This window comes from Acanthopagrus latus, chromosome 7 (assembly GCF_904848185.1).
Source record: "Acanthopagrus latus isolate v.2019 chromosome 7, fAcaLat1.1, whole genome shotgun sequence".
Classification (NCBI taxonomy): Eukaryota; Metazoa; Chordata; class Actinopteri; order Spariformes; family Sparidae; genus Acanthopagrus; species Acanthopagrus latus.
The window spans coordinates 2695756-2829457 of record NC_051045.1 but is presented as its reverse complement, the minus strand read 5'-3'; the positions used below and the strand labels follow the sequence as shown (position 1 = coordinate 2829457).

At 42.8% G+C, this 133702-nt stretch overlaps 4 protein-coding genes and 3 long non-coding RNA genes across 20 annotated transcripts; 3 read left to right on the top strand and 4 right to left on the bottom strand.

The window, feature by feature from the left end:
• Window positions 1-997: 997 nt before the first annotated feature.
• sox18 (SRY-box transcription factor 18) lies at window positions 998-9055 on the bottom strand. The gene is made up of 2 exons (XM_037105636.1): window positions 8149-9055; window positions 998-5904 (listed from the first exon to the last, which is right to left on the bottom strand). The coding sequence occupies exons 1-2, from the start codon at window positions 8552-8554 to the stop codon at window positions 4523-4525; spliced, it is 1788 nt and encodes a 595-aa protein (XP_036961531.1). The 5' UTR covers window positions 8555-9055; the 3' UTR covers window positions 998-4522.
• A 34434-nt stretch (window positions 9056-43489) lies between these two features.
• LOC119023574 lies at window positions 43490-45843 on the bottom strand. The gene is made up of 2 exons (XR_005076292.1): window positions 45708-45843; window positions 43490-44740 (listed from the first exon to the last, which is right to left on the bottom strand). It is a non-coding gene; the product is annotated as an uncharacterized LOC119023574 (long non-coding RNA).
• Window positions 45844-45875: 32 nt separating this feature from the next.
• On the top strand, window positions 45876-54137 carry tcea2 (transcription elongation factor A (SII), 2). Of its 5 annotated transcripts, none has more exons than XM_037105625.1 (10): window positions 45876-46092; window positions 48592-48654; window positions 49643-49748; window positions 50153-50234; window positions 50391-50569; window positions 51838-51894; window positions 52049-52203; window positions 52668-52814; window positions 52935-53006; window positions 53789-54137. In XM_037105625.1, the coding sequence occupies exons 1-10, from the start codon at window positions 46024-46026 to the stop codon at window positions 53795-53797; spliced, it is 939 nt and encodes a 312-aa protein (XP_036961520.1). In that variant the 5' UTR covers window positions 45876-46023; the 3' UTR covers window positions 53798-54137. The 5 variants fall into 5 exon arrangements, with proteins under 5 accessions (XP_036961520.1, XP_036961519.1, XP_036961521.1 ...); XM_037105624.1 differs by having other exon boundaries at window positions 50388-50569; XM_037105628.1 differs by lacking the exon at window positions 45876-46092 and adding an exon at window positions 46154-46174 and having other exon boundaries at window positions 50388-50569.
• A 2159-nt stretch (window positions 54138-56296) lies between these two features.
• rgs19 (regulator of G protein signaling 19) lies at window positions 56297-88961 on the bottom strand. 9 transcript variants are annotated; one of them, XM_037104541.1, is made up of 9 exons: window positions 88770-88961; window positions 86860-87128; window positions 86621-86746; window positions 86416-86486; window positions 76833-76943; window positions 64311-64483; window positions 63064-63162; window positions 62523-62757; window positions 56297-59857 (listed from the first exon to the last, which is right to left on the bottom strand). In XM_037104541.1, the coding sequence occupies exons 5-9, from the start codon at window positions 76845-76847 to the stop codon at window positions 59669-59671; spliced, it is 711 nt and encodes a 236-aa protein (XP_036960436.1). In that variant the 5' UTR covers window positions 76848-76943; window positions 86416-86486; window positions 86621-86746; window positions 86860-87128; window positions 88770-88961; the 3' UTR covers window positions 56297-59668. The 9 variants fall into 9 exon arrangements, with proteins under 9 accessions (XP_036960436.1, XP_036960435.1, XP_036960437.1 ...); XM_037104540.1 differs by lacking the exon at window positions 86860-87128; XM_037104542.1 differs by lacking the exon at window positions 86860-87128 and having other exon boundaries at window positions 86621-86743.
• A 16978-nt stretch (window positions 88962-105939) lies between these two features.
• LOC119023181 lies at window positions 105940-108113 on the top strand. The gene is made up of 3 exons (XR_005076194.1): window positions 105940-106268; window positions 107375-107527; window positions 107621-108113. It is a non-coding gene; the product is annotated as an uncharacterized LOC119023181 (long non-coding RNA).
• A 4128-nt stretch (window positions 108114-112241) lies between these two features.
• Window positions 112242-116463, bottom strand: LOC119023612 (Ig-like V-type domain-containing protein FAM187A). 2 transcript variants are annotated; one of them, XM_037105699.1, is made up of 6 exons: window positions 116257-116463; window positions 115912-116118; window positions 114906-115183; window positions 113721-114080; window positions 113383-113621; window positions 112242-113144 (listed from the first exon to the last, which is right to left on the bottom strand). In XM_037105699.1, the coding sequence occupies exons 1-6, from the start codon at window positions 116365-116367 to the stop codon at window positions 112927-112929; spliced, it is 1413 nt and encodes a 470-aa protein (XP_036961594.1). In that variant the 5' UTR covers window positions 116368-116463; the 3' UTR covers window positions 112242-112926. The 2 variants fall into 2 exon arrangements, with proteins under 2 accessions (XP_036961594.1, XP_036961595.1); XM_037105700.1 differs by having other exon boundaries at window positions 115912-116115.
• Window positions 116464-116692: 229 nt separating this feature from the next.
• LOC119023613 lies at window positions 116693-118531 on the top strand. The gene is made up of 4 exons (XR_005076296.1): window positions 116693-117185; window positions 117315-117411; window positions 117876-117895; window positions 117966-118531. It is a non-coding gene; the product is annotated as an uncharacterized LOC119023613 (long non-coding RNA).
• Window positions 118532-133702: the final 15171 nt, after the last annotated feature.

The window sequence follows — 133702 nt, the reverse complement described above, 5'->3', positions numbered from 1 at the left end:
TCTGATTTAATCCCTCTCTGCTCTGGTACCTGTGTGAGAGTGTGATTGGCTGCAGGTGTGACTGTCCGACTGAGCCAATGATTGAGCTGTTGTTGGTAGTTCGAGGAAGCTGATTGGTTCACGCCTCCAAGCTGCAGTATAAAGACCGGCTCCTCTCAGTTCCTGGAGAATCTCCTCTCTCCACTTTTGCAGCCAGCGTTCTGTTTCTTTGTCAGAAATTTTGAATAAAAGCTTTAAACATGGCTGCGAAAACTTTGCTGCTGTTGGTGTGACGGGATCTGAACTCTCGTCATGACAATGAAAATGAGACTCGCTCACATTCATACTTGAGAAACCGAGTTGTTATCGCCGGCTAGTTGAAATATTCTGGGTTATTCATGCACATATTCCCAATAGTCAACCTGAATTGTTGTGTTTCTAACATTTTGGGATCTCTACTTAAACTCTAAATAAAGCCCTGGAGTTGTTTCTCAGCAACATAACAAGAACTGTTGAAGGTGGACCACCGTCAGTGAAAGGTTACAGGAAGGACTGTAAACAGGAAGTGGTCTGACACTGACCCGGTTCAGCTGAAAGTGTTCTGGTACTGTTGGCTCGAATCAGATTATTACTAAATTTCTAACTTGAAACCAATTAACCTGCTTCCAAAACCGTCATCTGCTTTTATTTTTTTCACCTTTCCACTAAACATGAATAAAAGAAAGTGGTTAAACACACTTTTCATAATGTGAATAATCCTCAAATCCTGAGATTGTGACAGAATGAAAACACAAGGTGGTTAAATCACAAGTTTTGGGCCACAAATCCCCAAACACATAATCCAAACAGAATTATTTGCTCCTGACAGACGGATGTGTTTCAGAGGTTTCTGTCGTGTGGCTCGGCTCTGAATCTGAAACCGTCTTCGGATCGAAACCGTAACGAAAACATGGATATTTTCCCGTCCGCACGATCCAAACTCGTCACTCCAGAGACTCACAAAAACCCAAAAACTGTGCAAACTTAGAAGTGTTTATTTTGTAAAATTATTTTATAAAACAGAACAAATCAAACATTTACAGCCAACACACTTATTTATTTATTTATTTTTTTACCTCAAATATAAACACAAACAAAACATTTTTACTAGAGGAACATAGAACACTGGTCCCTGTCAGACATGTTGAAAGGCATCACAGTGACACTTCTGGGAAAATCCTGGTTTTAATTTGTCGTTATATGACTGCTGAGAAAATGCCCCTTTGATTTCAATCCCAAAATCTTTGGGTGTTTCAGTTTCTTTTCTTTTTTTTTTTTTCCCCCTTCAGATAATTATTACCAAAAGCCTCAGAGTTATTGCACGACTCCAAAAAAAAAAAAAAAACCTAAAAAAACGCCTGTCTCTCTGATGTTCTTTATGTGTCACAATAAATTAAAATGGAAACAAGACTGTGTTTGGTGTCAACACAAAAGAATGTCAAATGCAGATGTAAGAAGTATTTTTCTTTTCTTTTTTTTTATTTTTTATAATACTTTACTTGAACTGCTGCTTGTGGCTCCGTCCCTCCTGAGGAAATGTTCGGAAAAATCTACTGTTTCTCTGTTTTTTAACCAGCGGCAGCCACAATGAACAGTGTGGTAAATATAAATTGTTTCACTGTACAAGATCCTCGATTTTTCTTCTACTGTTTCATGTCCAAAAAAACGTATTGTCTGTCGGACTAACGCGGAACAGATGCCGGATAAAAAACCTTGAAGAGAGAGAGAGAGACTTCTGTTTTTTTTTGTTGTTTTTTTTTTTTACTCCCCGCTGTATACAATAATATTACAGGATAAATGCTACGTAAACACACAGAGAGACCTCTACAGTGGCTCCAACTGTTGATTTTCTCAGCACAAACAAAACCACCAAGTTCTCATTTTTAATTTCCAGTCATTTAGGTGAATAACATCTGAGTGGGAGGGAAAGTTTTCTCGTTCGCTGGTGTCACTGGGAGAGCAAACTGTAACATGTAACCCCGATAAACCCCCGAAGACCCACAGAGGTCTGAAGAGATCTTCACAATTACTGACTTCCTTTTGAAGGCGAGTTTATGATACACAACACTGTGGCGGAGAAGAACGAAGAGGAGACCAGTGGAAGCCTGCCACTCCACTGCCTCTTATAATCAAATACTCTTTAAAGGAACAGTTTGACATTTTTTCGGGGGGAAAAATATGCTCATGAGGAAACAAATCAGCCTATTCCTCAAAAATCCTCATAGTATCCTTTAAAGAATTCATTTTTTAAAAAACAGAGTCTATAAAACGAAATAAACACGATCCTTTCTGTACAAAAACATGTTTTAAAATTATGGACGTTCGACTTGATTATAAGTAGTGTTTCTTCTATACAGCTAAGACGTTAAAACCCAGTGCAAAGAGAACATTTCATAGTCTCAGTTTCTCCTTCACATACTGCCAAGAAGGCATCTATATATATATATACAGTAAACATCAAATCAATGTTTCAGAATATCATAAAAACCCCTCAGCACATCGGCCGTCATCCCGCAGTTCCTGTAATAATTGCTGTGAAATTATAAATGGAGCCTTGGAGAGATCAGACTGCTCACCAATATCTGGAGTCTAACGTTGCTTTGCGTGATGAGATTCAAGTATAAAATGGCGCTGCTGATGTTTTCAGGATCAACCACAAAGGACTTGATACGTAGAGCCCAATTTTCTGTCATTTGTCAGACTAAATTACAGTTTTTGATCTCTGAAAAAGGAACATTTTGTTTAAACAAACCGATATCCGCGTTGAACCAGGGAGGCTTACTGGTTAGAGAAGAATGATCTTTTCGTATCGTGATCTTGCCAAAGAAGCAAAGCAACATCAAAACTTGCAGAGTTTGGCAGGGAGTTTGACATGGGGCTCTCGTGGACTGAGACTGGGAGGGAACGGCATGTATCACGGTCAGAAAAGAACCCGACCCGGCTTGTAAAACATCCTGATAGTTTGTGGGAGACATCAGTGGTCTGCGCTGGGGTCTGTGGCCAAGGCTTTTCCCGGCATCACTGCGGAGAAGATATGTGGAGGCTGGATCGAGTCTTTTTCTCACCGTCCATCTCCGGACTTTGTCCCTTCTTTGTTCCCATTAAACAAATGAGATGACTTATCTAAACTTAATGAAGTTCAGTGAGATGAATACGTGTCTGGTCCTGAGATGAAACGTCAACAAAAATATTTAAAAATATGAGATGATTTTGAAGTTCAGATTTGTTGTTATTTTCCGAGAACACACAGTGCAAATGAAGAAACAGTTTTGCTGGAGTAAAAACTCCTGTAGTTCATCACCAGAGGGGTCAGAGCGCAGAAAAACAAAACCTCTGGCACCTTATTTAAGAAAAACATTTGTCAGTATCCTACTTCCTTCAGACTGTGCAGCCGCCACAACAATTCCCACATCATAAATGTATCCCGTCATTGATAAAGACCTCCTGGTGCATTTCATTTAACTCGGAAGCTGGAAAATCAGAGCACAAAATGATGTCACGGTTCTATTCATGTTAGCCATAGTTAGCAATAGCGATTGATAACAATGTATTTTGCTGTATTTTGCTCACACACACACACTGAAGCAACATGTCCACAGACAGAAGCTGGACAGGATTGTGTGGACGACAGCGCTGCTGCTGCACAGAACAGCCATCTTGGACTTTAACGTTGGCGTCGCTGAGGTGCGTCCTGACTTTCCAAGACACAAAGTCCGACTTCCCAGTTGAAATGAAATGCACCATTAGCACACCTTGATAAACAACTGAAAACACAATGCTATGCTACGCTGCTGTCCACCTGCCTTTTAGCCTTTACCTCCCTCAGAGCTTTGGTTTCTGTTCATTTGGATCAAAAAAACGACATCTTAACTAAAATGCATCGAGCTCAGAGTGACAGCAGCAACAGAAATGGTGAGTTTAGCGAACACCGTAAGCTAATATCATCTGCTATGCTAGTTTATTGATCGACAGTAGCTGATTTTTGCAGTCGCTCAGCAGAAAATCACGACTTTGTTTGCTGTTTTGAGCTTCTGCCAACAAAAGATGCCAAGAGCTACTCATCCATCCACATCCTACACTAACCTGAAGCTTTCAAGGACTGAGATAAACATTCAGGAATACACTGAGTTATCTGAAAATAAGGAATTAGCATTTATGTGTTTAAATATGTGTTTTCTTTGTCAGTTGTTCTTCTACAAATTGGCACGTTTTTACAACGACTGTGGTTGTTTTTGGCTCTACTCAGCTCCGGCTCCAGTCAGCATTCCTACAATGAAAATCACTCATCAGCATCTTTCTCTTTTTTTATAGCATTCAAAGAAAACCTTTTTTGGAAACTAAATTTGGCATCAATAAAAGATAATAACAAGGACAATAACTTGACTAAAAGTTTAACCTTTCTGATGTACTTCCTCCCTATCGTGTACTAACAATAGTTCAATGGAAACCAAATCAATCTGTGTGGTATGCGAGGTGGTAAGTATGAGATGAGACTGTGGAGTGTTTATCCAGTGATACAGGCGCTGTAGTAGACGGCGCTGCTGGCGTCAGAGAGAGCAGATATGAGAGGGCTGCTGCCTTCATCGCAGCCACCGGCACTGTTCAAAATGCTGCTGACATCCCTGTTGATGACACTGCTGTTCATGCTGTTACCTGCACTACTGCTACTGCGCCCACTCAGGACCTTCATCCCACTCCCACAGCCACCACCACGTCCATACAGCTCCTCTCGGTTCCTGCCGACATTCACATACTGGTCGAATTCGTGTCTGTCCACCTCGGACCAAAACTCGGCAGAAGAGGAAGACCCCAAATGACCGGAGGACTCTGGATTTGAGTGGTCTAAGGACAAAGTGGGAGGGAAGGCTGACTGGACGATGGAGGTGGAGGAGCAGGAAGATGGGGAAGTTTCAGGAGGAGGTGAAAGCTGGCCCAGGTGAGACGGCATGTAATACGCAGCGTTCGGGGCGCTGCTCCCGTACATCTGGCCGAAGTAGCCGACGGGAGCTGTGGCCTGGTGTGGCGTTTGGTGGGATTTGATGGGCTCTGGGAGGCTGATGGAGGGCTGGGAGTAGGAAACAGGGGAGGAGGAGTCGGATAGAGGTGGTGGGCACTTCACGGGACTCCTCAAGGCGATGTGGTGACCTGTCGCATGAGTGGGATTTAACCTGGAGTTGACTGAATTCGCCAGACCAGAAGTGACGGAGCTCATGCTTGAGGTCATATTTGACTCAACAGAGCTCATTCTTGAATCAACTCTAGAACTTCTACCAGGACTCAAACTGGGGCCGACACTCATTCCTGAGCTCTGACTGTATGTTGCTGCACCGTGTATAGAGTTGTGGTGACTGTGGTTGTTGTAATTATGGCCGTAATGCTGGTTGTGGTGGTGTAGGTGGTGGTGGTACCCACTCCAGCCCCCCATCCCAGCCTCCTCTTGCATATGTTGGGGGAAAAACACAGATTCCCCAGCTCCATCTTCCAAAATATCCAGAGGCGACATCTCCGGAGTGGGCAGGCCGTAGCTCTCCAGCTCTGGGTGTCCGGGGGCCTGGAGGTCCCTGAAGTGCCCAAGAGAGGGCAGCAGGTGGTGAGAGTGGTGGTGGTGGGTGGGGTGCCCGCTTGGATGTCCATAAGCACCCCCAGAGATGCCATCTGCACCCAAGGGATTGACACCATGTCCTAATCCAATGCCTGACGCCCCGCCTTGGGACAGGCTGTGGAGCAGAAGCCCCGGCTCGACCCGCTTGAGTTTCTTGGTGGTCTTCTTGCGGCGAGGCCTGTACTTGTAGTTCGGGTGGTCCTGGAGGTGCTGGACCCGGAGACGCTCTGCTTCCTCCACAAACGGCCGCTTGTCTGTAGCGCTCAAGGCCTTCCAAGACTGACCTGGAAGGTGCAAAAACATCAAAATGATCAAATAGTTGATTTTTTTTTTTTTTACAATTTGTATTTTAATTTTACCTTCAGCAAAGAAAGAACACAAGAAATAGATGGTTATCAAAATTAAAGTCATCATCAACATCGTCCTCATCAGAGTCGAGGGCTGCAACTATTTTTTTTTTTTACTACTGATATAATTTTACCTTTATTTTCTTGATTATGAATTAATTGTTTGGTCTACAAAACACATCCAACAAACTGTCAAAAGTAGAAAAAAACTAACAAATATAAACTTTTAAAGAAAGGCCGGATCCACTAAATTAATCAATCAATCAATCAATCAGTCGGTCGTTGGTATTTGTTGGTAATATCAGTGTACATATTTGAGATGCTGCTGTGGTTTCACAACAGTCCGTCGCTCCAAACTAATTAAACCGCAGTGATGAAAAACACTGAATCGAACTTGCAACGGCAGCAAAATGTGACAGTTAAGATCAAACATCTCAGGTGACGAATGCATCAACACCTGAGACGTCTCTGCACGTGTGTGTGTCCCTCAAAGCACTCAAATACACACTGTTCATATTTCAGACTATATTACAGTCTACAAGTATTAATTTTGCACATTTTTATTGATGTCATCTGGTCTTAAAGCTGCTCAGACACATTAACTGCTGTGAGTCTTCCCCACCTGTGTTTATACATTATACATTTATACATTAAGTGCTTGAATTCCCTCCAGCAACTTCTTGGTTTGCTCAGCAGACTTTGATTCCACTTAGAAGACGTGGTATGAGTACGTGTCTAATGTAAACACGAGGGATTTCGGTTTAATGGCACCAACGTTCATTAAAAACTTGCAGTAATGATTTTTGAGTTGTTAACGTACATGTTCTTGTGACACGCGAGGTTCAGTCTTTTAAATGCTTCACTGAAAAATGATGACATTTGATGTTTACGTAGATGTCTGACCTTTTTGCAACAGATCATGGCGACATTAACAATGCACTGCCAGCCCTCAGCCCTGACTCTGATTGGTTACATCTGTTTAAATAAAAGGACTCAATGTAAATAAATCTCACTGAAAAACTCCAAACAACGTGTTTTCTATCCGACCATGGTCCCCTGCACGGTTTAAAAGGTGGTCAGATAAAGTTTGTAGTTTCCTCGCAGGAGGGGAGCAGCAGGCTGCGGTCGCTTTGTGTTCACGTTGGCGACGGTGGATTTGTATTTTAACAAAACGACAGAGTTTGAAACACACTGGAGCACATGTGACGGGGTGGAGAAGTAATTTATGCTGCAGGACACAAACTCTGTGGAGACGACTAACTTTTTTTCTTTTTTTTTTTTTACTCCTTTTCAAGTGTCGCTTTGATTCCATCGCTTCAATATGAAGATCTGCACATGAAATATTACTTTAATGAATCACCCCTTCGAGATCATTCTCATCAGCTGACATGTGAGTCTGCACGGCTGTTCATCTAATTTATTACAAACGTCAGTTTAGTGCTTTGGTGATCACGAGTGAAGTTGTTAATAATTAAAACCCGTCCAGCTGTTTGTCTCTGACGGGACGAACACATGGGCCTGATGATTATACTTCACACTGTGCGTATAAATATTATGGAACTACAAATGTGTTGATTTAAAGTCCGGTTTAAACGATGGGTGATGTAATCTGCATATTACATGTACATCTAAAGGTAACACTTAATAATAAACGGCTGATTGTAGTTGATTAATACTTTGGTTAACAGTTATTTAACTGTTAATGTGAAATGCTTTATAAACCTTTTATGAAGCAAAGTTGCAACTGATGTTAACACAGATTTATAATTGCCTAATAAACATTTAGATATTAAAGATTTATAAATGATGGTTGTTATTTATATGCACATAGTTCCATCAGTGTCTTCATGGCTCATATTAGTACTTTTAGCCTGCAGTGCTACAGACGGGTGGGGTTTGTCACACTGAGCGACACTGGTGAGATGTTTAGCTTCAGCTCCTGAAAGTTTAATTTCAGTGCTTTTGTTTGATGTCTTGGTTCAAACAATCAAAAACCACAGACAGAATGAAAGATCATCAGAGTCTGAAGAAGCTCTTAGAGAACAGGGAACAATTCACACTGAAACTTATCATTTTGTCAGATTCTTTCGAAATATTTCTACCGAAAAAGTTTCTTGGATTTCTTAGTTTTTACGCCCACAGTCAGTCGTCCCTTTATTACTTAATGTGTTCCTGTCTTACCGAGCATCTTGCTGAGCACGGCGTTGTGCAGGTCGGGGTTCTGCAGGGCCAGTCGCTTCCTCTCATCTTTAGCCCACACCATGAAGGCGTTCATGGGCCTGCGGATCCTCTGCTCGCCCCCCGCGGCCTTCCCGTCGCCCGTGCCCGTGGACGCACCTCCCGCCTGGGTCAAGTCTGGACTCTGTCCCCCTGAACTGGGCGTGAGAGAAATCCTCGCTTCTGCTCTCCTCATGCTCCCGCTGCCGAGGCCGTCGGGAGAACTGCAGTCCCCGGAGAGGCTCTGCTCGAAACCCATCTCAGAATCAGAAGCAGGACTCGGGGTTCTGGACGCCCAGGGGCCCCCGAGAGACACCCGGCTGGCATGCAGAAGAGTCTCTCTGGACAAGCTGGGCTCCGTTAAATTCATTCCACAAACAGGTTTGGATTCAACTCTTTCTTTTTTCTTTCTTTCTTTGTTTTTTTTTTTTTTAGTCCGAGTGAAATCCTGCAAACGTCTGTGTCAGTTTGTTGGGTTGCAAAGTTCTGGAAAAAATCTGTAACTCAAAATGTTTCAGATGACAAAGACAAAGATCAGAAGAGGAATTTGGTGGATTTGGAGCACAAATCCCAAAGCAAAGCATCGAGATGTGAGAGGAGGGGGGAAGACGACAGAGAAAGAGGAAACAAACGAGTTGTGGTGCAGGATATTCCCCCTGAAAATGATCCACAGTGACTCTGCCTCTTTTCTTTTCTTCACTCGCTTTGCTTTTTTTTTCTTTTCTTCTTCTCTCTCTCTCTCTCTCTCTCTCAAAAGACAACAGTTCTTGTTTGGAGTGTGTGGTGCAGCGGTTTGTCCAGAGCTCGATTCCCCCTCCGTCACTCAGGCCCGTCCGACTCACTGTCTCTCCGTCTGTCTGCCTTGTTTGAAAGTTTTGAAACTTGTGGCCAGATTTAACCGACCCACGCTGAGTATATATACCCCGCCCTGACCAATCATATAAATACATAGCCGGGGATTTAACCAATGAGACGCCAGGCGGGCGCGAGGGGAAGGGACGAGTGTGTGTGGGAGACAGAGCAAAGGAGGGAGGAGGTGGTGGTGGTGGTGGAGGGGGGGCAGGTCCAAGCTTTGCCTCCCCCTCTTTCCTCCACGACCGCCACCCTTTCCTCCCCCCATGAAGCTTCACACACACACACACACACACACATACACACAAACACACACACACACACACACACACACACACCCTGTCCGCCTGTACAGGGAGATGTAATCAGAGAGGTTCCATTGTTTCTGCCCAACTGAGAATGGAGCTTCTCACACACAAATACGCACACTCAAGACACACATGCATGCAAACTCTGGCACACACACACACACACACACACACACACACACACACACACACACAGAAATGCACAGATACATACTCTTTACACACATGCATGAAACAAACGCATTAAATGGAAACCAAGGTGACACGTGTAATTAAGTCGGCACACAAATGAGAGACAAAACATGGATGTACACACATACAGTGTGTTTCTAATGTATATGTGTTAGTGTGCAAGTGTGTGTGTGTGTGTGTGTGTGTGTGTGTGTGTGTATATTTGAGGGCAGGACAGTGGTAACACAGTCGACCGCAGTCCCAACCGAAGCGATTAGTGGCCGAGCTTAACAACAACTCAGTGAGAGAGAGAGAGAGAGAGAGAGAGAGCTGGAGAGGAGGTGGGTGGTGTTGGTGTTGTGGTGGTGTTGGTGTTGGTGGTGGTGGTGTTGGTGTTGGTGGTGGTCGTGCTGACAGGGTTTCAGGCATTCTGAACCCCACCAGTAAAGTTCGAGGTTTGGTTGATTGAGCAGCAGCAGCCAGGTCCTCGAATGGAGACACCGAACTGAACTCAAGGATGGACTCAGTGGACTCAGTGTTTGATTAATGTTAAATTATATTGATTTAATATTAAAAGTTAAATCAGTTGTGGAGCCAAAATGCCAAATGTTCTCTCTCCTCACTTACTCAAAAGGGGAATTTCACCGTGAAGGGAACAGATTTGATTGATGAAAGTAGTAGGAACACTTTTTTAAACATTAGGAACGTTTAACGTGCATCAGTTAACCCGAGCAGTGTGCGATCACACGCACAAGTTTGTAATGGATAAACATGAAACAACACACGTTCGCTCCGCACCTCCACCTGAGCTGAAGGTGTTTCCTCCTCAGCATCACAGTGAAGTAATTGGTCAAAGTCCCACAAAGTGTCATGTGCAGCTCAGTGAATCCTAAATCACGAGAGCCGACCACAGAGCAGCGTTGCATTCATGAGCTACTTTCACATTTGTAGAAATGAATCCCAGAAGATGCACAATAATCCAATATTCACATGATAAAACTGGATTAAATCAATTCCACTGTTGTAAGACTTTATTATATCTAAGTGCAATTTAAATCTTTTACATCTCTAAGCAAATAACACAGATGCAGAGTCTTGGGTTCTTGAACGCAGCTACCGTCCACAAAGTGAATATGAAAATAAAAACTGTTGCTTTAAAGTCAGAAGTGATTTTCAAACTCATCCGTCACCTAAACGACCTCTTCAGATGAATATTATATGTGGTGTGTCTGTCTGTCTGCCAAGGACATGCCCCCCACCCCCCCACCCCCTCCCTCCACCACAATATAATGACCCCCTGCTCGTGCACACACACACACACACACACACACACACACACACACACACACACACACACTTACACTTACAGTACTTTCATCCCCACGCCCAGCTCCAGGGGAGACTGCAGCGGCGTCTCCGAGCCTCCTGCTCAACCAACCAGGAACTACTCCCACTTACCACTGCTGTCCCAGCCTGCCAGAGAGTGTGTGTGTGTGTGTGTGTGTGTGTGTGTTTAGAGACTGCATCTGCTGCATTTTTATGTCTGCATGTAGGTTTTATTGTATGTGATTACAGTAACTGTGTTGCGGTGAAACTACACACATTTATGTTAGTCGAGCAGAAACAGGACTGAGAGTCTCCAGATCCAACTTCTTGCTCCTGTTTGAGCTGATATGACTCTTTTAATCTATTAGTACACATGACATCATCTCATTATAAATGTTACTATATAGAAGTTGGTGTGACATGTGTGTATAATTTGAAACGGGTCTTTAATACGTTTGAAAATGTTATCAGGCCTTGACTTTATTAATTTCAACAGAGTTTTTTTCTCCTTTAAATAATTAAGACATATTAAAAATTGGAAAACGGCATCTAAGTCTGACTAGCTGGACATCTACACTCACATGTGATACTTACTTGTGGACATTTTAGAAAACAGTTCTTGTTTTGTCTGTGACGTTTGCGATTTTAGATGGACTTGCTTTTTCTTGGTGGAAAAACAAAAAGGGTTGTACGACACCAGAACCAACATCTGTGCTCCCCCGACCCAACCTGGCAACCGGCACCGTCGTCATCTGCTCAATGTGGAAGGATAAACTGCAGATATTAAGTCGTAGTTCCCCCTCCAAAGAATGTTCATTGTGTCTGTTTCTCAATGAAAAACAAAATAATAATAATAATACAATACAAATTTTAATTGGTGTGTGTATCAATGTGTCTTTGGAGACATGGAGGCTGTTTTCCACCAGCTCCTTTTTTTCTTTATTCTTTATTCTGTCACTGCACGGAAACAAATTAAATTGGCTCATCGTAGGTTCTCAAGTCGTGAAGTCATCGCAAGAGAAGAGAGTGCGGCAGGATGAACTTGAAAGAGCGACTGTCGAACTTCAAACAGTGCAAAACTATGTTGAAAATGAGGTGTACACAAGTACCACCTCCCCCTTTTTAAATCCATATATTATTTATTACTATTAATCAATTCATTTACTGGCCTTCACACACGATAATGTGATGAGAGGCAGAGGAAATAACGGGGAAACACCACATCGCTGCCTGGCACCACACAATAATCAGCTCCCTCTCATCTGCTTGGTCCTGATATCAGTTCATTATTACTCAATATCAAGTCCACAGATGTTTCTATAGCTGAACAAGGAGATGTGTGTGTGTGTGTGTGTGTGTGTGTGTGTGTGTGTGTGTGTGTGAGAGAGAGAGAGAGAGAGAGAGAGAGAGAGAGAGAGAGAGAGAGAGAGAGACAGTGTCATGGCACCACACCTTTGCCACAAAGGAAATTTGGCAGAGACTCCAGACTTTGTGGCGAGAAAGAAAAAAGAGACAGAGAGAGAGAGAAAGAAGGAGGGACGACATGGAACGGGGGACATTTTTCCTCCCTGGTCCTGATAACACACATGAACACACACACACACACACACACACACACACGTGCACACACTCTGCACAATCGCACACAAACACAAACAAACACGCACCCACATTCTGGACGAGAGAGCCAAGACACAATGGCATCGTAATGGGTGTGTTTACTAGCGTGTGTATGTGTGTGTGTTTATGTGTGGGAGAGGTCATGTTCACACACCGTTCTATTTTCGAATGCGCTGAAGGAGGGAAGTGTGTGTGATGATGGATGGGAGACACACACACACACACACACACACAGTTAACACGGGTCTCTGCGGGAATCCCCCACCTCTATCGCCAACACACACACACACACACACACACACACACACACACACGAACACACACTTGCATAGTGGACAAACACAAAAGAAACATTGGACACACAGAAGCACATAAAACCAAACACTCATCATTTGTGTGACCTTTGACCTGTAAAAATGGGACACTGAAGCCCTTCTCGAGTTCTCAGGAGCAGGAAAAAACTTTTCTGTATCATGACAACAGAAATCTGTGTCAGCTCCTGAGCTCCAGTCGTACTTCTGCAACGACCACTGAAACTTTGCGGTGCAGGACGGTTTAACTGCGCTATCAGTATTTAAAGTCACCACCAGTGATGCTAAGCTAAGGAAATAATGGCAATTAATAAACAGTAAATTTGGCCGTCCAAATTGAGTAATACTAAGTGCTTGTTTACCATTTTCAGCATCTTTAGATTTACAATGTTTGCATGCTAACTTTAGCTAGTTAGCACGAAAACACAAAACAGATGTGAGGCGGATCAGATCTGTGCTACATTTTGCAGGTATTTAGTTTTAAATATGTCATTCTGCCGTTCTCTCTTCCAACACATGGTGGTTATGTAAATGACGTTTTTATGCTATATAAGTGACGAGACCGAACTTGGTTATTTCAACCTAAAGTATGATAGTTTCCTGTACAGCACTAAGTTGTTTTGGAGCGTGAAAAACAAACAGAATTGGCAACAGGTCCGAGTCATTAAATGTGAACAGATTGTCAACAAGCTTTATTTTGAAAGTCCAACCACACGTTGCATATTGTGAATCATTACTTACTTGTCCATGAGGCCAAGTAGTCCAGAACTGATGCTAGACATGTAGGTAAGAGCATCACAGTTTGAAGATTAAGATCATCGACCAAGTTTCAATGTGTTGGTCATGTTTGTTTTTTCATTATTACTGTAACTTTTCAGGTTTGTTGCCGAAATATGTTTTGAATATTGAGAGAAATACATTCATCAGCAACAGAGAAGGAAACAGAACGTGAATGTATGTACCCAATTTCATGGTAATCCTTCTAGTAGGTGATGAGAAATTTCACCAAAAATCCCCGAAGGTTGACTTCACGGCACTAAAGAAAAATCGCAGTAGGAAAAATCCTCTCGGGGCCATAAACATCGTCAAAGAGCTTAATTGTAATCCAGGTTTTACGTGTTGAGGTGTTGAAGTCTGGACCAAAGCGATGGACCGACAAGGCCGAGCTGCAAGAACAAAATTGTCCTGGATTCAACGTATAAGTTTGAAAATGATCGTAATTGAGACGCTTGTGTTGCAGTCTCCAAAAAAGATGCTCCAATGAAATAAAAAATGCAGAATTAGGTGCGAATCGCTGCATAAAGTTTAATTTTAGAGCTCTGATTATTTTCCTTTCCAGTTCAGTTCTGCACCCTGCTGACGCTGCATGAATAAACCTTCTTATATTCTCTTTTTTTCTCTTTTTGTAATTATGCTTTATTCTGCTCAAGCACGCTGAGTGGGCTCCAGGAGGAGTTTCACGATCCCATGAAACTCATTCGAAACCCACTGTACTATTCAGAAGATGCCGCTCGTTTGGAAAAAAACAAGTTTGTTTTTCTGAATTCTGCTTGTGTTAGCTGTCTGAACGGTCATTTATGTGTTTATGTGTGATGTTTTATGATCCAAAAATAGAGGGGCGTGATTGAGAAGAACCATTTTTTCCCCTAATTTCTCCTTGAACTGGAGGTTTATACAAAACCCTTACATGCTGAGTCGGTTTCAGGGTCCTGGAGTGGATGAAAGTCGCTACAAACTCTGATGGAATAATTTCATAAATGTGGACAAAATGGTGAAAAAGCGGTTGTTTATCCAAAACTGCTGTCAAGGGTGATAAACAACTTAATTATGCGCCTTTTCGGAGACACAGTGGCAGGAAGAAAACTTCACTCCTCGTTTGAAATCTGTCGCTCAGATGGTCCAAGGCTGCAACAAATACTGATTATAATCGCTGGAGAGGTTTTTACTCTCTTACTCATTGTGTTGATGATGTCGTAACAATTTAACTGTTGTGTCTGTCAGATTCACATTTTGACAGATTATTTACCTCCTGGTCATGCACGTTTAATCAAAGCTTGAAGAGTTTATTTTTTATTCTTTAATTAGAACAACTTGAATAAATGAGTGGAGAAACCGACTGCGTGCAGATGTTTTCTTACCGCTCTCTAAAAGTCACGTGACTGATCAGTCGGCGTCATTGATCATTACAAGATGGTTCGATGTGTCTTCGACCCGACTCCCTCCCTGATACCTGGGCTGCGATACGATTCAGGGACGATGCATTTTAACGGAACGATTTGGTGTCATTCGATTCGATACGATTCGAATCTGATACAGTTCTTCACATTTGTTTAATGTAGACATTCATTTTCCATTTTAAATTAAAACAAGCAGTTCTATAAAAGTGGCACTGCTTACCTCACCATGTCTCCAGAGCCATCACTCTCAGCCACACTGTGAGGTCGTGAGTCCTTCACAATAAAACAGGTGATAGATGTCGTGATGACCTTTGACCTCGCTGAGTTGTGGCTGGAAACAGTTTTTAATATTCATGTTGTTGTCTTGCGTGTTCTTGCTTGTGCTAGCTGTAATGTTGCTATCGTTAGCATCCACAGACTCCTCGTCGCCCGCGTAGTTTTCTCCATGTCGTCTCACCAGGTGAGTTTTCAGACTTGTCGTGCTACTGCTGCACTTAATATCTGTTCTACAGACCTTACATGAGGCCAGACTTCTGTCCACATGTCCCTCCTTCTTATAAAATCCAAATCTCTTCCAAACTTAAGATTTGCTGCTGCATTGTAAACAGTGTAAGAGTTGTCGGACATGTTGTTGGTTTTTCCCTTGGATACACTAACGTTACTCTCATGACATTCTAGCAGTGACCTTTAACCTTTTACGAGAGTTGAGAGATGCTCTGCAGAATTAGCAGCAAAGCTTCAGTCAACCGATACGTAACTTCAGAATCGGGCCATCGATCCGTTAATGGTAAATTTAAATTGATTCAGGGGTCCAAGCATCGATGTAGTTGCATCTTTAACATTAGAACTGGTTACAGATTCTTATCAGTGAATCTTTATACCCCTAGTATATAGTAAATGTTCAGTTTGTAAGATAATTGATCATGGAGTCAAACAGTGATACACTGATACGTCTCTGCAGCTCAGTACGTAGTCTTTGACACGACATCAGCACTGTGTTTTTGTTCACGCTCTGTTGATAATGTTGTGCATTTTGTCTTCAGGCCTTAGTTTATTGTGGCTCAGGGGTAGAGCCAGAGTCTTGTTATCGGAAGGTCAGTGGTTCGATTCCTCTGGTCTGCATGTCGAAGTGTCCTTGGGCAAGATTCTGAACCCCAAACTGCGCCTGACGTGCTGGTCGGCATCTTGCATGACAGCCACCGCCATCAGCGTATGAATGAATTACTGTTGCTTTGGAAAAGCGTCTGATAAATGCCTTAAATGTAAATGTAAATGACCGTACGTTGGTTGCTAACTGTGTCTGTCGTTGGACAACAAACTCATTTTTACCTGCTCGCGTTCCAGCTTCATGTTAAACTGAGAGTAACCCTGAGACAGTCAGCATCCGGTTGCACTGTCAGCTATCTGTCTGTCTCTAACCCGGCTATTCATAGCTGTGCAGCACAGCTTATCATTTCTTATCCTGTAATTAATGCACTGCAGCACCGCAGGACAATATACGACCTTTCCCTCTCAACACAAGGCCTCTGTTCTCGAGTCGAACACTTGTTTTTGTCTCTCATCTCTCGTGTCCTGTTGTTCACTCCTTCTCTCCTCGCCCCTGTCATTTTCTCTCCTTCTCTCAGTGACTCTCACGCTAGTTATTCTCACACGAACAGAAATATTCACATCTTTTCGTTTAGTTTTTCTCTTTCATTTTTTTGTTGTTTTCAGGTCTTAAATCTCCGTATTCCTGTCCACTCATCTTCCTCTCATCTCTCTCAGTTCCAGTGTAATTTTCATTCTTTTTCATATTTCAGTCTCAGGCAACCTGGAAACTCCCCTGATTTTTTTTCTCAGACTCAGACGTGCTCACACCGACATACTGGAAGGTAGCGGAAAAGGGTCGGGAGATAAAGCAGGGATGCATTATGGGAAAGTGACCTGTGGGCCATGTGATGTCACAAGCAGGATTGTGTGATTCACATTTGATGATGAGCAGGTCGGTGACTCAGTGTTAGAGGGGAGACTTTACAGATAGAACGTCCTGGTTCAAGAGGTTTAAAAACGTGTTTGTGTTAAAAGAGATAAATCCATCAGAAATATAAACTGTGTGATACATTTTAAGCATTTTCTTCTACTTTACCATTATAAAGTACCACTACAGTATAATAAAAAAATATATAATACAGGTTTAGGGGAATTGAATCAAACTCAGACTCAGTTTTGTCACCAATCAGATCATTTTCTTCCCTTTTTCAGATCTTTGATTTTTTTTTTTAGCTATTTTCTTTTCAAAAATGGTCGGAAATAATGATTAATAATTTGCAATCGCTACTAAATTTGCACCCAGTTAATGACGGATCAGGTTTCACAGCTTTTAAAACTTTTGATAGACAGAAAAATAAACAAACTCAACAAAAGATTTCAGGTCAGCAAAGTTGGTTTTACTCAAGTTTTACAAAAAACTCAAACATTTATTGAAGATAATCACCTGGAAAACATTTTTACAGTCTGCGAAAAACACAAACCAAATATTGATCCCTCAGATATATTTGATTTATTCTGATCTTTATATCAGATTCAGTCAAATGTCTGTCATGGTTCTTGCTATTTGGTTTGATGATTTCCTCTTTTATTTTGAAGTTCATATCCTCACCTGTGTCACTCTTCTGCTTCCTCCCTTTGTCTGTTTTCCCTCCACACCTGCACCACATCTCCTTGGTTAGCCCCGCCCCCTCCTCCTAGTGTTTTTCCACTCGTTAACCTGACACCTGTGTTTCTCCACCTCACTCCACCTGCAGCTCGTCCAATCGTAGGGTAAGTTGATTGTTGTTTACAGACACAGTTACAGTGCAAACAGAGACTGCCAGCACCGAAAGAAACACTGATGTTTGGTGAAAATGTGCCAGAATGTCCAACAACTCTGGCTCCGGTTGACCAAGGCATTGAAAGTCCTTTCAGCATTCTTTTAAATTCAGTTCATCCTCCTCCATTATCAATTCATATAAATGTATTTGCTGTGCATTTGAAGCACCACTCCAGATGGCTGTATTGGTCAGAAAATTAAGACTATCCAATTCATCCATAAAGTTTTAAAGGGAGGTGAAATGTTAAGAGTTTGAATAAAGTTCCCAACTTCGAGTACGACAGTTATACGACCTCACAAAGGTTTTTCCTCGCATCCCTTTGCCATTACTCTCTCTGGGAATGAAAAAAAAAACCTTTCAGCAATCTTGCATATTTCACTGCCAAAGCCAAGGAATGCCATTCCTCCTGATTACAAGTGTATGTGGCGCCAAGAATGTGGTGGCAACAGGAAAAAAAAATATAAATCTGTCAAATTGCGGAGGTTATATATAGGAAACGCTGGTGACATTTAAACATGTCGTCAAATGTTTGGCCGGAAAATAAAAGACATATCATGGATTAACATAGTTGTGTGTCGGTCGTGGTGCCTCCGGGACATTTACATACGTATGATAAGGCGTTTTGAAAGATACAGACAGGAAGTGTTAGATCACCCCAAGCTTTAAATTACAAACCTCTGGTGAGCTGTTTAGTTATACATTCAAAGTACTTCTGAAGGGTAGTTTTACTTCAGTAACCACAGCAGCCATATGAGTTTAACCTCTGTCAGCCCCTGTCAAACTGTGCCACTCGGTCTAATAACAGGTTAAAGGTTAAAGAGTCATGATCTCTGCGCTGTCTGGGAAAATCCAACTCCCCAATGAAGTAATTAACACTCTTCTTTCCTTACTAACCATCGAGGAGGAGAAGTTATCTCAATGAGGCATGCCAGTGGTTGTACTGTGGCAGAGCTGGCATCCGATGAATATGTGGAATCTGGACCGTGTTTGATCATCCAGTCGTTATCTATACCAGCGTGTTCATAACCACTCACACTCACAATCACTCTGAAGAGCAATATCACTTATTGTCAGGGACCAAGCACACAAGCAAAAGAGCTGGAAAAACCACATCAGGTGCAGCGTCTTTCACTCTACGGTCGGAGAGGTGAGGCAGCAGAGAACTCGACCAGACTTTTAAAAACTTACCACCAAATATTTAGAGATTACAGTAGTCTCTGTCTGACTTAAAGGAAATGTTTAAAATTACAAAAACCACATGTGGTCTCTTTAATGTCTTCCCTGGAGACGCATGGTTCATCTCAGGATTGCGCTGGGTGGGAGGAGTTTTTTTTCTGGGCTCAAATCATTTTGTCGCAGTCGGCTCATCACTGCTGACAAGTGGCGACCACATTCGACCACATCTGGCACCAAGTATTTAAACCAGTATGGTATTTTTAACAGAGGTTGAAAAGATGTGGCTGTAAGTCGCTGGGTGAGTGAGGACTGAAACCAGAAGGAGGTTTTGATCTGTGACGATGAGAACCTGAACCATCTTAAATATTCTGGGTGCTGATCACAACTCACTCATTGAACAAGTATCTAATACAATTTTAATAAGATAATTTAGGCTTCATTTCTGATTATCTGGTGCGACGACAGAGGGAACCATCTTGAAATAATGCCTGAATATTTCCAAACTGGAATAACTATTTTCCCGTTCTTTCCATCCAGCCGACATGGAATGAACACAGACAGAAGCTTCACTTCATCTAACCTCATGATGTTTTAATGTATTTTTTAATTTGCTGCTGTCAGACAAGATAAAAATCTTTGTTCCGGCTACATTAAGCGACTTTAAAGACGCAGCCATTGGCGGCTTAGATATTGATCCAGGATTGAAAATAACCTCAGTGTCAAACTTTCCTGAAATATGCTTTAAATCAGTCATTTCTGAATCCCTGATGGGTTTGATGACCCTTGAAAAAAGGAGGCAAAGGAAAGCAAATTGAAGCGTTGGCGTCACTGGATGCAGTTAGCTGAGACTTCTTGGTTTTAATCAGCTCGTTGAAGAAGACTCACTCCTTCTCTGTCTTGATAATCCAGCTTGTCGGGTCAAATTGACTTTTACCCAACCAAACGCCTCCCAAGGATGTCCTATATAGAGCAGATCGTCATCAGGATATCAAGTTGGTCCAACATCTTCATCCACATCGAGTAGACAGAAATATGAATAATGTATCAAGCAAACATGGTTTAAAGAGGTGATCCTGTTTATAGAAAGTTGTAATAATGATGAGTTTTGTTTAAAAACCCTGATAAGCACCTCAGCGCATCTATATTTGGCTCAAAACATTTTGGAATCCGATACGACTCTGACTGATTGCTGCTGGCAGTTTCTCAGCACAACAAAACAAAAATACTTTGGGTGAAAACAGTCTAAAGTGACGGAGACGGCTCCAAGTTACTTCCGGTGTCGACCGACTATACGTTAAACGCTAAATACACACATACTAAACACGTAAATTACAGCCTCAACTCTTTCATTGCATGTAACTGTACGCCAGACCAGGTTGACTTGACGATCATAATTGACGTGCGCTTTCTAGGAGGTAGTAAACCAGAGTATCAACACTTTGAGAGTTTTAGACAGGGCGGGAGTCGTAACGAACCACACAGCCTTTTCTGAACTATTTTCACACAGACTCTTTAAAATTATGACTCAGACATGTTTGCCGTGGAATTCCTTCAAAACCCCACTCCGCATTGTTGTGAGCCGCATGTTCTTGGCTTCAGTCACGTACATTCCTTCAGACTAGTACTCGCCACTGACCTTCCAGCAGAGCCCCCTTTTCCTACTCTCAAGACCAAGATATTCACATTTTGATTTTCATTTTTGGTGAACAGAGGCTCAGCTGTTTAGATACGCATTCTCCATCCTGACCCGAAATCAAAACAGGTCTGTAGTGATCTTGCTTTCTCTAAAGTTAAATTGTTTTGAATTGCAGCATCCTGAAAACAGGTAGCTAACAAGTTCTCAGAGTAAAAAGCCCCTTTTAGATAGAAAAGGTGAAGCAAGGTGAAGGCTGCAATGTGCCGCCTTGTCTCTCTAAAAGGGAGGTGTAATATTCCTTCTTTTCCAAAAAGCTACTTGGCCGATGTGACATGAAGCAGGTCAAATTTGTCTTCAAAATAAGAGCTTTACATTGCACCCCAGTGGAGTTTAGAACTGGGTTCTTAGTGGGGGGCTTTTAATTTGAAAAGTAGCGTCCGTTAGCAGCTTGCCGCTACAACAACAAGCGGACAGTGAAGACAGCTACAGAGACCGAGGAGACGCTGCAGCTCCTGGATCTCAGCAGCTGTCCAGTTGTTCATCTTGACGTCTGTGGATGAAGTGATGGACTGACTGCTGTGATCAGCTGCTTCCTGGTTTTAAAACTCCCCGGCTGTGGGTCGCACAACAGTGCAGGTCATCGACGCCTTCGCCCATCTCGCGCAACTGCCAGCATATTGACGGCTCAGATTTAGATAGCAGTGGAGGTGGAAATAAGTGTGCCCTCCGAGGCGTCAAATTGGTGGACCAAATCAGACCCCCAGTTTACCGCCTGCTGCCTAAATCTGTGTACCTCATCTCAAAAAAGGACGGCCACATTGTCGGCTTGCTGCCCAGAATAAAAACGGCTAGCGTAAAGCACACTTGCAGACGATATTAATGGAACAGTACAAAGACGCAGATTCAATCTCGGCAATGCACAATGAGGTGGCGACACATTCACGAACGTCTCAGTTTTAACTCTTTATCTTTATTATCCACATTTATTTAACGTGATGACCGACGATCTCACTTAAACACTCTTTTTGGGAATCAACAGCAGACTTCCAGAGAAGACGGGGGGGCGGGGGAGAAGGGAGGGAAGCTGGTGTGAAGAAAGAGAAGAAGATGATTGCTGCCAAATTTAGGGAGTAATCAGAGTCAGAACTGTCACACTGACACAAACAAGTCCGCTCAGCGAACACATGGTCCGTGCGCAGTGTGGCCTGCGTTTGCCAGCTGCAGTCAGAACGTTGGACCGCTGTCGGGGGAGAAATTGCTTCCATGGATGTGCATCTGAAGGGCTGAGCAGGGAGAAGAGCGCCAGACACATTTTTATTAATAATTTTTCATGCAAGTTGCTCATAAGTTTGAACATCCTGGTAACAATGATAACATGCTCATGAAATGGGAAATGGTAATAATCACTTCCAGAGCGATTTTATGAATGATAAGAAAAAAAAAACACACACACACTGACTGAATTTACAGGATTTCACATTCACAAACACTTATATAACTTAGTATCAGACACAGATTAGAGTGTACAGAGTGTTGGCGTCGACTGTGGGTGAACCCGTATCCTTCTGGTTTTTCTTTACGTTTCAGGTTGTGACTATACATCTTTCTATAATCTGCTGGAGGAGCTGGAGGAGCTGGAGGCGCCACTGTTTGCAGAGCGTCAGTGTGGGTGCTGACACAGCCGTCATATCAGTGCAGTTATCGTTCTCGACGTGGACGGCCTTTTTACACTCACTACAACCAGAACAGCAGCTATTGTTGACTTTCTGGTTCCAAACCTCAAATCAAGAATCCGTTTGGCTGCCGGTCTGTAACGAGAGTAACAGCGTCGGGATACAGATTCTGTAATTTTTCAGCTCCAGAAAGACAACTTGGCCTCGAGAATCATAACTTCATCTAATAAACATTTTCCCAAGAAGAGGGATGCTAATGAAATCAAAGCCGACGACCGAGAATAACCTCTCGTCATCAGCGTGGCAGCTTCATCCATCATCGGGAGTTTGGTTTATAGTCTTATTTACACAAGGACACGTGTGAATTTCTGCAACTCACTGATTCACACCAGTTCGATGTGGGATCGAACCAGCGAGCCCACAGTGTTCTTTATGTTTACTCAACTTCTTCTGTGATGGTTGATCCGTGTTTCCTGTTGCGTCATTCATCAGTCGTGTCTTTACTGCGGGGATTCAAACTGTCAGCAATCGTGTCACGTAATGAGTTTCTCTGATTGATACGTGTTCGCTGTTGGTATTATTTATCGCCGTGTTTGCATCATCAAACATCAGTTCGGCTTTTGTCGGAGCAGCTGCAGCTTTAAAGCACATGGAGAGAACTGGGAGGCCGTCTGTTTGAATCTCAGGGTGGGAGTCGTCACTTCATTAACGGCTGCTTTGAATTTGAGCAAAGAGGTTTAGCACGTTGTCACCGCTGAGTTTGATAAGTGGAATACGAAGCTTAGGATTGTTTTCATACTCGGCCTTCGAGTTTCAAGAACAAAACAAAGCTCAGTCTGTTGGGGGAGATAATTCACCTCTTATTTTGAGGACATTTCTAGAAAATCAACGTCAGGAAACGAGACAAAATGAAGCAGATGCTTCACATAACTGATCGAAACCTGCGCCTGCCTTTAATTACCATCACTGTGTTGGGCCACGGCTTTTCAACAACATGGTAGCGCTTTTCCCAAAACCTCTTATCACGTGGAAATCCATGATAGAAACTGGCAGGAACGGGAATCAAACAGCAATCTCAACAAGACGCCAGACGACTCTGAGACTTTTTCCAGGTGTCGTGCTTTTGGTTTTATTGCTTCGTGTTTTTCATCCCATGTTTTCTTGTTTGTTTGTCTGTTCTGTTGCTCCTGTGAGTCCTTCATGTCTCACCTGGTCCTGACATCCACTGGTGTCTACCTGTGTTGCTTTGCCTTCCTGTTTTTTTGATTGTTTTGTATTTTATATTTGCATTTCAGTTTTCATTTGAGCTCGCTTTCAGTTTTCAACCTCATGGCTTTTTCGGGATCGCTGCAGCCCAAAGTTTCTGATTTAACAGCAGCATTTCTTAAAAAATAAAAAAAATATATCTACATGGTGCATGTTGCAATGTTTTAAAGCATTTTTCTGCTACATGTTCATCATCATCATGCATCTACATGTATGACTCAGTATTTTCCACAGGGGAATGTGATTGATGGACTTCATGTGAAAGATCAGGAAAGGTGTTGCATTAGGAAATGCAAGGTGTGAAGCAGTTATGGGTATGAGTTGAAGTTGTGTTAATTGTTTTTGCGAATGAGACATTTGCAACTTACTGGAGGGACTCTGAAAAACAACTCTGTACCTAGTATGTATTTGAATAGTTATTTAATGCATTTTACTAAAATACAATTAATTTGATCTGTTTGTGTTAGAATAAAATGAAATATTCTGTTCGTATGATGAAAGTCCGGCTCGACGATATCAAAGTGTGCTGCACTCCAGGAAAGGTTGTTACCTGAGTTGTCACTCAGCAGGATTGAACAACAACTTTCAAATCTGTTGCTTTGCATTCGCAGAAAAACTAATTCTTAAAAAAACACTTTAATAATAAGCGTAATCTCAACTCGCCGTGTACAGACATCTCGCTCTGGGTCGACAGTTTCCAGCATTTCTTTTCCACACGTACTCACACAAACCGAAGCGGCGAGTCTGTGCGATATTTCACGTATTCTCTCTTTGTTTTCACAATCAGACTCTTGGCCTGTTTAGTCTGAACTGTACATTTCTACTTATCTTATTTTTCCCATTTTTCTCAGTTCTGCCCGGCTAACAACGACTTTCTGTAAACTCCCTGCATTTTTCTGACCCGCGTTCATTTCCGGCAACAACTGAATATCTTCTGCCCATCAGACATGTGCTGCTGAAACAAGAGAGGAGAGGGAGAGCGCGACTACAATGCAGACGAGGAAAAGGAAAAAAAAAAATCAAAGCAGGGAGGGAGGGGGGCGCAACAAGTGGGACTCTGGATTGTTTGGCACAGCGAGAGGAGTTTGGTGGGAGATAAAGAGGGTTTTTTTTTTGTGGAGTGCAAGTGAAGTCTATTTTTTTCTTTTGTGGTGTGTGTAAAGTGTGGGTTTTTTTTTTTTTTCTTTTGTGGCAAGCCTGTGGGAACTGCTGAATGAGATGGAGTGATTCCTGAAGTCAATGCTATCAGCCTCAGACACACTCAAACACTGGCCCTGGTTCAGAGGGGACGATAAGGATTGGGATGGGGCCGATGGTGGCCCGAGGGTGATAAAGAATGGGATGGAGCCCGTAAGCTGAATGGAATTTGATCTTGATACCGAACTAAACCAATACAAAAGACAGAAAACAACACACACAATCAGACAAATAAATGCAGAATATGGAGGAGAGAGAGTGAGATCTGGCTCCGACCTCGACTGTTCAATCTGTCGTATCTCGAAGTTTCTTCCAGCGCGAACGCCTGATCCGTCAGCCCCAACACATGCGAACGACCACGGAGGACGTGCATTCAATTATTTCTGAGGTTTTGTTTTCCTGTCATTACAGAATTAAGCTTATTAAACTTCACCCTGACGTCATGTTGAGTTGACAAAATAATTAGTGTCGGAGCTTTTCTCTCTTCTGGCAGACAGTCACGTTTGTGTTGAAACAAGATAAAATAATCACACACACACACACAAAAAAACGAGCAACTTTTCTTGTGATCTTAAGACAAAAAGCTTATTGTGTCGAGGCCACGGAATAACGTTTGTGTGATCGTGGGAAAACAAAAAACTTTCCATGCGCAATCTCCATATTGAAGACATTAGCATGTGGTTGTCACTAAATCTTCTGAAAGCTAAACTTCTCAAGGCTTCGAGGCTTTTTAGTCATACTGGGTTTGATTTTGGCAGCACAGTAGTCTGTCATTTGGTCAGTCTGTTTGTCCATCTGTCTGTCTATAATAAGATGTGTCAAAACAAATTCAGGCTGTTTGCTGTTGTTTTTCATAGTTCCTGGAAGATCATTTTTTAAAAATGTTCTGTGGACTGTTGACCTTTAATCTCGCTAATCAGGTTATCCAATTAAGACATCTATGTATTAACATTTTTATTACTCACAAAAAAAAAAAAATGTTTCCACTCATTTCACTGTGACTGACACCAGCTCTGTGTGGAGTTCTGATCTGAGTCCGTCGACTCTAAAGAAAGTGACAGGATGAGCCGTCGTCTTCGTTTCTTCAGGTCTTGCTCAGTGTCGCTCTCTGCCTCCAAACGCACTCTAATCTCACAGCCTCCAATAATAACTCAGCCTTGAACGCCATACCCACTAATCTAAATCTAAACACTGCGTTGCCCTCCACTCGTCTGGCTGCGTTGTCCTCAGTGTGGTTAACTGGAGGCTGATTTAAGCTTTGCAGCTGCCAACCTTTTCTCTAAGGACTCGCAGTCCCTAAACGACTTCTTCTTCCCTTGCAGAGGACAGATGTTGAAGATGAGGATCTTACCAGGCGTGAGGTTTAAATTGGGATTGATTGAGTTTATCGAATGTACGTTGGTTTGCGGTGATGACACGTAGAAATACACTGGTTGTAACCTGAGTGGCTGAGATCAGCGTCAGGGAGTTTAATCCGTGTACATTCTCTGCAAGGGACAAGATTTTGAACAATCACGTTTTGAGTGGGCTTTGGCTGCGTGCAGGTAAACAGTCAGTGTGGAGAGCGAAAGAATGCATTCAGTGAAATGCAATGTGGGAACCCACCCAGAAAGCGCCAGATGTTGAGCCGGCATTCAAATTTTAGTTGGAAAACGAACTGAAAATCAGCTTGACGTCAAAATCAATCAACCTCGACTTGTTGCTAAGAGTTGGAAATTTAGTTGGAAATGAAGATTGGGTTGACGTCAAAAACTGAAATATCAGATCAACATCAGCCTCCTAAGACGTTAAAACTCAGTTACTTCACATTATAAACCAAACTATCAGTGTCTGACAATGTCAGAATTTGACACAATGCGGACGTTGGTATTATGACTTTTAACCAAAATTGGGTTTTAGTCACCATAACTCACTACAAAGTTCGATATTCTACGTCAAGAAGATCTTGGTGTCTATTCAATTAAAAGAAAAATAAGCACAAAGACAAAAAAACCCAATAATGCTCCTCATCAATAATACATTCTATTCTTTGACTCCAACTCTCTGTTAGGTTTAGGCACAAAAACCTCTCGGTTAAGTTTAGGAAAAGATACTTCTGGTTAAAATAACTACGTTCAGTCCTGTGACACAAATATGTCACTTCATCTCGCTGAGACGTCGGTCATCATTTTTTGCCTTTTTGCTGCCCCACCGACTGTGGAGCAACAACAGGTTTACATAATTTGGAGCCAGAGTCCTGCAGAGTGCTGAAACACAAACACAACCTCAGTCCTAGAGCAAAGCCACTAATTTAAGACTATAAGTGCTATCTTGCCCACCGCGATCCACTTAGTAAGCCAGCGCTCTGGGCTGCAGTTGTTTTGAGCGTAGTTGGGAGAAAAAAGAAAGATGATTTAGATCTGAAGTGACATAATTACAATGTTTGTTCTAGTCATTTGTGGTTTACCATTATCATTAATTAAGGCAGAGCCGAGTATCTATGACGATTAAAAAAAAACAGTACCCTGCTCCACGGGACGCCTTTTGTCTGCCGAACACTAAAACAACACCGCGTCCAGCCCATAGGCGCTAATTTAAATCCAGCTAAACACTGTGTAATCAGTCACTGTGTATTTTGTTCTCTGGGCTGCAGCTGCTGACAGGACAGGCGGATTCAAGCAGCGAGCTCAACGACTTGTTTTCATATGAAGCAGATTTTTTTTTCTTTCTTTTTCTTTTCTGTGATTTGCGTTTTTCTGCCACATGGGTTACAGGTAACGTCACATAGAGTCACTTGACACGCCGGAGATCAAAGTCTCGATGCGTCATCGACCTTCAGGCCGTAACGATGCTTAACCCGCATCACGCCGCACAGTGGCCATGTGCAGAAACTGCAGCAAGAAAGGATTCATACATAAAGCTTTGGTATCTGATGTCGTCCTGGGTTTTAGAGCGGTATCAATGACCACATGCGTCTTTTATATTCTACCCTTTGTCCACTGGTTCTTGGCCAGAGATATATGGGAATATATGTAGTTTCTGTGTTAGTTATGTTTCCCTCAACTCAAGAAATGAATCCTGAGTATATTTTCTGTAAAGTACATGTCTGAATCCTGAACTCTGGAGTGTCAACAGCCTCAGATTCCTCAGTTGCACACAAAGTATGAACATCTTTGGGTCTGTTATGTAAGAATGTATTAAATATTTTTTGTGAGTTGGTGCAAACAAGCACGCTATAACTTGTCCAACAGCATGAAGGCCGGGTCCGTGTCCGTCCTGCAGCCTGTTGTTTTGCAGAGATCTCTCAGACAACTTAAAGCTAGTCTGAGATTCAGTCTGTTTCTAGACTCTTGCTGGATCACTTTTCTTGTCTTAGCTTTCTCCGTCAGCGTCCGATTGAGTCTCCTCGCCTCGGTCTTAATGTCCGTAGAGGCTGCACAACCGGGTTCCATTGCCAACTAGTCCAGCTTTGGTTCTGGTGCCACTTCCAGCTTGGCTCCCTGCTCCAGGCTAATCAGCCAGTTAATCACAGGACGACATCTGAGGAAAAACCAGGAAACATTTTGTAGATCAAATATGATCAACTTTCACCAACATAGTTTCTGAAATCCTACCTGCCCACCTGAGGTACGTAGTAAATTATTCTCCACATGACAAGTTAGCGTAGCATCAGCATGATTTCAAGACACATCATGTTTCCTTAAGTTGCTGTTCTGGAGCTTCCGATCATATGGTTTGGTCCTAGTCAGCTCCTGTAGATCTGTAGATGTTCAAACCTTCTCTGATCCTGAGCCGACTGTAAAAGTTGAGGTTGAAAGTTAATTGTTGACTTCGGAAACAGCAGCTGATGAAACAGTCTGTCCCTACAGTATGCACAGTACAGTTACAGAGTTAGAAGTAATCTCTCTCCGTCCTCTCTGCAGAAACAAACATTCACAGCTTTGACCACCGTCTGTTTTCCGGGCCGGGATGTCTGAGCGGACAGACGGCAATTTAGCCATAAAGTTGGTTAATGAGAATGTTCATTTTAGTATTTTTAGTGTGCGTTCATCATTTTGCTTTTTACATCATCGTTTTTGAAAACAGGTCGGCACAAACAGCGGCGCGACAGCGTCGTCTCCCCAAATACAAGTTCACAAGTTTATACGTGCGAGAGTGTTTTTTCTCTGCTGCGTGTGAAACAACAACGCAGAGCACTGATTTAAAACCTGAACACTGTCCATTATCTCAGCCAGTGTACTCAGCTGCAGTTGTTTTGAAAGAGAAAGTGATTTAGATGTGAAGTGGGATAATGAGGATGTTCATTCCAATAATGTAATCTCAACAGAGCTCGAGCTGTGCCCCAGTTTTGTTCTATTCTGATTGTTATCAGGTTTAGTGGATAAAAAACACTTGATTTTTTTGAGCTGTTGATGGATGTTCACCCACAAAACATGAATCGAAGAGCAGCTCGCAGCTGGAACGCATTTCAACAAATTGTCTGCAGTGCTGAAACACCACGAGGATGTCACGAAACGCAAAATACAGTTATAAATCTTTGCAAAAATATTGATCTTTCTCTTCGTTACACTGTTAAATATAAAACCGATGATAGCTTTTCCAAATTGCGCTTGATTGACGACTGCTGGTGCTCGTTTTCACCGTCTCCGTTCGTTTCCATCGTCATAATTTCCCGTCAAATCAAGAAAAAGTAAAGTTCATTTATTTCCCAACTGCAAAATGGCTCTGCATGACTTCGACCCTCCGTCCCACCCAACACTGTTGGCCCGGCCATTTGTTAAAACAACACAAACTCATTCCTCCAGCAAAGCCACTAATTTTAAAACCTAAGTACTACTTTACCACTTTCCAGAGGCTGCAGCTGTTTTGAGTGCGGTTGAGGGGAGAGAAAGTGATTTAGAGGTGAAATGGGATAATGATGATGTTCGTTCTCGTCATTTCTGAAGCAAAAAAACATCCTAATTTAAAATCAGGGCAGACGATCTGTGATTAAAGCGTGGCAGAGGAGGCCAACCGGCCACGGGCAAGATATAATTGTTGGTGCTATTGCTGGCAAGAAATGATAGAACTGAAAACACGTCTAACTTCATTTAATTAACGTTTTAATTTCTGAGTCCGTTCGGGGGATTTGTGTCGTGTCCGACTGTCAGCAGCTCCACCGAGTCTGAGAGCAGAGCCGTAAAACATCCTGATGTCAGAATCAAAAGATGAGGCTGACGTCACTCTCAGATCAAACTAAAACTTATCGAGTTAATTTAATCGACACAACAGGTTAGTTTGGGGTGTTTAATGAGCGTCACAGAGCTCCAGTGAGGCTGCAGACTTCTTCGCTGGTCTCCGTCGGTCGTGTGCTGAAGCCCGTCTGTCCAGGTTCTGGCCCACAGCTCCGGTTGTTTTGAGTGCGGCTGACGCTTTCGATATGATTTAGATGTGAAGCGGGTGTGTGATAGTATTTTGGAGGAGAAGGGAGTGAGAGGCAGAGCTGCTGCTACATTACTGAGTCCTCGGCGCTGCGGTTTCAAAACGCTGTAATTCAGCAGAGCCTCCCCTCGCAGCAGACGGACGGCAGGAATGCAGTGATTCTGATTTTTCTTGGCAGGTTTCTTGTAGTTTTTTGTTTAATTGTTCAGTGATGTTTGGTGGATTAAGTCTGTCAGTGAAGTGTATCCCAGAGTTTCCAGAGTGTGGTAGGTCGCCTTAAAGGACCTTTTTTAAGGATTACAGCGGTATCTTCACATGCTTTACCCAATTTAATACAAATTATGTGTACTTTGAATTACTGCCGACCTTTTTCCAAACCGTACAGTAAGTTTTTATTTTGATTTCCTCTCTTCCAGGCAGCCTGTGGTTTCAGTTTATTTCTATTCAAATCAATTTGTAGCGACTTGAAACTTGCTGTAGACGGTTTATTCATCACAGTCAGCATTTATTTTTTATAGTTTGTCAGTGAAATCTTTTCTGAAGGAGCCTTTAAACATTCACTTATGTAAGAACTGGCTTTTATTTCTGGACATTTCTGCTGGTTTGATTTTTGCCTTTCAGCTCATTTTTCATGGCGTACTTAAACTAGATAATAATAATAATAAACTGTTTTTTATGTGGCACCTTTTAAAACAGAGTGCTTTGACCAACAGAGCAGGAAACTTAGAGAGACATTATTATACAATAATCACACAAAACACAAGGAAGCCTCGTCTCAGGTGACGCTAAAAGAGAAAACGTGAAACACAAAAAGTCGTAAAAAGTAAATGGAATAAACGCAATGAACTGAAATGAAATCATGGAAAAAAAGCAGGATTTTAATGTAAAAAGCTTCCCGGCAACTGATGGTTTGCATACAATAATCACTGTTGCACACCTTAAAATAAAAGCATGTAGATCTGATATCTTTCCCAAAACACTGGTCAGATTATCTATACACAGCCGCTAAAGTACAGTTCAACTCAAACTCTGCGTTTACTGAACAATGTTAAGAGAGAGACGGTGTGCATCGCAGTGTTGTAGCTCAGCTGGAGTTGTGTTGAGGTAAATGTGACCAACCGTCTGCTGTTTCTTCGCACCAACGACTCGTTTAGTGTCGGCGTCTTTTTTTTTTGTTGAGCCCGGCAGGAGAAGTGGAGCAGCCAGAGAGTTTCCTCAGAGGTTCAGGTCCACACAAAGAGCCGCTGACATCTGGGAGGAGTGAGAAACGAGTGCTGCGTTTACCCTTAACACCGTCCTGTGCAAGTGTTAATGTGTGTTAGTTAAGTTAAGAGTTAATTCAGATGTGACTCAGACCTCCCACCACGCTGCGTACAGGACAAACAAATTCCCGTATCGGCACTAAATCTCGGCAGTGGATGTGAATGATGAGGTGCAGAATTGTTCGATTTAGATGTAACACAGTGCAGAGAAAAAGTGATGAGTCACAAAGAATGATTGTATTTCACAAAATAGACATTATATTGAACATATTATCTGACGTACAGCTTCGTTTTTCACAAATCTGTTCTCTAAAATCAAATCTTTACCCACCAAATCAAAAGTGGAATCTGGTGCCCTGCAGTGGCCTCTGTGCGTCCTGGAGCATCTCTGCTGCCTTCATGGTTTTTTAGTAAACGTATTTTTAAAAAGAGAATTGTGTTCCTATCCGATAAATAAGGAAGTATGTCTAAACTAATCAGCACAATAACGGCTCAAATCTGCACGAGTTGAAATGATACGGACACAAAATATGTGACATTAACCACGACGACAAGCTTTTGGAAAGAATTAATCCATTTTCCAGACTGTTGCTATTTTTGTTCTGAACTTTAAAGATCTTTCACAAACTCAAAAGGAAACAATGTGAGTTCAAGCTGACGGATTCCCAACAAGAAGAAAAGCACTGAAGGGACGACAAGAAGAGAAAGAGAAGCAAAAAGAAAAAAAGAGAAAAAAAAAAGATTGTTTTAAAGAATGATATGATGACAGGAGGAACGAGGAGTTTACTGGGTACGTATGAAAGAGAAAGTCATATATTAAACACTATAAAAGTGACAGACGGCCAGAAAAGAAGAAGGGATGAGCAGCAGAAAGAGGAACAGAGGAAGAGGAGGAGGAGGAGGAGGAGGAGGAAGAGGAGGAAGAGGAGGAGGAGGAGGAGGAGGAAGAGGAGGAGGAGGAGGAGGAGGAAGAGGAGGAGGAGGAGGAGGAGGAAGAGGAGGAGGAGGGATGGTGGACAAACTCAGAGCCTCCAGTTTAGTCGGCCGCAGAAGTTGGGAAAGTATTTTGTGGTCACTGCAACTATTCAGAAAATGTTAAAGATGGAGGGAGGGGATCAGTGAGTGGAGAGAGTGTGTGTGTGTGTGTGTGTGTGTGTGTGTGTGTGTGTGTGTGTGTGAGCTGCATGTATGTACGTTATTGTTTAAGTATTCATTGGATTCTCTGTGTGAGGACACGATGTTCATGTGTGTGTGAGTTATAAACTACTACTGTAATCTACTGAATGTGTCTGTGGTCATGTGACTTTCTGACTGTTCACACTGTTGGTGCTTATATGAACTTGGTGTGTGTGTGTGTGTGTGTGTGTGTGTGTGTGTGTCGATCGCTGACGTCTGACTCAAGCTGTGATCTGACGAGATGTTCATGAAGGTGATACAGATGTGTGATATGTGTTTTGATCGACGCTTTCATGCAATATTCTTTAAAAAAGACGCTACAACTCCTGATGGAGGAGCCTCTGATCTCATGGCGCCGTCCAGCTTCTAGAACCAGAACCAGAACCTGCAGACTGAACCACCTGTAGCCTCGGTGTGATCATGCAGCAGCTGATGGAGTTTACTCAGCATCAACTCTTTTATTTTTATGTTTTATATCGATGGTTTTAGGTGATCAGGAAGAGACTCAGAGGAAACAGAAATCTGTCTTTGTCATCTTTTTTTTAGGCAAATGAAGAAATCCACGACAACACGAGTCTCCGGATCTTAAACATGTATACATGATTCTGGCTGTATCAGAGAGGAAATGAAGATATGCTCATTAGTATTGACATGATCATGTAGAAGGTCCGGTCATGTGTTTATCCCAAACACACACACACACACACACACACACACACACACACACACGATCAGATGAGGTCACCTGCTCATCAACACCCAGAAACAAACAATCTGCAAACAGCTGACGGTGCGTTCTGTGTGCAGAGACAAACAAAAGACACACAGGTTAACAGAACAAACACACACATCCCCTGTGTGTGTGTGTGTGTGTGGTCATCAGCAATGTACACACACACGCACACACAGAGCCGTGTCACATTCACTGCGTCCCACCATTGTCCTGCTGCACTTACTTCACACACAATGTAAACACGTCGACACACGTGTAAAACGTGCTGCACCTACACACACACACGCACACACACACACACACACACACACAGCTGATAGGAATCTATAGTGTGTATGCGTGTGTGTGTGTGTGTATGTATATAGGCATGTGTGTGTGTGTTCTGGATGGAGGGCAGTTTCTGGGAATTGTGCTGCCGCCACAGTGGGGAGATGCTGAGAGCAGCAGGAGGGTGGAGTGTGTGTGTGTGTGTGTGTGTGTGTGTTCATTGTTTTCACTTGTTACATGGATGAAGATTAGAGCGCCTTTTCAACACTCCAACTCTCACACACACACACACACACAGACACACACAGACACGGACACAAAGCCATGCATACACCCTGGTCTGACCTATATCCAACTTTGCATGCAAACACACACGTATATGCACTCACACACACACACACACACACACACGCACTCTGTCTCTCAGAATAATGAGGGCAGGCATGCTGAAAGAAGGACAAAGCCTGTTACTTCATGACTGTGTTGATGGAAAGTGACAGAGACTCATTTTCCTCATAAAACCTCGTTTGACCGGCCGGATGTCAACCTGCTTCTCTCCGCCAGAGACGCCGACCGAAGCAGAAGACGGCAGATCAACACGACGTCAGCGTGAGATTTAAAACTTCACTACTGACGTCTCATCGTCAGTTCTGTTCATGGCAGACTCACCGAGGTGACAGCTGAGACCTGCGAGCAGATTCAGTCTGACTCGCTGAACGTAGACTGTGGTGGACGTTTAGCGACTCTGATGCGTTCACATGCGTCAAGCTGGAATACAGGAGCAACATGGACGCCAAAAAGGAAGAAAGAGGTCATCTCATCTAAACAACATGTTGACAGATGTTTCCAGTGTTCGAGCGACAAGGAAGAGCAAAGTGAACGACAACCTGACAACACAACACACGGCTTTGCTTACAGCATGTTTCAGCATCATGTGACGGCAACTTGGCAGCCAGAATGTTCTCAGTCTCTCTGAGTTTATGTTCTGACTTAAGTTGAAATTCACGTGAATTTTCCAAACGAATGTACACAAAATCATTTTGCTGTTTGCTGTCTTATCGTCTTAGCATTATCGAGGTCCTCATCGCTAAAGGAAGCAACAACAACAGCCACAAAACTATCAACCTGCCTGCTAAAACTAGCTGAAATATATGAAATGATCTTTATCCTGGTCGCTAATAACTTGTAGGTGTTCCCTTGTTCTTTTGTGGGGACTGAACCTTTTAATGCTGGGATCCAAACTGATGCCCAACACTATTTTAAAGTGGCACTGATGCTGCGTCCTTCTTGCTTTCTCACACACACAGGTCGTATTTTCTTGTTTGCCCACTGAGCTAAAGCTTCTCAACACTCCAATTAAACTTGGAGCACAGACTGAACACCGGTCGTGTGATCCGGCCCTGATTGAACCTAATGAACTGAACAACAACAGCAAAGACAAAAAAAAAAAACAGAGCGAGACAAACGGACTGAAGGACAGACAGGCAGACGTTTTAAACTCCCATGAGTCCCATTTAGAGGAAGTGGAGGGGGGGATGTGAGGGGGACACAGAGACAGGAAGAAGAAGAAGAAGAAGAAGCAGGGAGCAAACACTTTCTCAGCTTCACACCACTGCAGAGCTGCTGATGCTATTCTTCTGTCTGCAGTCCCAGAGGAGCAGCACACGCACACACACACACACACACACACACACACACACACACACACACACACAAACACACACACACACACACTACGGTCAAACAATACATGACACATGAAGACACACACACAGGACAACGAGAGTGACGACTGAACTAAACAGGGTAACAAACATCACACCAGAGGGGATTCTGTGTGTTTGTGCATCTGAAATGTCTCATTTTGTTATATTTTACAAACAAAAATATACTTTTGCGTTTGTGTTTTATCACATTTGCGAAGCGTTTTGGATACACACGTCCTTCAACACTTCTAGGCCACCGTACAAAGACAATTATTTGCTTTTTCCTCCACATTTTGGCATAAAATTCAGATTTTTTAGTTCCCCCTTGATTTATATATTTACAACAGTTCTCTATTACCAGTTTCCCCTTTTTTTCGAAAGAACAATAGTGCTGAAATTCAATCCTCTTCGGACTAACGTCTATATGTGACCATTCTTTAGAACTGGATTTACGTCCGATGACGATTTTCAATGCCAAGCAGGAAGTGGCGTGACGTTCACACAGAGCAGCGAAGGACCCGACGGCCTCGTTCACCAACATTTAGTTTGTTTCCGTGTCCTCATAGAATCTGAAGGGTTTAAACCTGCAGAATATCAGGCTGAGAGACTGAATATCAGAATATCAGTGCTTAAAGTGAGAAAATACAAAGAAAATGTGCAATAAATGCGAGAAAATAAGACTGAAAACTTGTGTGTCTGCATGCAGGATGTCTTTATGAGCAGTGTGTGTGTGTGTGTGTGTGGACTACATGTATATGAGGGGGTGTGAGAGGGAAGTGTGTGGGAGTGGGGCTGCCAATGCCTTCCCACACACACACACACATCCTAAAACACTCATAAAACACACACACACACACACACACACACACACCAGAACGGACACAAACCCACAGCGCAGCAGTCGACCAGCCGACCTCAGTCCTGCTGTGACCTGGCCAAGAGGAAATCTCACGCATACACACACGCAAACGCTGCACAAAGCACCGTCTTCATTCACGAGGACAAATCGCTTCTCAGTAAAGAAGAAAACTGGAAGCAGACCGAGCGACTGAGGAGAAGAGACGACTGAAGTATTTCATCCGAAAGTTGGACTCTGAGGCAACAGGCTGCGTCGACCTGGATGAACAACAGCGTCACGCTCATGTTAAAGGTTTACAGTCACATTTAATTCAGTAGTTTATGTCAGTGTGCATCTGAAACCGACATCTGATCGTCAGGCTGCAGGACGACGAGCTGCACATGCACGAAAAGTCGTTAAAAGATTTTCAGAGACTGCAAACATGCGTCACTGCAGATGTTTAATAATAAGTCCATTCTCATTGGCTTCCAAACTAGTTGTGATCTCACAAAATGAATTAATTCGTGCAGGTGTTACAGTGTATTCACGTGCTCGCTGGACAGAATTCAGTCATTACTCCAACTTCATGTTGATGTTCATGAGCTCTTCAGTCCTCATGTTAAATGAAATAAAGTAAAATATAAATTGAAAAAAGCTGAAAATAAACATTGTTTTAATGCTAATAGATATTTTTTTTTAACTATTCAAGTTCTCTGTAAATCAGCAGAAACAAACTGTTAAGTCTGATCCCATCATATGAATCGAAGGCAGGTAAAAGAATTTGCTATAAAATGTGCAAATTACTTAAAATATACGTATCGTAATGTACATTTAATTGTGTATGAAACATTTCCAGATGTTTTTCCAATCTGAGGGGAACAAATTTTTGCAAATGTCGAGGGTGTGAAAGCAGCTTAGTATGACCAATATTTTCATTTCTTGTAACATTATGACCTTTAGAAGCTGTAGTGATTATTGTGGAAGCAAAGGAGGAATTCAGGCAAACTTTACAGAGCCTGTTCTGGTCAAATGTGTCACTAATAAGTTATTTTACCTGCAAATGAAGTTAAGTGCAGTCACGTACGTATTCCAGTTATTTTAAGACAAACTACGTGTTTTCCAGCCGGTCTGTCGCGAGTATGCTGTCATTTTAGGAGCTATAATCCTGTTCAGCTGTTTGGGAAAATATTAACAGATCCTCGTATATAATCGGGAAAAGCGGATTTTTCCCTACATCTCATGAATTTGCTATTAAAACTGAGAATTAAGGTGAACACAGAGAAACTTTCTTCATTCAGCAGACGAATGTGAAAAAAGCTTTTTAGTGTCAAACATCATTCTACATGATTCAGTGACAGAAGTGGTGGAAAGGTAAACAAATCAATCCAGTACAGTTATAATTTTGAGATACTTTTACAACTTCACACTTTGACTCAACACTTGCTGTTTAAAAGCTCATATTTCAGCTTTATGAATAACAACGTGCTGTTTACGATCGAACCGTCGTTTTTTTTCCCGAAGTTTCATCTCGTCGGACTGTCTTGAAGATAGAGTGTCTGGTTGGGGCCCCATGTCTTGTTTTACATGTCTGAGTTGTTAGCAGCTCAACCAAAGAGACATTTCCACTCCAAAATGTCCTCAGATGGTTTTAATTTAAAGAACTGCTCGAGGCTCAAAGAAGTCCGGCTCTTCAGTACTCCACAAAAACAGCACAGACTGGAGAAGAATATGAAAAATAAACATGAGTGTAAAATATGTGGTGCAGAACTTTTAACGTATTGCTTTTTTCTTCGTTCCTCTTCCTTAAATCAACTCAGGACGCTTCAAATTTACCTTTGTGACCTTTACCTTTCGGACGGATCAGCTAAAATACTTGTTCACACACTGCAGCGAGGATGATAAGCACAACTCACGTCAGAATGAAAGCATGAATACCAACAGTCTTTTCTGACATCAGCAGCGATGAGTCACAAGTTTTACTTTCCTGCTGACGCTCATGTTGTCAACCGACGGTTAATTCTTGACGAACTGGACTGAAATTTACTTTTAATTCCTCACATGTGTGTCTCAGGCGGAGTCCTGTTTATTGACTCGCCACATGTTGGAGTCCCTGCCGTGCGGAGAATGACTGGACGTGTGCCGAACCTGTGCCACGCAGGACCGACGCTCTCATTCTCTGTCCCAGGATGATGACATAATAATCACCTCGCTCCTGACTTCCTGTCTCCTGGTGGGGCCGCCCGGCTGGAATGTTGGCACCCGGCCGGGAAACAAACAAATACACACACGCTCGGACCGGCTGGTACCACCGCAGACGCATTCACACACACACACACACACACACAGAAGGTCAAAGTCGTCATCATCAGATGAGTCGAGGAGGGAGGACCATGACGGAACAGTTAGCTTTGATCAGTTCAGATTAATGACTCATGTTTAATCACACAACAGTCATTAGAAGTTTCTGGCAGCAGCGGTTTGACCAGATGAGGATCAGGAGGGAAAAGTTACATTAATGAATTCTTCCCCAAACTGTAGAGGAACTCCAAATACATCAATATTAATTATCTGGAAAAATTCCAAATTTCTTTTAAGGTGTATCTTGTAAAACATAACAGCTAAACCCCCAAATTCCACCAGATCCGTGTTCGGTCCGTGTTCGGTCCGTGTTCGGTCCGTGACTGATCCACCGCGGCTGCAGCAGTCCTGACCCTCCTGTAGCAGATACACCAGGCTTCAGTTTCTGCTGGATGTTGGAGCGCAGCGCATCAATTCAGCCCAACTCAGCACAGAGCTGACAGGAAGTCAGATACTGAAACAACAACATAACATCCGGTTAATTTTCAGAATAAAACAATCCGTGTTGAAAACTCAAAAAAGATTCAAATCCAAGCACTTCTTCTAATCCTTCGGATGGGAACGCTTCCTGTTGTGTTTATGACACATACCTGCTTCGCTCTTGCTGTCTTTGCTTGTAGTAGACGTTAGCAAGTTAGCTCAGTTAGCCGTGCAGCTAAGTGGCCCTGGTGACTCCTGAAAGCCAAACCGTGACGGTTTCGGTGGGTTTTAGTTTCATGTCAGTGGAGTTTGAATTAAGTGTTCTTCATGATGAGTTAACGAGACAATCAAGGTGTTTTCTGTTTGGTAGGAAAAGTAGTTTGAAGAATATTGCTGACGTCTCCTTGCTGGAACAAAGAAAGCTATCAGACTATTGTTATCTGACAAATGTCAACACTTTTCTTTCTTCGCAGTCTTGAAGAGTTTATTACAAGTGTGTTGTGTTTTCACCTGTGTTGTCTGTCTGTCTGTCTGTCTGTCTGTTGGTTGGTTTGTCAGCACGATTACACAAAAAAAAAGCTGAACACACTTTCACCAAACTTGGACGGACGACGGGGACAAATCCAGGAATCTTTTCATTGTGTTTATTTCTCAGGACCTTGATGATGAAAAACACACACATTGCCCCATTAATAAAAACTGGAGTCTTGGATCAATCAGATATCTTGAATCAAATAGATGTTTTAAATAAGCAGAATCACCGTCGTGTCTCCACTCTGTCTGCAGTCCCTCTAACGACCACAAGAAAACTTATGATTGCAGGGTTAGGGTTGCAAGAATAAAGACTAAGAAAGTCCTTTTGTCAAACTACAAACCCCTTGAGAAGTTTAACACGATGACTGAGGTCTCAGTTCCGTCACGTCGGGTGTCAGACGGCCTTTCATGCTGCAGATTGATCGGACCGCTCAGTGTTTCCGCTTCCCACAATCGGGGATTTTTCTTCTTTGATGTTTTTAAGCTCTTTTACAGCGTGAACATTATGTGTGGCCAAACTTCCGCGATATAATGACACCATTGTCCTGAACCCATAACCTCGATAGAAGAGTGTACAAACAGTACCTGCTGGCGACTGTTAACACATTTTCCTCCTAGAGCCAAAAGATGTATCTGCTTTACTTAAATATTCAACAGCAGGACATTATTTTTGAGGGTGTCATGACATCCAGATACCTTCCCCCGCTCCACTGGCTGCATTTCATAACAAAAAAAAAAGCTTCAGCGATCTAAAACGTGAAGTTTGAAGCAGGGAACGCATCCCAACAAGTTCCAGTGAAATTACAAAACCAAATTTTTCCCCAGACAGTCTGTTTATATTGAGTCAGTGACTGAAGAACCAAATCTTAACAAGCATCTTACTCACATCAAGAAATGATGAAAACAGCCTCCGTTCCGACGAAGCCTCCGCAGACTCATTTACCATCAGAGCGGAAGACGGAGCCGACTCCACACAATACTTGGCCTGCTCTCTGAAGGAAGTAAGAATAGCTCCATCCATCCAACCAGAGAGGAAACTTCCTGTCTGAGGTCATAACTAGCACCGACTCCATAGATCTAGTCTAAGTAGAAAAGGACACTTCCTGGTGCCAAGGGGTCAGAATGAACAGCTCCAGATCAAGGAGAGTGGGCGCTTCCTGCTTCGGATGGTCAATAACGGAGACTCCAAAGATCCATTTGGAGCGGAGAAGCACTTCCTGGCGTCAGAGGTGACTTCGAATGAGTCCATAGATCACGAGAAGAGGGCACTTCCTGAATCCAGCAGCTGAAAGCAAGGTTTCATTGATCTGATACACACAGAACAAACACTTCCTGGGTACATAGATCTACAGCAGGTAGAGCCGACAGTTCCTGCCGTCGGGGGGGTCAATCCATCGCCGAAGGTCAGAGAGCGCAGAGGAACTTTACCAAGAATCCAAACGCCATCATCCCCCACGGCAGCTGAAGGCGAAGCTGAAAGGGTCGTTATCTCCTCGCGCTGATGGAAAGTTTGGTAAAGTCAATACCGACCCACTTCAAACTAATCATGAATCAGAGGGTGAGTTATAAAGAAGTTAAACTTGATGTTTACTGAACTTTCTGCAGTTACTCATTAAAAAAAAACAAGCTGAATTACGATATAAGTTTCTTGAACTCAGTTCTCAGGAAACGGTTGTCAGATCACAGATGCAGAGGAGGGACGTGACTCATTTGTTTGATTTCGCAGGTCAATGTTTTTCTCATTATATTTCCATCATCTATCACATCACCGACCGCCCTTTTCCGACATTTGCCTTTTGTTTGTTCGCTGGAAATATTCGAAAAACTTTGAATATGGATAAACTTCGGTGGAAGCTGCTGATGATCTGCGCCATAAAAAACATCGTCAGCGTCAACAACGATGAGCAAATACATTCAGTTCACCTGCCACGTGTTAGTTCACACACGGCAGAATTAAAGAGTATGAAGAAGAACAGAAGGACGATAAAAAAGAGGAGCAAAGGTTACAAATAAGAGAGAGAAGAGATACCAGAGACAAGAAGAAACTAAAGAAAGATGAGGAGGTGGAGAAGAGATGGAGGAGGAAGACAAGAAGGAAAACAGAGATGAGATTCTGTGAAGAGCCGTCATGTTTCAGTGTCTCGTCATTTTTGTTGCCTGTCGCATCAGGATGCGGCCTGAAAAAGAAAGCTGAAGAGAGGTTCAAACCAAACTTTATGTTGAGTTTTACTCTCTCTCTCTCTCTCTCTCGTCACCACGCTGTGCTCATGCGAGGTGGTCGTCTCGATCGTGGATAGAGATGATCTGACTTCTCGTGAAACACATCTGGTTTTCAGTCGCCACAAAAACATAATGAAATTTGAAAGGATCTTGTTTTTTACGCAACAAAGACGAAGTGAAATAATATCGTCAGGTGTCTTTGACAAGATCGACTGGTGCGACTTGAGCAGCGTTCAGCTGTTGGAACAGCTTTTATTTCACCTTCATCACTTTGCTCATGGATTCACGAGGCGTTGTGCAAACTTAAAAGATCATTTGCATCGCATTTGAAATGAGAAAGCTGGTAGATAGAATAAATACACTCACTCACTTGTTCTATCAAGTTAGCTCAAGCCTGATACTCTCACACACCTGGTACGAATCAGGACAATGAGGGAAAATGACAACCGTTGAATATTCATTGTTGTATTTTACGTATTCTGCTTTGTTTTCATGAGAGGAAGAAAAAGAAAGGAAAGAGAGAAAGAATCAAAAAGGAAAGAAGAGGACGAAGAAGCTGCTTTTGTTTCCTTTCAATCAGGTTTTTGGAGGAGCATCTTTTCCCCCCCACTCGCTGCATACCTCTGAGCTCTGCAGGTCTTCTGTAGTAAACACACACACACACACACACACACACACACACACACACACACACACACACTCGGACTGGCAGCTATCTCACCCGGCAGCTGTCGATGTCGCTGCCAGCTCTGCTCTGCAGATCCTCAGCTGGAGGAGGATCTTGGCTGCAGACATCAAGCAGCAAGAATTCATGAGAGCAAAAAAAAAAAAAAAAAAAGAAAAAAGTTTCTCCAAGAATTATTTACTCGTCTGGAATGCCGAGAGGAGAGCCTGATTTAAATTTAGAGAGAGAGAGAAAGAGACACGACCGCTACAGTAGACCCTCACTGAGCTGGAGCTGGCAGGCAGCGGCGGGGAAGTTTGTTTAAAATCTAAAAATCTGTTCTGGATTACAGCAAAAAAAGACACACACAAGAAAAAAAAAAGAAAATTGGACATTTCTATTTGTTTTTGTTCGTCCTCGACATAAATCAATACCCGCTGTCCTGCAGGGTGCATCTCTGGAATAGATCGGGGTCATAGTGACGCGAGGTCGTCTTCTAACACCTCGTCAAAGTTTGGGATCTCGTAATTCTCTAGAAAATCTCAACTGGATGCAGCAGAATCGGAGAAACTGTCCGGCTGGGAGAAAGACGAGGAGCTGGAGAAGAGATGGAGAAAGAAATCCACGGAGGAAGAGGAGACAAGAAGGAACGAGAGAGAGAGAGAGAGAGATGAGAGGAGAGTTAAGAAATGAAAGAATCGAAGAAAAGGAATGGAGATTTTTCGCAACCATAAAACTCTCTTAAAATCACAATGGATGCAGCAGAACCAGAGAATCTCTCTCTTATTACACACATTATTTATCATTGAAACTTTTACCCACAATGCAACTTGACTGCTAACTGCTGGGTGAGAGATCCGGGCGTTTTACGCTAACAGAGGCTGATCGAGGCCTCGAGCAGCGATGACGTCTGTGAAGATGAAATCTGACTGACACGTGTCGTCTTCAGATTAAAGGCTTTATTTAGCTTTTATTCACATAACGCAGGACGACAAATAACAAATGAAAGAACTGTTTTTAAAAAAACAGACTTCGGTGTAAAAGATAAAGTGGAGCTAAACTGTAAACACGTCAAGCAAATTGAGAGTTTTCTTTCCCCGAATGTTTAATTTGAAACATTCTTAAGACGCCCTGAAAAAGTGAAAATATCCAAGTATTCAACTATTTTGTGTCCCAGGTAAGTTGTTCTAGTTGTTTCCTTATTTATCCAACCCACTGTTAGAGGATCAGTGGTTCACAAAGAGATTTTCCCTCCCGACCTTCATCATGTAGCTTTGTTCTGTAATATTGAGGCAGATTTCCAAAAAAAATAAACTGATATTTGTTTGACGTGTTTTTTTTTTTTTTTTATGAAAGTAGAATAAATCTGCCACACTGTGATGAGGTCATGAGACAGAATAAATGCAGGTTATTTACTTTAAAAATCACCTAATAAACCTTAAACTCCTACAGCACAAAAATACAGAATCAAACTATTTTACATGTTGAATGAAACTTTTGAGAAAATTGCCAAAATCTTGAGTCAGAATCATTTTTAATTTTCTTTTAAAACACAATTTTGCTCTTTTGCTTCTTTTGATTTTACTTGACTTTCACTTATTAAAAAAAATTTACTTTATTATTTATAAATCACATCCAGGTTAATATATTTCAGCTTCTAACCTGGAAGAAACTGAAAAAAAACAAAAAACAAAACAAAACAAAAAAAACACAACTGGACCTTTTTTAACAACCTGCAGACACAAAGAAGTCAAATGGTGTCCAAATAAAATGGTGAATTATATATTTACAGAGTTTGGTCTCACACACACACACACACACACACACACACACACACACACACACACACACAGTATAAATGTACTGTACATATCAACAGTCCTGCTGCTGGACATTAAGTACAGAGTGATGTACCAACACTGACATCTAGTGGCAGAATAAAGGAAATACATCCAGTTTTCAGTCAGTTCTGCTCTGTTTGTTTCCCAACAAGGTGTGTGTTCCCTTTAAAAACAGACAGAGTGTCACTGAACTAATGTTTAAATCCCTCCGATGTAACTCCGTGTGAGGCAGAAACAGATCTACGGTTCTGATCCGTCCTGCAGAGTTAAAGCTCGACGAGACGTTTCACAGCTCGGTGTGTTCGTGTGAAGAAGCAGGACGAGATGGTTTCTCTGTCCTCACATCTCCAGACTGAATGTTTTGAACATTCCCTCAGTGTTTCTGACACCAAAGTTAAAAACAGTGACTTCACTCCGGCTTTAGAGGCCCCCCTCCCCCCCTGCTGAGCCCTTTGGGCCCCCGGGCCTGGGCCCGGCAGGCCCGCTGGGTAATCCACCCATGTGTGGAGTATCCTGTAGTCATTTGTCTGAGCTGATCTGTTGTGGCAGGACGGTCCGGACTGGATTTAGACACACTGTGGAGGATGAACACAAAGTCGACGACAGTTAAAACTGTGGTTCTGTCATCGGTGACGACTCTGAGTTCTGTTGGTCCAGTAGAGCTACAGAATATCTCGATGTTCAGAATCTCCTCAAAGACACGGAGAAATGTGAGAAACCAGACAAAATCAGGTTTCACAATATAACTGATCAAACCTTTGACCAGATATAAACACAGAGAGATGTTCCTGCTGCACAGATCGTATTTATGAGTCCTTATCGGATCATTTTGAGGTTTTCAAAGTTTTCAAATTTTGCTGGTTTTGCTTTGATATTTATCTTGTTTATGCGATAAAGACTAAAATTATCACAGTATTATTCTGTCTGTGGCTGCTGGGAGTCATTTAGTTTCAGTCTCCTAAATTTAGTCTCATAATTTTGACTTTTTATCTCATGACTTTAACTTTTCATAACCTAATTATAACTTTTTTCTCCTCTTTTTTTCCTTTTCTTTTTATCCCGTTATCAGGACTTTTACCAGATTCTGTTGACTTAGCATCAGTTTTTTTCTTTACTTTTTATCTCATAATTTTGAATTTCATCTGATAATTTTGACTTTTTATCTCATTTATTTGACTTTTTCCTTATAATTAGGATAATGATCTCATACTTTCTACTTTTTATTTTATCATTTTGACTTTTTTTGTTTTACTGTTCTTATCATAATGACTTTTCTCATATTTTTTACTTTTTTCCAATTATTCTTACTTTACAAATCATATTCATGAATCTTTTCATAATTTTCATATATTATTTTACTTTTCATATCATACTTATGACCTTTTACTCATAATTATGACTTTAACTCATTATCAGGACTTTTAAATGATAATTTTGATCTTTTTAAATCTCATTTTTTATGGTTTTCCTCTCATGATTGACTTTTTATCTCATTATTTTGACTTTTAAATCACAATTAAGACTTTCTATCTGCTCATTTACCTTTTTCTCATTATTTGAACTTTTCACCTCACACCATTATCGCAGTACGATCCCGTCTGTGGTTTTCTGGGTCCCATTAAAAAGTTTCGGTCCAGTGGCTGAGTTCGGGCAGAACTACATCTCCCAGCGTCCCTCAGTGTCCCACAACAACAAACGAGATTCAGTCGGCAGCTGGGAGGGAAGGAGACAGACGGGCTGCAGCGTGAAGAGGAGAAGAGAGGAAGAGAAGAGAAGAAGAGGAGGAGAGGAGGAGAGTTTCCCTCCACATCCATGGAGCTTCTCTCCGCAGCGCAGGAGGACGAGTGACGCTGGAAACATGGCGAAAAACCAGGAAGTGGAGCGCATCGCCAAAAAGCTGGATAAAATGGTGCACAAGAAGAACACGGTGAGTGAAAAGAGCCGAACAACAGATCAGGTGATGAGCTCCACCTTCAGCCGCTCAGAGGAGATCATTCTGGAAACACACGGTGCGAAAACAGAGCTCACCTCACCGCTAACCGCTGCTGTTTCTGCCTCCACCTCACCGCTAACCGCTGCTGTTTCTGCCTCCACCTCACCGCTAACCGCTGCTGTTTCTGCCTCCACCTCACTGCTAACCGCTGCTGTTTCTGCCTCCACCTCACCGCTAACCGCTGCTGTTTCTGCCTCCACCTCACCGCTAACTGCTGCTGTTTCTGCCTCCACCTCACCGCTAACTGCTGCTGCTGTTTCTGCCTCCACCTCACTGCTAACCGCTGCTGTTTCTGCCTCCACCTCACCGCTAACTGCTGCTGTTTCTGCCTCCACCTCACTGCCAACTGCTGCTGTTTCTGCCTCCACCTCACCGCTAACCGCTGCTGTTTCTGCCTCCACCTCACAGGTAACTGCTGCTGTTTCTGCCTCCACCTCACCGCTAACCGCTGCTGTTTCTGCCTCCACCTCACCGCTAACTGCTGCTGTTTCTGCCTCCACCTCACCGCTAACCGCTGCTGTTTCTGCCTCCACCTCACCGCTAACTGCTGCTGTTTCTGCCTCCACCTCACCGCTAACTGCTGCTGTTTCTGCCTCCACCTCACCGCTAACCGCTGCTGTTTCTGCCTCCACCTCACCGCTAACTGCTGCTGCTGTTTCTGCCTCCACCTCACCGCTAACTGCTGCTGCTGTTTCTGCCTCCACCTCACCGCTAACTGCTGCTGCTGTTTCTGCCTCCACCTCACCGCTAACTGCTGCTGCTGTTTGTCTATAAAATCACAGCAGCTGTCGCACCTGTGAGTCATTTATCCAGCCAGCTCACCTGAGAGGCTGTTAACTCCACACCCAGAGTGAGTGAGTGAGGCTGTAAATGAGGTTAAAACTCTGAATATTATCTGTATTTACATTTAAAACAAGGACAGTGACGCACAGGGTTATTAACATTTAACATGTGCTCTCAGGAAACTTCTGGAAAATGTAGTTTTTACTTTTTAAAATGGACGACAAACAGAGAGAAGTCAGCAAATTAGTGAGGGAACATGTAGAACTTTATTTTGAAAATATGTCTAACAAGGGAGGAAAATGTGACCTGATACGTTGAGTTTTTAATGCTCACCTGTGAGGTTTGTTTTGTGACATTTGGATCCTCTCCATGTGTGTTTTATGTTTTATTTTATTGAATTTTCCAACACACCTGGGCTACCTGCTTCAAGGTGTGTCTTTAAACCGATGATGCTCTTGTCTCGATCCTGCAGAGCCATCGAAGAATCACCGCTAACAAAGCTGCGCCGCTAATTCAAGTAACAAACACACTAAATGTCCTGTACGTTCTTCAGTGGATGTTTAGTCATTTCAAAAAGCTTTTATTTTGAAGCAGCATAACAGGAAACGCTGCGTTTTCACCAGCAGGACCTAAAACACGACTGCTGAAGCGGCTGAAAGAGAACACGATGAAACAGCAAAACACAGCAGACGTTTGAAAGAACAGACACACAGAGAAATAAGTCGAGTGTTGATCGGAGGAGGAGACGGTGCTCGTTACGATCGGAGGCTTGGACCTCCTACAGACGCAGGTCCGTTACCGGTGCGGCTCCGCTCAACTTGGCAGGAAAGCAGTCAGCTGGCTCGGTTGGTTGGTTGTTATGCTGTTGACGGACTTCTGACGAGGAGTTTTGTTGTCGTGGATTTGGGGCTTTTTAAGTTTCATGTGCGAAGGGAAAAAAAATGCATAATCAGTTCCCTTTTTGAGGTTTTGTAGTTTCAAGTTTGTAGTTTCTGAGGCCACATTGAAAGTCTCTGAAATTGTCATCATGTAAATCTGGAAATAATCCGAAAACGAGGAGTAAAGGTTCCTAAAGGGAGCAGTGATGGAACTCGAGTGACCAAACCATCAGTAGAGCCAAACATGAAGATTATTTCTGAGAGAAATAAAAAATCAGCTTCATCACAGATACGTACGACTCCAGTCAGCAGTCGTCCTGTCAAATTAAGGCCATCTCGGATCTTCTCAGGGGACGAGGAGCAGATTCTGGACCACTTCTGCCACTTAATTTGCCTGAATATGAAACTTCCGGCGTCGATTCCTCTCTGTCCTCCATTTAAGATTCAATGTCGTGCCTCCATCACTCTCTCAGTAACCTTTAGTGAACCCTGGACGATCGACTCGGGGCGTCGGGGTGGCAGCTGTTTGACTGTGGGTGGGATGTTTGGACGAAGCCGTGAATCTTCACATCGCTACAAAACGACTTCAGCAGCTGGATAAACGACGTCCACCGAAAACAAATCTGTCGGTTTGAACACACGTTGGTCATGGACGCAGAGATGCTTTGTCGTTTCTCTTTAGCAGACGCACGATCAAACAGATTAAACAACGTGACAGATTCATCTGCAGGGTGTGACCGACCGTGACGATGCTGTGTTGTTGTGTCTGCAGGACGGAGCCCTCGACCTGCTGAGGGAACTCAAGAACATCAAGATGTCTCTGGAGACCCTGCAGGTAATCGGCTCCACCCCTCCGCCATGTCACCGAACACCACCAAGTGCACCTGAAGTCAAACACGATGCTATTATCCATCTCAAACAACATGACCGTAACTGTGTTCTTTACATTTGGCATGGATGGTAAGCAGTGCATCCAGCAGGGGGCAGCTGAGGGTCAAGAGAGACAGACGGAGATTTCTTGTGACTTTTTTATTATCAAAGAAAAATATCAGCGACAAATGTAATTTTCAGTGAGATATCCGCCATCGTTCAGACTTCTTTGCCTGTCAGCTACTCTGCCCCCAGTGTTTTCTTGAGGTACTGCAGCTTTTATTTCAGAAAACGTGCCGAGACCAGGACGAAATGAACACAGAGTACAAAGGTCGTATCTGTTCACGCGTCGAATGCTGAGTATAAATGAGATGTGAGGTCGACTCGTGTGTTGCTGTAATCCATCGCAAGTCTAGAATTTGATATGTCAGCGTCAATATTCCTGATTTATGTGGCAAGTCTGTAAACTTCACGAGCAACTACAGCAGCTGATCTAAGAGATTAGGGCAAAGTCACCTCATCGATCAATCAGTTCAAACTGCTACATGACGTAAAAAAGATAGAAAGCTGTTCATGGCAGAAAAGTTGGGCTTTGTGAATTGCAGCATAACTACTAGAACCACTAATACTAAAATCTCTTAAAGTACGACATTGACATCAGCCAAGCCGGAGATCTGATCTCACCTTCTGTCCTTCTGATCTCATCGATAAGAAGTTCCTGACAAAATCGTGCAGTGACATCGAAGCTTATTGGGGAATTTGATACCTCATCATGATAATCCTGCTTATTGCCAGTTTAGACTAGTTCACATCTAAGTTACTACTTATTTACAGGCTCAGTTTTTATATCCCGTGTTTGTGTGGACCTGCGTCTACATGTCCGTGAGAACAAGGCGAGCAGCTTCTCGCTCTCTTCTGACGTGACGATGATCTCAGTGTTTCTCTCTCTGCAGTCGACCAGAGTCGGGATGTCGGTGAACGCTGTGAGGAAGCAGAGCTCAGAGGAAGAAGTTCAGACTCTGGCCAAAGCTCTCATCAAGTCCTGGAAGAAACTGCTGGGTGTGTGTGTGTGTGTGTGTGTGTGTGAGATGTTGAGGTAGAAAAATGCATGTTTTATTATTATTGATTTATCTGTCAGTTATCTATTTAAGGTTACTGTAGTTAATTGTTCAGTCTACAGAAAAGTGAGTCCGTCAATGTCTTGTTTTTCCAGACCAACAGTCCAAAAACCAAAGAAATGTAACTTCTAATGATATCAAAGCTAGAAAAGCAGCAAATCCTTACGTTCTGGAAGCATTTATCAATAGTACTGATAAATGACGACAGAGCATCTTGTTAGTTGACGCCTGCAGCACAAACTGGACATCCATTAACTCGTGGATGCACGTTGGCCTTTCAGCGTCACACTGTGCGTTGCTGTCGCGTCAGTGTGTCGGTTCATTGTTCTGTGTGTCGTCCTGCAGACGGTTCAGAGGAGAAGAAGAAGGAAGGCTCTCCTGTGAGGTCATCGTCCACCTCCAAGGACTCCGGCAGCAGTGAGAAAAGGTCCGTCGCACAGTGATGAGGTCACTTTTAGTTAAAGATAGACTTCACTACAGTGAGATTTTGCATTTGATGCTTCTTTAATAACAGAAGAGGATTTAAAGTGAAATGTTCCTTTTATTGGAGTGATGTCCTGTTTGTCTCTCTCCTGCTCAGCAGTAAGAAGTCAGGAGAGTCCCCGACCACGCCCACCTCCCCCACTACTCCCACTACTCCCACCTCCCCCACCACCCCAGCCCTCCCCCCTCGGGTCACCTCCTTCCCCCCGCCGCCCGTCACCACTGACAGCGTGAGGAACAAGTGTCGAGAGCTGCTGGTGGCGGCGCTGCAGACTGACGGTGAGGACGCATTTATTTTATGTTGAGACGCTGACCGGAGCTGGAGGCTGATATTTATAGATTTTGATATTTTAAGGGGCGCAGAATAAAAATAAAATAAAATAAATTTGAATTGCAACGACATCATGAGCTGATGACGATAATTTTTCAAGCCTGATTTTGTTTGTTTTTCTCTGATATTGTGAGACCAGGAGGAAAAACGTTTGGTGAAGTTTTGCCTGGATATTCTCCCAAATGGGTTTTTATTTTTTTTTAATTTTTAAATGTTTCCTATCTTCCTATCAGAAGAAAAACATTTTTTCCCCAGGATATTTTTTTCTTCATGCGTGGAAAAAAAGATTCAGGAGAAAAAGAGTTTTGACATACACCTCATTTTCTTCAGCGTTTGTGTTAAATCAATTTTAACCACGAGCGGCTGAAGTGCATGATTACCTCATGGTTTCTTCTTTGGGAGTTTTAATTTCTCTGTGCTCACTGAACACAGTATTACAGAAGCAATGAGGGGCAAGTGGACATTTGTTTTGTTTCTGGCGATACAATTTCGGATTTAAATTATTTTCTCTCATGGTTATATGATTGAGACAAAAGTTTTTCTCGGTCAAGCTTTGTAAATTAATTTTAATCAACATGTATAAAAATGAATTTAAAAGAAAATGAAACTTTTTTTTCATGTGTAAAACCATCTTCCTTTCATCTTCCTATTTAGAAAATGTTTTCTTGTGTGAAATATTTTTTTCAGGAGATTTCTATTTTTTTTTTTTTTTTTTTTTTTAGTGAGGCTCATTTCGTTAAATGATACTCATTTTGACTTCAGCAGGCTGAAGCACACGACAACCTCGCGTTCTACATTAGACTGAGAGCGTGCATGTTTTCTACTGGGGTAGATTTAATTTCTCTGTGCCCATTTAAAAACACAAGGTTACAGAAAATGTTTGGTTTTTGGTGACCCAAATTTTTTTTTTTTTTTTAAAATACCATGTTCATGCCTGGAGAAACTGGTGAAAACATGTTGAAAGTAAAAAGCAAATTAAAAAAAAAAAAAAAAAAAAAAACATTTGAAAAAGTGTGAAATCAAGCAAAGAAAATGAAATGTATTTCAGGAGAATTTTTTTCAGAAAAATTTTGTTTTGTGTTTTTCATGTGTGAAAATGAGCGGAAAACAACAGTTTTAGTTTATTTGTGTTTGTTTGTTAACCTTGTTTGTTTTGCTCTGATTCTTAATGTATGTCACCATTTTTTAAAGTGCAGTCACTGTTTGTGTGTTCCAGATGACCACCGGACCATCGGAGTCGACTGTGAGCACCTCGCAGCACAAATCGAAGAAGATATCCTTCAAGACCAAACAGAGCTGGATTCACTCCTGAGCCAGAGATGTTAATTCTCTGTGTTTCACTTGTTCTGAGCTGTTTTTACTTTAATAAATGTATAAATGTATTTGTTCGTCCAGCGTTTTTGTCCTTGACCGCTCTTCGTGCCCACAGATCTTCCAGGAGTTCAAGTCGACAGACATTAAATACAAAACTCGCCTACGAAGCCGCATCTCCAACCTGAAGGACCAGAAGAATCCAGACCTGCGGCGTAACGTCCTGTGTGGGAACATCTCGCCTCATCGCATCGCCAGCATGACTGCTGAGGTCAGACGTGCAGACGTTTTGTCTCATTGTTATCTCCTCGAGGGGTTCGCCTGTGTTATGGGTTGTTTTAGGGTTAGAATTAGTTTTAAGATTAGATTAGTTGACAGTTTAAACGTGTCGGTGCATGTACGTCTGTGTGTAGATGAAGGCCAAAGAGAAGTTTTTATCCCAGATGTGTTCTGTGTTTTGGGCTCAGACAGACAGAAAAACACAAATCAGTTGCATATTTATTTTCAGGTAAAGAAAAAAAATAAAAATCAAATTCCAGATTATCTTTTTTGTGTTAAACTGCTCGTAAAAATCTTTTTTATTTGAATTTCTTTTTAGGATTTTTTATTTGTCCATGTGTGAAAACACATTATCTCAGAGAAAAAAAGAAGGCAGGTCCACCAGTTCTCAAGTCATAACACAAAACCTAACCTGTGTGTGTGTGTGTGTGTGTGTGTGTGTGTGTGTGCGTGCAGGAGATGGCGAGTGCGGAGCTGAAGCAGATCAGAGAGAATCTGACCAAAGAGTCCATCAGAGAGCATCAGCTGTCGAAGGTCGGAGGGACGGAGACGGACATGTTCATCTGCAACAAGTGTCACGGAAAGAGCTGCTCATACACACAGGTACACACACACACACACACACACACACACACACACACACACACACACACACACACACACACACACACACGATGAAAGTGCTTCACTCTTCAGTTTTTCGTGTGTGTTGGTGTTGTACAGGTGCAGACACGCAGTGCTGATGAGCCCATGACCACCTTCGTGCTGTGTAACAGCTGCGGAAACCGATGGAAGGTAAAGAAACGATGAGGAGTCGCTGCAACACACAACTCCTGCATGGTGTGACTTCCAGGAAAAAAAAGAAAAACACACACTTTTTTTTAATTATTAATTTAAGTATTCACATGCAGGTTGAGTCATTAAATTAGGCCACAGTGACCAGACTGCAGTAACAGTTTCTCACCACATGATGGCAGCAGAGACTGACCTCTGCTCTTCTTCCTCTCCGCTCACCTGCTTCCTTCTACCTGTTCATGCTCTCTGTCTCCTCCCACTGCCTCTCTACATCTTTTAAAACTTTACTTCACTTTTTCACTTTCTTCATTTCTTCTCCCCTCACCTTCTTTCCTTGTCTTCCTGCTCTCTCGTTTACACCTCTTTACCTTCCCGCTGTCCTTTTCACCCTCCTCCCTCCATCTCATCCCTCCATGTTTACTCCTCCCCACCTTTTTCCTCATAGTAGTTTTTCCGGTCCGTCCCTTATTTAGCCCGCGGCTCTCGGTCAAGGTGAAGCGACTAATTTGAGGAGCTGATGGTTTGTGGGAAGTGTGTGTGTGTGTGTGTGTGTGTTGTTGTTGTCGTCAGTAGAATGTGAGACCTGGAGGGAGGACTTGACATTTCAAACAGAAACAAATGGGTTTAATGAAGCGACGCTGAGTTACACGACCGCTTTAAACTCCGGGAACAAATGTGCAAACAAACGCTGGAGATAAATTCTCCAGAAACACTAAATATGATGACGCTGATGTTCATATGTTCATTTTTGAAATCCTGCTTTCTGTCTGTCTCTCTCACAGTTCTGCTGAAGACGACGTTTGTGTGTGTGTATTATTCCATCATCAAGCTAAAAGTGAATTGATTGTGAATTTTCTTTATTTTGTATAATTTCTTTTTTTTTTTTTATATAAAAACTAAAAAAGCTATAATATATTTAGAGAGAGAGAGTTCATGTTGTCGTATTGGTTTAATTTGTTTTGCATGGAGCACTTGGAGTTAATTTCTTACGGTAGATGAAGCTTTGAGCCAGACTGAAATCACATTAGGGCCTTTTGTGGAAACAGTGGATGTGCCTTTCTTTGCCATGTTGTGCTGCCACATATTTTGCCCTTGAACATTTATATTAAAGTTGCTCTTGGATCAAGATGACATCAGCGTGGTTCCTCCTTTATTTGTCTTCCTGGAGTTTCACAGATTTTAATCTTTGGTAGGCTGCTGATAAAATGAAGTTTATTAGAGAGCTGTTGGTCTTTCTGTAAATTTGAACAGAAAGATAACAAGTGTCAACAACTTGTCATGTTCCTTTAATAATCATGTTTAATAAGCATGTAAAAAATCAACCAACAGAAGCTCGTCTCTCCCACACAACACCGTCCCTGAAACGCCACGTCGCCTTTAATGCTGCGACTTTGTGACATCACACTACGTCACCATGTCACATTTTTTCCATATTTATGTCTAGCAGCTAGTTTGTCACATAAGCACAGCTGTTCTGGTGTTATTGTTAGCGGTGCTGGGTCAGGCATGTGTGAGCTGACCAATCAGAGGAGGCTGTGGTGGTTCAAAAGGGGCGGGGCCTTAAAGAGACAGGAGCTAAAACATCAGGAAAATGATCAACCTGTTCTCGTAGTGAAATAATAAAATGATGAACCTGAAAACAAACATCGTACGTCTCCTTTACAGCAGAGTTTATAGAATATTGGAATCAGATTTATTCAATACTGGCATTGAATACATTTTTACATGAATTCAGTATTGAAAGTTAAACCAACTTTATTAACAGACGCCCTGTTAAAAGAAAAACACTTTATGATCACCTTAAATTGAATAATTGACTGTGGCAGACGCTGAGCTTTCACGCGTCGTCATTTCTAATCAAACTATTAGAGAAAACGTAAACAGGATCGCTGTTGATGAAACTCCCCCCCCCCCACATGTAAAAATACAAGTATTTAAATAAATCACGATGACTGGAGCAGAAACCAGAGTCGTCGGCTTTGTTTTTTCCAGACGATGCAGGTGTTGACGGAGGCGATGAGAAGCGGTGAGAAAGCGAAGCGGAGGAAGCTCCTGTTGTGTTTGTTGTGGAAACACCGCCGAGCTCTTTCCATACATGAGCATGGGAGAGGTGGAGGAGAGGGAGGAAGGTGGAGGGACGCTGGAAGGCCGGCGTGACACCAGGTTCTGTTGGATGTCTTCCTCTCTGGATGGAAAACAGACTGAAGTCTTGAGACACAACGCAGAGCGGCTGGATCGGAGAGAGGAGAACGGTTACTGAGTGAACCAGCAAACAGATTCCAAACTGACCTCACAACTTCTCCACATATTTATTTATTTATTTATCAATCATTCACCATGTTTAGTGTGCAGCAGGTGAGAAACTTCATGGTGGGTCAGAACTCAAGATGGTAGATAATCAGTGTGAACCAACAGAAAACCAGAGAGGAAACGCTGATGTTCAGATAAAGAAGGGTGTGTTTGTGTGACGGTATGATGGTACGAGACTGTGTGGGTGTGTGTGTCTGTACTGCAGCCTAAATATGTGTGTGTGTGTGTGTGTGTGTCACAAGCCGTCCTAAACACAAAGATATCAGGTTACAATGAGGTGTGGAAAAAGACCAGATCTGTGTGTGTGTGTGTGTGTGTGTGTGTGTGTTGGTTTCCTTTAGGAACTGAGTGTTGGGACTGTCAACACTGACGGTTTGTGTGTCTGCGCTCAGTTCATGTTCACTTTCAGCTCAAACCGTCGACTCAAACTGCAGATTCACACGAGAAAAGTAGCTTTTCTTTCTCTTCAGGCTCAGCGACGAGCTCGTCTCACACATCGAGTCGTCTTCTTCATCTGTCTGTGACATCTACAGTTTACATGAGTAGCATGTGTGAAGAAAACAATCAGCCTCCAGTAAATATTCATTAATGTCGCCTGCAATGCAGAAGTAAACCTACAGGGGTCACAACACAAGTACCAAAAATATAACAAAAATTAAGTTAAAATTTAAAAATTGTCCTGTTTTCAAATCTTGTGTTTTTACGGATGGAAAAAACAAAAAACGTTACCCTGGAAAAACTGTTTTTTTTCCACCAATTCTCAAAATAATTTAGATGAGATTTACAAAAAATACTTTGACAGAAATAAATAATTCTTCCTCTTCCTCGCAGGACTTCCATAGAGAAGCGTCAGGTTTCGAGTTTGATTGTGAGTAGAGACGCTGCCACTGATCAGAGATGAACTTCTACTGATGTGAGGAACTTCTGATGAAAGAAAAATAAAATCACTGACACAAACACTGAACAAATGAAGCTGCTTCTCACTGGATGTTCAAGGGTTTCCGTTTATATATGTACAATTAAAATCACAGTTTTAACAAAATATAAAATAAATAACATTAACAATACTAAGATAAATGCATTCTGAGTGACCAGTCTGAAGACCGAGGCATCTTTTTTTTTTAAAACCTGTTGTTTCTGCCTCCGCAGACAACTACAAACATTTGTTTTCCTCAAACTACATTTCCCATGAAGCACTGGGTGTAAGCATCCCATCTCACATAATATCTTTTTTCTTCTATATATGTATTTTTTTTTAATTAGTTTTCTCATTAATATATCTATATATATTTTTTTTGCACCTGGGATTTCCTCCCACCCCTCTTCCTGAATCGACCAACCACAGTTCAGCCCTGCGGCCTCCTGCAGCCAATCAGGAGCAGGCGTCCGAGTGGGCGACAGACAGTGGTGAGGTCAAAGGTGAGAGGTCACAGAGGCAGAGGTCAGCAGCAGCAGTGCCCAGGTAGGCCACCCTGGTGTGTGTGTGTGTGTGTGTGTGTGTGTGTGTGTGTGTGTGAGAGAGAGAGAGATTATTTGTGTTACTATACTTCTGAGGACTTCTGACTTCTTGATTTAAAACTTGAGGATCTTTAGGGAACGCGGAGGGTCGTTTTATCTTCTTTGCTTCCTGACAGAAGAAAACTGAAGTTGCCAGTTTTACACTCTGGTGACCCCTGACTGATTTCATACGGGACCCTCCAGGACGTCTGCTGGAGAGGATTCAACTGAGGCTGAATTATCGTGAACACCAGATGTTGTTGATGTGAGGCTGCCATACCTGTTTTTTTAGACACTTAAAAGTTCTTCCTTTATCACTAAAAAGAATTTTAGAGTTAAGATCTGATGTTTCAGGTCAACAGTTAGACTCAGTCTATGATTTAGGGCTGCAACTAAAATATTTTTTTACAGTCGATTTAAACTGCAAGTTCTTTTTGGATTGTTTAGTCATGAAAAGGAAAAATAATTTCAGTTGAAAGTGACATAAATCTCCATAAAGCATAAAATCTTCATGTTTGAGAAACTGTCAATCAACCAAATAATGAGTCAAATAATTGTTTAAACTCTAAATTAATTATTATTAGAAGAAGAAAACTTGTCACATAAATACTGTACATCAAAAGGTTCATATATAAATGGTGTGTTGTTCTTCATATGATTAAGAAATTTCTATCATTTAGAAAATCTGTGGAGGCGACTAACTTTCGTTAGGTAGGTACATTTTTTTATGATTATGTATCGGAGAGGTTTATCTCATCTTTAAATACTCGAGTGAAAAAATTAAAAATGTTTCACAACAGATACAATTCAGAAATACTGCAAACAGAACCTGAGGTGTAGATAACTTTTAGTTTGGCAGACCGTGTCATTTCTCAGATGGTTTATAGTTCAGATGCGAAGGAGAGAAAGAGCCCATGAAGTACAGTAACACAAATGTTGTGCATGTGTGTGTGTTTGTGTGTGTTGTTTTTCCAAACTCCAGTGATTTATTGCACCTGTCTGTGGCGTCTGTGGTGTTGCGTTGGGTGGAGATCAGTACAGTCTCAGAGGAAATCTTCCTCTTCTTGCAAAAAGAAAAAAAAAAAGAAAAACAATCCAGGAAGGCGGGAGAGAGGGAGAAACCAAATAAACAAAACAAAAGAACAAAAAAAAAAGTCAACATAGTTAAAATGTTCCGTATAGTTTTCTCTTAAAAAATAGACGTCTTGTCTGTTTTGTAAATCAGTAGTTGGAAGGAAGTGACATCCATCCATTCGTCCGTTTGTTTATCACAGGAGTGAAATGATTGATCCAGCAAATCGAGAGGGGATAAATAAACGACGGGAAAAGGAGACAAACTTTTCTTTTTGTTTGTCGGCGGGGATGGAGGGAGCACCCTGTGTTTTCCAGTTGAAAGAAAGAAAAAGAAAAGGAGAGAGAGGGAATCAGACGGTGTTTGTCTTTTTTCCTCTCGGTCAGTTCAGACGTAGAAAACAGCAGGATGAAAAACAAGGTGATGAGGCGGGCGGAGGTCAGGGACGCCCCCTTTAAATTGGCTCTTAAAGGTGATTGTATGGTCATGAGGGGAGGAGCAAACTGGTAAAAAAAAAAAATTAAAAATTAAAAATTAAAAATCCACTTAGAATCCATGGCACGGGCGTGTGTCTCCCACTGCAACGCATTCAAATCTCCCAAGTAATCATGTGCATCTCCACGTAACACTAAACGATATCCCAAAGAAATACTTCCACGTCCAGATCGCTTCCCTCTCCGACGGTGAGACGAAAAAAAAAGAACAGAGACGAAGGAGGAGAAGAGACAGAAGATTGAATATGAGGACAGAAGAAAAGAGAAATGAAAAACACGACGTGTTTGTCGCTGAAAATCTAACTGACGCACCTGCATGGTAGGAAAATAGAAGCACGTGATAATTTATTAAACTGTAAAACGTCAGATGGCCGCTGCTAATATACGAGTATCAGCGTTTAAAAGTCGCAATAATCAAGAAAAGAATTTGAGTACAAATGTTGAATTCTTGGCAACAATTCATTCAGAAACCAATCTGAAGGGACCCTAATCAGAAATATGTGTTTGTGTTATTTATCGATATCGTTATCAGTGGCAAAAATCTGATAATGTTCTGGTTATGATCTCACTCGAGGTGCGTTCACTCAGATTTTTCTGGCCGTTTGAACCACATCCTCCCGCACACCGTTCAAATTCCTGAGGACGACTGTGAGACGAGACTGAAAGCTCTAGAAGAAGCTTGTAAGTAAGATCCTCTTGATGAATGGACTGAACTCAGTTATTGGCTCGTGGACGAACTCGACCATCTTTAAGTTGTACACCTGCTGATGGTCTCACTGCTGTTTCAGAGGCTTTTCCATTCTCACAAAATAACCTTTTAAAATGGATTTATGGCTGGAAAAAAAGTAATTCTTTGTTTACTCGTCACAACAACTGCAGGACAAATTCACCTGATACTGTTTGGTGTTGTTAACTGTACGTAACATCTCAAGAGAAAAAGAGAAGAGAGGAAAGCAAGAGAGGGAGATTTAATGAGAACAAAGAGACTCTGGCGGGATCGACGCAGAGGAGATTCAACTGGAGAGCGGCGACAAGAAGAGGAAACGAGGAGAGAGGAGGTGTTGGCAGCAGAACCGAAGGTTTAAAATATGGGGGGGAATTAAAGAGAGAGAAGAAAGTCTTGGCAGTAATCGGAGAGATTTGGGATTCAGGAGGAAGAGTCTGATGATTTCTTTTTCAGTTCTGTCCTGGGAGGAGGAGGAGGAGCATGTGAGGGAGGCGATGAAATGGTCTGGCATCAGTCCTGTGAGTGCAGGATCAGAGGAGGAGGTGTGGGACTGGGTCTGGGACTAGGACTCGGAGGAGGTACGCGAGCCGCCGTGAACCAGCGACTTGTAGATGTTGGAGGAGAGGAATCTTGGGTAGGAGTCCCTGTGCATCAGCGTGTAGATCTGTAGCTGGGCGTCTTCAAACGAGTGAGGCGTCGGGTCCTGCATCTTCCTGTTGATCACCTCTCGAACCCGGGCATCCAGACTCACCTGGGGGAACATTTTTCAGTTTAGTGAAGAGAGAAGACAACACAGCAAACTGCATCTTTATCTACCATCATCTACACACTGTAACTTTGACTTTTAACTAAAGATCCCAAACTTCGCGTCACTGTGTGCTTTAGTTTATTTCAGATGTAAAATTACACAGTGAGTTCAGTTTCAACTCGGAAGTTTGAAGTTTGTTACGATGAGTGAGCAGTTCTGCACTTGTGTGTAGAGTTTTGGAAAATGGAGCATCGTTCCAAGAAATGCATCTTTCGAGAAAAAACACCAAGAGAAAAAACACCAATACCAAAGCATTGGTATTAAAGAAAAATGCAGACACTTGATAATTCACAAAACATCGCTGCACTGTTGCTGTTTTCTCTACAGAGCTTGTGTTGACATGCTATTAGCTTTCATTTCCAAGATGTCCTCAAAACACTCGTTTTCTCCACAGTGTGCTGAGATCAACATCATTGTTTAAAAAGCACCAACTAGAAAATGTGGGTTTGCATCTTTTTGTTAATTTCACAATTCAACTCGATTCAGAGCCTGAGTTGCTCAATGTCGCAGTGTGTGTTGGTGTGTGTTGGTCACTGCTCCGCTCTGTTGATGTCGGTCTACTTCATGCTCGTCTCACAAAAAGTTCATCACTCAGTCTTTAAACAAAAGAAACTCTTGCAGCCGCTGACATTGTTGACAGAAAACTTCAAGATGACTTGTGTTCGCGCTGTAAATTGTCCAGGTGGCGCACTACCCTCGCAGTTCAGTCAGTATCACGCTATTAACTAACATTTGATTGATTGACTGAATCTAGAATCTTATTCTAGAAGGCTCATTCTCAGCCGATCCAGTAATTATCTCAGAAGTCACACTGCACCTGTAAATCTGTCTCTACTCTCAGAACTGGACTCGCAGGTTCATTAAGGTTTAAAGTTGTTTTCTACTCTGCACTTTTGGCATTACTTAACTTCCACAGAGGCAGGAACACACACACACACACACACACACACACACACACACACGCACACACACACACACACACACACACACACACTCGGAGTGGCCCTGCAGCGACAGCACCAGCTAGATATTTATAGAACGACAAGCTTTCTCTTATGTTTTCCCTCCACTCTTATTTAGGAACACACACACACACACACACACACACACACACACACACACACACAGACACACAGGGAAACAGACACAGGCATCCTACCAAGGTCAGACATGCAGACAGACATCGAGGCAGGCATCTTCTCTGCCAAACTCACACGTCTGGATATCTCTGTATTTCAGTGTGTGTGTCTATAAAAAGCACCTACAGCCAGAAGGTGAGAGCAGCAGTTTATAGTTTCCTGTGAACACACTGTACACACACACACACACAGGCAGACAACTGTACATACAAACACACCAGTGTCGAAACATGCCAACACACACACACACACACACAACCCGGGGTGATGTAGCCTCCGTACTCATACGAAATAAAGCAACCACTGTTTAATACACACAGTTAAAAAAGCAGCACGGCACATAATGCTTCCCCCTTTTCTCTCTATAAAAAATAAACTTTAACACATTAACCACGTGTGTGTGTGTGTGTGTGTGTGTGTGTGTGTGTGTGTGTGTGTGTGTGTGTGCGCGCCACAGTACGTATCTCTAAGTTTAACCACCAGCAGTAATCACTGGCTCAATCAGCAGGGCTCGCATCTCTTACGGTGGGGCTGATGTGAACTCGTGTGCAAAACAGCTGACGAATGCAAACTTCCAACAGAGGACACGTTCAAAATTGAAAGAAACGAAGTGCCCAGAGGCTGAAACCTTCTTTACAATTTGAAAATATTGGACAGAACAAATGACATATTGATGCAGGGCTGCGCGACAACTGTTTTATTTAGATTTTAGAATTTGTAGATTTAGTTTTTTTTTTTTTTAACAGTATCAGATCACTTGACCAGGATGCCTCAATAACTTTTTTAGATACCAGCAAAACGGCCTGAGCACGTTAACATTTTCACCATCCACATGATAAAATCTATCACAGGGAGCTGAAGCTGAGGCAGTAAAATGTCTTGTTTTGTTGGACCAACAATCAAATCTTTGGCATGTTTGATTGAACAAAGACTTGAACCCTGAGGCTTGACCTGAAGAGAATAACAGCTGAAGGGTTCATCATCTGGGGAGCAGGATGTGCTCAGAGAAACGGATGGACATAATCAAAAAATAAGCTCCAGGTACCGAGAATATTTTTGTGTTACTGAAATAATTGTTCGCACATCTCGCTGCAGAATTAAAATTCTGGACACAGATGAAGCAACATCCACACGGCAGAACACAAATGAATCCGCCCAATCTTTCAAAAGAAAATGTTTTCAAAACCTTGTAGTTCCCTAAATTAAAATCATCTCCTGAGACACGGGAACAGACCTTGAGCAACATCCGCCTGATGGTTCAACATCCTGAAGTGATTAACGAGTCATAATCTTTTGGAATTTAAACAATGACACAAGCCTCGAATCTGCGTCCCTGAAAACAGTCTGAAAACAGTCCCAGGGAACTAGAAGAGAACGGTGTCTGTGTTACTCTGGATGTTAAGTTTGACTGACGTGTTCGAGAGATTTAATGTTTGACTGATACTTGAATCAGCCGACAGCTCTGCTACCTCTTTTGGCGACAATATGGAAATGTAATCCTCATAGATGGAGCGCGCTTTCTCCTCAATGGCGTTCTTGTTGATTTCCTTTTTGAGGTCTTCGCAGGCCAGCCAGAACAGCATGTTCTCCTCGCTGTACTCCGTCCGCAGGAACTCCCGAAACACATTTCGACCCGCCGGGTTCTTCATCAGCTTGTCGAAGGACTGAGACCACAGCCGAATCTCTTCCATCGAGGGTTTGGTGCTGAGGGAGGAGGAGTGGGAAAAAAAATGTTAATGTCTTAATTGTTGACTTATTCATTCACTATTTCTTATTTATTTGTTGCTGAACAACTGTAATAATCCAGACTGTGGATCCCGTATGCAGCCTGCTGATTAAAACCAGAGAAATGTGCATTTTTTGAGTTGGTGTTTCTGAGTCGAGCGACAAGTTCAGACGTTCAAGAGAAAATATCCCAAATCAACCAAACACAACGAGTGTGTGTGTGAGTGTGTGTGTGTGTGTGTGTGTGTGTGTGCGTGTGTGTGTGTGTTGGCACAGCAGACTCACCAAGCTTCACAGTTTGGTATGGTTTCCATCTTGGTGTCCTGTGATATTCTCTTCCTCCGGCTCCGCCTCCGTCTCTCCTCTTCATTCCTGAAGGTGAGACTGACATGATAAAACGGCTTTCAGACAGGAAACACGCACACACACACACACAAACACGCACACACACACACACACACACACACACACACACACAGCACAGTAATTGCTCTCAGGGCTATAAACACATGTACAATCACCCACGAGTGTTACAACCACATTTGTTGGCAACACTAACCACAGTTATGTTAACAGCAGGGTATGGCAGCAGTTACAGGTGTGTGTGTGTGTGTGTGTGTGTGTGTGTGTGTGTGTGTGTGTGTGTGGAAAGAGAGAGAGAAAGCTATAAATAATTAGTTCCCCCTGTGGGACCTTTATAGCCCTGATCACTGTACAGCTACTGTCTGACTAACGTCTGGAGACTCAGCGTGTGTGACTGTGAGCAGGTTTGTCCAATGTATTCCTGTGTGTGTGTGTGTGCGTGTGTGTGTGTGTGTGTGTGAGTGTGTGTACATAGCTAGACTTGACCAAATGCTCCGATGTGAGACTCCTAAAAAAATAGAAGTATGTGTCAGTGTTCTGGTGGAAACCACAGGAACTGTGATTGGTCAGCTCGGGCTGGTTGTGTTTCCTCCTTACAAATGGAGACAAGATAACGCCACTTCAGGAAATCCTCAGTAACCTGCTGAACATGAGTAACATAAAACACATTTTGGCCATTTCTACTCCAAACTTTCTGCTCCCTGTGATCACCGCTTTCTATCACAGAGCAAATTAGAGAACATAAAGATGATGACTTCTAAGCAACAGAATAAGAGCAACAGAGTCTTATTCAGTAGAGAGACTAGGCAAACGATGCTTCACAGCTTACGAAGCGATCGTTCTACAGAAGGACAGCTTTAACATCAGCAGGAAGCAGACACACACACACACACAGATGAGCACTGCTGACACAGACTGCTGAAGTTTAGATCTCAGGTCTCTTCAGGCTGCAGACACGATGAAGAGTACTGAAACACTGATAAGGCAGCTGTGTGTCAGAGAGCCGCTCTGCCAGTGTGTGTTTACTTACGTTACAAGGGCACACGTGTGCAAGTGTTCCTTTGTGTAATTGTCAGTGTAAATGCAGTGTGTGTGTGTGTGTGCGTGAGTGTGTGTGTGTGTGTGTGTGTGTGTGTGTGTGTGTGTGTGTGTGTGTGTGTGAATCCTACCATGAGCAGCTGCAACAGCAGCACCAGCAGAAGCAGCAGGCGTTGGGCCGTTGGGAATTCTGGGTAGTGGTCATGCCGCGCCCTCCTCCCGTCCCGCTCAGTGCAGAGGTCTCGCTGCGACCTCCCCCCATGGCCAGCTCGCCCCCTCGCTCGGCCGGGACCGGACCTGTGTACTGCAGAGAGAGAGAGAGACAAAGGTACTGAGATGTCCTTCTGAATTGTTGAGACGAGCCACAATATATATATTAAAAAGGGAATTCTAATAACAATGTTTGAAAGTTGATATCCTGCATTCAAAATCAGACTCAAGTCAAAGTGCCAAAGTATTAATAGCAAACTTTACTTTTAGAGTAAGTAGTAAAGGTACTTATTTATATATGTACTATTCATACATACAAATGCATGAATGCATAACTAGTATTGTACTGTAGCAGGAGGAGGTGGAGCTACTGTACACTGTCAAGTAGTTTAGAGGGTGGCTCTTTCCAGTGGGGCACAAAATAATAAATAAAGAGTTTGTTCGCCCAAAATGATCCTGTGTTTTCATTCCTGTATGGGTCAAAGTAATTGGTAAAAATAATGACATAATTCTGCATTACAGTGTGTTATGGAATGTCATGAATCTATATTTTCTGAGATGGCATCGCAAAATGAAGGAAATCAAATCGCTGCAACCCTAATAAAGACAGGATTCACAGGGTATGAAAGGAGAAAATGCAAAGACACACATCTGTATTTATTATGTGATCCTCACTTGATTTCCAGATATTATAAATCAGGAGGCCACAAAGCTGCATCCAGTGGACACGCAGAGTAAAACCTTTCAAAAACACTCTGATGAAGGACTCCCAGTAAGATGGAAAAGAAGATGACTTCTCTTACTCATGAAAACAATGTGTTCCAATATGAAGTCTGTAAATGTGTGTCAGAATCTGGAGAAACTTGAGCTGGAACAACACTGCTGGTGTCGGGAGGCTAAAAATGGTTCTCCACGTGATCATCTTTGTTTACAGTAATCACCGCAAGGTAGCACGGTTAATGTGGCGATCGTGTGTGTCAGTGTCAAACGCTACAAGTAGCATGTTTGCCTTTCCACACGATTATGAATTTACAGGAAAGCATCTCAAGTCAAATAATACAAGCACTCAGCAGGGTTTGGATAAAATGCATACTTATAGACTGAAGTACTGTCTCGCTGAAACAAACAATGAATTCCAAAAATAACAACCAAATTGTAAATTCAGATAGGCGGGTGACTGGAGAAGAAAGAGAGATTTGTCAGTTAGATAAAGGAGCAGTTTCAGTGACTTGCAGGCAAAGTTATGAGCAACTTCTTTACATTCAAATCTGCTTCATGGTTTATAACTGAGGGGTGTTGAGCTGGAGAGAGAAAATACAAAAGGGCAGACAGTAGAGCTGAAAGAAAGACAGCCATACAGACAAAAATAATAAAAGACTGTGAGATGATTAAAAATGACAAAAAAAAGAGATTACCGAGTAAAAGAGGTAGAAAGAAAGAGGGAAACAAGAGATTCACACATTCAGAGAGCAGCGATGGAAGAAGAGAGAGAGAGAGAGACAGAGAGACCATGTAGAATAGAGGAAGTGAAAGAGAGCCGGTATGGAGACAGACCGGGCAATGTGATGCATCATGTGATTGAGCTGTGATCACACACACGCACACACACACACAGATGATCACACACACACGCAGGTTTCTCAACTTTGCGCCGTGGAGTCGGAGCCTCTGGTGCACTGGCTGTTCAGATGATGTTGCAGGAGGACATTTGTTTGTTGTTAATATTCAAAACTGTAGTTCCTATTGATATATTATTTATTTAAAGCTCGGACGCTCAAAAAATCCAGGCTCTAATGAAGTTAATACGTTTTGCGACATGTGGGTCAGGAGCAGCTGAAGAACCAGCTGCAGGCGGGCAGATACACACAGTCGTGCTCTATGGCTGCACACAACAACACATGTATGAGCACATACTGTACTCACAGACATGCACACAAAAAGAGAGCAAATATGCATATACGTAATGAAAAAGCACACACAGACGTGCATACACACACATAAAGGTGCATTCAGACGGACAAAGAGAAGTAAGCTGTTGCATATACGCACACACGCACACACACATGCAGATAATTCCACGTCAATGCTATCGTTAGATTGGGCTGCGTTTGTTATTTTCACATTTCTCTAAAATGGTGAGACTACGGCTCAGCTGACATCAGCCTCCAGCTGTCGACTGTCTGTGTGTCTGTCTGCCAGCACAGGGACAGAAGTGGGCTGCTGACCTGCGTGTGTGTACGTGTGCGTGTGTGTGTTTGATGTTCGGTGATGCTGGTAAATCAATGAATGAAAACAGTAACCTGCAACATTTTCGTGTTCATAAAAACCTGCTGCCTGTAAAGTCACACAGTCGTGATTCAACATAAAACCAGTCGAGACTTTTGTCTACCACCATGTATTAGATTCTCAGATACTCTGTGTGTGTGTGTGTGTGTGTGTGTGTGTGTGTGTGTGTGTGTGTGTGCATGTGCGTGTGCGTGTGCATGTGCAGTGGCCTGTTGCAGGAAAACAGTATGGGTGCCCTGCCAACCATAACCAGGATAAATAAAGGTTAAAAACATATTTGCAGAGATAGAGTTAAGATGACAAGGAAGTGAATTGCCTTGTGTGAGAGTGTGTGTGTGTGTATGTGTGTGTGTCTGTGTGTGTTTAACAAGATTTGGGTCGGAGTGTTAATCTGATTAAGCTAGATGACATTAGAAAGACTTAGAAACCACACACACACACACACACACACACACACACACACACACACACACACACACACACACACACACATTCACGTGGAACAAAAGAGGAAGTGAGACATGTGCTCAAAAGGAACTGAACATATTAGCCCGTCCTTTTCTTTTCTTTCTTTCTCTTTCTTTCTTTCTTTCTTACTTAATCTGTATTTCTGTGAAGTCTGTGTGCTCTGTTTTCTTTTATTTCCTCTTTCTTTCTTTCTTTCTTTATCTCTTTTCGCCGGAGTCTGTTTTTTTCTTTCCTTCTAACTAAAGTGGTAATGAAACTACTCGAGTTCAGTCATCAACTCGAGAACACATGAATTCACACACACTTTTTGTATAGACTTGCCTTTTCTCGCACACACACACACACACACACACACACACACACACACACACACACACACACACACACAAAGGAGGAAATGTGATAGCTGGATGTTATAAAAGATGGGGCGGGTGATAAAAGAGAGGAAGGGAGTGCTCCTCTGTCTCCTCTCTGACAGTGCAGGTAAACTGTGACATCATTACTGTGTGTGTGTGTGTTTGTTTCTGGAGGTGTGTGGTTGTTGTGCTGGGTACAGTATTGAGCACACACACTTTAACTGACTGTATATGTAAGGCTGAATGTTTCATGCTCAGTCAGCCTGCTGTGATCACCTGCTTCGTCCTGTGTCAGCTCTGCATGCTCTGGCAGCACAGATGGACTCACATACCGCGCCAATACAGCAAGATGAAATTTAAATTCAGAGAGAGACACTGCCGGGGCTTTTGTGTACTCCATTTACATCTACCAGTACACACACACACACACACACACACACACAGTCACAGACACACACATAAATACACACACATACACAGCTGCACCTGCCAGCGGGGTTTAAGTAATTAAGCGCTCATTTTAAGTATTAATCTGAGAGATTACTGCTCCATAATCTCACCACACGATCGCCAACAGCTCTGTGTGTGTGTGTGTGTGTGTGAGGCAGAGAGGTGGGGATCACAATGACAGATCAGGAGACGGAAAAAACAAGATGAAAGAGGACCAGTAAATAAGCGTAGAAACTTTTAGGTTTACTGACAGGGTCGACCACAAATGAGATTTTGAGGGATAAGAACAAGAAAGTATATTCATGCTCCCCAGAGGAACTACCACTCAGGACAAAATTAATGTGAACTTCAGAGGTTAATGTTTCAACAAAACAACTAGTGGACTGTTATTTGCTTTGGCATGGTTTCATGTTTTCTATGAAAAGAGGAAGGGAGGGAAGGACCGACCTTATCCAAGTACAAGCGTCTGCAATTTTACCGCCTGGGGGCAATCAGTACAACTTTTTCTTTGCTTGGTGTATGTGTTTGAGGTTTAATATTTCACAGTATAGAACCCTAAAATGAAAGACTTCTGTTAACTGTAGCATATTTTTTGCTGAATACTGGGAAGAGTACAGAGTTCACTCTTGACTGAGGGTCACTGAGGACATCGGAGGCATTAGTGAAGAAAGGAAGTGACCCTCTCCAGATTCTCTGATTTCTTCAGTAAAAGAAGACGGTTCATCATTTATACACTGCATTTACACTCATTTGTTCTTCTGTGCTGCATGTCTGTTAAATGTTGCTGATCTAAAACGACGATCTAAAGACAATTTAAACTGGCAATGCACACGTTATTTGCTTTAACATACTCTTGTGAAGTAAATGTTGATTGTGTAATAAGGGAATCTTAGTTCAGATGGGTTCCCTTAAACCTTTCTTGTTTTTGTCAGCCACCAGGCATGAAGTCTCTCACACAGTGAAGGCCGACTGGTGATCCAGTCAGGCTGGCACCATTTCGTGGCTCTATTCTGGACTAAATAAAGGGATAAACTCATGTTTGTTCTATGTTGTTGGTAACTCTGAGGCAAATGATGTAGTTGTCTTTGCATCAGCGGTGGCGATAACGATACCACTAGGAAACACAAGGCGGTGGGAAAGTATTCTGTCTCAACTGAAAGGTCAAACTGCAGCAGCGTGAACCGTCTCAGTGTCATACAGTACTCTTAATGTGAATGCACAAGTACAGATGTGCTAAAAATCCATGTACCAACAATACAAAATACAAAAGCTACTGAATTCTAAATAATAAAATAGTAAATGAGCAAATGATCACAGCTGAGAAACTGGAACCAGGTAAGTCAGGCAGATGTCATTTTTCATTGATAAACATAAACAACTAAAAAGACTGGCAAATCCAATCCATCAATTGATCGATCTGTTTTTATATTGCTTGTTAGTTGACCTACTATTTAAAACCGTCTCCAGAGCCCAAAATGACATCAAAATGACGTCAAATTGCTTCTTTTGTCCAACCAGCAGTCTGAAACCCAAAAACTCTTCATTCATGCTCATAAACGCAGCAAATTCTTACATTTAAATAACTGGATCCTGCAAATGTTGGATGTTTTTGCTCAGCCTGGCCTGGACAGAAGACACATAGGTCGACTAAGAAAGCAGCTTATTACGACCCATTTTTATGAAGGTGAAGAAAAATCGATACAGGGAGGAGGTCAGGGGTGGATGGTTGGGTTAAACAAGCACAGAATTTGACTCAAGAGAAAGCAGTTTGGGTCCAGTGTGAAAGAAAAAAGCCAACGGGGAGATCTTTTAACTTATTAAATCAGTTAATGTAGTGACAGTGATCACGTGACCAAGTTACTTGCGGGTGCACGTATACAACTCAAATTATAGAAGTAATGTAGTGATATTAACTGAATCCACTATATTTTCTGAAATCTATCCAAGCAGTTGTCATTCTGTAGTGCCTATACCAAACCAAACTGCAAACTTTTGACCAGGGCTTGAGTTTTGTTCTTGGGGTCATAATTTTTCCTCAGTAACCTTTACAGCAGCGCAGGTGGATTTTAGTGAGTCACGCCTCAGATCCAGTGCAGGAAAGGAGAAATGTTTTACGGAGGAGGGGAGCTTCTCCAAACTCCTGTCCTGACATGTTAAACACTGCCAAAGCTTTGCTAATGCACTGTTTAACACACACACACACACACACACACACACACACGCTTTACACTGTATTTTCCTCTCCTCTCATTCTTGGTCTGTCTCTCTTCATTTACTCCTTCTTTGAAAATGTCACACACACACACAAACGCCCATGCTTTCACACTGAAACTCTCTTAATTTACAACACACACACACACACACAGACACAGTAAGTGGGTCTATAAATCCAGTCTAGCTGCACTCTGAGGTGACAGATTCAAGGTTTTTCACCAGAGGGTTGCGCCGACACACCATATCAGCTCCCAAATTCATCTCCTCTCCTCTCCTTATACGGACACAAACACACACAAACACACACACACAGACACACACAGTGACCAGCAACACTTAATCAAGCTAAAACTGCTCACACGTGCATTTAAGGTTACAGCACACTAACACACTGTGATGCGCACGATTTTAACCACATGCACGTGTCCACTTACAATCACACCACATCCCACACACACACACCACACAAAAACACACACATACACCACACAAAAATACCACTACGACCATTCAAGCAGCAACACGCCCATTTCGAGCGGATGTTGCAATCCCACTAAAACACTTTCAACACATTTTCTGTCCAAAACGAGAGGCAAGAAACATTCAAAAAACCTTAAAATGACTAAATCAAATATCTTGTGCGTGTCACCTGGAATGACATTCTTATTCTGGATACTCTCAGATTCTATTAATGTAAAGAGCTGTTTCTGACGAGTTATTCCAAATGCCATTTTTAAGTCCTCTGTACTTCTGTTCACCTCCCTTGTAATGGGGAGGCGGAACTACAAATCTGAGAGATGAATAAAAACAAAGGAATTCCATCTCTGCGTCTCAATACCATTAAAAGGTGAGTGTAAGAAAACGTTTTTTTGTCAGCAAACTGGCCCTTTAAAAGTCTTCCTGTCAGTTGACAAGTTTGATCCCTGCAGCTGACAGCAAGTATGTGTTCATCAACAGCCACACTTCCTGTGAACACTGAAGTTCTGCCTGCTCATCATCTGCTCAGCTGAAAGTTTTAAATGCGAAAAAGTAGAAGATCTCAAACACCAAATTAACAGCAGCTTCGAGGACAGATTCAAAGTTGTCCACTCACAAAATTATCAATTCCAGCATGTTTTTCAGTCAAGACAGTTGAGCATTGCAAAACAATGACATCAAACTCATGCGCACACTGCTGGAAACTTGCAAAAAATAAAAAATAAAAGAAGGAGTCATGGCAGAGAGGGAGAAATGGGCCAAAGTGTGGCTTCATTTTATGAAGAAAGATGACAACAGCACTGGTTGTAACGCCTGTAAAATGATCATTTCAAGTAAAAGGTGGAAACACCAGCAACATGCTGAAGCATCTATTGATGCAACATATACTTAAATTCCAGGAATGCTGTGTATGTGATGCTCTCTTCCCAACAGAGCAGCATCTCCACTGTGTCCCACAGAACGGCAGCATACCTTCTTTCAGGATTCTGTTTTTCTCTCTCAGTATGTGTCCACTCTGTTGACTTTCTTCATCAGCAATATTCTTTTAGTAAGACACTGAAAAAAAACACACCTTTTGTTTTGGATTTTTTTCCCCCCATTGATTCTGATTTCACGACAGCAGGTGAGCCGCATGTGGATGAAGCTTGTTGTTAATTTCGTAGCCCTTCTTAACGACCTACAAACCCACAACCATCGCAACAACCAGGCGCACTTACGAGCTTGTATGAAACATTGCCATGAGTGGGCCTGCATTAAATAGGAGATGTCACTTTACAACCGGGTTTTTTGCAGGCAGGATTTAATACAAGAGAACATGTTTGTGTTTCTCTGCAGAACGTGCAAATGTCAGTGGATGGAAGGAGGGGGCGTCTGGAGATTTTTCACCAGTTAACTGATCACAGGTGGTGTTGCTCTCAGATGGTTAGCAAAATGAAAGGGGAAAATGCCGTAATGTGTCACCTAATACACCTGGAGGGGTAATGCCAGCTCCCCGCCAGTTAGTTGGAACTGAGAAAGCCTCTGGGATGAAAGGTGAAACGTCTTCAAGAAACTGAAATGAGTCCAGTTGCCTACAACACGGCACTTAGACTTACCATGACCTGCCATGACCTGTGTAGACCTTCTATTTTCCACACAGAAAATCTATCAAGAATCAATAAGGGAATTCATGGAAGTAGAATTGGACCAATGCACAGAATCGACAACTGAATTTGTGTCAATATAAACTGATCAATCCCCATTCCTAGTGGTCAGCCGTTACATCATGCCAACACACTCCTTATCCAAAATCAATGTTTCGACATTTACATACAAGTACGAGGAAATCTATTGACTACAAACTGCCTTAACTTTACATTACAGCTTAACCTTTTCCACTGGCATCAGTCATGACTGCAATTAAAAACTTAGCAGTCTGAGTTTTGAAACCAGCTATTCCATCACAGTGAATGAGCATACTATGAGAAACAACTCAACAAAACTCATCTGGGACAATTATAGACCAAAAGATTTATCAATAATGGAGAGAAATAATCTGCAGATTGGTTAATAATCAATATAACCATTAGTAGTAGCCTGACATTGAACAAAACTAACCATGAGAACATGAGAATGACTTTTGACTTTCCTTACATCAGTAAAGCTTTCAAATCCCACTCAAGTCTCGCGTGTCGGAGGCTGAGCATCCCTGAACAAAACTCCCTGCAGGCATTTAAATTAGATGCTAATCTAATGTTGGTCTAACCCTAACCCAGCGTTTACCTTACATTTCCAACATAGAAGTTGCTGACAAGGCAACTGATGGGGATCCACTTAAATTACAAACTGAAGCCAACACCTGCCTGGAAAAGGGAGAAATCCATCTGAAAATTTCTGATTTGTAACATGTAAAATATGTGGGTTATTTGTTGTTTATGAGCCATGCAAAAAAACCCAAGATGTCGACTTTTCAAGAACTGAGAAGTTCAAAATTTGATGACAAAGCATTTTGAAAGTTTTCTTACAGGGTGGTGAAAGAGTTTCAACCGACAGAGAACTGAGAATTTCCCTCATAACCCACAGTCGGGTTATCAAATCATGTACGATAAATCTGAAGAATGAAGAAACTTTCACTTTGGCACAATTCTTCTAATTCTTCTGACCGTGGTACTGCCTTCCACTATCGGATTTAAAAGTCAGAACTTTTAAGTGAGTTAAAGATACCCGAACCCTGCTCAACAACCAGCACACAGAAAACACTCAGCAGCAAAGCTCACCAGAGACGAGATGTTTCAATGGTGGATCGACGATGGACGACTGAATGAAAGAACAAACGGGTCCTTCTTTTTGCTTTCTCTCGCTCTATGGCCACAAGCTACAACGGTTCATCAATCAACACGACTTCACTCCAGTAAAGGAGGACGAGACATGAAAGGCAACAGAAAAGGATGGAGAGAGAAACAGAGAGAGAGAGAGAGAGCGGCAGGAAACAGAGTCAGAGGTATTGTGACACACAGCGCTTCTTGGTTTCTTTCTGAAACTTGATGAATCAGACCTGGTGTCTACACACACACACACCCACACACCCACACACACACATCAACCCAACCCTACCCGTTATGACTACATGGGCCTATTCATGCCAAAATGGCTTACAGAGAAAAGCTCCTAAAACCAGCACTTACATTCTTTCTTCCTTTGAACTTGGACACCCCTGGAGTCCAGTCCAGACTTGTCAACATGTCTTTCCTTCACAAGAATGCCAAATTTTTCACAAATTTCACTATGAATTCCCCAAGCTATGGAAATGCTCCAGGTATCCATGCATCAGGCAGAAACCTCTCTCCACAACTTTGCCTTTGGTCTGTGTCTTGGCTTGGGCCCTTAACTTCCAATCGCCTAACTCTGAATGCTGCGGCATACCGTGATATTTCAGGCAACAGCATGCTTCAAACTTTGCAGCAACAGTTTGCAGAGAGCCCTTTCCTGTTTCGGCACGTCAATGCCCACGCGCACAAAAGCCAGGTTCTAAAATAAACGGTTTCCCCAGTTTGCTGAGGACCATGTCTGGCCTGCACAGAGCCCTGACCCCCACCTCATTCAACACCTTTGGGATGAACTGGAATGCAGCCAGATCTGATCACCTAACATCAGTTTCTTTGGACCTCACTAATGCTCCCAGGACTGAATGGGAGCAAATCCCTGCAGCCAGTTTCCAAAAACTTGTGGAAAGCCTTCCCAGAAGAATGGAGGTGGATTAATGCCAATGGTTTTAGAATGAGATGTTCAACAGTCAAATACGGGTCAGGGTTTCCTGCAGCATAACGAAAGCAGGCACCACACCTCATCTGACATAAAGGATGCCTTCAATAGCATCTGATGGAATTACATTTTAATGAAATGTAACACTAGGCTTATCATGCTTCAGGTGAAAATGAGCAGTGACGCTACATCACAAAGCAATCACATCACAGATTTACTGGCTGAGCCTATTGTTTAAGCCAGTGGTTCAACCTTTTAGAGTTGCAACCCCCCTGAGAAAAATCAGGTTGGTGTTCATGAACCCTGAGACTGAGTGCATGTACACTTTGTTTCTCACAAACACTCGCTATTAAAACTATTTCAAAGCAAATTATATCATTGTACAGGCAATGCAAGGTAAGAAACTATTCTTCAGTCTAAAATAAGTTATTTTATTTATTCTCCACAACCCTTTTGTGACCCCTGCAAATAAACTTGTGTCTCATCTGGTAAATTTGAAAAACAAGTTGACATAGTCAGGACCAGCAGGAGACATTCTAGGTTTGTTTCACACATTTTAAACAGAACGGCACGTTGCAAAAAACAGGAAACCCAAGTTTTTACAAGTTGGAAAAAAACTCAAGACTCAAAGCAAACACTCACTGCTAGAGACCACAAGGAAGTTAGTTTCATGATCATTCATTGGTCGAGGGTTTAACCCAAGAAAGTCTGCATTTAGTTCATATTAGTTAAACGCTTGTCTTGACTCACTGAGCCATGCTTCACCACCTCCGCTAATGGATTACCTGATGGAAACCCTGTGGGTGTAATGTTCAGGTGTCCACATACTTTTGTGAGGCTCCTGTGATGTAGCAACTATTAATCTACTCTCACAGGAACACATATCTTTGCAGAAGGTTTCCTGAGGTGCATCGACCTCGTCAGAGAAAACTGTAACAATACACTTTGCAAATTTGATTAACTTAAATACCGAGTTGCCGTCGAGCAATTGCTGTATGGCAAAATTTTACAAAACACATCATGTATGAGGTTTCTTTAACATCAATCTTACACAAGGAAACATTCAGATGAAGGATGAGAGGACAGTTAAGATTAGAGGGAGTGAAGACATTGAGTATAATGGAAAAGAAGGGGAGAGGGAGTTGTGAGAATGAAGGAATTTGGGGGAGTGGAAGGAAGTACTAGAGAAAGAGAGAGAGGGGGGAGATGAAGAGTTGAAGTGGGAGGATAATGCATAAAAAAGAGTGGAGGGAATGGGAGGGGTAGGGGGAGAGCGAGATAAGAAAACAAGTGAGGGAGAGAGCGAGAGAAGAAGTAGATAGATGGCAAACTGAGGGGGAGAGAGGGGAGAGAGAAATGACAAGCAGATACGAGGGAGACAAGCTGACAGCAGTTATATATAGTCGACAGTGGCAGTGACATGTGGAAATTAAATGACAGTTTAATTTAGGAGAATGAGGAGGAGAGGGGAAAAAATACACTGGAATGAAGAGTACAGTAGAGCCCAACTAATCCAGAAATCGTGAGGTTGACACCACTGATATCAATATTTGAACATTACACATAAGTATTTGTTCAGTTGAGCTCATTAACAAAATCAGAGTCAGTGGGAAAGGAGGCAGGCTTCTTCTTGTTGACTGTCATTTTTCCAGTCCCTCTCCTTTGAGACTGAAATTCAGTTACCTTGCTCTAAAACCAATTATTGGCCCAGGCCATTGGGGATTTAACGAGGGCCTTTCTCAAGCTGCATTCTTGTCTATATTTGTGTTCTCATGGACACTTGAAATGTCATCAGTCACGGCTCAACTACAGTTTCAAGTACTGCTCAAGGTCTTACATTTATCCAAATACAGTCCAAATGTTGAGGAATCGCATATCTTATCTAAGATGTTTTGGTAGCCGACGTGTGTTGTTATACAAGTATCCCAGCAGCAATGGCGGAAGATATATGAGCAAGACTCATGACTGTTATGATGCGGAATTTAATGTACCATTTATAACACTAATATAATGATCTACTTATCAGTATTGGTGTCTAAATATCAATACTGAATATCTGAAAGTTTCTATAGTATCGACACTCCAAGTACTAGTCATGTTTTTTGCCCTCCTCTCTTGACACAGTCCAACCTCCTGCAGAAGTAAATTTATAATGTCTATAATATACCTGGTATTATATGTATGGGACTGGGATCAGATTCACATCCCCAGAAGCTACACAGATCTGCAAATATGAAAGTTTGTGGCCCTATTAGGGGCTGAGAACAGCCCATTATTTCTATTATTTCCTTTAGCCTTTTGCTAGCTGACAGTTTCAGTGACAAAGATATTTCCCAGACAGTGAAACAAAGAAATTCTGAGAGAGTTAAAGGAATGAACACAGAGATGAAATGTGACAATAGTAGCTGATGAGACAGTTAGTTCGAGGAGGAGGAGGTGCTGTTGGTTTACCAGAACGTCCGTCATGTTGTGAGGGCGGGCAGTCGGTTAGTGTGCGAGTCGTCAGCGATGTTAGCAGGCCGGACACATGCATGTCATCCCCCCTTCTGCCTCGGACCTCTCCTTTATAAATACACACACACACACACACACACACACACACACACACACACACACACACACACAAACATACACACAGATGTACACGCAAACAAGCATCCACGCAATATGCCACGTAAACACACAAGCACAATGCATCGCAAAAACATTCACATTCATACATGAATGTGTGTGTAAACCCACAAGATCATGCAGTCATGGACCAAAAACACAGCGTGTGACAGCCACAAACAATCCCAGGGGAATGTATTTATCCACAAGAACACAGGTGCACACAGGCAACACACACACACACACACACACACACACACACACACACACACACACAAAGGAGAGAAAAAAAGGCCATAGTGAGTGTGTGTGGACCAGTTGTCCATCGTCACCTTCCATAAGAAGTGGATCTTTCATCTATGACATAATACATTTCCAAAAAACATGCACCACAGAAGTTTTCATTCAAATTATGGCTTCAGATTTTCCAAAGATTTAATCAAAGAAAAAAAACAATCAGCGTGTTTCCATGAGGTTCTTTTGTGCAAACCTTCTGAGGATGTCCTAACGAAATGACCTAATCAGCAGCTTCAGAAAATCTTGTCTTGGTACATCACGGTGTGTCATGGCTACTTCCCATCTATGACAACATGTGTTACTTTCACACACGTTAACGCATTAATCAGGTGCCTCTGTGTTACATGAAAACCCACCAGATCAGCATCAGTATGAACACTGACTTTAATATGCAGAGCGAGTTTTGGCAATGACACGACTGATCCACATTAAATACAGACTCTTCATCAATGTCATGTTAGAATTCTGTGTTTTAAACTAATTCACTCCCTTTTGGCAGCTTTTGGTTTCCAAGCACTTCCTGGCTGTATGTTTAATTACAGATAAGTGATTCCAGTGTTTTCCAAGCAGTGAGATGGACAGTTTTGGGGAAAAAATAGAGTCTTAGTGGATCCATACTCTGGAAAAATTGATTTGAGGTATTGGTATTAGAAGGATAAAAGCTGGATGAGCACATCCTTGGATGAAACACCAGTGGATGGTTGGAAGCACACAAGGACTGATTTATGAATGCATTCTAATCCAAACCTGGGCTGAAACATCACCAAGTATATGACCAAACCAGGATTAAACATGATATAATATTAGACCAATTCAGGGCAATAACATCAGTCTACATTGGATCAGACCAGGGATTTAACACCAGTTCAAACTGGACCAAACCAGGACTAAAACTCCACCAGATATTGGAGCCCAAGACTAAACATGATATTAAATTTGGGTTGGTTCAGGGGTTTGACACCAGTTCATAGTGGACCTGACCACATGTACAATTACTTCAACGAAACAAGGCTGAAATAATCAGTGAATACTGGACAAACCAGAGCTGAAACACAAGTTCACAGCTAAACATTGTGTAACGTTGGATCAATTCAGTGTTTTTGCCTTAGCTCACACAGGACCAACCAGGAACATTGAGCCAGTTGCTGAAATAATCAGTGAAAATGCAACAAACTAGGGGTGAATACAGGCCCAATCAACAATGACTAACAATTCCAAAATGTTAACAGCAATATAAAGTAACATTACTGAACAAAAAGACAAAAAAATAAAGTATGTGTGTTAAAAAGCTTGGAGATGTGAGGTTTGAGTTTTTTCCAAAGCAGCTGCCCTATAGGGGTCATTTGTCTTTGAAATCCTTCTCAAGTGAGTAACTTGGTTTCAAACTTCCAAATTGAAGCCATGAGATGGAAATTAGCGGCAAGGTTGTTGCTCATCATGTAATTTAGTTTCAATAAGGAGAGCTAATGAAAGCTAAGAAGTCGTTTTGGGAGAAATAAAAAGGACTAATTTGGGGATTTTGGCCTCAAACCCAACAAGTGTGCAGTCAGACAAGATTTCAATTTATTGTGAGCTCAAATTTCAGATGTAACTTTGTGAGGGCCTCATACATGTGACAAGTTCATAAAAAAAGCACATGGAGTGACTGGTGATTGTATCAATCTGATATTTATAAATCAATTCCATATCTGTGTAGGCCTGCCAAGATTTCTAGCCACTGACCACACAGATGACTTATTCTGGGCAAATTAAGTGAATCTTAAGATTTCCTTTTTTTGGAGAAATGTTATCTGTTGCACGCATATTGTGAGGTTTTTTTTATCAATTTATTATTTTATCAATCAGAAGAGATATGATCTGTATTTGTTATAACTACCCGATGATTGACTGATTTTTGTCTGGTTTGATGGTTAATACTGCCTTAACTTCTGTGCATGTTTCGGATTGGAGTTAGTTTGTTGAACAGATGACAACATAGCACTGTCAGCGGTATCGGCTGATAAAGGATTCACTATGTTAATGTTTACATAAGGACCTCTTCATGTGATCCTTTCAAACTATGTGGTGCTCAAACTAAAACTAAGACAGATTCCTGGACAAACATTTGACATTCGGGAGATCTGAGGTTTTATCTGACATCACCGATCAGACTGCTGGTTTCATGTACATTTGTTTTATGGACTTATAAAACATCAAACCACCAACAAGCAACCACAAGTGAAACCACCAGCCACTCACAGGACAAAATTATAATGACGAGACACACGCACTTGGGAAAATGGCAACCACATACTAATAAAACACATCACCACAGCTGGACAGAAAGACAAACCATAAGAGACTGAAACGAAAAACAAAGGAGGAAACAGAAAGACGCAGGAAGGGAAGATGATGACCAAGTTAAAAAAGAGGAAGCAAGCAACAGACACAATGAAGAAAGACACAGGAAGAGGAAGTGTGTACCAACTGGCAACAAGAAGTAGGAAAAAAAACCTTCTAGACTCCTAATCAGGTCAGTATCATGGAGGTTGTATGTTTCTTCATCTCAGGTTGGGCCTCAAAAGTCAGACACAGAATACTTTTTCTGAAAGCGGATACTGTTGATTATGGTTTTCACGGTGACGCAGTCTACAACTGCTGCTTTAGGTCAAAAATCCCCATAAATGACAGACCGTATATGAGGAGGGATGTGGATTCTGAGGGCGTTTTCACACTGAATGTGTTCGAAGCTGTTTAATCAAACTTTGTCCTCCATTCGCTTGGTTTATAGAGTGATGTGTGAAAAAGTTTTTACACCCACAAACTCACAGAAACACCTACAAACAAATCTCACTTCTCTTTCAAGAGGATTTGTTTTAGAACTGAGTATGTAATTCGAACAGGGCACAGGAAAGGACTCCCAAAACACAAGGATTTAGGAGGATAAAAGGAGCTGGATGCTGACATTTGATAGCCGGCAGGTCCACATGTTCAGACTCACCAAAAGAGAAAGTAGAAGGCAATGCAAAGAGCCATGCTTTCAAAAAACAGACATTCCTGACACCTTCCACCTTTAATTCAAATTTTAAAAGCACCTTCCTGTGAGTAACCCTCACCTAAAGCTGTCCTGTATGATTCATGGTAATACGTTTACCACACAATGAATGAATGAGGGAGGGACGAGTTGTAAAGTACCATCTCTTTTCAAATGACACACATTATACATTATCGCAGCAACACATTCATTTCTGCTTTTGTGTCTCTTCCTCATAAAAGTGTCTAACAAGTGGTTACACCTACCACAGTCATAAAAAGTAATTATTTAGGAACTTTACAAGTCCCAATGGGGTATTAAATGTATAGTTTATACTAAGCATGTGCTCCACAAGACACTGTATACAATAAGGCTACTGCTGGACTGCAGATAGAAACTTCTTAGTGTCAGTTTATACATAAACATACCATGAAGTACAGCAAGGTCATGATAAAATGGAAGTACTGTAAGACACTGTACGTAAATGGTTTCCGGTCTCAACTGTCCCAGATATGAGCTGAAGCTTTTTAATGTGTCAGTAAATCTGCTTTGACCACACTGGGGGTTCCCCATGAAAAACATTCAGAACAAGAGTTTGGGTTTAGTTTATTCTCTGAGATAGTCGGACGCAGAACCAGATGTTCTGGAGGGGAAGACACCCAGTTATTTAACGACAGGGGGAGAGCTCAGATATTACTTCTAAAGTTTTGGGATTAGACAGTTGATTTGATTTGACCGAGCATTTATCAAACACAGAAATAAATACCCTCAATAGGTGCCACTGCTTGCTAGCTAATGGCTAATGACAAGGAGCATTTTATATGCAGTAATGTGCTTCAACAGTGGTGAAATTAATTGGCTATTTCAAGTATAGCTACAGTACCGGGTAATTAAAAATTGGGGAAAAAAGATTGCAATTCAGATTGTGGTATTGTCATTTTAATTAAACAGATTCTGAACTTAGCTTCTGGTCAGATCGCCAGTCATAATAAAGTGTATCTAAAACGGATTTACAGGAAATCCAATCTGTGTTTTAATAGGTTATAACGCATTAGACCAGCAACATTAAGGCCACAAACTACTATTGTCTGTAACATAAATGCAAAAACTTGCATCCCTAAGAGAACATCTGCTGCTCTAAAATAAAACAATGTTAGCAATGTTGAAACATATTAGCGTACACAGCAAAGACTTGATTTACAACCGGAGAAAACTGAGGCATTAGCCGAGCCTGCATGCAAGATTCTTTAGCATGTCATGGAAGTTAGCGACGAGCTACCTCTCAAGCTAACACGCTGCTATCTTGCTAGTTACAGTTACCAAACTCGAACAAGAAAACAAAAAAAAAGCTAATTTACAGTATCTATTCAATGTACCACCCCTGACAGAAAACTACGCCATAGGTGCACGTTAGCATTTTGGCAGCGGAGAACCATGGCGACCACAATTAGTCTATCTTAAATAGCTAGCTAGGTTAGCGACAAATTGCTTTTGGCTGACAGAATAAAAAAGTCACATGACACCAAGGTAGCCAAGCGGGAAAAGAAACATGAACTTGAAACTGAAGATTTCAGGCAGAAGCATGATATTCAACACAAAAAGTAATCCTCACAGCGGCTAATTTTTACAGATGTGTATTACAACTGAATCAGTTGCCCCTAATAGCCTAGTTAAGCTAACTGTCAGTGCTTAAAACAAACTTAGAAACAGAAAGAAAACCCATAAAGGAAGCAAGACATCAAAAATAAAGTAAACCATATTTTTTGTCCCCCTACTTTCTCAAGAAGCTGTTTTGTGTGTTAAAGCTCGTTCTGTTCTGTTACAGGAAGAACTAGGGTAAAAACAGAAAACACCCGCTGCTGTCACTAAGAGAGCCGTTTAACGGGGACATGACAGGGGTCCACCGGACTCCTCTCTCCCCCACAGACCGCCTGCCTGCCTGCCTGCTGCTGCCCGCTCTTCAGAGGGAGCCGGGGAGGGTGAGAAAGGAGAGAAGGGAAGGAGGGAGGGGAGGGGAGAGGAGGGGAGGAAAGGAGGGAGGGGAGGGGAGGGAAGGAGTCACGGAGACCGACCTTTTCCTGAACACCGCGGAGCGAGGAAAAGCTCCGCCGCTGACTGGAGACCACAGAGGGGGGAAATTAAACTGAAAGCAGCGCCCCTCCCCTCCGCTCCCCTCCGCTCCGCTCCCCGCGTTCACGCTCGTTTCTGCAGCCGATCAGATACTCACAATCTTGGCATTAATAAGGTCCGGAGGGCGGTATCCGCTGCGCTTTCTGAGGCACATCCGTGTGTTTTTTTTTTCTTCCTCTGCCGCTCCGCACCAGTGGGGGGGAGGGAGGAGGTGGGGGTGGATATCTTTTTTTTTTTTTTTTTTTTATTTATTTTTCTAAATATCCTGCCGCCGCCGCTGTATCGGAAGAAGAAGAAGAAGAAGAAGAAGGAGTCCGCCTCCTCCCCCCTTCTGCTGCTCTCCTCCCCCCTTCTGCTCGCTCTCCTCCTGCTCGGGTTTTTCCCAGAGAGAGAGAGAGAGGGAGTGATAGAGAGACACCCAGAGAGAGCGAGAGAGAGAGAGTGAGAGAGTGAGAGAGAGAGAGAGAGATCACCGCCCTGGTGGACAGGGGCGGCAGAGCGCATGCGCGGATTCACACGTCCATCCGAGCAGGAGGGGAGTCCTCTACAATAAAACTTTACACGGCGCGTATACTAACTTTTATTTGCTGCACACGTCATTACAGCTCGTGAAAAGTCGTTTCAGGTAATAATTTATGCACTGGTAACGACCTTTAATGACAAATCTACCTTTATATTCCTTCCATACACTTCTTTTATAGCCCACACATAAACTAATTATTTAGTCAGGACAGTTTTATTCACACATGCATGCATGTAGAGTGCAACATGCATAAAGTAATGCAACTTCACGTGTGCATTAAAGGTATATATTTATAGTTTTATGCACCTAATCTCAACCTTAATGTTTGAAACATTATTGAACTTAATTTAATGCAACTACACAAAATAGTAATATTAGAATATGGATGCATGTATATGCAATAACACTGTATGTCACAGAATAAACAAATGAAATAATAAAATATTCCCAACTCATCTTAAGTAGTGTATATTTTGTATATAAACAGCTTATTGCAACACCAGGGACGTTACGATGAAACAATGATTCTGATTATTGCTGATTTTTGTAAAGTGAATTCAAATCAGACAGCAAGTTACTTCTTCAATATTTTCAAATGTGTAAATTCGCTAATAGGTTGTGCAGATGCAGCGCAGTCAGACGAAGTGACAAGCACACAAGTCAAGAGACCACAAGTAAAAGTTTTTGTAGCAATATCCTGCTTTGCATACGCACCACATATTAAATTAGATAGGATATTTGTGGCCAGAGATTAAAATCTCTCGGCTTGCAGCTTCTCTTCTGCTGATGACATTTACAGATAATTTCTGTTAGAACCATTTTTAAAAGTCTAGCTCGCATTCACAGCTGGGTTTACAACATTATATCGTTCTTTACAGGAAGTGGCATAACTGTCTTCTAATTGAAGTGGGTAAAAACCATAACAGAAGGTTTCCTCCCTGAACTGTGGCTCCTTCTTCTCAGAAATCTTGAGGTGTCAAACAAATGTTGAGAATCAGTTCAATGCAGCTACCAGCTCTATTATTCTCCAGCAGTTTCCTCTGTACCATACCAACCATATTTCCTGTCATATAGGAAATCATTTTGCATGCAAGCGCAACTAATTTCTTGCACATTAAAAGAACCATAATACGTTCTGGTTCACTTGCACTGTATAATTGAATTTCTTGGTATAATAACTCCCCTGCAGGTTTTGCAATTTTTTTGTTCTTGTTTGGGTAAAATCTGAATCAAAATGATGAGTTTTAACAGGAAACAGTTAAGGTTTTTGCTTCAAATGATGTGAACATACCAGGAGCAACAGGAGGGGGCGCCATACACCAAGAAGAGGGAGAGAGGGCGAGCGAGAGCCGGGGAGGGATGGGGGGTGAGGGGGTCACAATCCAGCAAAAGAAAATGTATGTATATCATCCAAATAATAAAATGCTGGCCAATAGATTTTTCACATTACATATTTGTAGTTGATTCAGTAAATAAGATGTCCTGTAATTCCGGTGTTGTATAATGACACTTCCTGGGCGTAAGTACCTGATACTTATATTAAGCACACAAAAGCAGTCATCAATAAAAGCTTGCGACTTGATGGTCGACTGCTGATGAAAAGGTCGAATTTGTCCAACAAAGACAGATGTTTTAATTTTGGTTTGTATTATTTGCACATTAAAGTGCTTCCTGTCTCATTTCCAGTTGTGTGTGAGTCCCTGAAGATGCCAAATATGTCTTTGAAATCCACAGTGTGTCTCATAAGTTCATTGAATCATGTGCCATTTACTTGAACTTTGAAGTCCATCACACGTCACTGCCAGATGCTGTAATTTTCATTCACAAGGTCACAACCCTGGGGCGACAGGAACACTGTTCAGATGCTGTGACCTTTGACTTTTCACCTCCGGTGAGTCAGCTGCCTGTAACATTGATGATCGTGGTACTGAAGTCTAAAGAATGAACTCAGCTGTTGTGCATTCTCAGTCAGACGCCCCCTGTTGGGACCTCGTCAGCGACACACACTAGAGCTGGCTTTAGTCTCCACCACTGTTTGTTATCAGAGGTTAACCTTTGATCGCTGATACAATTCTGAATCATATCTGGTGGCACAAATCTGCTCTGATATGTGAATGGGGTGTGAAGTCTTATCAAATGCATTTCTACTGCCTAAAGCCTATCTGTTGCTTCATGTGTAGGTGACATAAAAACACTAAGGAGGGCCCTGATGTATTGTAAAGCTGACTTACAGAACAACACAGGGCTTAGAGCACACTGTATTATGGCATGTTTGACTAAACTGTGATTATTTCCTACATGTCAGTGTGTCAACAACAGTTTCAAATGATGCCAAGAAGGATGTAAAGTGTGGAAAACATGTCCTTGCCCTTCCCATGAAATATACAACTGCCACTTGTTGATTGTTCTGTGCAGTGATATCTGTCACCACAGGGGGGCACTAAAGCTGCATATCAAGTCGCTGAGACGCTCTGTGTTTTGAGGATATGCAGATGCAGATGCTCTAGATGATATCGACCAACAGTTGCATTCGAGATGCATTTGCTCCCTTGGCTCTAAACATCTGACGTGTCCTCAAAGGAACCCGAGCTGAGTGCAGTTTGGGATTTACTTTAGAAGTCTTTGATCCAGGTACGATCGACCGAGTCTGTGATATTTTATCTCAACGCCACCGTGACTCACTTTCACATTACTAAGCATTAGCACCTGAGCGCTGCCTACACAACTATAATCCTATAATGATTAGTTCCTGAGAAGGACTTAGAGCCAAATTACTTTGCCTGAGGACAGGACTTGGTATTTTTGAGGGGAGGCTGAGCATTCCTCAGTGAGTGTCATGTCAAGTTAATTTCCCTCTTCATCACTGGTGTGTCTCGGAGGGCATCACAGAGCGAATGCCTGCAGACATCTAGCAAGTCAACAAAACAACATGCTGCGGAGGATTGTACAAATGGAAGGGAGCCACGAACTGCCGCAGACGATCTATAATGCATTGTTAAAAATAAAGCCGTAAGTGCAGCAATTAGCAGAAAGTTTTCCAGCGGGAGAGCAGAGTATTCAGTAGGTGTTAAAATAATACAGTGAAACGAGCATGAGCTTTTGGCAAACAACAGTGGGCGTGAAATTGCATGATTCACCTCCAGTTTCCACATTAGTTACCATGTAAACAAAATTGAATTAGTCTGTGTGAAATCACTAGATATGTAAATGGATTTGCTTCAACAGACTGTCCTGTAATGAGTCAGGTGAAGCTGAGCAGTTACACAGTTCAAATACACAGGAAAAAAACATTTTTGTGTTGGTTTTAATTATGGAGACAGGATGTGACTCATTTCTAAATTTACACCACGTTTGTATTTTACTGATTCTGTCATCAGATCCTCCAAACTCTGCCACGAGCTGCTGAACACAGGCAAACTGAAACCACAATGCACGGCAAGATTGTCTTCTCTATTCTTTACCTGCAGGACTGCAGATTTTTGTCGGCTTCAGGTCTGGTTGGATCAGGAGGAAGTGAAACCTCCACCCATGTCTGCAAAACAGGAAACACAAACACACACCCACACACTGCTTTAAATTTTTATCCCTACGTGTATTTATACGTCACTCACTAACAAAACCTTTCTGCACATTTGTTTTTCTGGAGCGTTCTTAATGACATTTTACCTTGATAACTGTGTTTCTCTGTTGTCCCTGTTGTGTTAAAAACATTTTTCTGTGGCACGACTTTCTGCTGCAATCAACGAATCCCCCGTTGAGTTCAGAGCAGAGACTGCAGACACATGCACACTCCTTAAGACAGACAGACAGACAGAGACTGTAATAAACAATGGTGGAAGAAGTATTCAGTTCCTTAAAATCAACGCTGTAAAATTCAAATTAGAATAGTTTCAGCTAAGGTTCACCTGCAGATACGGGTCTCCCGTGTTTGGTGTACTGACATTTAATGTCCCTGACAACCTCTGTAGTCTCTTTTAGCTACTTGTTAGCAGCCGCCTTTTTAAAGACATGTAGCGCCGTAAAATGTGACACAGTGGGATATTTACAGATGTCAGGCTCAACCGGACTTAGCAGCCTGAGAGTTACCAAGGCTGGACACCAGACTCGGTCTGACCACACTGAACACACTCGCCTCTATCGTTAACAAACGAGTACTAAACTTCAGTGGACATATCTGCAAGACAAAACAGAGACGTCTTTAACATAACGTCACATCGAAAGCTCTCCACAATCTGCTGATAACGTCAGTTGATTTTTCTGAATGTTTTTAGACTAAAATTTCAGCCCTCTTGCAAATTACTCTTTTAAAAAGTCTAAGGGCAACTAAAATTAGGCTCTATAGGGAAAAGGGAAACAGCTTCCAGTCGTGAGAGTGAGGCTGCATGTTGTCTGTACATCCCCTCAGGCACATTTATGCAGAGTTAGCACTACTTCCTTTCTCTGCCTGGTGACTTTATGCCTGTGAATCCAGTGTTTTCTTATTTTGTTGAAACTTAAACTCTGCCCTCTTGGATGCATAGAGCTGCAGCAAACCCACTATGGACTTGGCACTATGGTAAAGAGATGATCACAGTCTGCGCAAAGAAAGCATTGACAGCTGCTGATTCTGAGGACAGGAGGAACATCTACAGTGTCTGAATACAAATAAGTATCTACAATTAGATGAATCATATTCTGCTGAAAGCTTAAGATTAACTGGGAAATCTGTAAGCTGTTTATTCTAAACATTAACATGCACTCACACTATGTGGTCACGTGCTCTGACAGGGTGACATAACAAATACTGTACAGCCCTACTGTATCTAAACACAGAGTCAACTACAGTAGACAGAAGCACATACACTCCCATATATGAATCATAAATGCAAGTTTATGTAAGATGTCTTTTGATCACGCAGATGAAAGCGCTCAGATAGGAACTCTCCTCACAACCACAACTCTTTGATTCTCAGTCTGAATTATTGCGAAGCCAAAAAATGTACAGACGTTCAGAGAGTGTCTGTCAGGTCCCATTAGGACGGGTTTGGTTTATTTCAGGGTAATGTGGGCAGTGTTGATGCTGGCGGCTATTTTTAGATTTAGTCTCCACAAAAATGCTTTAGACACATTTTAGTCTTTTTTTTTTCTTTTTTTTTTTATCTTTTTAGTCATCAATTTCAAAAATAGTTAACTCGTTAGTTTTCCCTTTAAACTCATCAGATTTACAGATTTAGTTTTCAAAGATGTAAGACAGATTTAGTCAACTGTTGTGTAGTCGTAGTAGTCTAACATTGAACTCATACGTAAATATCTTTCTAATAAGTTGTTTTTCTATTTGATCAGATAATAAAAATACCAGATCAGAGCTGTCTTGACGTTTTTCTGGTGTGGATAAGTGGAAACGTATTGAGAATAATTACAAGCTGTTGTCCAAATATATAGATGAATAAACCAGCAGGTTAAAAGCGTAATTTAGACACATTTCCTCTTGTTTCACTGCAGCAGGTGTTGAAACTACATGTCTCAGCACTATAAGTTACATTATTCATGATGCAGCTTCATGTTTCACTCCCAGGTTTTGAAGCTAACTGACGCTAGCTAACACATTAACCCAGCTAACGTTAGCCTGAAGCCAGGCTCATTCAATCAACCTTTCACAACAAACTGAAAGTTAGTTCACGCTTCCATCTGAGCTCAGCCAGCGTGGTTTGCCAGCAATTTAACCAAAGATGACACAGCTAAGTGTTGCTAATCACTTACATTAACTCAACATGAATGGATATATGTTTTGTTTACATTAGCACCTAGCTAGCCACAGTTACGTTAGCTAACTCACGGGGGGCTTTAACAGCAGGGTGGTGCGAGTTCAGCTGCCTCTTCTCCCCACGTCATCTCTCAGTCCTTTACTGAACTTTGTTTTCATTTTTTTCCGATTTAGAAGTAAAGTGTGTCCAGAGATGTAACGTTATTCCCCTCTCCATATTTACAGCATCACCTGAGAGTCTGTCAACTGGCATACGTCAGTCAATTGACGTAACCACGCCCCTTTCCGGTTTCCCTCATTGGATGTTATTTCGAAAACAGCTTGCACAGAAATCAATGAGGAGAAATATATATATATCTATATATATATATATATATATATATATATATATATATATATATATAGATAGATAGATAGATAGATAGATAGATAGATAGATATAGATATAGATATTGTTATTGTTATTAGACATTGTTCAGTTATGCCATTAGTGGATAAAAAGGATAATAATTTTCAAGTCAATAACATCTGAAGACTTTGGCTCTCTGTTGTTTATGATTTCCAAAGCCACGCCCCTTCCTTCTTTACAATGAACAGCGACTTTGTTGGCTTTATAAATTATCCTTTTTTTTTTTTTAATTCATAAACATCATATGTGTAATTCACAGCATTATTGAAATGAAAACAATATATTTTTGTTCCTCCCCATTGATTGTTTATGATGTTTATGAAGCCACGCCCCTTCTGGTGAACTCTAATTGAAGAAGAAAGAAAATCTGTCCCATTCAGTTCACTTGTGACATTTTGGGGCGTGTGTGTTGTTTGGTTCAGAACATGCACAACATGAGCCTTGCAGCAGTAACCCAGTTTTTGTTTTTGGCTTGGCACAGAGGTGGAGGAGCGAAGTGTCGAGTTCAGCAGGTCAGTTGTGGAAATGGCGAGCGGCAAAGACAAAAGAGGCGCAGAGTTAGAGTTCGGTCGCTCATTTTGGATAGCTGGGGTTAAGCCAGGTCGCTTTTTTAAAGACACAGATAAGGACTAAGTTCAAGTGTCGAAAACAACTGCAGAGAGACAAGGACAGAATGCAAATACACAGATGAAGGCCATGAATAGAATTTAAAATAAGGGTTGATACAACGTTCCCTGATAGCAACAGATTCTGAGTCCTTTGCTGTCTTTGTCTCTTTCTTTTTGTTGTCTGACCAGCTATTCTTTAAAAGTTTGATTTAACGAAAATCTTGAAAGTGAAATATGTCAGATAGTTGATGGCTGAGTTTTGTTCCCAGGTCTTCATATACTGACGGCTGTCCTAACCTACCAACCCAAAGTGCCAGTGTTTGGCTGCACATCCTTCCATCAGAACCTGATTCACCAACGATGATCCGAGCATCTTTGAAGACACGGCAGGTGTTCAGAGCTGAAGTGGCTCGAGGGTTGAAGGTGAAAAACTCACACATGGTCGATCCGGGATTAACATCACTGCTGATACTGAATGAAGCTACCTGACCTCCCCTGAAGACACCAGTCCTGTCTGAATGGAGCTTGTGATGTGGCAGATCGCTGACGTCACTGCAGCTTCTTTGAAATGGACCCACTGACACGTTGTTGGTGTTGAGCTGGACGTGAATAACCCAGAATCCAGCCCAAACCCAGAGGCTCTGTGGTTGGGCTGGAATTGGACTGTCTGGACTCAGTATGTGGAGTGGAGGATGGAGGATGGAGGATGAGATCATAGCCATCCTGGATAACCCTTCTCTCTCTCTACATGATGAGCCGGAGCAGATGGGCAGCTCAGTGAGCCACTTGATCGTCTCACTGAGGTGTAAACAGGAGCACTTCATTTGTACATGCAGCCATCAGGCCTCATCCACTCACATCGCTCTGCCTCTCCACCGCCTCTCTGCTGGACCGGTTAATGCACTTATTCTATGATCTCATTTTATGATTTGTTTATCTTTGTTTTCCCACACTGTGTTTGTTATTAACTGAATATGATCCCACGGTCTGGATGAATACTCAAATCTGATACAGGGCAGACAGTAGTTTGTTAAAATCTTCCTGTTGGGCTTGGAGCTTTTTTTTTATTCACTGATGGGAAAAAAATATATATATATTTCTGAGTTTGTATTATAACCTCATTAATATTGTAAATGTTAAAGTTCTGAGTTTGAACTTATTCTCAAAAACTACAGTGTCTCTTTAATTCAACCGATCCACCTGAATTCTTCTCAGCCTCGCAATTTTGTCCAGTCACCACAACGTTCCTGCAAGTTTCAGTAAACTCATTTCTTCAAACGTCTCTCACACCTCCAAAGCTCAAGAGCGACATGCAAAACAGCCCCCTGATGCTGTAGGCAAACTGTTTTTATCGTGGTGGGACTGTCACTTGAAAAACACTTCATTACTGCAAAACACAGAGGCAGAATTGCTGAAACTTGCTGACAACCGTGAGACGAATCACCGAGACAGAAGCTATTTCTTCCGAAAGCTGTTGCAAACATGGCACCTTCAATTGCAGGTCTTTAGAAAAGCTTCTGCAAAATCGGGTTTGATGCCACAACAGTCTCCAAAAAAGGACTGATTCACCACAAATACTGAGCTGAAAACAGCACAGACAATATGTTTAATGTTACAAAGGATATTAGATATTATTAGTGCTTGGGAACTCTTACAACACTTTCATTTGTTACTGTCACACTGTCTTCACATCGTCATCAAGAAGGTTACGGCAGCTTAAAGTCAGATGCTTTACATTCACACTCACCTCGTCAAACATGTTGCTCTTTCAAACTTGCACATTCATTCTTGCAGCGTGTTGCCATGGGATTATATTTGCTCTGTCAGCTGAATGCAGTGTTGTCTAACTTTGAATCTGGCCTCATGATGTCAACTAACTTTGATGAGCCCAGTAAAATCTAAAGGTTTGTCTGATTGGAGAAAAAAAGTCTCTGTTGCATAAGAACCATTTCTGTCCTCCCCACTCGCCTCACCAGAAGCTTATGTTGTTGAAAAAAATACATACAATAATAAAATAAAGTGGCATTTTAGGAGACATAGGATTTTGATAACCGGGGGCATTACACAAAATATCCTCACTTAAAAGTCGAGGAGATCGTCCAACTGTGAAATCACTAAAATCTCACGTCCGAAGCATGTAGCCGCTGTGCAAGACTTTAATGTTTATCTGGGCTTCATCTAATGGTTTTGAAGTCGGGTTTTATCTGACAAATACGTTAAGAGCTGGTGTTTATTAATCTGTTAGAGCTGTTCAGTGTGGAAGCTCAGGATTTGCAGGATAGATGCATGAAGGAGGACGTCTGTATCTGAGGCTGACCGCCCGCCTCCTCCTGTCTGTCACACCGGAACATGTATTACTTGGACAGCCACACTAATCAAAGTGCTATCAGGGTGACTCACTCTGACCAAATCTGTGTGTGTGTGTGTGTGTGTGTGTGTGTGTGTGTGTGTGTGTGTGTGTGTGTGTGTGTGTGTGTGTGTGTGTGTGAGCATGTTCGTCATCAGGCCTCAGCTCTAAATCGATGTTAGTCATTTGCGATCCTCGGCCTCCATTATCTCCTCCAGCTTCTGTCTCAGGAGAGAGTGGGAGAGAGTGGGAGAGAGTGGGGTTGTGTGAGGGTGAGACAAATGAAGGAGTTCAAGAGAGAATAGAGACAGACAGAGAAACTTAATCAAGCCGAGGCAAACTGGACTAAGGTTGACAGACAGTGCAGCCGGCTGCCAAAAGAGGAAGCAGTTCATTGAGGACATTTAGACAAAGTCTCAGTGCAACATGTTCCAGTCAGATCGACTGCCACAGATCAGAATCAGACAGGTAGGAATATGTGAGACACGGCCTTCATTTCAGCTCAAAACACTCTATAATGAACCAACACTGTAAAATCAAGTCCAATCAATTTTATTTTGAAAAAAAGATGGAAAAAAAAACATCAGGAGGAGCCTCAGAGGAGGACGGACGGACATGTACAGAACAACAAAATCACAGTTTACAAGTTGCATTGACAGAATATCAGATACATATTATTTATAAAAACAACTAGCGAACCCTTTACGCAGTCCACCTGAGACAGGATGATGACAAAGTCTTGAGGTTTCACTCTGTAGCAACACGACACGGTGATCGAACAGCTCCTCAGGTTTCATCTGGGAGGTCTAAACGAGTCGCACAGTCGTTCACCACGCTGCACCAACTCTCTTCACTTTCAGGGTAATAAATAAATGAGTAAAATAAACCCACAACATTTCAAGAAGGAAATGCTCTTACACTGATTTTACTCACTGAACAATAAAAAATGCAATCGTGCACCTCTCGTTTTTTTTATACTGAACTCATGTAAAACTCAAATAAAACATTTCAACTCAGCGTGGCAGTGTGAGAGAGGAGCTCACCGTATCATCTGGCGATACTTTCATCCATCGGCGTTTCTCGGTGCGATCGGCCTCACGCGACTTCTAACATTTAACAGAGAATCTTTTAAAGACTTCCCGAAAACACCTCAGCCTCTGATACCTCATCAGTGAGGTCACGAGTCCGGCTGATCTGTCAGAACATGTTCGTCATCATCCTGTAACACTGTCACTCCGTCTCGACCTCACACTCAGCCGGAGTCTCTCTCTTCACTCCACTCGGTCTTACGACAATGATAAAGATATGACGCGACCATCCCCGTGTGTGTGTCTTCATTATTGGTTCTTTTGTTACGATTGATCCGGGGCGGAGGTGGAGGTGAAGGCGAAGGCAGACGCTGAGTGAAGGAGGTGAAACACATTGATAACAGTTGTGACAAGTCCGAATAGGAGTGAGAGTGAGGATGTCTCCTCTGACACGGCGATGATTGGAGGGATAACGCTACCTTCAGTCACCTCCTATATCAAACTATCACCTCCATCATCGCCCCAGTCGGTCCTCGGTTTCTGAACCCTCTTAGGTCTCCGGCCTTCTTGTCTTGTTTCTCACATTAGATTTAAATGTAACCCCGATCTTCAGAAGTTGTCAGGTAAAACAAAAATATAAGAGAGTGCAACAAACACTTACCACCAAACTCCAGGATCTCGTGACACCAATTCACACAGATTCAACAGATCGTCCTGAATTCTTCTCTGCCTCACAATTTCGTCCACTCACTGCAACTTTCGGTGGAATGCGAAAGACAGTCGTCGCTTGAAAAACACTTTATTACTGCAAAAACAGCTGCAGAATTGCTGAAACTTGCTTACAACAGGTGAGATGAATCACCGTGACAGAAGCAGTTTCCTCCGAAAAATGTTGCAAACATGGCAACTTCAATTGCAAGTCTTTAGAAAAGCTTCCACAAAATCCGGTTCCCAGGCTACAACAATCACAAAAAAGCACTGATTCACCACAAATACTGAGCTGCAAACAACACAGACAATATATTTAATGTTATAAAGGATATTAGATGTGCTTGTGAACTCTTACAACACTTTCATTTGTTATTTCACTCTGTCACATTGTCTTCACATCATCATCAGGAAGGTTACAGCAGCTTTACATTCACACTCACCTCCTCACGCATGTCGTTCTTACTTTCAAACCTGCACATTCATTCTTGCAGCGTGTTACCATGGGATATACGTACGCTGGACTCAATAACAATCCGTCAGACTCATCAGCTCCTCTGTCTTCACTCCGCCACCTCTCCTGCCCTCTCATCACCTCGTATCCACCTCTAACCTCCCAGATCCTCCTCTCCTCTCCTCCTCTCCTCTCCTCTCCTCTCCTCTCCTCTCCCCTCCCCTCCTCTCCTCTCCTCTCCTCTCCTCTCCTCTCCTCTCCTCTCCCCTCCCCTCCTCTCCTCTCCTCTCCTCTCCTCTCCTCTCCTCTCCTCTCCTCTCCTCCTCCCCTCCTTTGCAGTACCGTGCAACATAAAACATTAATGCTGTATCTTTATGTAACAGAAACCCTGTTAATTGTGCTGATTGATGGCTCTATCTGGAGCAAACCAACAGGCACAAAACGGCAAGAATATTTCACTTCTGGGTCGTTAACTGCAGACGGGCTTTTTTTTTTTTTTTTTTCCTGATGAATGCTTCGCAGCAAACGACCCATTTCTCAGCTGAAAACTGCTTCTGTTGTGGAAAAATAAAGGTTACCACTTAAATACCACTTATTTCATTGTTAGAAGTAGAAGTTTAGTTTTGAGATTGTTCAGTCAGTTGAGATTTTGAAGTTAGTTTTGATTGTGGTAATTTTAAAGCCTTTATTTATTTTTCTGGCTCTGTAATGACGCAAATTCGCACATGGATCCATCGACAGGGACTTTATTTCTTTCTCCTTGATCTAAATATATGAGGCAGATTCATGAAGCAGATCTTTTGCTCAAGCTGAATAATTTCCACCTCCTGCAGGTCCCGACGCTAATTTGCAATTTAAAGTGCTGACATCTTTCTAATGACTTTAGCTGCAATCACACTTCTTCTGAAGTTTGCATCACTTACTGTCAGAACACAACTTTAGTTTTTGGTGATTAGCAGATTTAAAAATGGAAAATTGCCACGTTCAGAGAGCGCTTCTGTCCAGACACCTGAGCTGAGCTCTTAGTGAATTCTTGTGCTTCCACCGGCAGACAGAATCGGACCGCAGCCGGGTCAAACTGCACAGAGGAGGTGAGTGAGACAGCAGAATGCCATAGTGCATCAGTTGGTTTTCAATATAACCGCCCTGTGCAGGCTTGGGATCTGCACAGGGCAACACAACAAAGAGGGAAACATTAACAATTAAAACACAATTATAACAGACAAAACAAAGCAATCTTTCTACATAGCTGACTCAACCACAGCAGAAGCAAAAAAAAAAAAAAAAAAAAAAGATGAATGAGCAAGTCAACAACATCAGGAACACAGCACGGATTTAGAGACAGAGGGCGACAGGAACATGAATATTTACCGCCACCATGCTGATGAATGATGTTAGACTGTGCAGCTGTGTCACGTACAAGTTCCTCAGCTCACGTTCTGAGGTCCTTTTGGAAAACACCAGAGTCTAAAATGGAAAGCAGCATCTGGCCGTCCTTGCTACAAACGACCCAGACGCTGGCGTGGTGTGACGGCTAAACACTTCCCTTTAATACAAAGTGACCGTGACATTGCACCGGCACGGCAGTAACATGTGTCCTCCTGCACATTAAACCATGCCACCAAGGACATGAGACTGTCAGCCATGTGTGTGTGTGTGTGTGTGTGTGTGTGTGTGACTGCATGCCTGTATCTATTTGTTTGTCTAATTTGTAGCCTGTGTTAAAAAAAAAAAGATAAGTCATTACCACTTGTACTCACAGCCTATGTGTCCGTGTCTGTGTGATCGAGCGCGAGCCGACAGATGTGACTGAGGGGAATACTAAACAGGTGCCATGACTGACAGGTGAAGATAAGGGCAAAGAGACGCGAGAGGAGAGATGGAGACGGATGGAGGGATGAGCAGGACGATGAGAGGCGTGACGAGAGAGCCAAGCAAAAGGGTAGAGAGAGAGAGAACATCCTGTCAGCTTGTAAGCATTAAGTTACAGCGTAAAGTTATCGGTCGCTGCTGGTCGGCTTGTTTATTTAGTTCATTATGATGTTGTTTGTGTGGTCCAGTCCAGCAGAGAGCAGAGTGAACCCAGACAGACGAGGCGCAAACATCCCAACACTGAACAGAACAGGGTCAGACAGAACAGAACAGTCGTTCACCGGAGCCAGCATGTATTCACTTCTGGTTCATTTTATCTACCGACCAAATCTACCGACAGATTACGTCAAATCAAAATCAGTGCACGCTACATGATTCACTTTACAGAGCGCTGCAGGGAAGTGCTCTTGTCTCAAGGTCAACAGGTTTTTTTTGGTTAGATTTTTTCATTTTTGTAAGTAAATACCTGCAAATTTTAAGCATTAACTTGTCTTTAACAAGGAGGTTACTGACAAGTGGCTAAATGAGACCTTCCAGGTTGTCGGGAACGTTAAACATCATGAAACTGAACACAGAGTTCATCTACTCACCGGGTCGTCTTCACAGCCGGATTTTAGTTGCAAACTATTCTATGATATGCCTGCTCGGGCCTGTGAGAGCTGACCAATCAGAGCAGACTGGCTATATTTTCGGGAGGAGGACCTTAAAGAGACAGGCACTTAAACATCGCATTCAGTGGTTTGCAAGAGGGAGATTAAAAATACATGCAGTGAGTGCGCTCAGGGAATCTGCTAGTCCATCCATCCATCCGTCCGTCCATGTGTAACAGTTAAGCCGTGTAATAAAGAAGATCAATTATTCCTGAGTTCTGTTGAGATTGAGCCATTTGTCAACAATCCCAATAAATCTATGGAGGACCTGCGACCAATAGGCCAGCGCCTTTTAAAAACCAACAAGTTACAAATAAGAACACAGGGAAGAGAGAGAGAGAGAGAGAGAGAGAAACAGGATCTATCGGGGATGATTGGCTCGGGGGGAACGAGGGCTGTAAAGTGTGTCGGCGTGTTTAACAGAGTCGCCGATGTTTCACAATGTTTCGGTGTGTTTCTCCAATCAATACGCAATTAAATTGGCTAATTTACCTCCCAACATTTAACAGAAGGAGACATTTGAACTCAACACACACACACACACACACACACACACACACACACACACACACACACACACACACACACTTTCCTTCGTTTTCTTATTGTGCATGCCGACAACATACACTTCCTGTACATTGTGCTGTGGACATAAATCAATGTCTCAGCTCTTGTCACATTCCATCAACGGGCGCTACGTTGTCTCTTCCTTTCTCCACGACGCAGAGATACGCTCACGTTGAGAGACTCGAGTGTGACAGCTCATTCCTCACTGGACTAAAAGGAGCTGTAGGTATGAAACTTTGGTCACAGGGTGAAATATATATGGATCTCACTCCGATCTTCCACTTTTGACTCTGTCCCAGGTGTTGCTATAAGCCAGTTTCTGTCAACCAAACAGCCTGTCACCAGTGTTCATTCAGGCTCTCGTCCAGGGTATCATACAGAACAAAGATGGATTCATACCTCCTGTGTTAGAGGGTTATACTTAAACCAGTCACTCCTACAGACTGGGTCATGGTCTCTGTAAGATTTGTGTGCCCGATCTGTAAATCATGAAGTCCTGGAGCAAAGGGAGGATGCTGCTCCGGCGGTCGTGCAGCGGAGCGCCTGGAACATCGCCTCGGTGCTAGCTGTTAAAACGAAGCTCGTCTGTGAAACGCTGAAGTGGTGGAGGTGTCTATCACTGATCGATATCAACGGACCGTCTCTGAATGACCAAATACATCCCCCTCACTCTGGTCACTCTTGGTCAACTGCTTTATCTGGTTTAATCAGAATGTTTGATTGGTGCAGAGCCGTGGTCGGGCCATTCTGCACAAACATCCCTGAGACGGGATCAATGAGTCAGGCAGATGAAACCTTAATAACCACTAGGAGATGGATTTTGCATGCATTTTGTCGCCCCTCCCCCTTTCATTTCGACTCAGATCTGTTTATACAGACCAGAATTAAACAACACAACTCCAGGCTAATAAAGCGAGAAGATTATCAAACTAATGAGGTCAAAACAAGGAGGAGATTACCTGGAAAGGTCACGACTGAAGAGGTTAGAGGAGGTCAGACAAATTAAAGTTCATAGAGATCCATCATGAACTTTGATAGAAATCTGACCTGAAGATGATTCAGTTTATTTCTCGGGTGTTGCAAAGATCTCAACATCACTACAGGTAAGTATTAATCAAATGAAACGGTATTTCTTAAAAAAGCAGGATTCAAACATATTCCCCTTCTATAAATAGTCAGTTTCAAAAAGCATCGACAAAAATGTGTCAGTTCTGAATCTTGTTTGATCAATAATTAAATCAAATAACAGCCAAATCAATGAGCGCCCTGCGTTCTATGGCTCAACCGGATGTTAATTTAGATGCAAATCACAAGGAAGGGGGAGGGGAATAAATGCCACGGGCATCACTTCAGTATGACAGAGACGACACCCACAGGTGACTGCAACAACAGCAATACAAAAGAAAAAGAAAAATGGGGGGAAAAAGATGGAGAGCCCAAAGAGGAGAGACGTTTGATGGATCGTTTCTCATAAACCGGACCTCGAGTCAAGTACGAAGAAACGAAAAAGCCACATGTCTGCAGGCAGACGGACGGAATAAAAAAGAAAAGAAAAGACAGAATACTGACGAGGAGATGGAAAGAATAGGAGGCGAGAACCGAGACGAGCGCAGACGGAGGCGGAAATAAAGTGACTGGGCGAGGGAATAAGAGAAAAATTGATTTAAAAGAAAATGATTGAGTATGATGTCAAGAGAAATGTGACAACAGAAAATCAAAATAAATTGAACGAGATGAGCAGAGCAGACAGTATGTGCTGTTTAAATGGCAGGTGGCAGTAACACGAGCACATCACGGGGAACAAAGAGGATGAATATTTGTTGTATTTTAATTAGACTGAGCTGGTGCATCAGGTGTGACCGAGGAGGGAAACAAAGCACTTTCCTCTTCCAGTTGTTTATCTCCGTTACAAGCTGCCGCTCAGCTGAGCTTTCCCTTTTTGTTTTTACTGTGTGACTTCAGTGTCGCAGCACAGCGGCGTTCAGCAGGGAGACGAGCGCCTGAGAAAAGACAGCAAATTACAGAGAATTATATGCAAATAGAAACGAATCATATAATAGTCTGTCGACCTTAAATTAATTATCTCTAAAGAGAGCGAGAGAAAAAAACACGACTGATTCATTAAGTCAGGAATTCCACAGCGATAATTGATTCAGCAACAGCGAGAATAAATTTTTAGTTTCGCAGCACAATTCAACAGAATTATATTAATTTTTATGTCTGAATTTGAATTTCCGGCAAATCAAGATGTTCTTCAAGAGTAAAATCAATAGCTATGTTTCCTTTGAACTGTCAGGAGAATTTTGAGCAAATTTATTAGATAAAAAATAACAAAAAGCCAATTAGTTTCCATTGTCCCGGTTTGAATAAACTAGACTAAGAAGTTGGTGGTAGACTGTCTAAGTCTTACCTCGCCAAGAGCTCATCGCTTGCTGCCGAACACACATCGGTTCAGCCGCCCGATGAGAAAGTTCTGTTGTTGTTTACTTGTGACAACCAGCAAGTGAAGCATCTGTTTTAGAACAACAGTGGTGGCTCCTCAGACGTCCCTGTCATGCATCAGTCACATCTGAACTGGAGATGGGGAGATGTTTTTGCCTCACGATTGTCTTCATTTACCGATGAATTCTTCCAGGTCCGTGTCCGGTCCGTGTCTGATCCACCACGGCAGTGTTACGTGAAGTCCATCGATCTTCTAATCCTTCAGTTGGGAAAACTAACCTTTTGTCTGTTTGTTGTTGTGTTTCTAACACAGTCCGTGATAAACAGGTGGTTCAACCAACGTTTTTTTTTTTTTTTTTTTAATACTGCTCAGTTTGTAATGTAAAACAAAAACAGATCAAATGACATGCAAGTCTTTGGTGATGTAGCATTTCACACAACCAATCACCAACCAACTAAATCATAATTCAACGAGCAGAATATACAGTGTGGTTGGCTAACAGTGCTGCAGATCGACTGGCAGACTCCCTCAATGAATCATTACCATGTTTTTTCCTGTGAACACACCTGATGACATCATCATCTAGGCTTAAATCCTAGATTAGAACAATGACATGAAGTGAGCGCGGATGAGGGGAAGATCGAAGAGTAATAAAAAGGATCAGTTCTCCTGAATCCAGTGAAAGAGACTGAATCCCAAAGGGAAGAGAGCAAGTAGGAAAAAGGAAAAAGATAAATGAATGTGGATACAGAGAAACAGAGAGGGCTGCTGCAGAGGGGAGAAGATGGAGAACAATCACATAAGAGAGATGCAAACACACTGAATAAAGAATAACTTGGATAGAAGGGAGAGAAAATATTGGTCCTATAAACTACGGAAAAGGAAGACAGGATGTGCAGACGATGAGATACGGTGAACGGGTTAAATGGAGGGAGACAGAGTGAATGACAGACAGGAAATTAAAGGTGTTGACAATCATATTAGGATTAATGAAACAGGATGGGTGAAGCCTTTGGTGAGATTTTAATGAAAAGTTCCTTCAGATAAGCCTGAAGGTCATTTCAGGACGGAGGACTCATTCTTATTCCAGGCAGATAAGAAGGACCAGGACGGTCGGCGCCTCGGCAGAAGCTCGTTTGTTTAACTCCGTATCACATGCATGTATAACACATCACATCAGCAGTCATACATGAGACTGAAGGCTCCTTCTGACACAGTTTTTTTTTTTTTTTGTTGCAAAGATAAATAATAATTTCAAACGATTTTCATTTAATGACCCGACACGAACAGCTGCTGTTCTCTCGTGACGTCGGCAGCTTAGAAAATGCTTCCTGCACTGAGCTCTGAGTATGATAATAGTTTTAGAAATGCATTTTGCTGATATATAGTATCAGAAGAAATGGCCATTTTGTGGAAAAAAGGAAAATATGCTAAGATTAAACACAAAACTACAACTAGAAGAAGCTTGTGAGAGTTTTGGGGCTCCATTACATGAATACTATTTAATTTGTCCCGAGCTATTAGTTGACTTTATCATATTAATAAAAGTAATCTGCTTTATGTTTGCATCATATATGTTAATTTAACAGGAGACAGGTTTGATATAAATTAAAGAGGAGGTTCATGCTCAACCAACCACTCCTTCAGCTGTCAGACACTTGGTGGTGGTTGTTATGTGACTGAGCAGAAATCCAACGATCCAGAACTTCAAGATGTTTTGAAACTGAAGACTGTGACTTTTGTGAGAAAACCTTCACTGAGTCATCCAACCCCTCCGACTCCGACCGATCGTTAAACGCTCCGTGCTGTAAGACTTTTCTTATTACCCACTCGTATTTGTTTCTCTATCTCAGGAGATTAATCAGAACGCGCTCCATCTTTGAGGTGTAACTAACATCCGAATCATTGCTAAGATTTCAGATCTGCAGCTCTGGCTATGCGGTCAGGCGGGGATCCAATTACCACCGTCTGGGCTGCGAGGCGACTTCACCTTCCAGTCCTGCCCTCCTCTGCTGTCGCAAAACAAATGAGTCATTTTCTCCACAGAAATTGATTGTTGTGATTCACGGCAGCGAACGTCTATCAGGCAAGTGTGATGCTACCAATTAAAATCTGCTCGTCTGGAATGATGTCGAGGTTTCGGTGACATCAAGGAAGTCTGTACGAGAACCTCCTAGTTATACTGAAGTAAAGTACCTGAGTAAATATACTTCAAAAACAAAATAATACACAGACGTGTCTTGTAGGTTCATACATTTTTTTTTAAAACACTGGAAACACACACACACACACACACACACACACAAACACACACACAACATAGATCAAATGCCATGCAGTGATTTGCTGATGCAGCACATGGCAGTAAATTGTATGTCTCTGTTTGGTGTGTGTGTGTGTGTGTGTGTGTGTGTGAATGTTCAGGTAGGCGTTGGCCTCTACATCACTTGCTTGACATCTCTGGAACAAACACTGAGGGCGTTGATCTCCATCGGTCTGTCAGGAGCCAACAAGCTCAACAGAGTCAGTGCTTTCACACACACACACACACACACACACACATACAAACCAAACGTGTGTGTGTGTGTGTGTGTATGTTTCTTCCTGTTACTCTGGTAAAGGTACACACATCGACATCGACTACACGGTATTTTTCCTCAACATCTTGACATCTCTAGAAAAATTGCGCCTGACCATGAAATGATGGACCGGTCCATTTATAACTGCACCTGCAGCTGAAAGCACACTTAGAGGCAGCAGCTGTGAGCATATTCTATATTCATATTCACCATTCAGACCATATATACCAAGTGAAAGGGGTCTGTAGGTGTCATAGATTTGTCCTGAGAACCTGCTGCTCTCTTCAAAGAACAGCGACATGCTTCATAATCACAATAACTGAGTCCAACACAGGCAGGAATCAACAGTTTTCATCCAACAGGCCGTCGCAGCTGAATCGATACTGAACCCAAGTGTTTTCCATCAGTTCACTTCCTCATTAAAGAGCGCCGAGCTTCCACATGAGGCCGGCTTTGTTGCCAAACGCTTCAGAAGGAGAAGAGTAACCGACCGCGTGTCGAACAGACACTTCGGCTAATTGACCGCTGCTGTGTGCTGCATGAGTCAAATATGGAGCCAATTAAATCAGCTGGACTGAGCTGAACACTTGTAATTAAGATTTTCTGTCAAGTTGCACAGCTTCTCCAACACTTCCATGGTTTTTTAATAGATCCGTGTTGGAGTGTGTCATCGACTGGGATAATGATTTTGAACATACCCACCAAGAGTTCATACCGTTTGGTCCAATCCATTCTGGTCCATTTACACGCACAGCATGTCATTTTTCTTGTGGGAAGAGGAAAACCCCAGATAAACTGTGAAATCCAGTGCTGCCACCTACGACAACACAAATGTGCTAACAAGAGCCATTTGACACCATGAAAGGCGAAAGGATGCAGGTTCAAATACTCACAAACGTGAGCAGCAGCAAGTCCGATACCTACTCTTCAACACAAGATGGACCAAAGGACGATACGAGCCTCCAAGGTTGTCACGACACGGCTCCAACGCTGTGCCAAAGGGAGATAAAGGCAACAAAATCAGTGGCCTGTTGGATGATGGAAGACGAAGTGGTCCGTCTATCAAAACTAAAGATAATATCTGAGTGTTGTGTGGGACGGCCCGGACAGAGCCATGACTTCTGGAGGAATAAACATCCAGAGACACTTTGAATTCTGCTGCGATCTGGAACAATTAACCAAGTGCCATCTGGAACTGGAGGGGAACTGAACTTTATTTCACGTATGTGACGTTACCGAGAGGAGAGGGGGAAAAAGACAAGAGAGGTCCAGAGTCTGTTGGCGCTGAGTGCTGACTGCAGTGAGAGTTCGACCTGAAGCTCAGTGAATGTTGCTCACAGGAAGTAAACACAGACGATCCTGTGGTCATGACACAATATGTGACATTAACTTTGGACATCAGCATTCTGAGTTACGCATGTTCATGATCACTGACCACTAATGTTTTCAAGTTTTATTCACGCGTCCCTGCATATTTACTGAAACAGAAACCGAGCTGAGGCCTCAGGAGCAACATAACCTGGACATTAATCATCCACAGACTGCCCATCTGAGTTTTTTTTTCCATATTGCAGCATACAGTTTGCCAATCAGGCGTTTACTGTCGTGAGTATGCACAGCTGTATCTCTTGGCACGCTGACGAGCTTCATAACATTGAATTTATACAATGAATGGGCTTGGAACTGGTCTGCCAGCAAATCCATTACCGTGTTCTCCAGAGAGCAGCTGCAGGCTGATGATCGATACGGAGCCCGAGCGCTGCGGTCACATGCATCTAATGTACGTACGCAGCAGATTATGAACAATCATCACAAACGAGCCGTGGGACTGCATGTATTCTCCCTCGCTCTCTCTGCTCTGTGGGAGGATGCTGTTTTTCTTTCCTCATCCAATATTTCTGTGTGTATAGAAAACACTCATATACAGCTCTAACCAATTGTACAGATTTGACCTGCAACTCCAACAACTCCCCTGAACATTGGGAGCAGCGTAACACCAGAGTCACCGAGAGCTGCCGCGAGCTACTGTTAGCTAATTAGCGCCTGGCTCAGTTAGCTGTGCAGCCGCCGCCTCAGATTTCAGCTGGACACTGAATTAGGACTGAACACACCCTCAGAGAGTTTGAAGGCCGGGGAGGTGGTTTACAGCACCGCTGACCAGGACCGTGACTGCAACCAGTAGGAGGCTCATGGTGCTGAAAGTTTTTCATGTTTTACCTGTTGAACTGACGATTTATTTCAACTAAACCAGAGGTGAGTGTGGAAAGAAAAAACAAGACCTTTTCAGTGAGTTTTATTTTGTTTCTTTTGAGTTTTTATGATGAGTTTATGAGACTATTATAGGCTCCTGTTGTTCAGTAAAAGAGAAACTTAAATTTAAAAGGTGCATGGTTGTATTTTTCTTTTTGGTAAGTGCAAATGATGTAAGAGTATTTCCTTTCTTGATATTTTGTGAGTATCTTTTGTTGCCTTTCACGGTACAAAGTTAAACTACAAGATAGGATGGTTAGCATGCTAACTCTGCAGTACAGTACATAGACACTCCTGTTGTTTCTTTGCAGTATGTTGAAAATGGCAGGTCACTTTTTGTAAGTTTTAAATGGAGATGACCGACCGATCCTGTCGACGCTTTAGAAATTCAGCAGCAGGATCTCAAAGTTGTTCTCTCAGTTATTTTAGATATTTCCAGTGACGTCACTTTCAACAGTTTTTTTAGTTGGAAATACTTCCTACAGAAAAAATACACTTAATACGTTTATTATTATTATTATCTGGAAAGACACATTTGCTGCTGAACTTTTTTAAAAGCTACAAACTAAATTACATTTGCTGTCTCCAAAGCTCAAATAAAACCACAGCCATCTTAAATGTAAAATGTAAAAATATTGTATATTTAATGTCCTCGATGTTCTCAGTACTGTTTGCATTTGCATGAAACAGGTGCGTGTGTCTCACCCTTCATCTCCACTTCTACCTATAATAACAGCAGGAGTGGGAATGTTTTATTCAGTGAAGAGCACAGTGAAAAAAAGCCAACCGGCGCTGCTCACCTGTTCTCTTGTTGCTCCTACAGACCTGAGGAAATCTGCTCAACAGGCCATCCTTGAATTTCCTGCAGCTCACTTTAAAAAGCACCAGCTGTACCCGCTGACTTCACTCCTCTTACGCTCGACGTCTATCTACTGGAACCTCGTCTTCATTTACTTTCCATCCAAATGTGAACAGCCTTCCCATGAAAACACAACACCTTGGATCGATGTGACAAAATAGAGGATTGTTGTGCAGCAATTAAGAAGCTCCTTCAACCTCCGTCAAGAATTATGTAGCGAGCCGGGCTGCATGGTCGATGTGGAGGCATGTGAATAAGATTGATTGCAGTGCCTCCTTGAACATTAACAACCAAAGGATTTACTCAATCTTTTGTTATTGTCTTAAAGTTCAGTCCTGAAACGTGGACGTGTACTGTACATACAACGATAGTCTGTATTATAGAAATAGCCCTCGTGAAAAGTTAAAACAACTTGTGGTCAGCTCTTTTCTTAAGAAAGATAATGTTTGTGATCCATCTAACAGTGGTGTGGATAACGAGCGCTGGGAAGAGAAGATGGCTTGTGACCTGAATGCCGATCGCACCCGGACAAGGCGGGACAAATCTGGGTGGCAAGTGTGAAAGAGCATCATCACCACCGCTGAGGTGCCCCTTGAGCAAGGTCTCCAACCCTCAAACTACTCCAGTGGAGCGGTTCAAGCATGTCAAATCAGGCCGTGGTCGTCTGGGGGAGTTTCCAAGTTGTGAATCTGTGCAAACCTCCTATTCCTGAAATGAAAGTTGCCCTCAGTGATACTTCGCTGGCTTTGACTTTGACTTCCAACCCCAGCAGAGACCGTCAAAGTGCCGCTGTTGTTGTAAGGAATATGAATATTTTATACTCTGTTGAATATTTTAGGTGTAAGGGAGAAACCTTGATGCAAAAACCTTCCAAAAAGATTCTCAGTACCTGGAAAAGGTTCCTGTTGTAGAAGCAGTGCATCAGAAACACACACACACACACACACACACACCTGTATCAGACATGTTGTTATTTGTATCTTCGGTGATTCTGGAAGGTTTTACTCTGAACTTGAATCAGGAGTCTGAGGACAGAAAGAGTCGAACACTGCACGCGTGGCAGAGCCCACTGAGGAAAGATGATTTGTGATTTTGGGCCGTATAAATAAAAGTTACTTGACATTTTAGATGTAAAAAAACAGCGTTAGTCTTTAGTTCTGACATTTATAGTGAACTCTGTTTATGTTTCCCTCCTCTTAGTGGTGCAAACTGTTCTCTGTCGGTGACGACACGTTGCTTTAGAGTTTAGACAGTGTGACGGGATGTGACGTCCTCACAACTAAACGACTGTGTAGGTTGATTGCCGGTGACGCCTAAAACAAGATGACGGTATAAAATAAGCACGTTATTCATGTAACTTCAGTAACAAACTTATGTGTGCAATTTACATAAAGTACTCGACATAACTTCGCTTTGATATGATGTCAGTAGTTAACGTTTCTACCAAACATGGCATGTTACACTCATATTATATGCTAGTTAGCTGACTTTCACTTCTGGAGGGGGAGGAGACATCGGTTGCTTTTGCCGTTTTTGTGGCGAACGAAACAGGTCGGCTATTTTAAAGGTGCCACATGTAAGGCCAGCTGAGCTAACAAGCTCCTGGTAGCTACAGTAATGGATGTATACAAATAATGCAGTTAGCAGCAGCTAGCAGTTAGCCCGGTGATTTTACTATTTGTTGGGAGTATGAATTGAGGGTTGCCAGTTCTTACATATGGCACCTTTAAACCAAACCAGGTGTTTTTTTGCACCTGAACCAAAACGAAGGCTCTGTTGCCTGTCGATAGCGGCTTCAAATCATATCTTGGACATGTTAAAAAAATACCCACCTGGTAAAAGATGAAAAAACTAAATGTCGCAGGAAATAAATAATGTATGCAGCTTCCCCACTTTCATCCAGACTCCCCACATGGAGCGGTCTGTATTTCCCGAGGCCAGATCGGAAGCTCTGGCTTGCTAACTGAGAGGAATCAACACTTCAATCAACACGGTGGCTGCAAATGAGAAATAACTGGAAGTGTTTCCATCTGATCTGTGTGGAGCAGAGGGGCAGGTACCGCCGCTGCAGAACGGTTTTAAATATTCTGTCTTTATTCCCGAGGCGAAACAAGGTTAAGAAACGAGTCTCTGTTCATTTATCTTCCAGCAGACAGCCGGCATGCTACGTCGCTGGCCTGGATGCACTAACAAGTTGATTAATGGCTGCGGTGAGGGGGTCCACATTTTTCTCTGCCCGGCCTTCTTCTCCATCCTCCATCTGCCAGTGACGATCGACTCCCTGTGAAGGAAAGTTATCTAACAGTGGCAAACAAGGCAGCATGCTGCTGCATTCAGTGCCAAAACAAAAGGGCACTAACAGATCTTTACAGGGTCGAGACGGTACCGATGTACTTTTTTGCTCAAGGACCTGTGACAAGAAAGGGACACATTGTGAGCTACATCCCGAATCAACCCTCTGCTCCTGTTCAGTGGTACACAAACAAGTATTGTTACTTTTCTTTTCACATTGTTGGGGATTGAGGAGATCTCTGAGTCACAGCACAGATAATCACAAGAGAGGCTGGAGTCCTTGATTCTTATCCTTCCTGCAGAGTCCTGATTTTACCTTTGGAAACTATGGAGGCCCTGAGAGCTCACAGCACTGCAACTTAAGAAAACACATGCAAAAAGACAGAACACAAGCAAATTAAGAAAACGTCTTCATCAATTTGACAACACATGTGAAAACGCGCTGGAAAGACCACAACACAACAGAAGTGTTTCCAGGGGACACTTAAAAGTGATGCACACGTCCGGACACGCTTGTTGTTGAAGCGGATTTTGAGTCACGGCGCTATTAAGGTTCTGTTTCTGTCAGTGGTGTTGGAAAATGTCATAAAAAGTGTTTCTGATTTATTTTAACATTGTGATCACATGAGTTAAACTCTCGTTAGCCTTTTGCTTGTAATTAGCGATAGTTTACCAGCAGATCACTGCAGTAGGCCAATATTATATTATATATTATATTAAACCCGTGTCAACAACAAGTGTGTCCGGATGTGTGCATCGCTTTTAAATGTCCTCTGGAAACACTTCCACTGTGTTGCGTTCTATTTGCAGCACGTTTTTATAATGTGATGCACATGTGTTGTCAAATTCATGAAGATGTTTCTTAATTTGCTTGTGTTTTGTCTGTTTGCATGTGTTTTCTTAAGTTGCAGTGCTGTGAGCTCTCAGGGCCACTGTAACACAAATTAGCTCTTTTTTTCCAAGAAGCAACGTAACATCTTTGAACATGCAATAAGAATTAACACTTTCATATAAACAAGGAAATTAAAATAAAACAAAAGTCAAAACATCTCGATACATTTGGCTCTAAGTTTTTTGTTCCAGTGAGAATCTGGTTTGCAGATTTTGAGATATCTTCAGTCCACTGCGAGCATCAAGGATCACGTGACCGACTTCAAAGTTCAAATTTTGCCAAGAGGCGGCTCGAGCGCACGACAAGCATTTGGAAAACCTGTTTGAATCTTTTTAAATCCCCTCACGCTTTCTGTGTTCTCCTCACCCATCGATTCATGAAAGAGAAAAAACATGACAGGAATCTCCCTGAACCTCAAAGAATCTCTGAACAATTACAGTTCATGTTGTCAGAAAGACATCTATGAGCAGCTCATGAACACTTTCAGTTCACGTACAAGACGACCTTCCTCTCCGCTCTTATTCTGAAGTACAGCGTCCTGCTGCACTCTCGGCAGCCTCTCGGTACATGCTGTACTTTCCCGTCTGTTGGGCAGCTCACTCTGCAGAACTGCTTTATGTGTGCTGCTACCTTGCCCAAGGATATTTTCTCATTTATATGGAGCTTTATGTTCAGCTCTCAAAGTGCATTATGGAGTATTTTTAAATTTTTCTTTTGACATAGAGGAGACCTGCTAACTAGAAATCCACAACTACAGATAACTTACATTCATTAAAAAACCCTCCAAACCTTATTTTGATGAGGATACGTTTCTTTTCTTGAAGACACTATTTAGGTTCCTGCTTCGACCGACAAGTCAGGATCTTTTTCTAACAACATGAAACTGAAAACTGATCAACAGACACATTACGGCTCAACGTATCTCCCAGACGACTCCCTGTGGTTTCAGAACTTTCTGTCGACATGGCGGTGAGCCGATACTGACTGAATTTTAATCTTTTGGTGAACTGTGACTTTACACTTCCCGACCTGGCCCGGTTCATGCTTTGTGAGTCCACCTCTACACGTCGAGTGGAAAAAAAAAAAAAAGATCTCCGACCGGCTCCCTGAGAGCTCAGAGCCTGATAACCATGTTTCCGTTTCATCCCAGCTGTAAATCAGCTCCCGATTGATTGTGAAGCTGCAGTCCTGAAGACGAGATGTGAGGGGGATTAATGGGCAGAGAGACGGAGGAGCAGGGGCAGAGTCGAAGGTGAAAACAGAACCGGGGAGCAATTTAAAGATAAGAGCTCACAGCGGAGGGACGTTTCCTCCCATTTCTGATGTACAACTACGATCATCTGTAAAAAGGTATCAGTCCAGTTTCCACTCAGCTTCAGTAGAAGATAGAAATCAAATCAGATCTTTGTGGGTGAATTCAGTGTCTGTGGAGCAGTCGTGTTAATTATAATGTTAATCTTCAGTCGGAGCGTCGTGTTAAATTGGATTATATCTCTTATAGTAATTTAATTCATATAATTATGCAGAGTACAGTTAAGTAGCGGCAGCATCAATGGAGGCTGTCGTCTGAAGTGTTCCATCCACACTGGAACTAATTGGTGCTCCAAACTGACTTTTGCTGTGTTTCCCAAATTAATAATTCATAAACACGTTCGTCACAAATCAACCCGGCGTTTAAACAAACGAGTGATGCAGCTGAAAACTCTGAATGAATCAAAAACGACTCGACCCTGACTGGAACTTGTTTTACTGCTGGTTTCTAGTTTCAACATTTTATTTCTGTTGTCTTACAGAGCCGCAGATCAGAGTTCAGTCGGCAGGATCTGCCGGCCTCCAGAGGTAAAGTTTCACCTGAACACTCTTCGTATGATCATAAATAAATACATACGTTTCCATACAGTGTTTGGTTCGACTGTTCTGTAGAAACATGGAGGTACAACTCCTCCCATCGGGTCCAGATCAGAGCGATGCTGCAGGTGTTTATTCCTTCAGAAGGTCCGGCTCTGCAACTCCTCCAGACGTGAGCAGCTGAGACACTCTGAACAAAGTTTAAGTTACTTCATCCAGGTGCTGTATGGAAGGCAACTGGACCTGTCTCAGTTTCTTGAAGACGTTTCACTTCTCATCCAAGAGGCTTCTTTAACCCTCACTAACTGGACGGGAGCTGCCGGCTTTTAAACTCTGTGTGGGAGTGTCCTCACAGAGTCGTTAAGGACAGGGGTGGGTTGCTGAGTCTATCTGAGCCCAGGTGTGAATGGCTGCTCAGCTGTTTGGGGAAGGAAGGTGGGTGATAAATAATGTCTTAGGCCTCCTCCGCTGTTTCATTTGTACAGTAGAATGTCGACTTCAGTTTCAGTTTCAGTGAGTAAAAGAAATAGAGAAATACATGCAAAGAAAAGCACAGAAGACACAGAAGAGAAAGAACGATGGTTTAAAGAATGAAAGGAGCAACAAACATGAGTTATGGGACATCGTTGATAATGTGTTTGGCGAAGTCGATCCCTGTAGCAGAACAATCGAGAGGTGACGGTGTGAAGAGGACGAAAAAGAAAGAGCGGACCGAGGGAAGACTGAAGAGGAGGCCACAGCTGTGGAGGAACAAGTGTCTGTGGAGTTCCTCCTCCTGGCTCTCGGGGTGGAGAGGCGTCTTGATGAGGACGCTCGTGACGTCCACCTCCGTCTGACGCGAGGAAACCAGATATCTCTGTTCTGCTCTTCAGGTTTACAAGAGACACTTCAACGCCTGCAGGTGCTGCAGAGGTCCAGGTGGGACACTTCCATACAAACACACAGCTGCGTTCAGTTCACAACATGACAGAAAACAAAGGGATTTTATTTTTCATGTTGAGGAAATGTTCATAATTCAAAATTCGCAGTGGCTGACGCAGCCTCAGCGTCCCACAGCTGCTCCAAAGTGCAGGTTTTTGGATTTTCGTGCAGCCTAACGTTGAGCATCTTCCCACCATCGGCCTCAGGAAGGAGAGGAAGAGAGCCAATAATCCAGCCTGGATTTTCTGAGGCTGCTCCTGGCTGATGCCCGGTCGCAGGGAAATGAAATTGGATGCAGATAACGAGCACTCGACAAGCACCGTACTCCTGCAGGACGTGAGGAGACTCTCCATTATTGTTGCTGCTCAGAAGTATTCAAAGTGGACAGGAAATGTTTCCAGATGTCCAACCTTTAATGTGACGATGAGAAACATGTTATCCTCACTGCTGCTGGACCGGTGCTGGCAGCGGGCTCGGGACACATCTGCACACGGTACCACATTCACATTTCTTCTTGCCCACCGTCACTTCACACCCCTCTCCATATCTGTGATACTAAACTCATGACTGAGCAGGAGACGTCTTTAAAAGTCTCTGTCGTCAACTCTCATCGTCTAACTGCGTCTCAGCGGTTTGACATTTTATTTCTCACCTTCAGAAATCTGCTTTTCTTTTAGGTTTCTTCACTTCCAGCTGTTTCAGGGATCGCGTTGAGTTTCTGCTGTTGATTTTTCCGCTTCCTGCTTCATAGTAAAAACCTTTAAATGAGATTATAATTTTAATAAATGTATAGTAAACATTGTGGATTCAGCACAGCTTTGTGAGTGGGGACTCTTTAATAACACTGCTGAGAGGAAGCGTGTATGAAATAAATAACTTTATCTACGTGTGCTGTGAAGCAGCAGGGAACCACAAACTTTCATTTTGTTACGTAACCCCGTGTTGATTAAAGACAAATAAATCACCCCGATGCCTCCATATTTGCATGTTCCGTCTGTATGTGCTGCTGATCTAATCTGCACAAAAATAATTGGATGAAAAAGCTCATCTGTCTCTCATCCCATTCATCAGCTCTCATTTATTTTTAACAACCACTCAGGCTTGACTTCTTTTTTTTTTTTTTTTTGTTTTGTTTTTTCTCGTCTCTCTGACTGGTTCCCTTTTATCTAAGTGTCATCATCCATCTACGCTCTCTCTCAGAGGGTTCCTTTGTTTCGCCTTCGTCTCTCCTCTCGCTCCCGCGGCTCTTATCAGGAGTAGTGACGCACCTGAGAGCTCTTCACACTGCGGAGGAGAGGCTCCATCGGGCCTCTGCACACAAACACCATCATCAACAGTGCTTCCAAATAGCCAATGAAAGACTGCGGGAACTCCACCAAACACAGATCCTACTGCACCTTCACACTCCCAAATGAACTATCGTCCCGAAGCTTTTGTTTCTCATGCGAAACACTCGTCCTGCGCAGCCAGATCTCCTCAGCGCCGCGTCAGAAAGCGAGTGTTTAATCCACGTGCGTGTCTCTGAGGTGTCTGACTCCAGCTCTGCCGAACACCAGGATGCAAAACACGGCTGTCATGACGGCGTACCACGTCAGCACGGTCTTGACGGCTATCTGGAATTCGGGATGCGACGTCACTGACTGTCCTCGGCCCAAACGGAGGTAGACCAGCAGGCGTATCTCAGCGGCCTGTCGTCCCTGCAGCCAGCAGTAGTAGATGCCTAATTAACAAAAACAGATATTTGAATCACACCAAACAACTTGGAGTCACGAAAAAAACAGGAGGTGTAAACTCTACCACCAACATATCACAGATGATCTATCTGACGGCTTGTGCAGGTAAACAGAACCCCACTTGAAGGTCGGCAGCATCATGAAATATGAATAGAGATCGATAAACATGCATTTTTCAGCAGGCTCGTCCCGGCTGATTGCATTACAGTAAACAGTTTTAGGTACCTGAGTCCTGAATCTTTGCAGGATTGAACAGCAGGTGGTGTCCGGTGTCTATCTGCAGCCGGGGGGGCGAGGCGCCGAGGGTCCGACCTGTCGCGTGTTCGTATCGGTAGATGGGTTCGGATCCTCGGTCCCAGGCCACGGCCATGTTAGCTCGAGCCCCAGGACAGCCCAGGGTCAGGACGCGGTCCGCAGGGTGGCTCAGGTAAAACACTGGAACCTCTACTGGCAGGGAGGCAGAACTACAACACAGAAACAACCTTTTATACTCTACGTCTCCACAGGCACCTTACCTGTCTGTCTTATCAGTGCACCTGTAGCTACCTCATCTCAGCACTTACTTGTACCCAAGAAATGCCATCAGAGAAAGGATGCTGGAGGCTCGGGGGGCTGGAGGCGGACAGACCACTTGACAGCTTCTGACCTCCAACTTGGCTCCAACTCTGCTTCGCTTCAGTTTCCCAAACGCCCGCGGCACCGCCCCCGAGCCGCATGAAGCGACGGTCTGATTGGCCCGTCTGTAGCGGACATGCAGGAAGTGGGAGTGGACGTAGCAGAGGCCGATGCGAACCTGCTCTCCCAGGACTCCACAGCGATCGCAGACCGACCAGGGCCGGAAGCTGGTGAAGACCCGGTACAGCAGCCGAGCAGAGCCCAGTCTTCTTTCTTTCCTTTTCTCGCTCGTAGTTTCTGGAGCGAGCCTGGAGGCACGAAATCAGAATATGAGTCACTCTCTCTCTCCGTGAGTGCCAGTGCTCGTTTGCTTAATGCAAATGTACAGTAAAGTGATGTGGCTGCTCGGGGCGGATCAACCGGTCACACATGCTTTGCTGGTGGAGAGCAGAATATCAAACAACCACCGCTGCCGATGGAAATCTAGCTGACGTGACTCAGGCACAAACATTCAGCCACAGGGTGACGATCTAGTTTCACATCCTGTTCAGTCTCACATGCCTCACGGACCGACCGCTGGAAGTTAAAGCAACAGGTGACGTCATAACACACTTTAAAATCTATTTTAGGCAACATGACGTGATTAACAACGTAACCAAATATCTAACAAAGACTGGGACATTTTAATCATCCTCTCGTAACTGGATTTGTCATTTTCTGAGATGAAAATATATGTGAAGAACCTTTCTCACTGTAATGTTGTTGTCATGCAGCTTAATGAATTCACACTTACTACTGCACTTTCTTCACTAATAAAGCTGCCAAGAGTGAAGTTGATAAGTTGTCAAGAAAATCCAAAGATGTATATAAATACATCGATACAGACAGAGAGATTCCTTCATTTTAAATTAGATGTTCATCCAAAAGTTAATAAGCCTCTATTATCTCTGGCTTTCACCCACCAGCGTGAACATGTGGGAGGGAACATGTGACCCAACAGTGAACAAAATTCTAATTATTAAAAATGAACCTGCAGAAACACACTAACACAGAAGTGACTACGAGCCACTTTATCATCATTATCGGTGCCAAAACGTGGCGGCTGTAACGTCCGACTCGTCTTTACTCGTCACCTCGGAGTGAAGCTGAGCGTTCGCGCCTCCTGGATGTCCAGGTCGTAGCTATAGAAGAAGTCTTTGTGGGCGGAGCCGCAGATGTAGACGCCGGAGTCGTCGGCGCCGGCCCTGAAGATCAGCAGGCTGAAGAGGCGGATGGCGAATCGACTCTGCAGGTCGGCGCTGTGAGGGACACGCCTGGGGTCCAGAAGCTTGTTGCCATGGTGATCGGTCAGGGCTCTGGTCTCCCTGGAGCTGCCCAGATGTTTCCGAAAGAACCACACCACTGATTGGACCTGAGACGCACAGGGAGCGTAATGACCAAAATATATCTGCTGCGAGTCGATAAAGCTGTGCGGCTGATAAATACCACAGACTCAAATGACTTCAGCAGATGCTGAAGATTAAAGTCTCTCATTCCGTCTCGACAACCGAATACACAAGAGATCGTCTCTCTCTTCGCCTCTGTGTCCAGCAGCAGCCTTTAACTCTGCTTCATTTCTTCCTCTGTCTGCTACACTTCCTACTTCTCCGTACCAGAGGCTGAAGATTGCAGCTCAATAATAACCTTCAGCCATTTACACAGCTGCTATTACACAAAGAAAAGAGGAGCGGACGTGTTTTCTGTTAACTGCACAGATATTTGTTTCTGACAGGTGTCATAGGTTACAGGTGAGAAGGCTGCCGAGCCACTGAGCTCAGTTTGAGACTGTGATTCAACATCTGTACACCTGACACCTCTGGATGATTTTTTAAAAACACCATGGGACGATTTCCAAACATGTTCGTGTGAACAAACCAGGTATGTAAAGAAAAATCTTCTCCTAAACTTGACAGCAGATACGTCCAAGGTCGACATTTATACCAAACGTAGCACGTAACATTCACATTGTGTGATTATTAGCTGACTTTGCAGACTGCAGCAAATCACACCGCTTGATACTCTGAAGGACAGCCGGGATCGTCTCCATCCATCATCAACACAAACACAGATGTGGAAACAGCTTCATGTTGGTGCTGTTACCTGCTGAGGTTTGCAGCGGCAGGGCAGCTCCAAAGTGACTCCAGCCAAGTAGGCAGCGTTAGTGAAGGTCAGGAAGGCAGGACAGGCTGTCGTAGCAAACACATCCTGTTTGACCTCAGGAGCCTCGTAAGTCCACGCCTCAGGACACAGGATGAGGAGGACGAGGAGGACGAGGAGGAGGAGGATGAAAGTGGCATCACACATCTTCTGTAAAAGTCACAGCTTCAGGAAATATTTGTGCAGGTCAGAGGAACCAGGGGAGCGATCGCTCTGACTCATTTCACATCTGAAGAATGAAACTTGCTTTCAAAACACAACAGGTCTGATGGAGTCTGATGAGCTCACCGAGGACTCGTCTTCTGTTGTCAACACAAACATTTTGTCGAGTCTGAAGCCGATCGTATTTCTGTTTACTGACAAGCTCTTTGTGTCCTCTGGAACCTCGTGTGTTTCCATCTTCCTCCCTTCGTCTCTGTGAGGTTTAACACCTTTTAGCTCCTCCGACTCGTCCTCCGGCAGTTTTTAATCGTGTTGTGCTGTTTATTTTTTGGAATATACACAAACTGGGGTTGCTATGGTAACAACATGCACCTTTGCTGGACGTTCCACAGACCATATTTCAAAATAAAATGTAACCCTTGCAGTCGTGATTAGTTTCCGTCCAATCATACGAGATATTACAGCCATGATTCAGGCTTTATTAGCAAAAGGTGTAGGTTTTTTTTTTTCAGACCTGCTGGACAGAAGTAAAGGTGTTTTAACTCTTAACTTGTATCTTACATTGAAATATCTCTACAGGACGTATTGTAGTGTGAAAGTCTTTAGTGGTCCTGTGAACCTTTCTCTGGCACGATGATGAAATATCATCTCAGCATCTTCCTACAGGTGGGCACTAATTAGAGGACAGTGTTGTGACTGATGACAGTGACCATGATGTCATCAGTCACGACATCTTCCATGCTACATCCCAAAAAAAATCTTCTCTTGACAGAAGATCTTGTGACGCTTGTTGTCTCCTCAGTGCGGATGTCTCAGTCTGAGCCTGGCTTCAACAGGACAGACAGACTCTGTTACAAGTGTGTTAAATCCTGACAACATAATCACCACCAACATGGCTTGTTTGCACCTCTTTCCACTGCAGCACACTAAACCTGCTGCATCGCTGTAGAAAAATATCTGCCTCAGGAAATAGAAAAAAAAAAAAGGGCGCGGCTGCAGCGATGATGAGCTGCACACAGCTTCATTATCAGCGCCTCAGGGTGTGTTGGTGCGAGGTGAGCAAGTGCTTCGTGCACTTAATTCATCCTGCGCCCCGTCACAACGCTGCTGCGGGCGCTTGTTGCTGTAATATTGTAAAGTAGAAATAAATGAGTGCAATGATGCGACTCCCTGCTGAGCTGCAGGTCCGTGTGTCACCGAGCCTCCGGCAGGACGACTGAACGCCGACACGCCGCTGACCATCTTCACCGCCCGGAGACAAAAAAACAAGACTCGGATGATGTAAGCTGGCAGCCGTGGCTGAAGGCCCGCACTGAAGGATGAGTCCACTGTGTGTGTGTGTGTGTGTGTGTGTGTGTGTGCGTGTGGTCGAGTAGTTTCAGGGTTGATTTCGGGAACAATACAGAAGGTGTCAGGACATCAGGATGACTAACTGTGTTCAGAGGGGTAAACACTTCAGATGACACGTCACTGTTTTCCATTAACAATGTGGAGTTTAGCTCATGTTTAAAACAGAGCGACAAGGCCAGCTGCATCATGGGAACTGAGTCACTACTGTCTGTTTTTTGACAAACAAATGCTTCTTATATCAGCTTTTGTTTTCTTCTCATTTGATTGTTTGAACTGGCACAAAACAAACTAATACAAGAGTCACAAATTAGCACAAAAAACTGTTCGAAAAAATGTCTGTATGCTGAAACTTTGTGTTCGTTGAGGTTGTGTTTTTTATTTCCCTCCTGTCACAGCGCTTCTGATCTGCTCTCAGGTGAGGAAAACATGTTTGTCACCAAGGTCACAGGTGGAGATGGTCTGGTTACATCATGTAATATCTCCAGGTGCAGCGGTGTGACTTGAACTGCAGCCGGATGTTTGCCATCCTCGTTGGTTTGTAACAACTGATGTTCACCTGACGCTGCCTGCATCACGTGTTCGCATCACAACATCAACACACATTAAACGTTAGCAACTGGCAAACCAGGTCACACCACATTCACATGTTTATCAGGTCACCGGCTACGTGGCACATCGCGCTCACATCACGTGTTCATGACCTGATGTTGATATCGGGAGGTGCAGGACCTACAGGTGAGAAGGCTGCCGAGCCAGTGAGCTCAGTTTGAGACTGCGGGACAATTTACAGGCATGTTTGTGTGACAGAAAAAAGGTATTTGAAGCAAAAATTGTAATCTTGTCCTGATCCTAACTGAGTGGTTTTGGTGCCTAAACCTGTTCGGACCATTAGCGTCGTTGGTATTCTGCCAACTGTGTTGACGGAGTACAAACATGGAACCATAAAACACTCAAATATCTCGTATTTATCTGACGTGGGATTTTATAGAAGCTGCTTTCATCCTCAACTGCACTGAATTCGTAAACACTTTAATCGTAATCTTTCCTGGAGAAGAAAACAAGGTCGCTCCTGTTTTTCACAGATTTCACAGAAGTGAAGATTTGTTTTATCCTCTTTCTTGAAACAGTTTGATCATTTTTTCATATTTCCTGCCCACTTTGGTGAACAAAAGGCTCGTGGTCGTTGGTGTATTTTGTGCGCAACTGTACCGAATGATTACAGCTGCACTTACTTACCTGCTGGGAAGAAAACAGGACGCACGTCTTTCAGCTGTTATTGGGACTTTTTCTTTCCCTGTAAACATGGAGTAGCTCGTGTCTCCTCTGAGGACAGTGGATTGATTTACACAAAATGTCCTGGTGGGGATAAACCAAGTGTTAACACCTCTAAACAGGTCTTTGAGGAACTGGGGACAAAATGTTCTCATTTTCAAGAAATTTCACTTGGAGTGCTGTTTCTTTTCCTCTGCTGTCACACGTCTTTGTCCTTCCTGTCCATCAGCCGTAGCCTCCGTGGAAACATCATGTACCTTCCACGCTGAGGCGACGTGTACGACAACCTTTACGTCTCATTGTGACATCAAATTAAAATAAATCCTCCAGTCTGTCCAAACAGCACACCAGCCCGTCCATTAAGCTTCTGGTATTTTTAACACACAACCTTTTCTTCATCGTTTTCATGGTCTGTCCCTGCCTCCAGCTCCTCCTCCTCCTCCTCCTCCACTTATCGACTTATCGAATAGCATCCACTCTGAGGCTGGATGTTGACCACCACACAGTTTATTCCCCGTCATTATCACTCCTCCTCCTCCTCCTCCTCTCATGAAAGCTTCCATTAAACGCTCGGCGTCACCCAAACATCCTCCTGGTCATCTCGGCTACGGGAACATTTTGAAAATGTCTGAATGAACACACTGAGCCTCCACCTCCTCCCTCCTTCAGTCACTCCTCCCGTCACCTCATCCATGAAATCACAGCATTCACTGAAGCATCGAATGCATTTCTCTCCTTCGCCCCTCGTCTTCCTCTTCTGCTTCCTACATTTATCTTCCTCCAAGCATCCTCTTCTTCTCCCCCCATCGGACTACACCTACACCAACATTTCAGCCTGATTGCAAAATCCTCAGACCTCCTACAGACGAGTTTATAGACATGACATTTACTCTGTTGCTGCACTGAAGGCAGAATATTATTATTCAAGGATATCAGCATCCGTGGAATTATTTCAGTATCGTCTCGGGAGGAAAAATAAAACTTCTTTCCCAAAAAAAATCCCAAAACAAACCATCTGTCATTTTCCCTCCCTGTCGATTAAAGCTTTCAAAGCTCTTCTCAGTTGTTCCGTACCTCAAACTTCATTCTGTCTGCATGTTTTATTCATGGATGTGTGTGTGTGTGTGTGTGTGTCGGACCACCAGACTTCATATATCGATCGTTCCTCCCTCTGCCTTTTATTTATTACCTCCAGCTGTTCTTTAAGATTCAGCGAGCAGAGTCTGGAGTGCTCCAACAGGACGCGCTAAATGCAATCAGGTGTTCTCAGACAATGACGCTGCTCTCGGCCTCACTGATGGCGAACGCTGTTTGCTGAACGTGAATGCTGGATCGGCATGCAAAAACACAGATAACGTGAATTTTAAAGGGTCATTACAACTGTTTTCTAGCCTCGTCTGTCCAGCTCATCCATCAGTCGGTCCAACAAGATCCCTTAGTTTTGCTCCTCCAGCAAACTCCTGTCTGCATGTCACTGTAGTTTTTTATTAGTTATCAGCCTCTCTCAGTCCACTGAATGCCCACAGATGACACACACTCCTTTCAACAACATCCTCCTTCACATTCACACTAGTTGGGCTTCTCACACGCCGCCCGGGTCCAAACACAGCCCTGCGCTGTTGGCCAGCGAGCCGCTCCACTCGAGCAGTTGGCAGTTGAGCCGGTTCGATCAAAGGCCGGTGAAGAGGAGCTGTTGAGGGGAGGAGGAGGAGGTGTTACACATTCATTCTCCACACTCAACATTTCCCAGCTGGTCCCGTGAAGCCCGCTCCTCGTGGGGATTTAGTTTCACTGCGAGCCGGGCCAGAGGACACCGAGGTTAGTGGCTCAGTTCATCTGTCTGGGCGAGAATTTTGACTCAGAGCCTGATCGTGATGCTTCGCGATGAACTGCTGTGAAATGATATTTGTGGCGTTCTCAGTGATGTAACAGCCGCCATCGGTCCAAAACTGAACGAGCAGATTGCCGTGAAATTGAGAACTTTGAGGACTTCATAATTGCCAGATGGTAAATCTATTTTCATGTTGGATAAGCTTTCATTCGATGAGCAGATTACCACAATATTTTGCTCGATTTGACATCCACGCACCACAGACAACAAACAGCGAGATGTTATTGATAACCGTGTGTGTCTACAGTGTAAAAAGGTGTAATTTTGATATGTTGGGGTTTATTTGGGACTGTAAACGACAGAAATTAAAGAGGGAAAATAGCTAAATGGATAGAAAAATAGAACTAAAGCAGATTTTCCCTGCAGGGCTCTGGAGGTCACTGATCAATCAATGATGATCAATGATGTGAATCCTTTGCTGTGGCCTTCCAGCCGAACACATTTTGGAGCCAGCTGATAAAACAAGCAGATCACAAGAGGCTGTTAGAAGGACGGGGGAATAATCCAAAACACACATTAGACCTGATCAATTTACAGAAGTAAATGACCTCCAGAGGGATAATCCCACTGAATTCCTACTGTACTTCACACAAGACTCCGAGAAAAGAAAAGATTGCCAGCTGGATGAAGCATCAGATGAAGAGCGTAGAAAGTTTCTTCTTTGACGTCTGGAAATCTCGCAGCTTTAGTGTTTTCATCTGCAATTGCACTTTATTTCATCCAACGTACCTAAAAATAATAATAATTTTGCCATCAACAAAAAGCATTCCTGGGAAATCATTCAGCTGGAGCGCTAATGGACCCGTGCACCAGTACCCGACACTGTGGTTCTGCTGGGAAGCTCCTGACTGGGAGGGCAGCAGGGAGGAGGAACAGTTCTCAGTAAATCATCGCTGGACAAATAAAGGCAGGAGCTGTCAGTGTGTTTGTATTCATGCTGCAGAGCACACAGAGCTTCACAGTTTAATCAGAAAAAAGTCCTGTTCATTTCCACTGAGGCGCTGCACCGTTAATAGCGGACGGGTGCGTGGTGGGGGAATATTATCAGCCGGCTGCGAAGCTTTGCTGAGGATGAAGCCTCAATGTGTGGCCATTAGATCTGATGGGGACCTGAATGTTACGGCTTAATAGAAAACAGTAACGTGTCGCTGGAGCGAAGACGAGCACAAACTCTCCAACACACAGAAACACTTTCATTGACTTCAGCTTCATTATAATGATTCATAAACACACACAACCTCGGAAAAAATGTAATAATGTTAGTTTTCTGTTTTTACTGCAAGCTTGTAACATGTATTTGTCAAATCCTGCTCAATACAATATTGATTAGCTATTGATTAAACACCTCAGCACACAGGAGAAACAATGCAACGAATGACTGAAGACGGAAGAAAATTAAAAAGGTGGTTTGATGATTTATGTGATGCATACTGGAAAAGTTCAATCCAATTCATTGATTTCACACATGAAGGTGTGAAACTGAGGAGTCTCAAAGCCTGAAGTAGAAGCTGCTCTATGGAAGCAGATACTTCAGTATCCTCTGTCAGTATTTATGTCCATATATAATAAAATATATACAGCTGTACCGCAGCCATGGCTACGAGCTGTAGCTGCGTTATTTGTGATCACGCTACCTTTCTCGTCTCATGGTAGTGTGATCAAAAATAACACAGCTACAGATCGTAGCCATGTTGCATGTGGACCTCTCATCAAAGATTGAGCAGAGGTGAGATGTCTCACTCCGTAGCTAAAATAAAGCGTCCAAGAGACAGTGTGTAAAGGTACATTTGTAAAACTTATTCTACCAGGACCCTCAAATCAAAATATGAACCTGATAATTAGCATAATGTTTTTAAAATAAGATAGATTTGGGAAGAATTGAAATGCCGTAGTAAGAAATAACCTACTACAAATAAGGTGCTGAATCAGGGTTAGTTGTTATCTCAACTCAAATCTAAAAGCTATGTTCCATCTTTAGTGGACGTTGGTAAATCATAAATCATAAATGTCCACAGCCTCTACATGCTGCACGATAAGATAAAAGATTCACCTCACCACCCGACCCTGAGAAAACAGAGAAAACAAATACTAAGACTTTATTAAAATTTCACGGGCAACAAACTTCTTGTTTGTGTTTAATGAAGTGCTCCCAAAAGCCAGATGATCATTAGATTCTGAAAGACCAAGCTGTTATTCATGTTTCTGTTAATGTTTGCAAATTGCTCTGCTCACTGACGCAGCAGCTTGAATATTAATCATAGTTATGAAGTGTTTCTTAAAAGTTTCGACCGAAGAGTTCACGCACAACAGAAGAATTAAACCAAAAATATTTTGCATCAGAGACATTTTTACTTGATTTCATCCAAACAGTGGAGGAGGAGACGTTCAGACATCCAGCCTGCGTCTCACTGGAGGCAGAAAGCCGTGTGAATTTGTCCAGCTGGATTCTTCTCAAACCAGAATAAGCGGAAACAAGACTGCGGCAAAGGTCAGTGAGCAAACCGACCCAATGCAGGAGCTCAAAGAGCAGGGACCTGTCCTGAAATGTAGCTAAAGAGGACTCGCCCAGGTGAGGGGGAAAAAAATCCAAAATCCAAAATCAATAAAAGACATTCGATCAATGAGGCAAAGACTTCCACAGGAGTATCCACCGCTGGCTCCGACTCAGAGCTCACTGAGGAGCCTCCTCTCTTCTCAAAGCGTCTCAAAGGGCTGAATTATGTTAGAAAATCACCGTTTTTTTGCTTCTTGCGATGAAGCCAGCAGTCATGAAGAGCAGCAGGACACAACCTAACCCTAACCCTATCATTTCAACTGGCGAATAATGGCACACAACATTCAGACAGTCGCTCATCGAAGGCAGTCGTCGCGCTGACAGAAATGTGATGGAAAACGAGATGTTGAGAGGGAACTTCAGACTGTAATCTATCCACTCATCTGTCTACAGGCAGTGTTTATTTTTGGGGGGATCGATTAAGGAGGCTCCAGTGTTCAAAAGTACAAATCCTTTCACTGCCCCCCACACACACACACACACACACACACACACACCAGATATATAATCAGCAGGCAGCATAAAATGTCATTGAAAAAGGTCAGCAGACATTTTCCCCTCTGCAGCTCTCACCATGAAAAGAAAAATGACAAGGTCATTGTTGGTCGAGTTCACCGCTTCAGGGCATCAACAACTGTCTCCTGGGCTTTTAGTCAGACCCGAGCAGCCGACCTCAGACTCCCTCTGTGCGTTACCTGTCTAATATACCCGTCACTCAGTGTCTCTCTTTCTCTTAATATCTTCTCTCAGATGGAGTGAAATCTTAACCTGCACCCTCTGACCTCCTCTGGACTTGGTGAAGCTCCGAGACTAAAGTCACGTACGGCCACAGTCATGTGTGTCAGCACAGTTCGTAAACTATCTGAGCAAAACTCTCAGTACAGCTGAGGTTGTGGACAGGAATTCAACACGTCACACGTGCACATTTAGACACTGGTATGTTGAGGAGCCAGCCTGAGGAGGTCCAGTCCTTCCTGTGTCTCCATCATGTTTAACAGGAGGGAGGTGATAATCATCCATTATCATCTGTGAATAAAAAGAGGAGTGTTTTCATTAAAAATATTAGTCAAAAGTGTCATCCACCCAGGGCAGGGAGACATTTCGCTGATACATGTCGTTCTCGCCCACTGCTGACGCCCGACTCTGTCGTCCTGGAGTCACAGTCCTGATCACAGCTGCTGTCAATCACCTCCCTCCATATTCTCTCCCCCCTCCGTCTTCAAACCGGAATCTGTCTGCGGCTGCGTCTGTCCCAGTGTGATGTCCAGTCGGCTTCTGACCCTCGTTGACTACAGCGATAGGGCCACTTAGCTCCGCGGCTAACTGAGCTACATGCCAACAGCAGTGGAAGATATCTACAGCAAAGAGAGCGAGCGGCTGTATCAGTCATGCTGCCTCGTACAGTTCTGCAGCTACCTTCCATTTCACACCTTGAGTGACATCTTCAATAGAGGAAGAGTTACACAGCAACAGCACGACGAGGCGAGCAAAGCCTCAGCTGAACACTCCTGTCAAACTGTCTCCCTCTCCGTCCACCCGTCTCTCTGCCTCCTCCGTTTTGTCGTTCTTCATTAATCATCTCGCCTTCCCTTCTGACACTAATTATTATTAATTAGTCATAGCTGCTGCTATTTCTGGACCTGCTAACTGTGTGGTCACTGATTAGTTACTAATACATACGAGGAGATGTTTACGCGTGTGGTCAAATCAAGACGCAGATGCAGGTTCGGTTCAGTTGCAGTCATGCAAATGTCCGTTTATAATTCCTGCTCGAATGTAAATGTGTGTGTGATGACAGTGATGACATCTGTGTGTGTGTGTGTGTGTGTGTGTGTGTGCAGGGTTGGATGAATGAGTGACCCCTCCCCCCTCCACCTCCTCCTCCGCTGCTGCCTGGAAATGATTTCAGTCTAATTCTATTGCCATAATTGGCTCATGGCGTCAACTTGGTTTTCCCATTATCGTCCTCAAACAGAGCAGAGGTCGTGTGACGTCGCAGGCTGACTTGCGTGCTCAAGCCTTTTTTGTGTTTGCTCTGGGGGAAGCCAGCGTGTCCGAGGACGGCTGAAAGCAAATATAATAACCTCTCCTGCTGAGGAGGAAGAACGGTGACAGTAGTACGAACGTGTTGAGGGTAAGAGAGGTTTTTATCTCTGACCTGTCATAAAGACTCCGTGGGCTAACTTCTTCCCTGATGCTGTATAGCGCTGTCACACTGCGGCTGTGAAGAGCTCTCCTGCCCACAGAGTCGTCCTCCTGCTGCACTGATAGAGTATCGTGGAGAGGCCTCTGATGTAATATATCCAGCCGACTGCCCTGCTCACGCTCGGCCGATACAAACTGATCTGATGGAGTAAAGACTGAACCTGTGTGACTCACATACGGATGGACTGCCGCTGTCTTCTTACAGCGCGACGTCCGATCTCTGAAGATGACTTTTCAGCCCGTGTCATCGGTGTTACCATGGTGACGATCCCACCAGAAACAAGCAGCCGCCCTCAGTCGTTTGAACCTGATTAGCGTTTCTACGTTGTGAGCACCTGGAGTCACGTGAGCTGATTTTTTTTTCTTCTTTTTTTTCTTTACGGAGGCTGTCAAGTAAAGTCCCTGCAGCTCAAGACTGTTTCGACATCTGTGCTGTTGGTGGGCAACCAGTGCTTGAAGTGAGCTGGTACACACACACACACACACTGACAATTCCCACAATGCACCAGTACCCAGTTCCTTTCTGTGTCCATATAAACTAGTTGGGCTGTTCAGATGGCGGCGCACCGACCGGATGTTTTTGACAAGTAGACGATGACTTTTCAGGCAGTAATTTTAAGGAAACTTTCTGACAATTTCCTGTCATGTTTGCGGAAACAAAAATTGGGAAATTTTAAGCCAAAGCAATATATTTGTCTAACCCTAATGAAGTGATTTTTTTTGCTTTAACCAGAACATGAGAACAGCTTTGTCACAAATTATAAAAAAGATGAAGAAAGATGAAAGATAAAAGAAAAGAACTCCCACAGACTCCCACGATCCCTCATTGTTTTTATTTATAACCCACTTCAGTATTTCAGCTTCATAGTTTCTACACAACTTTAACAATTAAAGGCAACTGAATCTTCTCTGTTCAGTTTTCTGTGCAGTCCTTTTCTTCATGCATGTCCTGCCCACGTAACGCAGCCTCCACACGTGTTGTTGTTTTCAGCAGCAGTTCATTTGCAAACCCAACAGGTCAAAGGTCAGCCGAAGCTCCGCAGCAGCGGCTCGCACAGCTTGAATACAAATCACCGCGGATCGATTCGGCAGCATTCCTCCACACTCATCAACTGGGGTGTTGAAAAGAAAATAATTTGCGAGTTCACGACTCCCCCCTCCTGTGGAGGTCAGAGGTCACGATGTCACTATATGGAAATGTTTTCCTTCCATCAGATCAGCAGATTGATACGAGATATTTATGAGTTTAACCGTCACATCGACCCTCTGGAGAGGAGCGTCATTATGTGAGAGGAATTATAATGAAGCTACACGCTGTGATGCCGCCAGACCACCTCACAATGGTTAATGTCAGCTAAGAGCTGAGGATTTGAGTGCTACTTATCAATTACTTTTAGATTCTTACTGGATCAAATTGCTTCTTGTCTCTAAGCTTATTGTTTTTGGTTTTATGGCACAATTAGCGGACGGGTCGGTCTCAGCTGCTGCTGCTGTTCTCTGCAGATCAGCTCTGTTAAAGCCTCTGTGCTACCTGCCCAGTGCTGCGATGTGACAGACAGACAGTTAGCAGTGAACTGGTGAACACAGTGGAGCGTTTAGCAGCCAGAGAGTCAGACATTTCCCTCTTTCGGTGGACATGCTAAAAGGCTGATTACTGGACTGTTGCATCAGGGTTAGCAACACTTCAGTGGGATGATAATATAACGTAAAGCTCTGATGTGTATATACGTCCTCTTCAAGATGGCGCTGTGCTAGTGGCAGCCTATCGTAGCAGCTCCCGGTACATTTGTACTTTACATTGTGTCTTTAGCTAGTTTTTCTTATTTTGCTTTATAAATACTCAAACATTTTATCGTATGTAGTATTTTATTGTTCCTATATGTGTCCATGTATTTTGATTCTGTCTGTATGTTAATGTACCTGCTGCTACGACAACCTCATTTTCCTTCAGGGATTAATAAAGTTATCTATCTATCTATCTAATACATAGTTATGTACACATGTAAATGTATATGTAAATGTATATATGCATATATGGGCGTGTGTGTAAATATGTTTGTATACGATGAGAGATTTAGCAAATTGTTTATAGTTGATTATGATTAATTACTGGATAATAAGTATATATTTAGTAGTATAAATTTATTTTCAGGCATTACAATGCTTGTTAATGAAATATACTTTAAAAAAATTTTATTATACGTTTTTGTCGACCTAATTTAAAATGTTTGTTTTGTTGTCACATGTCGTGAATAATTTTGCATTTGCATAACATTTGAAAAGTTAAAGTATGTGTGAAGATATCTGGGATTTGTGTTTTTATTCTTCTCGTTTTCTGCCAACAGAGGCCATTAAAATTCAGTCATGCAGCTTTCCGACTGTGCATTGACAGATCGGCATTCTTTGAGATACTGACAGATATACTGAGAGGAAGAAAAAGAAAAAAAAAAAAATACTTCCACGGAGCAGATTGGTGAAATATGCAACAAAAAATAAAAACAAAAAATGGAATAGTACATATATGGTCTATTTTCAGAAGGGTTACAATATTCATAAAGTGTAAGCTCAAAGCAGGCACTTTGGATAAAAGCGTCAACTAAATGGACAGGTGCAGGTAAATGAAAAGGGAGAGTGGGAGGTAAAAGAGGCCTGGAGTGAGCCAAGAGTGCAGAGAGAGGAGACGGCTGCGTGATAAATGGAAGGAGACAAAGGCTCTTACAGGAGGAGAAGACGCCGGGAGAAAAACAATCAAAATGAATGAAAAAAAAAAAATGGGAGGAGAAGACAGTTTGTCAGCAGCGTGGAGGTAGATGTGTGTGAAAAGTTATGGAGGGAAAGTTAGAGAGAAGTTATAAAAAGGACAGAGCTGCGCCGTTACGTAACGGGAGGGGAGGAGACGGTGCAGGAGATAGATAGATGGTGGAGGATGATGAAAGGAGGGAGGCGGATGAACAGATGCAAGGACTTTTTTCCCTCATAAAGCGTGGATGAGAATGAGCCCTCGTACAAAGTTTGCGTGCATTTGTCATCCAAGCTCACTTGAAAAGGACGGAGACAAAGGGCAGAAGGACACAAGAGACGCGTGTTTGTATAAATAGCTGCTGGAAATGCTTTTAAAGGGGGGGTTACTACCAATGACATCTTAAATACAAGGATCGTTTTTAACCTCCACAACGACATTTAAAAGCCAATTTGTTGATCTGATGCTTGAACAGGAGAAGGACTTTCATCTGTGCCTCCCAAAACTGTTATAGATTGCTGTAGCTGCTGTCATTTCTCCTGTGAGGACAGTGTCTTTGTCTCGAGCAAAGACTCAAGCAAAGAAATTTAAAAGTAGTGATATATTTTTATTGCTGGCAATGAATCCTGTCACGAACGCAGACACAGATGCAGGTAGGCAGGTTGGATAACAAAAAGTGAGCTTTGATGATAAACTGATGTCCAAAAGTTCAAAATCCAAAATCCAAAGGTAAAAGAAAGGACAAGAAAAGAGAAATACAAAACTGAGGACGAACTCGAAGCTTCAGAGAACAAAGCGGGTGGCGTGGAGGACACGGGAACACAACAGTGTAGGATAAAGGAAACACAGACTTAAATACACAACACATCTGGGAAAACAGACAAAGGCGGGAAGTGGAAGGTTAAATAAAATCCAAACCAAGACAAATCTTATGAAAAAAGACACAAGAAACATACAAACTGCTGCCGAAACAGTTTTGAGTTGTTTTCATAACCATGATTGGCTGCTCATGGATCTGCTGCTCTCAGGAGGGAGAAGCGGGTCATTCACTAATTGGAAGGTTGTTGGTTGGATCCCTGCTGCTGCCTGCTGAAGTATCTTTGGGTGAGACACTAGAATCTATAGCGCTCCAGATGGCGTTGGTGTGTGAGTTTGTGTTCAGCGGAGTTACATCGTGTGGCTCTTTGGAAAAGGAGGCGCTAATTGCTCCTGATGAGCAGGTTGGCACCGTGCATGGTGGCAACCTGCTCATCAGGAGCTGGGAGAGTCTGTTAACAAGTACATTTAATGCGATGCATTAAAGCTCCTAGACATTGAATCTACACATGACCAAATTTAGACATTTCTTTTCTGCAAGCATGTTCCCCAAAACCCCCTTCCTTCGTCTTGTTTTGAAATATCACCTGTCTGCACATTTGCAGGAGACATACTTCTTACTTATGTCTCACAGAGTTCAGAGAAAGTGCTCAGAGTCTGTTTTTTCCAGTATTTGTGGTTAACACATGCAAGCGACTCAGCTTGTCCTCCCCCTACCCCCCTCAGAGCTAGCTCCGCCGAGCTGTGGGGACGAGGGACCTCTGTCACTCGGCTGTGGGTACGGTGAACAGGGATGGATGTCCTCAAACTTCACAGGACAGTGAACAAACATGTGATGTAGGGTCAGTGGTTACATGGCATCTGAGGTTATGTGCAGACTTTGGCGGCCCTCAGGCTCCTTTTTTATTATTATTAGTGGGCTGTGCTCGCCAGCCCACTATGGACACATCTATAGCAGAGCTATAGGGTGTCCATAGTGGGCTGTACGAAGCACGTAAGTCGCAAAAAACTGCGAAAAATTTCCCATAAGGAATGAATAGGACGAGGTCAAAAACATTGCAAATCTGCAAGATTCTTCAAACATCTCCTGCCCTGGCATATTTTCGCCTAGAAACACCATTCAAACTTTAAAACGTAGGCACAGGTCTCGTCTATTTAAGTTGTATTTGAAGTTTTTTCCTACGATGTACAGTTTTTGAACTCTGACCCTTTAACGATGATGAGTGACATAATTCGTGATGGAATGTTGACGTCCATCAAAGCTCGTTGAGGCTGTGACCTCACAGATCAAGCGGCGTGAGAGTATACAGGAGCTTTACATTTCACTAACATCCATTTACTCAGGTACTTCTTCACTGAGAGACACACACAGAGACATGATGAGCCAAAGTACCACCCGAGCTGGTTCCTGCCAAGGCGAACACAGCTGGGAGGACGACCTCTCACAGCAAGGAAGCTCAGCACTGAGCATGGATTTAGAATGGAAGGAATCATTGAAATTATTCGATTTCGAAGCGGTAATGGGTTCCTTTGGCAGTCTGAGTGGACTAAACTTCACAGAAAGTGAGTCCTGGGACGACCTCCGGGAAAACAATCAGGTGCCCTGCCAAGCTAGCACCAGCCGGGGTCAAACCAGCCAGGAGGAGACCCTCTCACTACAATACAGTGACTCAGACCAGTCATTGAACTTCTCTTTGACAGAGCAAATAGAAGTGCTGAGACAATCCTTCAACGATCTGGAGGCTGAAAAGGACAGATATAAGGAGTCCTGGAAAGAAGATAGAGGGTCCCATCTCCAACAAATAACCCTGTTGTCCCAAAAAAGTCACAAGCTTGAAGTGGAGCTCAAGAAGATGATTGAATGTGTAACCACGCTGCCAACCACAGTTAGTTGTTTTAGGGGACAAAATCAGAAGGACTTAGTGGAAATTAATAACATGCAAGACATATGCCAGGAGCTGAATACCATCCTTAGATCAAATATCCAGATCAAGGTGGACATCGAAAAACAAATCGGGCACTTGCAGAAGCTTCTGAATTGTCGCAACGAAATCCAGGCTTGGGAGTCAGACAAGGACATCATGCCCAGACAGTTAGAAGAGAAGAAATCTCTCTCTGAGGTGCTTTCAGGCCTAGAAGAAGAGAAGGCAGTTAGAATGTCGGAGATCGAACAAATAAGGCTTGAAATTTCCGAAGAGGAAGAAAGGCATGTTGCAGAAGAGTGTCAACCAGAGCCTCCAGCACCAAGGCTATCACTGTGGAAAAGATTCACTCGGTGGTTCAGAAAGAAAATGAACATGGATGTCGTTTTTTTTAATATTCTCTCTGTATCCAAAGGCAGCTGAAGTGTATTCACTCTGCCTTAGAGCTCCATTGTGCTCCCAGACTATTAAAAACACACCAACGAGCTGCATCGCTTCACGGGGTCACATTTAGTTGTTATACAGAACAAGGCCGCTGTAGTTTACTAAACGTAAATTCCAAAATTCTCTGCAAATAGAAGTGAAGAAGTGAAGGCGGGGGGTCTAAAATATAATGGTTGTCTTGAGAAATGTGTTGGAGGAGGAGTCATGTCAATAAAAGGTGGATCAACAGAAGGTATAGATAAAACACGAGTGTAATAGAGTCAATCTATTCCAGGTGACAAAGAGGCAGAGATACAGTCTGGATATATGAGGTAATTAATGACATGTAAAGTAATGATTTTGTCACTACAGCTTGTTTAAATCTGTCTGGAAAGGAGCCATTTGAGACTGTTTGGAAAAGGGCAGGCAGAAAAAGAAACATTTGAAGGTGATTGGCTGAAACACCTGTCCATCACGGGCTAACTTCAGCCAGTCAGACGAGCAGCAGCAGGAGAGCCAGCTGGTAAAACAAAATTCTTACGGCAGCCAGCTGAGAGAAAAACAAAAAAAGTCTTCAGGGTCATCTTGCAAACTCAACTGCCTCGCACGGTAACCTCCAGGAGGCATTAACGGACCAATTCAATTTCAAGCCTGCACGCTTACTAGTTTATGAGATGATTTGCGTGTAGAGATAATATTTTATAGTTGTGCTGGTGTCAGAGAAAATATTAAAATTTAAAAGGATCATCGTCTGAGAGCACGGGAGGACTCACCAGTAAGTCATTTCAGAGCAATACGCCCATTTCGGTTTGATATTTTTCAGGTACGTTTGGGAAATTTGTCCTGCTGGTGACGGCGGAGGGGAGATCGCTGGGATCGTCCCATGAGGAGCACGAGCATCCAGAAACAGCTCGGAAATCTGAAGTGTTGTCAAGTGTTGAAAACGGTGCCAGAAGAATCATCGTGAACACACACAGTGAAAGATGTTAAGTGGTGAGGAGTTGTCTCACTGATCGACAGAGGTTGACCGACGATCCACAGGAGACACTAATCACACAGGAAGCAGCTGTTTACAGTAGCCACTGTTCAGCTACTGAAGGTTGAAAACAGCTGACCTTCAGTGCTGAAAGGGCAACATCGGGGGAAATTGCCTTAACCTTTTTTTTTTTTCCTCTCACAATTACTCCGAAACCCATTACCAGGACCTGAAAAACTGATCTGAAAAGGTCAAATCGTTCCTTATGAAAAACTCTCAGTCGATCGTTTTTGTTTTTTTTCCCCCGCGTTGTCGACCAGGGAAACATGTTGGTTGTTGTACGCAGAATAACTCACCGCGGTGCTGCAGAGCTGTCTCTGGAGGCGAGTACTGCAGCCTCCAACTTGTAATGGAGTCTTTAGTTTGTCTTAATGGCGTTTCAGTGGAACAGGAGATGTGTTTTGATTGTTCACTTAACTTAACATCACGTCCATCTCATCAGGATGCTTCTCCCTCCGTCGACTCCTCTATGAAGCTCGTGGATCACTGGGTGACAGTAAGTGCAGGGACACTTCATGAGTTCGTCCTTTGGAAAGCAATTTTCTTCAGGCTTGGTGCCATTTAATGGGGTAACTTTTGTTCCCTGGAATAAAGTCAGGGATGAAAAGACTCCGCTGCGTAGTAAAACGCCACAGATGACATGGACGACTGAAAGATGATTGCCTGCAGTATTGTTCTGCAAGATGTGCACTGATACGCAGCTATATTTAGGGACGTGTGCAGTGAATCTGCCTTCTCAGAGTTGGGAATACGTGGTATGAGCACCGTTACAGCTTTGATTCACAATAACCTTTTTATACTGAGGCATTCAATATTTCCCCAAGTTCTGTATCAGCAGGTTTTGGCCTCCAGACTATTTCAGGATGAACTTAACCGTGTTGCTGTGAGGAGGTTTAAACACTTCCATCGTGGAAAACCAAAACTAGTGTGGGATTATTTAAGGGTCTTTACAGTGGAATCAAGGACTTTTCATTTGCATTGAACAGACACCAATTGACTGCAAAATAATAATAATAAAAAAAAAACACATTTCCTGTTATAAAAGTAAAAAATAAATAGAATAAAACATAAAACAAATGTATTGGGAGGGTTCTCATTCTGTTTATACAGAGGAAAAGATAGACTGAGGTCGTCAGGTAGCACTTCTTGCCAACTGTGTTAGCATGTTTGAGGTGTTGCCAGCGACATACTGTGAAACATCGCCGGCAGACGGTCTGTCTCCGGTCCTCCACTCGCGTGCCATCACCATTATATTGCACTGGGAAGTCAAAGTGCTCCCAAACTGCTGATTTCATTGAAGCCAGCGGCTCCTCCAGCTCCACACTTTCCATCGCTTTCCTTCTTCGTCCTTTTTTGCAACTTT

What these genes read in the sequence shown, in the direction of transcription:
- sox18 (XM_037105636.1), bottom strand. Translation starts at nt 8,554, where the DNA reads ATGAATTTAACGGAGCCCAGCTTGTCCAGAGAGACTCTTCTGCATGCC. An exon ending in CGTGCTCAGCAAGATGCTCG is followed by an intron (nt 5,905 to 8,148) that starts GTAAGACAGGAA and finishes TGCACCTTCCAG; the next exon opens with GTCAGTCTTGGAAGGCCTTG.
- rgs19 (XM_037104538.1), bottom strand. Translation starts at nt 82,585, where the DNA reads ATGTGCCTCAGAAAGCGCAGCGGATACCGCCCTCCGGACCTTATTAAT. An exon ending in ACCTTATTAATGCCAAGATT is followed by an intron (nt 64,484 to 82,528) that starts GTGAGTATCTGA and finishes CTCTCTCTGCAG; the next exon opens with TACACAGGTCCGGTCCCGGC. An exon ending in CCATATTGTCGCCAAAAGAG is followed by an intron (nt 59,858 to 62,522) that starts GTAGCAGAGCTG and finishes ATGTTCCCCCAG; the next exon opens with GTGAGTCTGGATGCCCGGGT.
- tcea2 (XM_037105624.1), top strand. Translation starts at nt 46,024, where the DNA reads ATGGCGAAAAACCAGGAAGTGGAGCGCATCGCCAAAAAGCTGGATAAA. An exon ending in TGGTGCACAAGAAGAACACG is followed by an intron (nt 46,093 to 48,591) that starts GTGAGTGAAAAG and finishes TTGTGTCTGCAG; the next exon opens with GACGGAGCCCTCGACCTGCT. An exon ending in AGAGCTGCTCATACACACAG is followed by an intron (nt 52,815 to 52,934) that starts GTACACACACAC and finishes GGTGTTGTACAG; the next exon opens with GTGCAGACACGCAGTGCTGA.
- LOC119023612 (XM_037105699.1), bottom strand. Translation starts at nt 116,367, where the DNA reads ATGGAAACACACGAGGTTCCAGAGGACACAAAGAGCTTGTCAGTAAAC. An exon ending in GCCGCTGCAAACCTCAGCAG is followed by an intron (nt 115,184 to 115,911) that starts GTAACAGCACCA and finishes TGTGCGTCTCAG; the next exon opens with GTCCAATCAGTGGTGTGGTT. An exon ending in ACGCTCAGCTTCACTCCGAG is followed by an intron (nt 114,081 to 114,905) that starts GTGACGAGTAAA and finishes TCGTGCCTCCAG; the next exon opens with GCTCGCTCCAGAAACTACGA.